At 40.1% G+C, this 117,983-nt stretch overlaps 1 protein-coding gene across 17 annotated transcripts; it reads left to right on the forward strand.

Moving 5' to 3' along the window:
* Positions 1–1,258: 1,258 nt before the first annotated feature.
* Positions 1,259–93,240, forward strand: ZMYM2 (zinc finger MYM-type containing 2). Of its 17 annotated transcripts, none has more exons than XM_056327088.1 (26): positions 1,269–1,432; positions 2,442–2,499; positions 5,010–5,124; positions 21,633–21,747; positions 23,039–23,889; positions 31,650–31,935; positions 35,474–35,639; positions 36,489–36,701; positions 49,324–49,474; positions 50,124–50,239; positions 56,077–56,193; positions 56,794–56,944; positions 67,048–67,220; positions 72,946–73,111; positions 74,029–74,063; positions 75,793–75,922; positions 76,097–76,212; positions 77,032–77,203; positions 78,662–78,769; positions 80,559–80,653; positions 81,827–81,995; positions 82,979–83,130; positions 87,159–87,273; positions 88,370–88,621; positions 89,001–89,121; positions 91,506–93,240. In XM_056327088.1, the coding sequence occupies exons 5-26, from the start codon at positions 23,049–23,051 to the stop codon at positions 91,696–91,698; spliced, it is 4,038 nt and encodes a 1,345-aa protein (XP_056183063.1). In that variant the 5' UTR covers positions 1,269–1,432; positions 2,442–2,499; positions 5,010–5,124; positions 21,633–21,747; positions 23,039–23,048; the 3' UTR covers positions 91,699–93,240. The 17 variants fall into 17 exon arrangements, 13 of the variants coding, with proteins under 13 accessions (XP_056183069.1, XP_056183070.1, XP_056183063.1 ...); XM_056327090.1 differs by having other exon boundaries at positions 21,633–21,717; XM_056327092.1 differs by lacking the exon at positions 5,010–5,124 and having other exon boundaries at positions 1,270–1,432; positions 23,039–23,540; positions 23,796–23,889.
* Positions 93,241–117,983: the final 24,743 nt, after the last annotated feature.

The following is a 117,983-nucleotide window of genomic DNA, read 5'->3' on the forward strand; positions in this document are numbered from 1 at the left end:
TCGGGGCTGCAAATGGCGCCGGCCGCTTGGACCCGGCTCCTTGCGCAGGCAAGAGGCGCTCCCCAGGGGCACTGCTCCGCGTGGTTGACACGGAGCGGTACCGGGCAGAGGAGGCAAGCGCGGGTATTTGCTCTCTCTCTCTCCCTCTTCTGGGCAGAGGAGAATGAGTAAGTGGGGCACGGCGGGACCAGCGCGTAAGACGGGCGGCTGAGCTCGCCGGGTCCTCGAAGGAGCGGGCGTGAGTGCCATGGCCAGCGCGGCGGTGAGGAGCCGCGCAAGGGAAGTGCGCATCCTCCATTTTGGCGGAGGGCGGGCGGAGAGCTTGGCTCCCGGCACCCGGCCGCCGGCCGCAGCGCTCCTCCCCACCCCGCGGCACCGCCGGGGGCAGCCGGCTCCTCTTCCCGCGGGAAGCCGGGCACAGGCGCTTCAAATGGACGCCCCGCTGCGCCTCACGTTGGTTCGAATTGGGCCCAAGCTCCCCGCAGCGGCTTCCGACAAAATGGAGGACGCCACCACTGCTACCACCACCACCAGCTCCTCCAGGAGCCATGTCGGCGGCTGACATGGCGCCCTCCCCCGCAGCGGGTGGGGGCAGGAGGGCGTCCTAGGGCGAGGGCGGCGAGGAGGCGCTGCGCGGCGGGGCAGGCTGCGGGGGCGCGGCCGAGGCGCCCTCCCTGGCATACGTGCGCTCTCCCTCTTCCCTGTGGGAGCGCTTCCATTATCCACGCTTCGTCCCTAATGTAAATGGCCCCAGGCTCGAAGCCCCGCTGAGGGATGGAGCGGGGTGGGACCTCCCGGCAGGCCACGGAGGAGCGCTGTCAGCCCCGTCGCCCCGCGGCGGGGGGCGGCGGGGGAGAGGTGAGCCCTCGCCCCGCGGCCGGGACCGTGGCGCCCACAGGGACCGAGCGCAAGGCTGGGATGGCAGCGCGAGCTCCCCGCCGGCAGCGCGAGGCCGGCCCGGCGGCGGCGCAAACTTCTGCAAGTTGCTGCTGTCAAAAAAAAAAAAAAAAAAAAAAAAAAAAAAAAAAGGCAGCACGGGGAGCGCGAGCGCAGCCCTCGGAGGCGGGTAATGAGCCGGTGGGCAACGATCCGGGTTTCTCAAACCTGATGGATCAAAGTGGGAAGAACCCCAGGCATGGCCAGGAGGAAGATTGGCAGTTTATAGGGTCAACCGGCTGCGGGCGGCTCTGACGGACTGGCGGCCCACCCACTCCGGTAGCCCAGCGCCAGAGCCCGCCCTCTGGGGGAGCCAATGGCGGGGCGGGGAGGCGGATCTCCCCCGAGCTCCCTTGGCCCGGTTCCTCCTCCCCTTCGCTAGCAGCTGCGCTTCGCCCGGGACTGGACCGAGTTAGAGTTGAGACGCCAGAGGAGTAGCGCAGAGTGCGTGCGCTCCCCGCGGGGGGGTCCGTGCCTGCGAGCGGTTGAGAGCCGGGTAAGGTGGGGGTGCGGGGTGCAGCGCCTCAGGGGCGGGCTGGCGGGCGGCTGGCGGCGCGGAACTGCCCCCAGGGCGGGGATGGGAGAGCAGCCGCCGTACCTCCGAGCTACCCGGGTGAAGTACCCCACGGTGTTGTCGCCGCCGCGCCGCCACCGCTCGCGGCGACGGGGACGCGGGCGGCAGCGGCGGCAGTCCCGCGGGTAACCATCGTGGCCCGGAGGTGGGCGATGGGGGTAAATGGGGGGCGCCCGGGGGCGGCCCTGGGGGGGGACGGGGGCATTTGGGGGAAGGGCCGGGTCTGTTTTAGCGCCTCCTATTTTAACTCCCTCCCTCCCTTCCCCGCCGGGCCCTCGGCTGTTGTTCTGCCCCGGTGTCTCCCCCACCCACCGCCCTCGCCCCCCCTTCCCGCCCCCCCCCCCGCGGGTGCCTCCCTCCCCTGCGCGGCGCTCCGCGGATCCTGCCGCCGCCGCTGCTCCCCTCCCGTATTGTTTGGCTGGGTCTCTCTAATGGCGGACAGGAGGCGGCAGTGCTGCTGGCCGACTGCAGGGGGGCAAACCCGAGACCGGGGGCAACTGCCGCGGGAGCGTGTGGGGGGCCGAGGCGCTCGCAGGGCGCAGAGGCGCCGGTGCTGAGGGCCCCGCGACCCCCCGGGGCGCCGGTTCAGGGCCCCTTAGGCAAGTTAGCAGGTAATATTCGCTCCCGCTGTGGGTGCACTCGCGCGGAGAAGCCCCCGGTGCAGCTGCGCCCGGGGCCGCTCCTTGTCGTCGTCGTGTCCCCCCCACCCCCCGCCTCCTTCAGCGGGGACAGACGGCGGTGGGAGTGCTCGAGGGGTACCCCGCCGCCCCCGGGAGGGCAGTATGTATTTATTTATTTATTGAAGGGTTGGGATTAGAGGGAAGTGGTGGGTGATGCAGACGGTACCTGCCCTGGCGAGGCGAAGGACACGCTGCTCGGGGGCGCTGCCTGATCCTCGCTGCCCCTTGTTAACCCCATGTCTTTCCCTTAGGCTCCAGCCCAGTTTGGTGCAGCCTTGGCAGAGACCAACAAGGAGAGGGAGCTCCATTGTGAGTGCTATTTATGTATCCATTTCTGCCTCTGCTAGACCTGCTTCGAGAGGGCTTGACCCACCCCCCCATATTCTTCGGGGGCAGGGGTAGAAGGAGGGGCTTCCAGGCTTGGGTGGGGAAATTCCTGGGTCCAGCAGCTGCTGCCCTGGGGCGAAGCCCCAGTAATGGCTGTGAGGCGGCTCCTCCTCGGGGTGGGCGCTGCTGCTGCAGACATCGCTCCTGCAATACCAACTCCGGCAAGCAGGCAAGCAGACGACGGGTTGCTGCCGCTGCTCACGTTACCCGGCTCGGGAGGGAGGGGGAGGGCATATTTCGGGTGCCCTCTAGAGTTTTAGAGCGTGTATTAAAATCCGTGACGAGACACCTTTAGCCATCTTTTAATTTTTTTCCCCTCCTCTTTCTCCGATCCTGTGCCCTGCATATCTTGAAGCTAAGAAGAAGAATGAGAGGTTTAAAATAACACAGCAGTTTGTGGAGCGTACGCCTGTGTCCTCTCTTTGTGAGTTGAGATTGGTTCTTTACACCCGCAGATTAGCTTGGGTGATTTTGTTGGTCGCCATTGGCAGTTTATGTGCCTTGGTGGGGTTTCTGAGCCATCTGTTTTGCCCCTTCCCCAAAAAGGTTACTGGGGAAACCCATAGCTTCTTAAAGTGGGCGTTTTTGGTGTTTCACCTGTGTGGGGTTTTCAGAGCAGGTTGTGATCTCTGTTGGGTGTTGATCTCGGCTAAAGAGGCAGATTACCGGTCCCATGCCGTAGGATTGGGGTGTAATTTGACTCTCGCTTGTGCCCCTTTTAACGACAGGGGTTTTCTTTTCCTGCACGGGGGATTCTGAAATCGCGGAGTAGTGCATCGAAGGAGAAAGTAAGGCGGTGTGCGCATGGGGAGAGGTTTAGGGGCTCTTGAGTTCGGATGCGGCCGCCGTCCGCGGGCTGTCGCCGCTAGAGGCCGCCGCGGAAAGCGCAGCCGGCCCCGGCAGGTCGGGTGGGTAACGTGCAGCCGGAGAACAAAACAAAAAGGCAGTGCCTGTCTTGCGCTTTGGGTTCTTCACTTGGCTACAGGGTTCGGGTATTGTAGTCTTCCCCACCACTTATATCTTGAAACATTTTTTCCCCCTCCCTTACCATATTTCATAGTAGATTTCCCAGATTTGCATAGCTTGCAACTTTCTTTGTCACTTTTTGGTGGCTTACATATACAAAGAAGAAGTGGTTCTCTGCAAAACCTTGGGAGGAAGGCGTCAAATTTGGATTTATTCTGAGCTGCTAAAATTACTGACCTCGTTAAAGACACTAAGAGTTTCAATGGCCTGTTATCATTATTAAAGTGGTCTGTCCTAAACCTTGACTTACTACTGTAATTTTTAAATTTTAATTGTAATTTTTTGACTTGTGCCATGTCTTGAATGTAAGGCAACCATCTGATTTTACTTCCGATTCATTATTCATTCCCGTCTAATGGCTATTCTGCTTTTTCTGATGCTTCTTCATGTTAAAAAAGTTACTCCTGAGAGCGATCAAGGCAAATAATGCTTTGGAAGGGGGAAAGCTGTTGTGCTGGAAGGGAGTGAAAAAGGATGTTGTGTACTGGAGCTGGTTTGAAAAAAAATATTGCAGCTTTGTGTGACTGCCTATGAAAAGATGAGAATACTGCCAAGAACAGCTGTATAGCTAAGATTCAGTAAACCTCAATAAGCAGTTGCCAGCTGGTTTGTGAATTACACTAACATCTTGCACAAAAGCATCCTGGTAGATGGCACATTGTCCTCCTCCAATTATAGTGGTGGTGGTACAGTCTTTTCTTTAGCACAGGGCTGGAGGTAAAAAGTGTATCTATGGCACGTGATAGGCCATGCTGTTGTGTGAGGGAGTGTATTTAGTGCTCACTGCTGCAAAGTCGGCTCCAGGAACCAAACTCCTCTGCCACGGTTTGTGAAAAGAAGACGATGATGGGATGTTATTAGGTAGTTAACTAAATAACATGTTTTAAGAAAAGACTCTTAATTGGAGTATCTAATAAATTTGCTTTGTATTTATGTTATTAATCCTCTTTGACCCCAAATATATGATCACATTCTACTGTTGCTTACCCTGGGATAATATACTAAGAGGGATTTGCATTAGCAAGTATGTACAAATGCCAGTGAAAAAGTGAAAGCAAATTTCTTTGTCTTCTACAGAGCTTGTTCAAGTATACAGAGGGATGTGGAACCAAAATCAGTACAACTTCTCAGATTTTTTCTGGCTTTTTTTTGTTGTTGTTGTTGTTTGTTCGTGTGTTTTCATCCAGCAGCATTATGAACAGTCTTGCATTGTTACAGTAGCTTTCATTTTGGTTTCAAGGACTAAATACAGAATTACTGAAGTTCTATCATTTTGTGTCAGAGTTTGCAACCAATTTATATACCCTGCAACAAAAGCAGAATAAGGAGTTCTGTGAGGAATTTATGTCAAGTATAGTTGCCAGTGGAAAATCCATGGTTCATGGATAACTGTTTCTTTTTTCCAGGAGACCGGTACATCACAAATAACAATGAACTCAGCCTAGCTGTGGAAAGGGATTGAGATTTGAAGTTCAGAAGAGTTCGAAAGACTAGTAAGCTGTTCTTCCTGAGAAGTCTGAGGTAGTGCTTGCCTTATGAGGCTCCTAAGGCCCTGTATGTTACAGGAGTTTTGTTGTCTGCTGGAATTCTTGAGTTTAACTCAACAGCTGAAAGTGCCTTTTTCGCAACTTCTTTTTACCTTTGTTTTAGTGATTTAATTCTGCTAGGTGAATGCTCCAGGAGGATAACTGGGTTTCTGAGACATTAGAGTTTGGAGGAAACTTAGCTTTTCTTCCATACTTGTAGCCTGCCCCACATGCTGCTGCCAAATATGGCTGGCAGTAGATGCTGACTTGGTATATGAATGATCTGCTTGATTTAGTTGTTAGTATTAAAATTCTTCATTTGGAGAAAGATTTATAAGTTTATCAGGTAGTGTTTTGTACTTATAAGAGAAATTTTAGGTAGTTGGGAGCAGTGTGAGACTTCTGGAATGCACTTGCGTGCTATGTCCTCTTCAGTTAACGCTTTGACTATATTGATTTTATATCATAGTTTTTCAGCTGCATGATGGCTTCCAACTCCTCCTCTTCGTTGCCCATGCTGTGTGCACTGGTATAGATGCACTTCACTTGGGCTGTTGAGCCTGCCGCCTCTTTTTGGGGAAAAGCCCTAATTCCTATGTGACTGTTACCAGGTGCTTCTGTGGTTTCTAATGCATCAGCAAGCCTTGTGTCTGTGCTGTAGTGTGGATCTCCATCTGTTAATCCCACTGAGATGGCTAAGGAACGTTCATTGCTGCTCTGGTTGGCTTGGTTGAATATGAGGTGGCAGTGTTCCCAGGTGGCCAAGAAGGCCAGTAGTGTCCTGGTTTGTATCAGAAATTGTGTGGCCAGCAGCACTAGGGAAGCGATACTCGGAACTGGTATCGCTGCAAGAAAGACATAAAGGTGCTGGAGCATGTCCTAAGAAGAGCAGTGAAGCTGGTGAAGGGTTTAGAGAGCAAGTCCTATGAGGAGCGGCTGAGGGAACCGGGGTTGCTTGGTCTGTAGAAAAGGAGGCTTAGGGGAGACCTTATCGCTGTCTACAGCTGCCTGAAAGGAGGTTGTGGCAAGGTGGATGTTGATGTCTTCTCCCATGTGATAAGTGATAAGATGAGAGGAAATGACCACCAACTGTGTCAGGAGAGCTTTCTGTTGGATGTTAGGAAAACATTCTTCACTGAAAGGGTGGTCAGGGATTACAACAGGCTGCCCAGGGAAGTGCTTGAGTCACCATCCCTCAAGGTATTTAAAAGATGTCTAGATGTGGTGCTTAGGGATGTGGTTTAGTGGTGGATTTACTTGGTAGCGTTAGGTTAATGGTTGAACTCGATGATCATAAGGATATTTTCCAACCCAAATGATTCTGTGATTTCAATGCCACTTATTTATACTTCAGTTGTTTCGGCAGTTTAAGGCTTTTGTCTTCTGTGAGCTTCCAGAAATTATAAATTTTAAGACAAAAACTGTATTTAAACACTGTGTCACTAGACTTTAATAGGATTCACGCACACATACAAAAAGTTTGATTGTATTGATTGTATGTCTGTAAGGATGAGAACATCAGTGGTTGCAATAATGAGATCAACGACTGTCCTTTATAGACAGATTAGATCGTAACTGTCCACTGAGGGATTCTCATGCTTTCATCTGAGGTAGCTCATGGATTGGACATGTCAATGATGAAAGTTGTTTTCTTAATCCAGTTTGCTATTGAAACAAATTATTTCAATCAGTGATTATAATTCATAGGACAAATTCTGGTTTTAGTAGTGCAACATAAATAAAATTAACAGAGATTATTAATTCTTGTGAGGTTAACTTAGAGTCTCCAGTGATGTGATTGCCACCAATGTGTTTTTCAAACTGCTCTGTGTTTGGAGGGTATTTACGCTTTTAAAGTTTGTCCTAATGCTTAAGCACTCAATCTTTGTATGTGGTTCCCAAGTTTTTTGGAGCTGCCTTCACCATAGCTTCCTTCTCTGCCCCCTCATCACTGAGACAAGGGTGCAGAAGCAAGTGTTTAGTGTTCCGAGCAGAGTAGCTGCAGTAATGGTTTGAAATGTACTTGGTATTACCAGTGCTTTCACTAACCACACTGTCAGTAGCACAAGGGGATTGTGGTGTGTTTTTCGTTGGCTTTGTTTGTCTGAGATGAGACTACTCAATCATGCGTTGCTGTTGCGCAGAAGGAATAGTTTTAGGTGTCTAAAATACTTAACACTTAGTATATTACTGCTTCACTTTACCTAAAATAAATGAATTAACACTCTGTACTTAACTGTATGTGAAGGTTCATAAACTTTTTCCTTAACTCTTACAAGACTGTAGGAATCATTCAGTTTGTATCTCTCTAACTTCTAAAAGCCATAATACCTAAATTTGTGCACCTAGTGCTGTACAAAAGTCTATCAAGGCATAGTCCCTACTCATCAGTTTTAATACTTTCTGACACATGCTAAGGAGGATGTCATCTTAATTCCGCCTTTCCCCCTGTTTAATAGATTGTGCAAAGTAACGATGTACACTTGGTTGCACAGTCTGTTAACTGATAGGACAACAACTGCTTAGACACTTGATCCATAGCTTGCCAATCTAACTCTTGGGCGGCCAGCAAAGTAAGTGGATAATTAGGAGGTGACAGTGGCATTATGGAAGTGTTGGTATTGGTTTCTGCGTGCAGTTTCCTCAGTTCTTTTGTGAAAGATGGCATTGGAAGAAGATGGTTGAATTGGGCATAACCCATAGAATAACTGTGCACGGTTTCCTAATTTAGGACTGTTATGGCTTGTGGTCACTCTTAACCTGTTTGTTTTCCTCCTGCAGACATTTGTTGGAAGCATATTGGCATCTTGTGTTCCTTTAGGCTCTTTCGTGCAATATAACCATACTGAACTTTAAACAAAAGCCCACTCATGAATGCAGCCATCTCTCTTTCTTTTTTTTTTTTTTTTTTTTAATTTCTTATTGGTCCTCTTGGAAATTTAACCTTGGTGAAAACCTTACTTTGTTCTGGAATTCCTTTTCGTCAGATCCCTGTAAGACCTCTCCAGTTCGGCATTTACCCCTAGTACTACATCAAATTTCTCTAAAAGTTACTTTGTTAATCTCATTCATAAACTCGGCTATCATCTCAGTGTGAGTGACCTTCAAATCTCTCTCTTCTAGACTTGCTGCCTTCTATACCAGTTAAATCTCTGTGTGCTTATGACTTCTCTTTGTGGATGCCTGGCCTTGAGCTCAGACTACTATGGCAAAGGCAATCCTTCCTCCCCAAAAGGAAACCTCTCAGTGCTGTCTGCCACTTGTGGACAGCATTGTCATGACATCTTTCGTTTGAGCCTGTAATCTAGCCTTGTTTTGAACACAGCACATGCTACTCTTCTACAGACTGCAGATTCCTTCCACATATTAAGCTGTCTTTTAGTTGTTATTAAATTGTTCGTTACTTAGTTATGTTAGTAAATCACATGACTAAATCTCATACCTTGCCTTTGATCTCTGTATTTCGTGGTAAAGTTTTCCTTATGGTTGCGGTAAAAATGATCCTGCTCTGTTTATAATGGATTCAGAATCCTGAACAAGGGTGCTTTCCTTGCCTTCTGCTTTGGCTGTCTGTTTTTTTTGCATCTTACATTTTATGGTTGTAAAAGTAACGGGTTACTTGCCTTTAATTTAAAATTGGGGTTTAGCTGTGAAGGATTTGACCTACATTTTTTTGCATTGTTGATGAGATTTTAAGTGCTGTTTATAAAGTGAGATCATGGGCAGTTAAACAGTTGTTCATTCTCCTGTGATGCTCCTCATGCTTGGAGAAGTTCCCTGTGTGCACCCTTTAAAGCAGTTGCAAGCTAGGTAATGCAGAAGAAGCTAACTTTAGGAAACAAAGCCTACCAAAACCAAGACCAAACCACCACATTTCCTGTCACTCTGGGACTCGGAACACACCATCCTTCGAAAAAGAACTAAATCTTAACTGTTGTTTATGGTAGTGCTTTTTCCTTGCATTATCCTTTTTGGCTCTCTCCCATCTGTTGTCCCTTATGTTTAGGTTGTTTGCTCTGAACAGTCTTACTCTGTGTTTGTACAGTGGCTAGCATAATGTGGTCTGCAACTTTGGCTCCTAGGAGCCTGTGATAAGAGTTGTGATATATCTGGGTGTGGTATTAGTGTTTTTTTAAATTTTTATTTTTTAACATATGTGTGTGTGGAAAGGGGAACAAGATCTAGTATCCTGTTACACCTGAAATAACATTTTGTTTGAGTAAGAATGAATGATTAATATACCAACCTGTATACATTTAAGAATTCTTCCTAAGCTCGAAGAATTTACCAGACAACTTTTGAATTAAAAGCTAGTGTTTCTGTGTGCATGGGTTTGGGTTTTTTTTTCTTTGTTTTGTTTTGCCTTGTGGTGGTTGTGTTATTTTTGGAAAATGGTCATTCAGAAGGTGAAGTTTTGTTCTGGTAGTGAGGATATATCAAGCTGTAGCCCTATATAATGTATAATGAGGCACTATATATAATATAGTGCCTCATTAAAGAAGCCAAGTAGCATGTAGAAAGGCTAGGTAAGAATTTCTCTATCATACATCTAACAAAAAAATACTTGCAATTTAGAAGTGACTGAAAATGGAAAGCGCAACAGGAGTTGGTTGGCTGTTTTTTACCAGGCATCAATGTTGGACGTATCTTGGAATTGTTGCCCTTTTTACTGTGTTTGGCCATCATTATGCATACTTCTAGCCAAAGAATTAACAAATAGAAATACTGAGATGGTCTAATACTGTGTATAGTATAGCAATTATGATCTGAACTAAGGCCAGCATTTTTTAATAATTAAAAAGAATTGGAGAGTTTGGGGAAGACCTACAAGAATGACTTAAGGAGTGGAAAACTTGCTATTAACAGACTTAAGAAATGCAGTTGATTCCTCAGTTAAAAGAGAATAGGTTAGGGTATGACTTAATCCTGGTCTAGGAGACTGTGTGCCCAATAAAGTATTAGATAACAGGGTGCTTTTCCTGCCTCCCCAATGTTAAAGGCTTAATTTCTGAGTGCTGACTATTACTTGAGCAATACAAATTCAGATGGGCAACAGTGTGTAGCCGTTAAGCAGGTAGGATAACTAAGAGTTGGGTTAACTAAAAGTTGAAATACTTTATTGAAGCATTGCTTTCTTCTTTGTAGGCAAAAGTTTAAAGATTATTTGAAAAGCTTCCCACCCACTAGCAAGGTTAAATAGATTTTTTGTTTTGGCTTAGGATTTTTGTTTTAAGGCTTGGAGTACATTTTATGTTCTGCAGGTGTTTATCCCAGTTGCAGATTTGGACCTAAAAGACAATATTGGCTTAGAACAAATGCAATATAGTGTATTTTTCATGGGGTTAAATTTGAATAAGCATATATGCTTGGTTGCATAATGTTTAAACCAGCCTCACTTAGGGTTGTCGTTGTCCTCTATTATTTGTACCAACACTGGCCTTTTCTATTTCTTGTCTTGGGAGTCAGTGTAGCTCCATGAATCATCACAATGACATTTTTATTGGGGGGGAGCTGCGTAGGTGTGGCTGTTTGCTCTGGTCTTTGTATTTTAGCTTTCTACCATGTTAGCCTCTATGATGGACTGACTGGCTGTTAGGACCCACAAACAGATAGGGAGAAAGAGTTGTGCTGGAGGAAGTGGGAGAGAGGAGTGGGAATTCAAAACCACAGTAGTCCTTTCCTAGACTGGGTGTGCTTCATTGTTGTGGAACTGCAGCAAATACAATATGCATCTTACTGTTTAAAAATAAAGCCACCTTTTACTTTTTAACGCTGATTCAATAAGCTGGAGTCTTAACTGCATAATGTAACTTGCAGCCAGCCAGCAGGTGCAGCTGTGAAAACCTATCATACTTGTCTTGCTGGCTGCATCCATTCTTGTCTTGGATCCCATATTCCATCAGCCTTACCTCAGCATATAACTTGAACTATTTTGTGGTTGTTTTTTCTTTCGTTTCACGTCCTTTTTTATTTCATTTTGTTTATGATGATAAGATTTTCTTTCCTTTGTTACACTTTAGCTTCATTGGCTGTTTACTTGGCCATAGTATACGCGAGTTTCCCTTCTATATGTAGCATAGTATTCACGTAGTCTCTTAAATTTGGTGTTCCTTGTTCTGAATTACTAGATGCATTGCACGTTAATCACTGCAGGTAAATTGTGTTGAAGAAGCTTGTGCATACTGGGCCAAAATATTGGGTTGTTAGCTTGGGTATTTTTCAGGGATGAAAAATTTGCTTGAGACTACTAACTGATGTTAGTTACTGTTAAAGGCAAGGAAAATGGTCTGTCTACAAACTTCTTACTCATTTAAAAATGATGGCATGACAGTTTTCCCTCTTTCTAAGCACATGCAAAAGTGAAAATAAAGGATTTTAAAAACAGTAGTAAAAAAGATTTGTGTGATCAGGCACTGGGAATTTGGGTGTGCCGTTAGGCATGACTGTTACTGGTTACCCATGCAGTTAATTGTTTCGTGGGCTGTTTGTATACTAATGCAAACTGCATGCTAGTTTGAAATAAAAATTAAAAAAATCCCGATGAACTAAGAGGAAGGACTAATGAAGAATAAGATGAAAAGTCCTTGTTGACAAGTAGTAAAGTGTCTTTGTTTCCAAAATGTATGGGGATAGTACAGGCTGGGCATGGATGGGATGGAAAGCAGCTTTGAGTAGTCCTGGCAAACAGCAAGTTGAAGATGAATAATGCAGCCTTGCAGCGGTGAAAGCAGACAACATACTGGGCTGCATTAAGCAATACTGTAGCCAGCAGTTTGAGGGAAGTGGTTGTTCCCCACTGTTTGATACTTGGGAGACCATTAGTGTTTAGTCCAGTTTTGGGTAGAACCTGTTATAATAAAGATACTGCTACACTGGAGTGAGCCCAGTGGAGGGCCACCAGCTTCAAGGGCTGGAGCTTATAACAAGGAAGGAAAAGCTGAGAGGAATGGGTGTCTTCAGTCTAAATAGAAGGCTGGAGGGACATGTTACTGCTGTCTTCAACTAATTAATGGGAAAGTATAGAGGAGATGAAGCCAGGCTCTTCTCAGAGATGCACACTGATAGGATGGCAGGTAATGGGTATAAGTTGCAACAAGGGAAGTTCTGAATAGCTAAGATAATCAAACACTGGAAGAGGGTGTCCAAAGGCTGGGAAACCCGTGTCCCTGTAGATAGATATTCAAAGTTCTGTTGGATATAACCCTAACAACCTGACTTAACTTCAGACAGGTCTAATTTTTAAGTTATCACTGCTTTAAGCTGTGGTGGAATTGATAAGGTGATACCCAGAGGTCCCTTACAACATCAGTTCTATTAAATTTGCAGTGTTTAAGCTAAATCTGATACCATTTAGTGACCAGGAAGATGCTCTCCATTTTTATGCAGTGCTTTACTGTAGTTAATTTGAAGAAAACTAATACAAAAAGTAAGAACTTGTGCTGTTTGGGTAAAATTATTAATAAAATGTAAATGCATGAAATATTGTTTTTAAAACTGTGTTTTTAATTTACACTTTGTATACTGACTGGGGAAAAAAAAGGGTGTGTGTGTATTTTACAGGGAAGACTAATGTCTTAAAAGAATCAGCATTACTGTAGTTAATAAATTGGTCTGTTTCTGAACATGTAGTGTTGTACAGGATGCATGAGATCTAGTAGACCTCATCCTCTCGCACTTAAGAGTTCCTGTTTCTGTTTTTTTTCAGATTTGATTGGTTTATATGTGATTAACTGTATCCCCAGTTTCTTGTAATTCTACAAATTCGAAAATTACCTGCTACTTCTGTATATTGGGTGCTTATAGATTAGTATAGTCACTATAATCGTGATACAGTTGTATCAAAAGTATAGCCAGTGCAACTATAAGTCTTACAAAAGACAGAGAAATAGAGTATTTGCTTAGTTACAGAGCCTTTTCTCATTAGTATCTGTACTAAATTTGTAGCATTTGCTGTAATACATCTGTTAACAGAGTGCTTCCTACAACCTGTAATAAATGCTGTTTTAAAAAGATTATTTTGTGTATTACTATCTCAATTTACTTTCTTGAATGCTGGCAAAAGCTAGGGACTTAATAGATTGGAATTCTCAATTAATCTTCATTGGTCCCTGTGGTGCCAGTGAGGCATGTTTTTGAAATGTGTGCTGTGACCCACTGACGCTTATCTGTGGCCTGTATTCCACTGCCCAGTCCAGAATCTAAATAATTTTACTATTCTCAGATCTGTTTCTGATCTAGCCATTCAGTATGTATTTTTTTCCTAATAAAAGTTACTTTTTTAAAAGTTAAGATACATCAAATGACAATTTGGCCTCTTTGAATGCTGTATTGAGGCCACTTTCTACTATTCCTTCTTATTTTTCAGTATTTTACTTGCCCTTTTTCTATTTTCCTATCTTTAGCGTAACCATTCTCTGCTCTTACTGTACTGCTCCCTTTCCACTTAGGTCATCTTTCAAGTCTGTTGCTGTGGTCTAGTGTTACCTCCTTTCCTGGAAATAGATATGCATTTGGATATAAGTAATAGATAAGCATTTAGATTTAACTTCTTCTGTGGCTCCTTTTGGTTCTTTGTCTTGTTTCACCTTTCTATTCCACTTACAATAAAGGATATCCTTAAGCAGCATGTTGCTGCTTGAATAGTAGAGAGATAAAATGTACTGTCGACCACATTACATATAATGGCTTTTAAGGCTAGCAGTGGAGCTATGTTCTTGCTGATCAGCACCTTTTCATGATGAAACAGCCATAAAATATATTTTAAGTGTGTGTATAAGGGGGAGATACATGTCAGTATGGCTACCCTAAAACTTACACGTCAACATTGTGATTTTGATTTGCCATGAATTGCTATGCCAAGTGCTGCTTGTTCCCCTATGAGTAATCTTGAAAATGGTAAGTGCTTGGTGTGGATATGCTTGCATTCAAGATTGACCCTGCACAGAATCAAGTTTGTGTTTGATCCTGAATTTTGATTCTTTTCATGCATACAGGGGAGCAATTCTTGGCACTAGTTGAGTAGGAAGACTCAAGGAAGAGGCTGTATTAAGTAAAGGTATTCAAATGTCCCTGGAAGCATCAGTTAGAAACCAGATGTCAGCATTCACATGTAACGCTGGTGGCTGCAGTGCAGTTAAGATGTAGAGGTTTGCATGTTTTCAGTAAGCTTTAGTTTGTGTGTAAATAGTTTATCTTCTGAATAAAACCAAAACTTCCTCAGCTGCTTCAAAGTACTTCTTTCACTATGTAGCTCTTGGCTTTTTACTGTTCTTAGATGCTGTCTTTGCTGGATTACAGGTCTTTGTGGGCGTGTGCTTTTTTTACCTTAAATTTTCTGAAATTTGTGTAACAACACATTTTGGGTGTTACATAATGAATTTTGGTAAGCTAATTTCTCCAATCCATCCATGCAACTCCTGAAAATCTGGGGAAAGAATGAAATTTGAAGCAGCTCCAAATGTTCTAGAAAATCTAGAGTTGTGTCTATGCTGAAGTAATGAGATCTCAGGCTTTTGTAATGATAGAAGGGATAGATTAGATTTGTGGACCTCAATTTAGTACCCTGTTCCTGAAAACTTTTACCTATGTTCTGATGAAACAGCAATATAAATACATTGATGGATTAGTGTTAAATGTTATTCAGACTCTTGGTTAATATTTATAATTAACGTGTGTAGTACTTCAAGAAAGACCTTTGTTTTACTTTGATGTTGTGAATACTTGTGCTTGAGTTTAGCTTGAAATATGCAAATTACGGTGAACTCCCTAGCATGATTTGTGTGTGAAGCTGGTAGAGTGATGAAATCCTTGATTCATGGAGGCCTTAGATGTAATATGTTTCATTTGTTTTAAAGTCTTTCACATTCCGGATACCCTACTGATTGTGACCAGTGGATATATACATTTTAATATTCAGTCTGTCACTGCTTGCTGCATTGTCAGTTGGCGTGTGTGTTTTGGGGTGTTTTACACAGTACTTGCTGTCAGGGTAGTGCAGTTCGGTTGTGGCTTGCAGCTTGTCACTACAATCCTGTCTGCTAAAACGATCTCCATACTGAAGTTCAGAGCTGTGGCACGAACTTCGCTACATTCAGGTTCTGTACAGCACAGCTGTTAGTGTTGTCCCACAGAAATTTTTGTTTTGGGGAACTGATCTGGCTGGAAAAGACTCTAGCAGGCAAGTCTCTTGTCAACTGGATCAACTTTTGTCTTGTTTTATGTGTGGCTGCAGAAATAGCTGTGCCACGTGATAGCGTAACAAAATAAGTCTGTGGGCCTGATAACTAAGTGGACCTTCAGAAGTGTGAAATCTTCCGTTGAAGTTGAAGATGTACGAGTTGAGAGTAAATCAGAGCCACCACATATCTGAGTCTTATCTGAGCATAAAACACTGACTGATGACTAGATAATCCCTCAGGAAGGATATAAAGAGGGACCCCCCCCCCCAAAAAAAAAAACCCAAACAAACAAAAAAACCCAACTCAAACAACAAACCCACAAAAAAACCCAAAAACCAAAACCCAAACAAAACAAAAAACCAGAACAAAACAACAAGCAACAACAAAACCCCAAACCCTCAAAAAAAAAAACCAACCAAAAACAAAAAACCCACAACAAAAAATGCTGAATGTGTGCCGGATGACCCAGAAGGGCCCTGCAACTCCTTCCCCCCCCCAACGTAGAGTTCTGATCACATAGGTAGATGTTTGTCCATATGCAGTATATATTATTTTCTACCCAAATTGAGACTGGACTGCAGTAGCAGCATTCAGATTTAGCTTCAAGCTGTTTTAAATAGCAGCCCTTTAAAAATGTTGGATTACTTCTGCTTTTCTAGCACTTTTAAGAACTTAAGGGTTGGTCTAGTTGGGCTATTAGACTGCCTCAGTTGTAGTGTTAAATTGCTATAAAAAGGTGATTTTAATTGGTTTACTTACGCTTTTGGGATGAACTGTGGGATATGTTCAGTCAGGCACTGGGGTTCAGTTGGTGGTTTATACCCCAAGAAAGCCATGGTGTATAGGTTGCATCTGATTGCGTAGGGAATGAACATTCCTGAGTTGTAGCAAGACATTACAGCATATTACTAAGCTAGAAAGCTTTTTGATAGCAGCATACAGTCTTTGCAATAAACTGACTTTTTGATCATCAGACTTGCAAAAAGTCTGGTGATAAAAAGTTACTTTCTCTAATAAAGAAGGATAAGAATTCTTTGGAGTAGCTGAATTAAGGAATTAAATGATGTTATGGTCAAAGAAATACCAGGGTCATGAACTGATCATTAGAACCATATAGCCTCACAGAACATGGAGGTTTGTTCACATTAGTCTTTTGCTTGATTATTTTGCCTAAATGTTGACACCCATCCTTCAACTGAAGTCAGCCTGACAGCTATAGGCCAAAATTCAAATGTTGGGTTTGTAAAGCCTCGTGAGGCTAGTGACTTTTCTTCTACATATAAAAATATTATTATTCCTCTACTAGGTTAGATTAATTGCTGTACTAAGTTAGTAGGTAGTCCAGTATCCTGTCTGCGACAGTGATGTCTAGGAACAGAAATCTGGCAGTTACAGCATGATTTTTCTGCGTATGTATTCTGGTTTTTGGCAGCTGGCTGGTGTTCATGGAGTTGCTTTTGGACCGCAGTGTTTAGCAGTCATCAGTGCATTTATTTTCATGTTTCCCCTAATGCTTTTTGAGCTGGGTGCATTTCTGGCCTCTGTAGCTGCCTACAGCAGCGACTGTCACAATTGAGAAAAGAAAATGTTTTCCTGTGCAATATATTATCAAAGCTACTTAATTACTTCACTGGGTGCCTTTTTGTTTTATTGTGTGGTAAGACACTAGGCATAGCTTTGTATCTTTTTTTTTTCCCCCCCTTGCAGATTTATCATCTTTCTCTTCCAATAAGAAGACTTTGCCTTTAGAATAAATTGTTCATGTAACTCATCTGTTTTTCTCTTTCTCTGAAAAGGGGGTGACCTGAACATCTCATGATAAAAAATTTACCAGCATCTCGCTTTAGTGACAAATGTGTTCTGTTTTGTTCTTGATTCTTTTTTTATATTGTTTTTCCTCTTTGGTTGTTGGTGATGGAGTAGGTTTGATTTGAAAGAGTGTAGAGTTACAACTTGGATCTTAAACTTCCACTTTGGAGGAATTTCTATGTATGTAGTTAATCTTCTCTCCTTGTTCATTACCTTGCATTTATCACTAATGATTTTTGCCTACCATACCATCTGAGCATTCAGCACCGTGGTAGCCTTCTGTAGTTCTTTACAACCAGTTTCTGTTTCCAGCTGCTGTGAATAATTTTGTATGATTAGGAAACTGTCACTTAGGTAATCACTGTCTCTTATGGTTGATTTATGTATGTTGACCTATATAATTTTAATTTGGAACCCCTCTGGTAACTTCTCTTTATTGTGATAACGGCAAACAACACGTGATATTTTTCTCTTTATATAATTAAAAATTCCCCAGAGAACCCTTTCTCAAATCTTTTTAATATAGATAATTTCCACTGCAGTCTTTAGTGAGGAACATGTTTTAATGCCTTTTGGAAGTCTTAAGTGCTGTATACTGGTTTAATGAAGGCTGATCAACAAGTACGTGAATCCTTCAAAAGATTTCTCCAGTAGTCCTCTGAGGCATTACCTTTCCTTTGCAAAATTCATGTTAATTCTTTCCCCATACACTACTCTTGCGTATTTACTCAGTTGTACTTTCTATCAGGCTGTTTAGTGATAGAGATAGGACTGCAGTCTGTAATTATTTGGGTAATTGTTATCATTTTCTGCTTAAGTAATTGGTTACAGATACTGAAATATAAAATTTCTGACTGACTTTAGAAATCTCAAGTGAATGCCATGTTGCCTTAGTGATTTGCTCTAAAATCCTCTTCTGTTGGCACTTTGATAAGACATTTTTCCTCTGACTTGACCCCTAGAAAGAAAGCTTAGATGTGGTCTTCCCTGATCTTTTCCTTACTTGAACATCAATGCAACGAGTTTATTCCATGTTTTCTGCTGTGGTTCAGGCTTCTTGGGTACTCTTTAAGAAAATTTTACAATTGTAAAATTGGCAAGAAATGACATTTTAGACAAACCTTTGCTGTGATATAGCTCAGCAGCCTGTCTTGAAGAGGCATACCTAGCAAAAGGTAAATAACAGGGCAAACGTACTGGGGGAAGTTTCGTGTATAATTCCAACATCTTCTAGCTCAGAGACTTCCTGATCTTGTCTTTATGGGGTTTGGGGGTCTTTTTAGATTGGTTGTAGACTTCATCTGGTCAGTTTTTAAATGGCCTTCATGCTCTCAAAAAGTCCTAGCTGCTCCATTTTGTTTCCGTTAACTGCGTTCCTCACACTTAACGTTTTTCTCATTTTTTAAGTCAAATGTTGAAGTAATCAATTATTATTTTTGTTTTCTTTTTAATTCCTCTGTTGAGTGCTGTCTGGATAATTACATCTTGAATTATGTTGTATGGTTCAGAGTTAGATCAGGAGGAGTTGGCTTTCCTACTTGCTGGTTGCCGTTGACTGAGTTGTCATTTTCTCTTCTCCTCCCGAATATGATATTTCTTCTAGCTTGCATATGGGCTTTAAATGCAGCACAGTACCTGTTGAGGTAAATAATTTAGTTAGGATACTGTGCTTTCCTAGCAGAAAGTGGTATTCATGCACTAGGGCAAATAAATTCCTCTCTTCTTGTTCCTGTGTTTGTACCTTAGTTAATACTGTTTACTGAATTTTGTTCATGTTTTGAAGATGGCTCATTTCTGTATTATCTCAAAAGCAGTTTTTCAGTTTTTCCTTTTTTTATTCATAGGCTTCTAACCTTTATGTGGAAGCACTTGCACATGCTGGTCCTACTTTGAATATCTGTTTCAAGTGCCTTGTGTTAGTGGAACTGTAGTTTTGGCTGGATTTTAGTGACTTATTTTGATTTTTTTTTTTGTGACTTTTCTCCAAGTGCACATAACCACTGTGCTCTTCTGTCACCTTTATCCCAGGTGTCATTAATGGCACTTACTGTAAAGGCTTTTAAATTCCAGTTCCTGCTTTACTTAAAGTGGAGCTGATTATTAATTTTTTTGGGGGTAAACACCCCCCCCATGTAAATCTTCGCAATACATGATTAATTTAAAATTCTATTTTATCATTCAGCAGTGGAGTTAAGACTTGGTCTATGGAGCGTTACCTAGCTGGCTGTCTTAAAAAGCTGTAGTATTTGCCATCCTTCTAGAGAAAGGATGCATTTTGCCTTTTATTTTTTCTAGCAATTAAGCCTGAAATGTAGCTGTGGGATTGTAATTTATTTCAGCATTGAAGACTTTTATACATGAGTGATGTAGCCTAATTTAAAAGGAGGACACACAAAACCTGATTCAGGAAGGGCAGTTGTATATTGGTAGTGCATCTGTTTCCATCCAGCTGTAATTTTGGTGCCTGTGAGCTATTACGAAGCCTTGAGCTCATTCTGCAGCAGTGTTGAAACATGTATTTTCTGCAGACTTAAGTCTCACCAGCTTGTGTTCTGTTGTTTTTTCCCCAAGTCTCAACAATACATCCAGTAATCAGTCTAATCAATCTTACAGGCTTCTAGCAATGGTATTTCTATTGTTAAACATCATTCACTGCTAACAGGTGTGAGGTTTTTCACGGTTTCCAATTCTAAACCTGTACTTTTCACTCTGTATGTAGATCATTCTTTTTTTGGTGGTTTTTCATTTAGAAATACTGACCGTGATATTGCTTATGTAGTTTTTGTGTTTCTTCTGGGTACTAGTGTTTTTAGAAAACAAGCTACCTAATTTTGTAAATTTTTTGGAAAAAAAAATATTTGAGGTAGTTTTGTTGCTGAATCTTGCAGTGGTAGGAGTTGATAGTTGTGAGGAAATACACAGATTTTATTTATGACTGTGCACTAACAGTTTAGCACAAACTTCTCTTATTTTTATGTCATACCTAACAAATACAAGTCATTAAAATCTTTAAGAGCCTTTGTGGAAAAAGTAAATACATTTAGGCAAAAAGATACATGTTTTGGGTCTTACCTGCTACATATTATGTGGATGTACTGTCATACAGCCTGAGTCTGTCTTTCTGGTAAAGATCTGTAGAAACAGGAATAGCAAAGGTTTGAATCAGGCCTGAGGTACAGTCTTGGCATAGTCTCATTTCTTTTTTGCTCCCATCTGTTCAGGTATATTTAAAACTTTTTATAAAGCTTTATGTGTTTGTGATGCTTTTGTCCTTGTAGAGAAAGAAAATATATGGAATAAACCTGGGAAACTTTTTAAGAATCAATGAGTTGAATTAATTCTTTTCAGCAAAAGCTGAGATGTAGGAAAATCTAACTTTGAGTTATTCAGCCCTAGAGGGGAAAAAGATGATAGGTAAAAGAGAATATTGGATTCAATTAATCTTTAGTGTAACTGACTGATTTCCAAGGAGGTACAAGCCAACTGCATTGATAATACTTTTTTTTTTTTTGTAAGAAAACCTCTTTCATTCCAGTTGAATGTTACCTTTATTGCAGTTCAAATGCTATTACATAATGGCATTTGGCTGTAAGGCTAACATAGGAAGGAATTAAAAGGTGGTCGCCTCTCTTCTAGGATTAATCTGGCTCACAGCTTTGCTGTTTGGTTGTTGTCCCATGTGCCCCTCCCTTCCCCCCCTGCAGTTAACAGACAAGAGGATGTGAATAATGTAAATGCATAGAAGAATTTTTAAGGGCTGTCCTCAAACAGTATATAATTACACAAGTTGATACTCTGTGTTTTAAAAAATGTCTGCCATGTGTGGGAAACTGAACAACTGTTCTGGTCTGGACTTTGAACATTTTCAGTCTCTTTATGAATGATCACATGTTAATATAAGCTATGAATGCCTAAATCTGTGCTAAGTATCACTGCAGTGTATATATACAATTTGAAAATTATTAGCAATTTAAGGTTTATATTGCGTCGAAAGCCTGATTTTTAATGCATGCTCTGTAATTTTCATATTGCTCTATCTTAATTTTACCATAGTATGTTCTGCTACAAGCATCAAGGAGGTTGACATGCTAAAAAGCAAAGAAACATATCTGCTAAGGTTTTTTTTCTCAGTAGCTCAGTTTAGTTGAACCATTTATTTCCTTAATAGTCTATTGCAGATATACTTCTTAATTCTAATGCTTGATTACTTAATTGCAGGTATGTCTGTCTGTCTCTTACCAAACACTGTATTTTTTCCATCTATCTATAAATCATCAAACAAAGAATTCTGGAAATGTGATGTGACAGAGTGGAAAATCTCAAACAGTACTGTTGCTGCTTTACACGTGGCAGCAATAGACTGACATTCTCTTTCTAGTGTTGTAGGATGATAGTGCTGAAAGTCAGGTTTGAACTTAAACTGTAAATTTAGAAGGAAGTCAGTTTAGTTGGTAGAAGAGGTTTGAGATGAAGAAACTGTTCTGAATACCTAATGTTTGTTTTACCCCTGTTTCAGAGCACAGTGCTTTTGTGGAGGGCAGCAAGTCGATACAAGACGGGTTCCTCAAAGGAAAGAAAAGTTCTTGGAGCAGCTTATTAAGGTAAACAGATTGCAGTGGATCTCTGGATGGGTAAGTATTGATGAGCAGGATATTTCTACTTCCTTTATTTACCTTCCCTTATAAAGAATTTATAAAAAAGCACAGAAAGCTACTTCTAGCCTTTCAACAAAAGCTCAGTGATGTCACACATTGCTGTATACTCTAAGGCATACCCAAATTATCATGTAACTGTATTTTTCTTGTGTATATCAAGATCAATTTAACTTACCAGTTTTTAATACAGATGCTTTTTAGATAAGTCTTAAGTCCTTTACCACCAATTATACACCAGTTTGAAATTACAGGTACAGAAATAGTATATTCGGGTTGCCTTTTATAATTTTGTAAATTAATGGTAAAATTGACAATAAACAACAGATTCCCTGAACGGAACAGTTAGTAAAAGCAAACAAAGCCCCCAGGCAAAGTAGCTGTTGTGATGGAGCCTGAGGAAGCACTGTTTGCTCTTAAAAAGAAAAGACAGAAAGTTGTTGAAAGCTGCAGTGGAACATGAGGTAGTAAGTCAGGATGTCAAATGAGCTGCCTCTGGTAGTGGCTATAAATGAGAGGTTGTTGTGTACCTTCTGATGCTCAATAATTATCTATTATTGTTATGTGTAGTAGTTCTGTATCTCTTGCTTACTTCTGTATTTGATTTATATTGGGGCCACCTAAGGAGCTTTGGTAGTGTAGGGTTGGGGGAAAATCAGTCAAATTTCAGAGTTGTTAATACGCAAAATGATGTTGCTTGGGAGAGTTTCTTTGGTTGTTGTTGGGTGTTGGTTAGTTGGTTTTCTTTGCTAGGTTGCTATGTGCATCAGTCTTTTATTGTATAAATTTATTTGTATTGAAACTAACTTTTAATAGGAATGAAATTTAATAGGAATTCAAATTTTCTTTCTGCATGTCTAACACTTGATCTTGCTTTGCAGTCTAGCAAAAGCAGAGTTACAGGATCACTGTGTGTAGATGTGAGTGGGAAGGGGACTGAGAAATCAGGATCATGTAATACATACTATGAAAAATTCTATTTCCTATGTGTGTATTGCTAAACATAATGATGTGTAGCTATTGTGTGGGAAATGTTGATGATGGCAGTACTTTTTTGCCCAGTATAGGATTAGAAAGTAAATGAATGTTAAGACATCCAAAGAAGAGCACAGAGAAACTTGGGTTTTTCTTTACATGATCTCAGGAAGAAGAAAGAGTAAAATCTGGAACTATTAATTCTGTAGTTATTTTTAAGAACAGTTACTGAAAAGTTGTATCTTACTCTGAAGTTGGGTGTGTTTTTTCTTGCTTTATATTTTTCTTTAAACAGCAGATCTGGAATGGACACGAGTCCTCTGGGAGGATTAGAACTGTCTGAACATACTCCTGGTCTACTAGGGAATACCACCATGGCAACAGGTCTTGCAAATGTAGGAAATACGTTTGGAGGCCCACCAGGTTCTTTAGTATCTAGACCTAATAAATTCCAAAACTCGCCTATAGAAGATGACGATGATGTAGTTTTTATTGAACCTATACAACCTCCGCAAAATTCTACATCACTGATAGCAGATCAAAGGAATGTTGTGTTTACATCATCAAAAAGTGAAGAACTGCAAGGGAATGATTGCAAAATGCTTCCTCCTCCAAAAGACTTAAATTCTCAGAAGGGGAGTATAAGTGAAACTATTATTATTGATGATGAAGAAGATGTTGAAACAAATCAAGGACAAGAGAAGAATGCTTCCAGTTTTAACGAACGAAGACTTCCAGAGTGTAAAAATAGAACCAACGATACGGAATTCTCAGCTTCCAGTTTTTCAAGAAGTAAGGTAAATTCAGGAATAGGTAATAGTGGTATAACCACAGAACCAGACTCTGAAATTCAGATTGCTAATGTTACTACATTAGAAACAGGTGCTGTGAGCTCTGGTCATTTAGAAAATGCTCAAGGGCGTGACATGAACTTAATGATTACACATGTAACGTCACTGCAGAATGCCAACTTGGGAGATGTGTCTAACGGACTGCAGTCAAGTAATTTTGGTGTTAATATGCAAACATACACCCCATCTTTGACTTCACAGACCAAGACTGGTGTAGGACCTTTCAATCCTGGTAGAATGAATGTGGCTGGAGATGTATTTCAAAATGGAGAATCTGTGACTCATCATAATCCTGGTAAGTTGCAATTCTGAACGTTTCCTTAAAAGCTGAAAATAAATAATAGAACCATTGATTAAAATATTTTTGGCAGTGGCACTGTTTGGTTTTTTAGCTTAATTCATGTAGAAGATCGTGGCTCCCTTCGTCCCCATTACAACCTTATCTATGACTCTGGAATGAAATATACTCCATGATATAATGTATCAGGTAGTGTAAATTATCCTGGTTTAACAGTTAGCAATACCTTCAGATGTTTTGAGACACAAGTATTTGTATCTAAAGCAAAGATTTCTTGGTGACTTAAGTGTACTGGTTTAATTGACGCAAATAAATGTTAGTGTATATATGTAACTTTTGTACCTTTTTTGAACTTTTTAATGGAGTTCTATGACTAGTATAATGCATCAAAGTTATATAAAGTATTACTTTACTGATCTGTTGTCTTGCCATCTGTATATAATTTGTCATGCAAAAAACCTGAATTTGAAAGTCTGATCATAAGTTGTAAGTAGCTAGCTGTCATAATTCATTGCATACTGAGCAATTCTTGGTATTTACAATGCTTAACAAAATGAGGTCCAAGTTATTTGTAGACTTGCTTGTTCTTGCAGTAAGCTTTACACGCTTTATAATTGATAAGTAGTCACCTGTGATAATATGTATTTGTATTATGGAATATTAATTAGTTTGAATTGGCTGGGTTTGTTCGATATCTGCATATAGCAGCATATTGTTTCCTGACTTAGCAAGTAAACAGGTAAAAGTTTGCTAAAAGCCAAATGGAGCAGTGATGTGTGGTCTTCTGGAATTGTTATTCTACAGAATTTAAGCTTTCACATAAGCAATTTCAAACCTTCCAAGTTCTAACATGGTACTCTGCTGCCCTGGTAGGCTAGAAGTGGGGGGAAAAGCCAAATGACCACTTTTGCTACAGGTTTAACTTCAGACTAGATTATAATTTTACTTCAAAATTTAAAGTAAAGTAAATTTATAAAGTAAAATAGACCCTTGCTAATGCACAATTTCTTAACTTATACACTGATTAAAACACGTGGATTTTTTTAAAGCTGTTTTTCAACTAATATTTAAATAGCACAGTTCAATTTGGTCATATGTTAGGAAATGTATTCTTTGCACAATTACCAATGCTTTTCATATTGTGTTATGGAAATGGCAGTGTGAAACTAAACTTGTAAGTTGGATGTTTAGGTTGTGGGTTTTTTGTGTTAATCTTGAAACTGATTTCAGAATTTGACTTCTGAAGTTGAAAGCTGGGAAGTTTTTATAGTCTGGATGTCTCACTGAATAACTGAGAAATTCAGTTTGTAATCTTTTAAAACCAGCATTCCTGTTACTGCTACTTGATCCCTTAGACATGGGGTATGATTATTGTGTTATCACAGATAGTCGAGTAGTTGTGGCTGAGAACTTGAAATTATTACATTACCTTAAAATAGTGCTTTTGTTTTTGTTGGGGAAAGTACATCTTAAGAAAATTAGTGTGTGCTTTCCTTTAAACAACTGAACTTTTTATTTTTTGGTGCGAATAACAGAGACACACCAGACTCTTGCCCAGTATGAAGTCTGATAGGCTGGGACCATAGCAGTATTGAAATAGATTGAGTTCAGAGAGACAGGAGTAGTGTCTGGGAGCCCTTGTAGGGACCTGATGAAAAAGACTCCCTCAGAAGGGAGGGAAAAATAAGTTTAGAAGTGGATATGACAGAAGTATTTCAAGATGTACATATATAGGATTTTTTTTTTATGACTGTGGTCTTTGTATGTGAAAAATAAGGAGCAGTAGGTTCAAAAGGAAGCAGGAAAGGTTGTCACAGGTAAAAGGGAAGAAGAAAAATGCCAAACGAGGAACTGGAAAAATGACAAAGAACATAAGAAGAAACAAGAGGGAAGAGGGAAGACAGCTATAGTGGAAATGGCTTTTACACAAGAGAAAGCCTGAAACACGGTAGGTGCAGATCGTTTACAGGTTTTTGTACTTAAAAAGATGGACAACTTCTCAAGATAAGAATTTCAGTTTTGCTCTTTTTGCCTGGAAGTTGCCTCCTTTTTCTTCTAGAAAATCTTGTCAGTAGAAGTTAACTCTGCCTGTTTGAAACTTTGGCAATATGACAGGAAGCATTTGATCTTGGATATGTTTAGTACGTTCTACACAGTTCCAGTCTGACTGCTAAGGATAGATTAATCTTTCTGGATCAGTGGTGGTGTTCCATCTGTTCTGACTTTCAGATTTTTAAAATCTTGTCAATGGACGTGGAGACTCCTGCTTAGTTAATTTAAGCCTACTGATGATAAAATGCTTTGACTTGTATGATTGGAAGATCATGGATTGAAAAATACTGCTTATAATTCAGAAATAGAATGTAAGAAGTTGGATGGGAAACTTTTTTTTCGCACAGGTATCTCAGCTTTCTTTAGGGATTTACTAGTTAGCATTTGCAGAATGTCAAAACTTTGTGTAAGGAATTAATACATCAATTTACAGAGCAGTTTTGCAAGTCTCTGAACTAGTCCATTATCTGAAGACATTCTAGATTGCATCTTGAGCATTCATGTTTGCTTCCTATATAGAATATTTGAGTTTTTAAGTATTGAAGATGCAAACACCTATTGTTTCCAATACTTCTTTTTTCCCCTCTGTTGTGAAATTGCTTGGAGGGGGGGAATTGTAGGTATAATATTATAATTACTCCAACCCCCTAGTGCCAAAGAATGTAGGACATAACGACATATGCATGTTGTTAGAAAACAGTAGATCAAAATTGTTGATAGTGAGGCTTTGGCAAATACATTACATGTATTCATATTAGAAATAGCATGGCCAGCACGGCTAGGGAAGTGATTGCCCCCCTGTACTGGGCACTGGTGAGGCCGCACCTCGAATCCTGGGTTCAGTGTTGGGCCCCTCGCTGCAGGAGGGACGTCGAGGGGCTGGAGCGTGTCCAGGCAATGGGGCTGGGGAAAGGGCTGGGGCACAAGTCCTGTGAGCAGCGGCTGAGGGAACTGGGGGTGTTCAGTCTGTAGAAAAGGAGGCTGAGGGGAGACCTTATCGCTCTCTACAGCTGCCTGAAAGGAGGTTGTGGCAAGGTGGATGTTGGTGTCGTCTCCCATGTGATAAGTGATAGGATGAGAGGAAATGGCCACCAACTGTGTCAGGAGAGCTTTCTGTTGGATGTTAGGAAAACATTCTTCACTGAAAGGGTGGTCAGGGATTGCAACAGGCTGCCCAGGGAAGTGCTTGAGTCACCATCCCTCAAGGTATTTAAAAGATGTCTAGATGTGGTGCTTAGGGACGTGGTTTAGTGGTGGATTTACTTGGTAGAGTTAGGTTAATGGTTGAACTCGATGATCATAAGGGTATTTTCCAACCTAAATGATTCTGTGATTCTGTATGACGTTTGGAAGACTTCTTCTGGATCAGTGTTAGTACATTCCCCTCTGCTAAGTGCTTCTACTGTATGGGAAGCAGTAGGTGTATTAGAGAAACTTCTCTCCAACATATTAATTCAGAACTGAATGTCCCCTGTAAGCACTGGAGGACGTTTGATAGATTGGGTTGGGTTGGAACAGATCTTTCACCTAGTCCAACCACCCCGGCATGGGCAGGGACATCTTTCATTGGATGAGGTTGCTCAAAGCCCCCCCTGTCCAGCCTGACCTTGAACAGTTCCAGTGATGGGGCATCCACAGCTTGCCTGGGCAAGCTGTTCCAGTGTCTTGCCACTTCCATCATAAAATATTTATTTCTCATGTCCAATCTAAATCTACCCTCTTCCAATTTAAAAACGTTGACCTTTCCCTGTCACTACAGGTCTTTGTAAAATGTCTGTCCCCATGTCTCTTACAAGCCCTCTTTATATATTGAAAGGCCACAATAAGGTGTCCCCAGAGCTTTCTCTTCTCCAGACTGAGCAACCCTGACTCTCTTTGCCTTTCTTCACAGGAGAGGTGTTCCAGCCTTCTGTCATTTTTTGTGGCCCTCCTCCGGACCTGCTCTAACAGGCACGTGTCTGTCTTATACTGTGGACCCCAGAGCTGGATGCAGCACTCCAGGTGGGGGTTTCACCAGAGCAGCGTAGAGGGGCAGAATCACATCCTCTGACCTGCTGGCACATTCTTTTGATGCAGCCCAGGATATGGTTGGCTTTCTGGACTGCAAGAACACATTGCTGGCTCATGTCCAATTTCTCATCTACTAGTAGCCCCAAGTTCTTCTACACAGGGCTGCTTTCAATCCCTTAATCCCCCAGTTTGTATTGATATTGAGGATTGCTCTGACCCAGGTGAAAGACCTTGCGCTTGGCCTTGTTGAGCTTCACATGGGCCCATTCCTCAAGCCTATCAAGGTCTCTGGATGGCATCCCTTCCTTCTAGTTTATCAACTGCACCACTCAGCTTGGTGGTATCTGTAAACTTGCTGAGGGTGCGCTTAATCCCACTGCCTGTGTCGTTGATGAAGATACTAAATAGTGTCTTCATCGCACATAGGAATAAAACAACTCCTTACTGGTTTCCACCTGGACATGGAACCATTAACTGTTAATTCTTTGAACGCAACCATCCATCCAATTCCTTATTCATCAAATCCATGTCTCTAGTTTAGCAGCAAGAATGTGGAGGACCATATCAAAGACCTTAGAGAAGTCTGTGTACATGAGTTTCAGGTGCTTTTGGACTGAAACGTAGGTTTTATTTCTCTGAGTGGAATCTGGTTTTTTTGCATCAAAACTGCTCCAAAACCAGAACCAACACCTAGTAAATTGAGGATGCAGTTCCACATTGCCCTGATATGAACCAGGTCATTAATGCAGATGTAGCTGACTATGTTTCAGCAGCTGCATACCTCTGTAAAACTTTAGTACTGTCTTTCTTCCCATCTCTGTCCCTAGTTGTGCTGATAGTTTTTTCAGCTTTTTTTAAAAGGCATAATTTTGAGACTTTTTTTTCAAGATGGCTCCACAAATGAATGTTTTGGTGCAAAAGAGAATAAGGAGTAATTTATAGCAGTTTAGAGCAGGAATGAGTGAGAAAGAATTGGAACACCCTGAACAGCCGTTATAGTAAGAAGAAATGGAATGTGAGACTGTACAGTCTCATAAACCTGGCCGTTAAGGAATTGAAGATGGGAACCTGAAGGATGAAGACATAAGGGCAGTGAGGTGTGGTAACTCATCAGGAATCAAACACCGCCTCAGTTCAAGGACAGGAAAAACAGATTTTACACATTTGTAGGGAATGCCAAGTGGGGGAGGTAACATGGTTAAAAATCAAGATGTGAAGAAAAGTCACAATATAAAAATTAATATCTATGAACATGTGGTGTAGAAGAAGTGAAAGCAAAAAAAAGGGGGCAAGAAACTATTGTGGTATGTTTGTGGAAGGAGAAATGCAACAAAATGTTAATGAAGGGAGACCACCTGTAGCCTTAAGATACCAAGGAAATACTGAAATAGTGTTGATGAGGTACTGGGAAGTCATTATAAGTTTCAAACCTGAGTTTGCTAGGCTCATTTGGGTTTTCATGAGTGGCAGTTGAGTGCTACTGGATATATAAGCATGTGTAACTTTACTGCATGTGCTGTATGTTCCTGGTAAGGGATGCAGTGTTCTCCCAGCTGAAACCTATGAGAAAAGAAGAGAATCTCAAAATACTTTGAGGTGTTAAGGTACTACTAGGATATGAATATATCTGAAGTAGTAGACATAGCAGTATAGGAAAGTTTGAAGAGGACTTTCAATTGGATTTTAACTTTAAGCTGTGGTGTAACATACCTTAGTTTGGCAGTATGGATACTCATACCTTCAAAAGTAATAATGATTTCAAGAGGAATGTGTTTTGTTCTGCTTCCCTTCCCTCTTCCTCTCATCCCTTTGTTCCAACTCTTATATTTACCCATAAGCATTACAATGGGTAAATTTCCAGTTTGTTTTACATGTCAGAGAAATAGGACAGCCTTGGCAGCTACAAAGTCACACTGGAAAATGATCTTGTACTTGCTAGAGGAATGTGTGTTGTTTGTTGCTATAACAAGGATTCTTGGAACTTTGTCTCTAAAATTAATTGTAAAACTATGCAGCAGAATAGGTCGCTAATAAAACTCTCATGGGGAAAGACAGGACTTCAGAAAATAGGATGAGGGAAGGGTGCTTTCTACTTAATGAGTGATTATGGACCAAGATAACGTCCCTTACGAACAAGGTATGGGCAGTTGCTGAAGTCTATAGGTTAAGGTTTTTGTTATCTGAAATTAGAATTTAAAATATTTTTTCTTATATTTGGCTGTTAATACTAGTTGTGATAACACTCCAGGAATACACTTGAGTATTAAGACATTCAAGACTTGAGTATTTTTAGTTACGGTAAATGCTGTGTTTACTCTTTACTTAGAAGTAGTAGCAAAAGTACTACCTAATACAGTAATATTTATGCAGGTCTTAACTATTCAGTAACAGTGAAGTACTGTTCTCAATGCTGGGAGTAAAAAGCTTGAAAGACAAGTCCCAAGTGCTGTGACAGTATTTGGGATAGCTGACACATATGACTGAAAATGCGTGTCAGTGTTTTTTATGATGGAAGGATGTTCCTGTTCAGGTTTTAATTCACGTTTAAGTAATGTATGATTTCTGGCATTCTTCAGAAGCTCAACTTTCTACATTCTGATGATAATTATTTAAAATGAAAGCTTATGTTCTGAAGAAAAGCCTAGAAGTTGCATTTTATTGGTTTGTTGTGTGGGTTTTTTTTTCCCCCAGAACTGTATATTCTGCTCCAAACCAAGATACCAGGCATGTCTTTTAACAGAAGCATGTGATCTTTCTAGATGTATTTCTGGAGATGTATTTTTGGTGGAGGAAAAAGTTTTACTGAAGTTCATGTTATGCAAGTTACTTTGTAGTGTGTTATGCTACAAAAGATTGGGCAGAGGTGACTTCGTTCTCTAGTAGTCTTGTCCAAGAATACAGATGGAAGACTGGTGGAATCTGGAATAGAGCAATACGGGTTTGTGTACTGCCAGAACTTAATAAAATACTATTTTCTAGGTTCACTGATTTCTACTGAGGAAGACTTGGAACTCTCATGACACTGCCAGTTCGCACATTAAGTGGTATTCATTGTACTGAAAAGGTTATTGACAAAACCAGGAACACTTACAGGAATCAGTGACATAAATGCAGATCACAGCTGTGGAGTCACTGTGGTTTGTTCTGGCTGCAGGCTGGACTAGAAAACTAGTATGGAGAACGGCAATTCTAGGGTTTATCACTGAGGCCGGACACATGATGCTTGTTAAAACTTTAGAACAAAATAAGTAATGAAAATCTCAGATTTCATGTTCTTAGAAATTTGCGCAGTTTGTATCTCAAACCTTAGTTTAGAAATTCCATGTTCTCTGTTGGTATCACTTTTTTTTTTTTTTTTTAACCCCCCCGTTGGTAACCGTGGTTTTGTTTGTCTGAAGATAAGATGGCCAGTTTGCAAACCCAGTGCAGTTGAATGGAGGTCTGAAGAGCATGTCACTGGATGTAGGATGGGACCATTGATGGGAACAATTTGTTCATGTTCTGAAGCTTTGTAGCAATGGAGATTGGTACCATCAAACAGTATTTTACTTTAAACCTGCATTTCTGAAATCTTTCTTCTGTTAATTGTCAGTTAAAACAGAAAAAATATTTTATTATGATACATCTGTGTATATTACTATATATATGTACATGTCTGTTCACTTTTATGTTTGGTTGGTTTTTTTGTCTTGAAGATTCTTGGATATCCCAGTCAGCTTCCTTCCCTAGGAATCAGAAGCAACCAGGTGTGGATTCCTTGTCACCTGTAGCATCACTTCCTAAACAGATTTTCCAGCCTTCTGCTCAGCAGCAGCCTTCTAAACAGGTTAAAGTCACGTGTGCAAACTGCAAGAAACCTTTACAAAAGGGACAGACTGCATATCAGCGAAAAGGATCAGCTCACCTTTTTTGTTCTACTGCCTGCCTCTCATCATTCTCACACAAACCCACTCCAAAGAAACTTTGTGTTATGTGCAGAAAGTAAGGTTTTTTTAATTTTGTTTCGTATTAGCAGCTAAATCCAGTAATACTTGAAATTCTCATGCATGTATAAAAATTGCTCCATTAATGATACAGAATCTGACTACACAAGCGCTTTGTAGAGTGTCGCTTTAATGTAGTTTGGAAACGCTGAATTCACTGTGTCTGCTGTAACAAACTGAAAAGTCTCTCAGCTTTTGAATTTGGAGTATGGCAGATTGTTTCTATGAGAGCCAATACACTAAAAATTACTGTGGTTTTTTTTTTTTTAAGACAAGGTGTCCAAGTTGTAGTCATCTTGTGACAACATAAATTCTTTATATCTGAAGTCTTTTATGAAAAAAAAAAGTGGACCTTGTGTTGTATAGAAAGCATTCATTTTGATAAATGAAGATACAAAATCTTCAGATTTTTAGGAGGAGGAACTGATACTTGCAAGACGCTGAAAGAAACACTGTTGGCAGTGCGGGGGAGAGGGGAAGCCATAGACTTTCCCCATGGTTGGGGCAATTATGGGAATTTTTGAAGCTGAAGATAACCCTAAATGAGCAGTACAGAGAGTGACAAGCATACCTGGAAGTGGCCTATGCTAAATTATTGGTTTGACTTGTAATTTTTCATTATTTCCCAAACTTAAAATTGCCAAAGGGAAGTCTTCTGTAATTATACTATTCTAGCGTTAGGTGTACAAAATAGCTGTACTATCTTTTTCTTTCAGTGTACTGATTACTGAGATACCACTTTTTCGTATTTTTCAGTAAAGTCTCAATCCACTACACCCTGTAGTAACACTGGTTTAATGATGAAATGTGGCTGAACTAAAGAAGGCTTGCAGTAAAGACAGCCTTCATTAATGTATATTTTGGAGAGAGCGATCTTTGTTCGATCGCAGATTTAAACTTGGTGAAAAAATTTTACTTTGGTATGCAGTGCGGTGGATTAATGGCTGGTTTGTATTGAGATGTAAACTATTGTTATGAGTGTGTCTTTTTTTTTCTTTTTTCTTGAGACTTGGTAAAAATAAACTATAAAAAGTATTGATATATTGATATCCTGCGTATACCTTGGTACACTGGAAACCTAGCAGATTTAACTTACTTTAGCTTTTTCTGAATACATGTAGAAGCTCAATTTCTCAACCTTCACCCCTACAGAGCTAGTTAAAAACACTCTGCACTCTTTGTTGGCCTGTACATGTTTATACACTGGTGGGTGTTTTTTGTTTTTTGTTTGTTTTTTTTTTCCCCCAGAAGTAATCTGGTGATTACCATATTCAACTAGCTGTATTATATATAACGATGAAGATTAGTCTAATCTTTTTGACTGAAACCTTGAAAACTTAAGGCTGAATCTGTGCTCTTCTTGCTACGTGGGAGGTACTTATTTGTGTGTTGTAAGAGGCTACGTAAAAAAACCTGCCCTAAATGAAAAGGCTTTATTTTTGAATGATGAGGAAAATACTTTATTTGTAGCTTTTGGAGGTAGTTAAAATATGTTTAGTGTATTTGATTTCTAGGGAGCCTCTGTGAAGTCACCTTTGATGATTTTTGAGGCGATGTTGGTCTTCACTCGTCCACTAGAATGCAGTTGCTTACTCTATCACAGTTAATTGGAAAGCAGTGTATGCATGAAACTGTTCCTCTGTAGTGAAGCCCAATCTCACCCAGCCTTTATCACTTTATTGCCAAAGCTTTGCTACCTGATGGTGGCAAACCAGGTGCTCTCTGCTCTGTACTTACATCTGTGTGCTTTCCTATTAAAGCAGACATAATATTGTCAGATTGTGGTTCACTGAAAGGATAAGGGTACTCTAGGAAAATCCAGGAGATCTTGAATGTAGGTTGGATAGATGATAATAGTTGACAGGTCATAGGTCAGAAATTCGGAGGTAGTGCTCAGTTTTATCTTTAAATACGTACATACTTTAAGTGGAAAAGTGAAGCCTATAGTAACTTATTACATAACCCTATCTGAAAAGTCAGAATTCTTATGTATTTTATCATAAACCACTCTTGTAGCACTCTTCTGAACCTTTGTAACTATGTAAGCAATGCAGAATTATAAGAAGGAAAGTGTAGGGAGTATCTGGCATTCTCCTTAGTGTTTATTTTTATTGACTTGTGTTACTTTTTTTGACTTTGCACTTGTCTCCCTTGATAAAGTTAATATGTACTTTGGTACATATTTATAAGTGTTTATAAGTCCTAGTGGAATCCAGCAGAAACTGTAAGCTCCTCAGGGCAGAAGCTCTGGCTTTGTTTTGCAGAGCAGAAGTGATAACACTCCCCAGTGCAAATCCATACTAGCTTGCCAAAGGGTAAGCCAAAATCTGCTGGCTTTCCTTTGATGAGAGAAGGCGGGCTTGTAAGTGTTAATATCCAGCAGTGGTACAAGTTTATTTTCAAGCGAGTATGTCTAGGAAAGCATACAGCATTTTTCCAATGTTTTCCACTCGTCCTAGTTTTGGGGCTCCTAGGTATGAATGTTGGGGCATGTCTTTTCCAACCAGTGATCCATGTGATGTCAATAGAGATCCAGATGTGCCCAGTCAATTTTTTTATTTATTCTGCCCAATAGCATTTTCTGTATGCCAAGAATAGGTTTGGTTTTTTTGCTTAGAAGGCGAAGGGGGAGGCTTTTGTTTCTTTTCTTTACGGCTTCAAATTTATGGTATAACCTTAGAAGTTTGGTTAGACATTACAAAGGTGCACTGACAAGCATGGTGTTTAGTGACTTTGCTAAGTTTGCAGTGTGTGCAGCATACAATTGAAGATAAAGGAAATCTAGAATTAACTTGAGTGAAAAGCAGCGTAAGTCAGTTTGTTTAGAAGAAGGTTTATTCTGTTTAAAATGAATTTTATTGATGGTTTATTGGTTTAATGCATTAAACTGGTGCAGTTTCATAGGCAACTGCATGAACTGTTCAAGTGCTTTGGAACTTTAAAGTAATGATGGAATTTACTTTTAAAAATTTTAAATGCTAAAACTTACAGACAAGTTTGTGGTAAGTTTTAAGTTTTTTTGTTGTATTTATAAGTACAAGAAGACAACCTTCTCTGATCCTGTCCTGCCATTAATACTGGAAATGGTGGGGTTACAAACATATAAAGACCATTTCTTGCCTTTTACTACAAATCTGATTTTTTCATGTGAAACTTAACTTTTGTGAGAGTTGTGAAAGGGCTAGTTCAAATTTGCTGTGTTATTTTTTTGTGTAAGATTTGAGTTTGCTACAGCTGGTACCTAATGGTACATGAGTGTCACTTAGTTCTAGAATACTGTAATGCGGAAAAAAAAAAAACAATTCAAAGAAAAAAGTTTTTACACAGGAAAGACATTGTACGTGCAGTACTTACAGTACTTGTAGAAATAGGAAACTTGGTGTTTGACATGTGACTAACAACTGTACACCCACAAAACCAGTTTGAAATGTAAGCGTTAAATGGAAGTATGGATCTTGTAAGATGTAAAGTGTTCTTGTTTAAAAACATAAACATATTTATACACAAGCACACTAGAGGGTTTTTTTTTCTTTCAGAGATATAACAACAATGAAAGGTACCATTGTTGCTCAAGTTGATTCAAGTGAGTCTTTCCAGGAGTTTTGCAGTACATCATGTTTATCCTTCTATGAAGACAAACAGAATCCCTCGAAAGGAGTTCTGAATAAATCAAGATGCACTATCTGTGGTAAACTAACTGAGGTCTGGTTAACTTTTTTTGTCTTGTCTTTCTCAATAATGACTAATAATAACTTACATTCTGAAATAAGCAAGCTGAAAATACGGATATTTAAAATATGATTCAGTGTTCTCGTATACAGTGAGCTATTATAATATGCTGCCTTAATATTTATAAAGAGTAACTGAAGGAAGGAAGAATTCAGAGAGGTTAATATTTAATTTTTGTTTCAAAAACTTAAAGTGCCTTTTGCTGCTACCTTGTTGCTACTGTCAACAATTTTATTAGATGTAGATTCTTGTAGTTACAACTGGGATCTCCTACATAGAATTGCTGTTGAAAAAAGCCAAGATCTATTGTATATTTTTTTTACTGTATGTTTTGAAAGATTATGCAAATGTTTTTAGAGATACATAGAATATACATAACTTTAAATTTTCATGGATGTATTAATTCACTCTTGATGCCATTACTGGGCCCACTGTAGTTCAGGCTACTACTTTACACGGTATATGTGTCTGGCCATGTGTGTTGATATGCCATGGTGTTAGCCTGCAAATTGGGTATCTTATAAAAATCACATAAATCGACCTTCTGCTCTAATATACAACTATTACATCCTTCCTTGTGATATTTGCTTCTAGGCTACAAGGGCAAATAGGTCCAAGATTTCTGTTCTAGAACTTTAGAGACAACAGAAACCAATTTTTCTTCCTGTATTTCATGGTCATTTCAAGCATCTCTTTTTTTAAATCGTGAGCTAGTATAATCTGGTTTTAGTTATTGTACTTAAATGTGAGACTTGTCTGGTAGTTTCAGGCAACTTTGTGCTTGTGTGGTGATAGAATACTTTTATTATTTTTATCTTTTAGATTCGTCATGAAGTTAGCTTTAAAAATATGACTCATAAGCTGTGCAGTGACCATTGCTTCAATAGATACAGGATGGCAAATGGTTTAATAATGAATTGCTGTGAGCATTGTGGGGAGTATTTGCCCAGCAAAGGAGCTGGAAACAATATTCTTACGATTGATGGTCAGCAGAAAAGATTCTGCTGTCAGAACTGCGTTGGTGAATACAAGCAGGTAATTACTTCTTTACCTATGACTTAAATAAACATTATACTCCTTAAATCTATCCTGTTATTCATAACACAGTTTTACTTCTTACTAGAAGTCTTAAATCACAAAGACTTGTAAAAATTAAATTATTGACAGTGAGGGCAAACTAGCTGGAATGGACCTTGTAGTGCTGGACCTTTTAGTACTGGCTTTTTTTGATGTTGCTGTAAGAGTAATATTTGTTACTAATGAAAATACCATAAATTAAACTTTCTGTTAATTCTTTCTAATGGGTGTATCATAAGTATATTAATAGTAAGTCTGACACACAGACTTGCTGATCCTTAAGGGATGTTTTTTCTTAGCTATAAAGTTCACTTGTATGCAATCAAAACACTCAAGAATGTGCAGAGCATACAGGTTGGACATTACTGTGAGCGTGCTCTGACTGATTACACGTTGGCTGTGTACCTGTACTGTGTCTAATTTCCTTCACTGTACAGCATAGGATTTTAGAATTATTGCTACTTTCATCCTTTCATGTGTTAAATTTTGTGCTTTCATTTTTTTACCTTTTTTGTATATTTATTCTTAAGGTTGTTAAGATAGTAATAATTGTTGTGGTTAAAAATAATTCCAAATCAATAAATCTGATGCTGATGTCTTTAACATATTACAAAGGAGCTTAGCTCTGAACATTCCTAGTGCTGGCTGGAAGGTTTAAATGTTAATCACAGTATTTATGGTATAATAGGATAGCTCTGAAATACTAAATATTTTATATTTTGAGGGAGGATATGACATTTAGGGAATTCCGCCCCCCCCCCCCCCGCCCCCCCCAATACATTCTGCTCTGAGTTTGTAGGGGATAGTGTTTTGAAATGTCAAAGTACTGTTTTACTAGCAAGAAATTTCTTTTATCTGATCTTGAAGCTCACACTTGAATATGAGTGGTCCTAGTGCTGCACATGGCTTTGGGTTCTTTCTTCATCTCTTTCCATTTTTAAGAAACCAATGATCCAAGAGAAAAGGGAGTGCAGTGCTGAATGTTTTTAAGTTCTTTAATGTTGCATCATATATGTTTGTATTTTCTCTTTGGACATTCAGTTTTGATGCTTTTGGGGATGGCTGTTCTTGTCAATATGCAATGTGCAAACAGCAAATCTGGAAAAGTGCTTATGTAAACAGCGTAACTGAAAACATAACACAAGCGTTATTCTTTTGTCACAGCTGTACGAAAAAGGGACAGGATAGGTTTCCAAGATACTAAAAACATAGGCATGCCCAGAAGCCATGGAAAGACTTGAAGAAACGTTGAATACTGTCTCGAAGAAACAAAAAGGCATGAGATTAACTTTGAACTTGAAACATTCCCACACAACCAGTATAACATGCACTGCCCATGGAATTATGACATGAACATGGAATTTTGAGAGGTCAAATGATAAATCTGTACTTAACTCTCATTACAGACTGTACTCTGTTTGTTCAGATATTGTTGTATTTTGTGTTTAGATATGTATTTGAGAATGAGAAGGATATTGGTAGCAGGTTGTATGTTCTGGTTTGATCTGGGGAGGAGGAACAGTTTGCAGTACCAGGCATCTTCACAAGCAGTGTTGGGTATTGTGCATTATTGCGAGGATCCTTAAGACAGCCTTTAAAATTGAGACACATTGGTTTTGGTGCATTCAGTTCTGACAGAAGACTTTATTCAAGCAAGTTCTTAATTCTTTTGTGGAAATATTTGGTACTGGGCAACTGTAATAGTCTGTGAGAAGCGTAATTGGAGTGCTCATGGGCATCTAGTTTGGAGTGGTAGTTAAGTGTAATTCTTAATTGGTAGGTTTCAAATGTTCCTGGAGTGTGGGGGTTTTGGGGTATTTTTGCTACTAAGAGAAACTCAAACTATGAAACAAGGAATTGGGTTTTTTTTAGTGTGTATTGTAGGTGTTGAAGTTGCTTAGGATGCAATTATTTGAGAATGTTTAGTTGTCTGTCTAGCAGGATTTATTTAGGTTTGAACTTTCATTTGCATTAAGGTTTTTTTTTGAACTGAATGTTTTCAAGGATTTCTGTTTTTAAAAAAGGAATTTAGACTTTGGAAAATGACAACTTACTGGGCCACAGTTGGTAAATTGTAGGTTGCTTTGTTCAGTCGTAACCATGTTCCCTTGGAAATTTTTTAATTAGATCTTGCTTTTGAAGGAGAACTGTTGAAGGAGAGGACATGGAAGAGTTGCTATTACATACTGAAATAAACTTAATGGAATGAATAATATAGGAAAAGATGATGTATCATTTGATTACAGCATTGTGTTGTACAAGTCATTACTGTGTATCACATAACAGTTTTAGCAAATGTTTTCTTACAAACAGTTGTAAAATACATAGGTCGTCTTGGTATGAGCTTTGTATTAAGCAGTTTATATTGTAAATGTCATACACCTATCAATATGCTATACATTTGTAGTAGTAATAAATGGAAACTGATTATTACTTGTACCTATCTATATACTTAATCCCTATTTTTTTAATAAATATTACACTGATTTGAACAGTTAATTTTCAGTAACTTATCATGGACATCTTTTCTTCCTGGAATTAAAAAATTAAAATTGTGGGTAACAAAGATTACTGTGCTCTTGGAATGGGCACTGAATACAAAAAAAATCCATCAGCTACAAAGAGTCTCTTTCCTCTGCTTTAGACCATTGGTGGGAGTAAGATCTAGTGTGAGTCCTGGGATGAGGAGCAGGTGTGTTTTTTTTCTGAAATGTCAGTCACCTTTCCAGGTGGTGGATGCACTTAACTTTCCATGTACCAGTTTCAGAACCTGCTTTAAAACTGAGACGCAAATAATCTTGAATACCACATCCTGTGTTCTGCTTTTCTGAGACGTGATGGCTGTTCTTTGTTACCTAAAACTGAAGTGATTACAGAGCTTATCTTTCTTTCATATTAAAAAAAAAAACTGTGAAAAATAATAAAATGTGTAAGAACTAAAAAAAAAAAAAAAGACTTACTGATGCTCACTGTGGTTATATGTGAAAGCATGTTAATTTTCTGATGGCGCAATAGCCATTCATGAAGATGTAAGTGCAAGTCAAGCTTTTTTAAAAAAAGAGAAAACAATGATAAAATTCTTCCTCCAAAAATGAAAACACTGTGATAATTTAGATACAATGTCAAAACCCTGATTGAAAGGTTGCTTTTTTTTTAAACCTGAAGAAGACAATGGCTACTACGACTAGATCATAAATTCTTTACTTGTTGCACTGAGTTTCATTCAAACTCTTCATACATAGAGGGGCAAGAGGGGACTTAATGACATTAAACAAAACAAAAAACAGTGTTAGAAGAGAATGAGAATCATATCTGACAAGGAGATGGCTAAATTGTATTTGTGCAAATGCCAAAATACTTGCTTGAGAAGGCATTTCATATAAAGTGAGGATGTAACAATTAAAAAAGATTCTGTAGTGATTTATTTAAAAAATAGTATCTATTGATTGTAGCAACAAATTGAAACAGACCCAAATATGCCTGCCATGAAGACATAGTAACAAAAAGCACATATATGTGTTGTTTCAGTGCTTCTGGTACTATTGTGTCTCTTCTAGCTCTACAAAATTAAGTCTACTTCCTTTTCAAGGCAGTTGCAATGTTTGTGTCCTGGTTTGCCGAATTTGGGTACAGGCTTGACAACCTTGTTCTTGGGAACTAGTGTATTCTGTGACTTGCCTTGTGCAACCAACCATACCTTTTAATTTTCAGCTTTTCTACTAAGACAAAGCTGAGTCTGTCTGCTTTTAAAAATACAGTCTTTAACTTCTTTGCTTTACTGGCCTGATCAGTCCACAGGGAAGGCTTGATTTTGTGTTCTTGATTCTGTGCTCTTGATTCTGCTATAAAAGTATTTAATGCTTTACTAGCTTAAAGTGTTCCTTTACTTGTTTTGCTTTGTTTCTGTAACAAATTCTTCTTGTTAGCGTATGACCTGGGGTTTGTTTGCTTTAGGCGCTTCTTTAAAGCGGTTGTCTTCATGCGCTGTCAAAAAAAAGCGGGGAAGGAGCTCTACTGTTCCTTTGTAGGCTGCTTAATAGGTCTGGAATGAAGTGAGTACGGGGTGAATGCAAGCCAGATGAGTATTTTCTGAGTTGGGAAGGATGCTTGCAGTGTTTTTTCATACAGTGAAAATTTTCTTTCAGTACTGAATGAAAGTGCATTTGATTGACTTCCTTGATAAGTGCTTCAGGACTAACCAGGCTGTGCCATCCCTGTAAGCTGTTCACTTGCAACCAATAGAGAAAAAACCCAACCATGGTAGTTGTGCTTCCTTATTTTGAATTCTGCTTATTAACAAACAGCTGCTTTTGTGAAGTTTTCTTAAAACTCCTTTCATCTGCTTTATCTGTGCAGAAGTTTAGGAGCTTTCACCATATAGAATGAAATCTGTATCAGTTCTGCAGCATACGATCCATTGCTTATTTAGAATTTAAATACAAACTTTTTTTGTGAGACTAAGCACAGTTTCACAAAATGCTCTGTTATCTACTGGTTTAAATCTCACTGTATGCTGTGATAGAATGTGTTGTCATGTTAGTACTTCGGTGGAATCATGTAGGATTTTCAACTTTGTCTTGCCCCCATGCAGTGTTAGTTCTTTTTCTGTGCTGCTTTGCCATTGAGACAGATCCATCCTTTTTATTTTGATAGTACCATTAACTACGAAATCTGCTGCTTTGTGCTGTTGTTACTGCTTTGTAAACCAATTTCCAAATTCTGGTTTCAAGAGTAAATATTGTGACAAAACCAGTAACTGTGAGTTGAACAGGCTCTTTACATTCAAATACTAGAAATACTGACTTTTTGAAACATTTATTTTTAAAAAAATATCTGGTCATTTCAAAGTTCTGTGGTTTCAGCCAGTTCAAACTGTGGTTTAATAGTGGAATCTCTTCCTCATACGGTAAACCACTTCTGTTTCACTTCAGGTAATACTTAGTTTAGTATTAAGTACACTCTGATAATGCTGACGTCTGATACTATGTACACTTCCACAAATGGAGATAACTAGATGCTTTTACCCAAGCTATTGTTGTTAAATGACAGGAATCTTTATCAACCAAGAAATAATAAATTACCCTTTCTCGCTGCTTAGTGGTGTGGGTTGTTTTTTTGAGGCCTCTTGGTATTTATGCCCACAGCTTCTTGAATCTGTGATGCAAATCAAGTCCTTCTAGAAACTGTTCTATCTTCTACCTTTTACTTCTGTTTTCTGGAACCATTTATTTTGCTATTTCTGCTTCAGCTGTCTGCCTTCAACTGTAGAATTTGCTGCTTTTCAATAAAAACTATATAATCAACTTCCTTAGGCACTTGGATATCATTCATAGTAAGTGTTCAGGATGTAATTTTGTCTGTATTTTTGAAGATAAAGTGAGGTAGGTACATCAGAGATGTTAAAACAGCTTTGTAGTTCTGAAGACAAGTGCTTATGGTGGTCAAAACTGTGAAGTGTCATCTGTGTTGGGAGCACAGGAAATACTTAGGAAGAGGAAGCAAGGAGGTGATGTGACATCGGAGTTAGGATGGATATAACCACATCCGTGCACTGCTGTACCTAGAATAATTGGACAGGGTTGAGGATAAAGGGAGAAAAGGCAAAACAGAAATGGCAGGAACATTCAGTAAATGTAAAAGTAACTTGCTTTTTGAGGCAGGAGTTTTCAGCTCTGCTTTTCTTGAAGGCGTGAAGGCAAGTGTCTTAAGAGCTGGAACAAAAGTGGCAAAAACAGGGAACACTGGTAATTTGGAGATGCTAAAGAAAAGTTACTGGACAAGTTACTGATTTGGCTTTTTGCAGAGTTCAGCTGATAGAATATTAACACAAATCTCTTGGCAATCTCTTGAAGCAATTACTTCAGCTTTTGCTCTTAAGACTTGGGCAAATGCTCTTGAGGTGTTACAAATCTTAATCTCTTGTTGGTGCAGATCGGAGTTTATGGTTTTACGGTTATTCTTGGAGGAGAGATGCTTTGGGTGCGGTATTTCAAAAAGCTGAATAAATAATAAGGTTTCTTCTTTCTTTGCTGTTACAGATTCTGCTGACATCTGGTTCTTTTCTTAGACTTGTGTGTTGCTGCTGGATCCATCCGGACCGTCCTTATTTCAAATAAATCTGAAGTAGTCTTGCTGCTGTTTTCTTGATTGCCTTACTTGGATCTCTGTCATTGTAGAATTCCATGTAGTGAATATCTTTGCTTTTCTACTTACAGAAAATTTCCATCATCTTTCTCCTTTACCTTTCTGTTTGAACACAGGTTGACTGTGTTTCAGTCCCTGAACATTCTTTTCTAGAATCTTTTCCAGTATTTATCTTACTTCTAATCAGAAATTGTTATTCTGTAAAGCTACCAGAGAGCAGTTTGCCTGGATCGAGAAGTATGTACTGATCTGTTTTACAATGGACCACATGAGTTTAACTGCAAAGCATTTCCTTCAGCTTGAAACAGATCTTTGGGCTGCTACATAGTGTTGCAGCAATCATCTGGTATTCTGGTGTCCTCTGTCGACTGGCCCTTGCATGGGAGAAATTGTAGCCAGAATGCTCTCTTATACTGCAGGCACGGTCTTCATCCTGCTCGCTATTCTTTGTAAGGAATGTGAAGCAGATCATACTGCTTTTTTCAATCAAAATAAGTCTGTAGCACAGATGCCTACATTCAAGGCACTAATAGCTTTATTGAAATACTCCTGCAGCCAGAAGGTTCAGGAACAGAGACTTTCATTAGTGTCAGTTGCAAACAGAAGTGAGGCTTACTGCTAAAATACTATGGAGTTACAGTATTGTCTAATACTTATTTTGAGGCTTGATCTTCTTGGTCGGGTATGTGCAAGAAGAGCTCTAGACTTCAGCTTTCATGATCCTTTCGGTAAGATGTAAAGGAAGATCAGGATTCCTTCTAAAATGATTGTTGCTGATAATGCCAAGAATAAAATCTTGTCAGAAACTCTCCAAGTGAATTTTCTATTTCCAGGAATTTGGATTTCTGTTGCAACAGTGCTTGTATTTCTGGAATACATCCCATTCATCTGTTTTGTCTTGCATCTTGATAGCCACTTCTGTAGTTGCCAGTTTGAGTTCAACACTGTCCTGTGAAGATTTGAAATGTATATAGAACTACTAACTTGTAAGAATTTTCAAATTTCCTGAAGCATTGTATAATGTATCTCTTCTCAGTTATATATCATGAGATTTCTGCAATGCAGTAGACCCGATTTCTAGAACTGTAGGGTATACAAACAAATTGTGAAAGAGTGAGTGAGTTTAGAATCTAATGTAAGACTGGAGGAATATTCAGGCTAATGCATTTACCTTAGACTTTATGTTTTGGAAGAGGTCAAAAATGCAATATGATCTAGCTAAAATTAGGTCATCTCAGTGCAGAATCTAGGTGCAAATTTTGCCTCTGCATTAACTTTTTTCTTTTTTTTTTACTTAGAAATTGATATAGTTTTCTTTACTAATTTGATAGCAGTGTTCTTACTTAAATTTTCCCTTAAAATTGCAGTCCTTAAAAACGCATGTATTTTCATAGGACACTGTAAACTTGAATTTCCCGCAAATGGTGCATAGAAGGAAAATGCCTGGTACTTTCTCTTGTGGCTTCATTCTGAGTTAATTCTGTTTTTGAAGGAACCTTGGAACTGAGATTAGTTTGAATGTGTAGGTTGTTTATAATCACTTTTCCCTGCCATTTGAAGTATCATGGGGAGCACAAGATGAAGCCAGTACTTAATCTGAAATGGAAGATAATGGCAAGAAAGCAGTTTTGGAGAAAGACTCAGGTGTCCTGGTGGGTGATGAGTTGAACAGGAGTTAGCAGTGTTCCCTTGCAACAAAGATGGCCAACTGCATCCTAAGTTGTATTGCAGAATGCTTGAGGTTGGGAGGGGCCTCTGGTGGTCATCTTGTCTGCCCTCCTGCTCAAGCAGGGTCACCTGGAATGGATTGTCTAGGACTGTGTTGATCAAAGTTTTGAATATCTCTAAGGATGGGGACTCCACAGCCTCTCTGGGCAACCTATTGATATATTAGTGAGTATAGCCAGCAGGTCAAGGGAAGTGATTTCCATGCCCTGTCCCCCGCCATCCTTCTGCACTTAGGAAACTGCATCTGGAACACTGAGTCCTCTTTTGGATTCTGTGGGATGACATACTGATTCTGTGTTGACATACTGATGGAATTCATTGGAGAGCTACCAAGACGTTTAGAGAGCAGGAGCACATGACATAGGAGGACAGGCTTGGGAGACCTTTGTTCAACCTTGAAAAGGCTAAAGGGGGATTAGTTATCTGATGGGAGGAGGGTATAGAGAGGGCAAAGTTGGACTCTTCTTAGAAGAGATGCACAGTGGAAGGAGGAGAGGCAACAGACACGACTTGAAAACAAGGAGAAACTTGATTTAATTAGAAGGATTTTTTTTTTTTTCTGCGAGGGCAGTGAAATCCTCCAGAGAGGTTTTGGAATGCTCATCCTTGGAGATGCCTAGATTTGACCGGAGAAGATCCTGAGCAGCCAGGTCTGGACCTGCTTTGAGCAGGAGGTTGCACTTGACTTCTGGAAGGTCCCCTCCAGTCTACATGATTCTGTGATTCTGTACCTCCAAAATGAAGAATGAAGCAGTGATTTTTAAAAGAGTCAGGAAGTTTTGTTTGTTGGGGTTTTTTTTAAAAAAGGGATTGTTGTTCCCTTTTTACTTAACCAGAAAGGAGATTTTGGTACTCTCTGTTTTGCTTATCTCTACCAGTGAAGTTCTTTTCTTTTGTCTCCTGCCATGAAATACCAACAATGTCGATAGATCTTTATGTTTTCCTTAATTTCTTTTCTGAACACCTGCTTTTCCTTGAGGGTTTCTGTAGTAAGAACATGCCTCAGCTGATCTGGTTCCAAGCAGAGTTTGAGACTCCTGCAGTGTAAGTCAGTGGGCATGCAGGGCAGAGTAACAACAGGGCAGGTACTTAAGATATTTCCCCCTGAGCATTCTTTTAGCTTAAGAATCTGTAGAGATTATGAGATGTCTTGAACTTTACACAGTGTTCCTGTATGCTACGTTCAGCAAATCTCTTTAAAAGTGCTTGCCCAATCTCCTTGTGAACACATAGAAGCGTTTTTTCCATCCATGATGCTCTTTGGTAAGAAGTTCTGCTGACCTGCTCTGTTATGTGAAGAGCTGCCTCCTGTTACTTCTTTTGAAATGTCTTCTGTTGATAATCATGTGATTTCCCATAGCTGTTAATACTAGAAAAGGCAATGAACAATCGTTCCATAGTGCCCTGTGTTATGCCATTTTTGGTTCTGTCCTTACCCTCTTAAACCATCTTGTTTCCAGGCCAACCCCCCTCTGCCTCATAAGAATGCTCTTTGACCCCATGTATTACTGTACTTCTCCTTAGTTTTAGTGACTCTTCAGTTTTGTTTATTGCAGCTAGAAGGGTACTTCTAGGGAAAGGATTCTCAAATGTTAGTTTTTCTACGGAATGAAATTAATACTGCAGATTCTTAGAGATGAAAGGTAACATGTTGTGATGAATGTGAGAGTAGAAATGTAAGTTACCCGAGAATCTTGAGAAGAGAGAGATTCATCTGGAAATTTGACACTTTAGAACAAGAGAAAATTCTTGGTTTGCATTGTGGCTATCTAAAAACATACGGAATGGTACAGTACAAAGTTCTCTGATGTTGTCAATGGAGGAAGCCTTTGAGTTAGACTATTAAAAAAATAAATATTTGAGACACCTGTATGATGCTGATTGATGAAAACTTTCAGGTATGGACTAATCTTTTTTTAAAAATAGTCTTGTACTCATTTTTTGAATGGTTTTAATATTCAAACTTGTAAGATTGCGGAGGGCTGGCAAGAGTAATAAAAATGCAGGAAGACAGTTCAGCTTGAAGATAATGATTATGAGGTTTTGGGAGCAGTAATAAGTTTGAAGAGGTTTTGGGCCTTCTAATTTGTTGGCTTTTCATTCACTGGCATCCTAGCTCCTTCATTTGTGCAACTTCTAATAATGCAGAAATGCTCAAACTTGTCAGTTGCTGTAACAAGAGTAAAGTGAGAACTTTGCTGTTGCTTTTGTTTCTACCCACTGAATCTTCTGTATCCTTGATGATGATGTTTTTTTTTTTGAAATTCATGTGCTTTGTAGTCTTGGTAACTTAGGTCTAAGTTTGCTAGATTATTACTAGATATTAATAAAGGTTCTTCGTGTTGCTTGTGAGTCTGAAAGATCTAGGGTGAAATCGGTGAACAAGTCCAGTATTGTAAGGATATTTGAAATTCAGAAGTGATGAGCGTGCTTCTGTGCTGTACTTTGTGTGCATGGTCCTTTCTGGCCATCAGTTAAATAATGAGATACTTGAGATGCTGGTTAGCAAAAGCTGTTCCTGCTTTCAAGGGATTTTTTTCAAAACATGTAGTCTGTTGACACAGTGAATCTTTTCCAATTATGTTCTGATCAGTGTATTATTAATTAATCTCTTCTAGCCTGTATTTTCATCTTGCAGTCTCTAAGTCATCATGGCCTCGGTTTGCTTTTTCTTCTAGACATAGAGCTTGTGAAAGCTTCACTTACCTGTGCATTGTTTTTGATTTTATCCCTGAATGCTCTTTGTTAAGCTGTTTGTCAGCATATTTGCATCAGGGCTTCTAGATTTACATTTAGTTTATTCTAGAGGTACTAGGACTATTTGTGCACAGAGATTTTTTTTGGTGTTTGTTGTCCATTGAGCTTGTTCCAAGAAGTCAAGTCCTTTGTAAATTGTGAGCTTCTGTATTCTCACTGGTAATATAATTTGAAGTAATCTTGGTTCCTGCTTTTGTCTATTAGCCTGACAGAGGAGATGAATGTTTAGTGGTAGAATAGCTCCAGGTCACAGAACAGTGTAATTGCTGCGTTTTGGTCCTGGAACTTAGCGTGAATTTTGTCAATATTGTGGCTGATTAGGAGGATTATTAGGTGCTGGGGGTAACATTTTTAAAGGCAAACATAAAAAATGAAGTAAGATGGGAAGGAAGGATCTTGGAGTTGTATACAATGCCTTCCTCTAGGTAGGAGCTTGTTAAGTTGCCAGATACTCCTTTTTGGAGGAACTCCACAGAAAAGGTTTCCTCAAAGCACCATGTGAAAATTGTGAAGTTGTGTGGTATTTTCAAATTTTGCTGGTCTCTGTAAGGTGCTACACCCAATTTGTGGCAGGGACATGTGTATTTCTATGTTTTTATATACATGTTTTTAATATAGGGAAGATGATCCATGTTATAGAACCCTAAGTTTCTTCTCTGGCTGGCTGTAAGACTGTGGGTGTAGCTGGTTCTGAAATGTAAGTGGCTAAAAATAGGAAGAGCAAAGATAACCACTGAAGCTTCTGTTACTCTGAACAAAGTAAAGCACCTATGAAACATGCTTTAACTTTCTTTCTTCTTTCAGCCCTTGAGAAAAGGGAAAGAAGGAGAGGTAGTGCCAAAATCATTCCTCAACAGAAGGGAAGAAATCTTAAGTGCCTAAGTCTCAACAGGTTATTTTTTAATACTCCATAGGAGGAGAGTCTGTCTGACAGGACACTCATCACTGTTCAAATGAGGAATTCTGTGTGATCACTGTCAAAACCATGATACTATTTCTATGGGAAGGGAAAGCACATAGGCATTTTTATTTTTATCCACCCTCCCCTTGCTTTGTGGTGCATGATATACTTCCTTAACACTGAAGTATGTAATACAAATAGGAAATCTGAGCTATTGATTTTGTGTGTCGACTGTGGTATTGGTATTTGTTTGATGCAGCTTTTCTGTGCTTTTTATAGAACACTTGTTCCCTCCTGTGGAGAACTGTTGGTTGACTGACAGCTGTATTGAGAGATGTCAAAATTGAGTGTGTTACTGGGTTCATGGAATCACAGTTCCTCATTGGATCTGATGAGGAGCATAGGAACTCTTCAGCATTCCTCCTGCCTGGAGGACTGGAACTAGGAGAGTTGAGAAGTTAGAGGTTCTCCCAACAGTGCTGTTAGCAAGAAACTGCTATGTCTGACTCATACTTGATAATATTAAAGATGGTATCATTTAGAGAGTACCCTTTTTTAAAAAAGTTTAGCACTGCTATTTATTCTTCAACTTTGCTGTGCCAGATTCCCTGTTCCGTTTCTTACAACCATTGTCCCATCAACAAGGAGAGAGGCAGACTTGTTTCAAACTCTGCAGCTCAGCACAACTCGCTGTGTACTCGTACCACAGTTCAGAGTTTGCAGATGGTGGTTTGGTATGGGTTTTCTGGTTGGTTGGTTGGCTGGGTATTTTTTTGGGGGTGTGTGTATTTGTTTTTTGTCTTTACGTGGAAGTTCAGGTTTAGCCAGCTTCCCCTCAGGAGTAAGAGACCCCACCATAGTGCTGAATACTCTTCAGAAGATGATCATGAAGGTTAGTTGGGGAGGGAGGGAGGTGTAGGAAGTTTCTGTTGGGGGAGCAAATTGCAGAAGTAAATAAGCACATCTTCCTCTGTGTTTGTTATGCCATAATTTAAAACCAAAAGCCAAATATAGTTTTAACTGATTGTTTTGCTTTGTTTTATGTTTTAGAAATATGGCAAATTAACATCTTGTACTGGCTGCAGAGCTCAGTGCAGGTTTTTTGACATGACTCAGTGCATAGGACCTAATGGATATATGGAGCCATACTGCTCAACTGTATGCATGAACACACACAAATCAAAATATGCAAAACCACAAAGTAAGTGAAAAGGATGATGGCTTTTCATCATCAACAAGAGTAGACTTTTTTGAAGTTTGAACACTGGGGGAGGGGTGGTTTTGTTTTAGAATTCATCTATGCAGGTGTCACTTCATAGGGTTTTTAAACTTACTTAAAAAAAAAAAATCATCTTTTATTCAGCACTAGTAAATGGACCCTTAGGGGGTCACTTTAACCACTGGCTTTTTTGCTTGATGTCAGAAGCAGTTTTCGACTGTCTTAAGGCACCCTAGGAAAAAATATTGAGACATAATGTGCTGTGATGTGTCACAGAATGGTAGTGCAATTTTCATGCATATGGATTAATATTCTCTTGTCTGTGCTCCAAACCTGCCCCATTTTGTCTCCTCAAGCAAAAATTGTGCGAGGATAGAGGTAGTTACAACGTATATGATATTCTCTAGGTAAAATTTTTAATCTGGGTGAAAGGATCTGGTATATAACTCAAAACGTGTGTTCTTCAATATGCAAAGCAGGCATAGATCAGTTCAACTAACTTAAAGTTGAACATGCTCTAGTGAATTTTATAGATGAAGGTGCAATTTCATATTCTCCCCCCCCCCCCCCCTTTTTTTTTTTTACTACTATTTTGTGTTTATTTTGTTTGTAAACTACATTTTTCTTTTAGGTATGGGAATTATTTGCCACTTTTGTAATCGAAACTCTTTACCTCAATATCAAGCCACAGTGCCTGATGGAAAACTGTACAACTTTTGCAGTTCCAGTTGTGTAGCTAAATTTCAGGTTAGCTGTTGTGTTAAATCTTTTCCTCCCTAAATATTTGTGTACCTGTGTTTGTGTTAAGTATTTGAATATTAAACTAACTTGTTTGTATATACATGTCTATGAGCTACAATTAACATAAATGCTTCTGGCTCATAACAGTTTCTTTGATCAAAGTCCTGTTTCATAATAATAACATTAGCTGCTGTCTTAAACTTACAAAATTGGATAATAACAGTCCATTTCTCCTTGATATCATAAGTAAACATAAAGCAATATCACTGCTCATCTTATTTTTACCTCCCCTGCCTCTCTATGGAGATGAGCCTTGCTGGTTTGCATTGAAAATGAACAAATTCAATCTCTTCTACACTGAACACAATAACATTCTCATGTTGAACATTACACTAACAAAGGTGTGTCGTGCGGAATAGTGACTGTATCCAAAATAAGAAGTTACAGCCTAAGCTATTAGAACATTTGTGGGTGAAGCTAGCCCTTTAAAGTACATCCAGAAACCAGAGCATTGTAAGCCTGATGATAGGCACAATGGAGGAGGCTACTATGCTTCTTGAAGATGTCATATTTTTAATATGACTTAAGGTCAAAACACATGTAACATGTGTTACAGTGATTAGGTGCTCAAAGAACATTTTTAAAGAAAATGTTTCAGTTTTTGTATGTAAAAACAGTTTTCCCAGATGTGCACTATGTAATTGGTGATTACCTCACGTGTTGTTGAGGAACAGTTACACCCACACAGGGTTTTCCCATTTGTCATTAAACTTCACTGTTTTCTCTTAACTGGAAAGCAAAGCAATCTCTTAATCACTTCTTTTTAATATACTCTGGATAGGATGTCCAGCATGTAGCCCTGTTCCCTGTTTCCATCCTAAGTAATTGACTAGATGTCTGTCAGTGCATCTGATTATAAAAATGGATGGAGATTGTTGGTATGTAATGAAAAATCTGTAATACTTCTTGCAAACTCATTCAGCATTTATTTTATTCCACGTGGTTTTACTATTGATTGCAGCCCTGAGAACTCTCAGAACAAAACCTTTCTGTTACTTGAGTGAGAAAAATAAAGCTAATGAGTGACAAATACAGCCTGGCTCTTCTTGGATTTGCAGATAAACAACACTTTTGAATATAACTGCTAGATCAGTTGGTGCTGATCATGGATTTCTGATCTTACTGAGACCTTTCTGATGCTTCTGTTGCGGTTTCAGTGCTACATGTAGATCTGTCTCTTCCGTGTTGTAGTGGAGTTTAATTAGAGCAGCCATACAGTCTGTGAGTTCTCAGTAAAGACCAAGAATGGATGGGTGGTCGCTTGCTTGCTTAGTTTGCTCAAACGATTCTACCAGATTCTAACTTTTGATAGTTTTCATATATTCACTGTCTAGAAGAATAAAATGTATTAACCATTAGATAAGAATTGATTGTATGACAACAGCTTCTTTGTTCCGTTCATTTAGTATTTAGGTGGAAAGGACAGTATACCACAATGTGAGCATTGGACTGTAAGTGTTTCCTTGAGGCTTTTTTTATATCTTAAGTGACATGTTAAGAGATTGAACCTAAATTGAGAAAATGGTTTAATCCATTTGGTCAATTGCAATGCTTTCTGTAATGGTCTTTTGAGGAATGGCTGATTTGCTGTGGTGCTCCGTATTTTTCACTGTTTACTAATGCAGGTAACTTTTGTTTTAATTTTATGGCATTATATTAATCCTTTTTTCTTTCTGGGCCTGTTCTTCCTATATGTTATGAATGACAATTCTTTTTGTTAGGGATTGCCTTCTCAGAACAGAGTAACTGCTATTTTAGGTCTGTCTCTTCCCTTCTGCAAAAATTTTAGTCCTTTTGGTTTACAAATGAGTTGGAATGTTTAAATTCCCAATTTGTTCGCAATACTTTAGGGTTGATTGTCATTTTATCTTAGGAAAAACCTTTTCTGTTTCTAGCTAACCGTTGTTTTAACGTACTAAAATGTTTGAAAGATTCAGTTGAACTGCTTGTTGTGCAACTTGCATCCATACCTATATTCTCCTTTGTGTGGACAGCTTGCAAGAGCATTCATCCTTGTAAGAAAGAAGGGTAAAATAGGGAGAATAGCCTGCTTGATGTGGTTTTTCTTTGGTAGTTGGTGGTAGAATAGTGTGACTATCTTCTTGTCTTTCATGCTTTGTATTGGGGGATGATATAGCAGAGTTAAGGACAGAACTGTTCCAAAGTTGTATTGTTTTAAGCCAGCATCAGTACCTTTACTGGGTTAGTTGAAGATCTTGCTCTGAACTTGTCTCTTAAGAAAAAATAAACTACTCACTTTTTTATTGTAAACATGGAGGCTGTACTACGAGTGTCTTCCCAAAGTTGGCAACTGTGTAAATGTCTTAAAAGTCAAGCTATCTTGCAAAACACAAGTCTATGCAAAATTTTTCAGATAACGTGTGCTAAAGATTTGATTCCCACCCCCATCCCCCTTCAATTTATGAGTGTATCTAGAGTGTTGTAGGACCAATATGTGTAAGAATTTTAAGTACAGCGGGTTTTAACAAGTTACTCACTCTAGTTATTCACTAATATTGTGTTATCTTTCACCATCATTATGGTATCTGTAAGTGTTCTTTGTTACATACCTTCTATCTTTCTTGCACACACACATACATGTATTTTAAAAAAGGAGTATCTTGCAGCAGGGAGCATGGAGGAAGCTTGTCGTTCTTGTCACAGAAATACTTTTCCAAATTTGATCATAATAAAAATAATGGAGGCTCCCACACTGAGGCTGGAAGGTGGTCTCTGTGTGTGAACGCATTAGGGGAAGTGTTTGGTTCCTTCCCTGCTTAATTTAGTGCCCTTGATTTTGCCTGTGGAACAGTCATAGCGGATCACCACGTGTAAAAGATACCTTGTATGTAGTTGCTTCTCTTTTTACACTAAGAATTACTTTATTCTTTCAAAGTTATTTTTTCTCAACTAGAAATAACCAAACCAGACTGGTTACCTACTACCCACGTATACATTTATGTACAGAAATGTTTCCACAATTTGATTTTGTGTTGCTGTGAGCAAGGATAGCCCCTCAGTCGCTTGTGCTGTGGGGACAGGGGCAGGCCAGAAGCCGTGCTGCTACACTGGCTTTCTCAGCCGAGTCCTAGGCTGTGCCTGCCTACTGTTCATTGGTAATTTGGCAGCCGAGAGCAGTTTGAGGTGGTTGTATTAAAGGCTGAAAAGGGCTTTACAATTTTTCCCTTTGCTTGGCACTTCCCATGCTCTTGTTCAGGGCAGACTCAAAAAGTCAGATTAAACAACTGGTTTTTGATTGAATTTAAGATACACAAAAGACACATGTACACACACATACATATATTTCACAGATATTTTTGATAAAGCACAACATTGATAAAACCTTGCTGTGTGGGGTGACCTGTGAAATATTTTTATGAATTTATGATGTTCTTGCTGTGTTACTGTGTGTAGTAATGCTCCCAAATAATTCCTAGAGATACTCTTTAAGCACCTTGTAAGTTAGAGGCAAAGATGATGAAAATAGTGTGCATGTCATTTTGACTCATTAAAATACTATACAGAAGCAGTTCTGAATTGTAAGCAGTATAATGGAACTTTAAGGAGGTATACAGAATCATCTTGTGATTAACTAGGTTTTACAGCCGTCTTTTACTTGGTTTAGAGATTTCAGTAATATGAATTCAGTTCTTTACTAATTTCTGTGGGAAAATATTTAGTTGAGCTTAGGAGTTTATGATAAAATGGTTTTGTTTTAGAAATAGTAATGCTTAATTGTTGAGATTTTCTGGGTCTACTTTAGATGTAAATATTCTTCAAAACAAGTTTTAAACAGTCTCAAGTCCTGTTGTTCTCTCATCACTAGCTTTAGTTATTGTTCAGTTACTAACCCCCAAACTACATAAGGGCTGAAATGCTACCACAGCAAACAGTTGGGAAAAGAAATAAAAGCAGCCAACAGTGTCATATATCAGAAAACAACAAAAAAAACCACATGTAGCTTTTAACTTCTAGCCCTCACAATAGGCTGTTTTTGTCCCATATTTAAAGGTGGTTACAGACGTCAAAAAATATGGTTGCTCCTCAGCTGATGAGCATTTGATGCATTTAGTCTTTGTTCCTCCCTCTGTCTTCAGTGTTTTGTACAAGTTGTCACATCTGCTAGTTCTTTAATCATTCCTGAACTGGGGGTGGTGGGTATACTTGCTTCTTGATTTCTTCTTGTTTTCAGCCAGAACTCCTAGGACTCACATTGTGCTTTCATAACCCACATGGCAGCACGTGTTGAGCATGGTGCTTGCTCTGGGAAGAACCTTGCAAAAATCAGGTTGGACCTTGAACTTAAAATGCCTTTGTGGCTCCCCTGTTAGTACAAGTTTTCAGCTGCCTGTTTAGAGCAGCCAGAGTCTAGCAAACCTCTCTCAAACACAGGGACATTTGCTGGTTATCGTGGGGAAAATATGGCAATACTGTATGTGGGCATCAGACTGTGTTAAAGTTATTATGGGACAATGGGCTGTTGGGATAAAGGTGGCATCTTTTCTGCTGTATATGGCATTTTGTTCTCGGGTCCTGTCTGTGATTGGGAAATGTGCATGCCTGCTTAATTAATATCTGCAACCCCCTGGTACAGAATTAGTGCATCTGCATAAAATGGTACTCCGCACTGCTAGCTAGCACTTAGCTGTACCGGCCCACTTACGTGAGGGTTTGTGTGAGTAATCAGTGCTATCACAATACTGTTTTTTTCTTTAGTGTAGGTGAACCCTTAGTAACATGAGAGTCTGAAGAAAAGTATCCTGTAACAGGAGTGTTGTACATTTTCACTGTTACGAGTTGGAGAGGTGGTAACAAATCTTGTCTGAAGAGAACCTGTCTTTAAATATATTTGTCTTGTTGCAAATGATGTGGGAAAGTTTGTTGAGATGGCGAATGTAAGAAATTTGTCCTCTAGATGCTTGAAGTGACTGTGATAACTAGTGATTCAGATTTTGTCTTGAACATTGTATGTGTGATACACCAATAGTTGTTGCTTGATTTAAGGAATGTCCAAAAGACAATGTTCTATAGGCACGTAAGACCTACAGGAAGGCTACAGATACTGTAAAACTGAGTTCTCTATCTACCGATTGCCTCAAAAATACATAAGTGAATTAGGTCCAGAATTAAATTCTTATGCCTACTACAAATGCAATCTATAGTATTTTTCTCAGTCTGAAAACCCTTAATCTTGTAGGGGCTGGCTCTTTAATGATTGCATCTTCCTGCCTTAGTGATTGAGATCAGCTAGGACTGTGAGCTAGTTTTCTCTTAATCTGAGTAAATGCAGGGTTTCTCACTGAAGGCATGTTACTTTGGCATTTGTATTTTTAAGTGATATGCTTAAGTAAGGTGTAGCTGATCTACCTTGGTGAAGTTTGGATTAGAAAATACTTGTTTGTTGGTCTTTGAACTTCTGTGACCAAAATAAGGCAAGTGAAATGCATTTATCTGCAAATACATGTTTTGTGATTAACAAGTGTTCAGTTTTGGGAGACTTTTTTTGGCATTTGTTGTTTGTCATTACCCTTAAATCACAGCCATTAGAAAAGTGAGGTAGAAGAAGGAAGACCTAAAGTAATTATGGTGGAAGCAAGGGTAAAGATTCGAGCTTGGAAAACCTAAGATGACAAGGGAGAAGACTAACCTGCTGGGCTTTTGCCAGAAATGCTTCCAAATTTATTTATAACCTGTCAAATTCTCAAACGCTATAGGCTTCATTGAAAAAACACATTTTAAAAGTAACTTTTTTAGTGATGTGTATATATATTTATGTCTTTCAGACTCTCAGTGTGCAGTCTTCAACAAATGGTCAGTTTGTTTCTCCCACTGATATTCAGTTGAAATGTAATTATTGCAAAAGTTCTTTTTGTTCAAAGCCAGAAGTACTGGAATGGGAGGTAAGGGGGCTTTTGGTGTTTTTAGAATGATGAAGTGTTTAAAAGTTTAAACCTTTAACTCAAATACAGTTTCTCTAGATAGCTATTTTATAAGTTATTGAAGCTTAAAAAGTTAACTTAATAAAATCTACCTGGTTCTGTAGAATACCACTTAACTTCAGTATGGATAAAAGCAGAAGTCTTTGTTCATAAATAAAAAATAAAAATGCATCTGTGGAATTTAAAGAAGAATGTAATTTCTCAGATCAGCTATAAGTTTGGAATCTGCTTTCATCTTCAGTTATTGTATGACTGTAGATATAATAGACCATTGTTACACTTCTCCATGAACTGAGAGAAGTATCTGAAGAGGATATGCTAAGATTGGCATATTTTCTGTTGAGAATTTTCATATGGAATGGTAAGTATTTGAAGCACTCGCTGCCAGCTTGAGTGAGAGCTGTTAATTTTTAGCATTAGAAATCATACCCTAATTGTGTGGTTGCACTTCTGGTTACTTTGCTTGTTCAAGTCATGTCTTAATGATTTAGAGTTGCACTATCCAGACCTTAAGATTTTATCATTAACCCTATTTGTGATGCTTTGCAACTTTGCATTTAGAACAAAGTATATCAGTTCTGCAGCAGAGCATGTTGTGATGATTATAAGAAACTGCACTGCATAGTTACATACTGTGAATACTGTCAAGAAGAGAAAACGCTGCATGAGACGGTGAATTTCTCTGGCATTAAAAGGCCCTTTTGTAGTGAAGGTATGTATGTATTATTTTTTTTTCTAAGGTATTGGTCATTGTAGCTTTATTGCAGTTGACTTACTATGTTAATATTTAACGTTAAAATTCAAGGTAAAAAACTGTTGTACTTGAGGTTGAAGCAGAAATTTCTTCATTATTACTAGTGGTGTGCATGTTCCCATTAATTTATCTGATCTGCTTCTGTGGTCTTTTGTTGAGTTTTTCACCACTTACTCCAGGTTAAGGAAGAGTGGGCAAGACTTTTAAGTGTGTGTGTGTACATGCATATATAAATATGCACAAAAAAATTATACAGAAATTCTTTTTTTGAAATTTATGCAGGAGCTATACCAACACTAACTGCATTGAGGAATGCCAAGCTTTTTCTTTGATTAGTATTTTCAAAATCTGATACAGCAGTGGAAATTCTGTGTGGCTTAGAATGGTTATTTTAGCAATAACTCCAGTGATGCCTGTTGGTGTATGTTGGTTACTGTTGTTATAATTTTCCTGACTAATGATTTGGATTTTTAAAGAGAAACCAAACTAAAAAGGAGGTATATGGGCATAAGATTCTATTAAGTTGCATTAAAATGTTGTGTTAATAGAAACAGCAAAATACAGTCTTGACAAGAACCTATCTTTTCCACTTCTGATGAGCTGTCTTTAAATAATGGTATTTAATCCTGATCTTAGAAGTTTACCTGCAAGTTTGGATGACCTATCTCTGGAGGATAATAGTGAATATTTTTTTTCTTTAGTTATAATAACAGTGCTTTCACTATCATTTGATAAACCTTGCTGAAGATCTCTGCTTTCAAGCAGATTAAATGCTGCATGTGCCAATTTACTTGTAGCAGGATCCTGTTAAACTGGAGAGGTGGGATGCAGGGCTGGAGGTAGCCTTCCCTCTGTGCCTTCTCCATATAGCGATGGATTCTGCAGTCTTGTATTTCTGTTCAATGGAGCGTGGTGGCTTAGTTTTCTTGCCATCATTACTTTCTTCTTGCGTTATGGACTGCAAAGTGAGATCTGGAGAGGAAGAAAGGACAAAGCCAGGTCTTCTGGTTTTACAGTCTATCATTGCAGTGCTCAGTAGCATCTAGCTAGAAATTGTTTCTATGAATAAAACAATTCCACAGAATATATTATATGACAAGAGCAAACCTTTTTGGTCTGGAGATTACAAGTATATGCCAGTATGAGTGTGAATACTTGTAACTCCTTTGTTTTAAAGCCTGGAGGCTGTGAAATCAGTAAGATTCATAATGTGAGCTATGCCATATTGCTACTTCCATAGATATATTTTTGTATGAGGAGACTAGAAATAAGTGAGGACTTGTATTTCCTATTCAAAGATTTGAGGAAGGAAAGAAATAAAAACACTCTCTCCTGCGTAAATACATTTACTAAATGGAGGAATCTGTTGCTGGATGTCTTAGTGCAAGTCCTGAGTTTGCATCTGTTGGATTGCCACCTTGAGAGCAGAGATGGTCTCTGTGAGGATGAATACACCAAATGTTACCATTAAAACAAAGTTTTATCAGCTTACTGTGATGATCTGAACCACTGAATAGTAGAGAGAAGGTAGTCAAAAGCACCATGAAATAGAATGTAACTTGAATAAATACGGCACACATCTGCTAGCTGTAGCTTAGGTCTACTTTTTTATGATGCATATGAAAAAAAAGTTTGCTGTGTTATCCAAGGAAGGTAAACTGCTGACCTGGACAGAAACTCTGTACAAACAGCCTAGGCCCTGTATTTTAAGGGAAAACCAAGAGCTGTCATTGATTGCTGCAGAAATAGTGGGATCCAAGAGGTAACAGTGTTTAGATCTGATGTGGGGAGGAGAGGGCCAGGTCTTTAGGTGGACTGAGTGGATGTCAACAAATAGAAGTTCCATCATCAGAGGTGATAAATTTCTCTTCCCCTTTTTCCAGGCACCCAAATACTACTGTTCTTCCTTGATGTCATAACCTTTTTCCAAAAATATATACAACTGTGTAAAGTAGAAAAACTAGTAGACGTAACAAATAAACTTGTTGGATATGGAAGCCATGCTGGTTTTGATAATTGTGAAGTGTTTAAGAAACTTTACCAACATAGATTATTTTGTTGAGCATGGAATTATTCTTCACCCCAGAAGACAAAAATATTACAATTGGAGAAGAAATAATCTTGTGTTTAGTCACAAAAGTTGTTGGCATTTTTTGGAAGAAATTGGACTCTAAAGGGAAAATACTGGAAAATTTCAGGTATGTGTTTTTAGAAGAAGGCTCCTAGATGAAATCCACAGAAGTTAAACAGGTGTTGGAAGTTTCTGTAAGAGTGCTTATTTGTTGGTCTCCAAGCAGATTGATGGGGAAGCGTATTAAGATCAGCCACAAAGACCCCTTGACTGCTTATGATTCCCTAGCTGGACTAGCTGGGGTACTGAAGATGTCATTATTCCTCTGCTCGCATTCTTCATACCTGGGTTTTTTTTACACATGCAAATATGTATATATTTACACAAAACCCCTGGCACCCACATTAAAGTCTCTGGGGTCAGTGTTTCTGTGCAGTTTCATTTCAACTCCGTTTCTTTATATGTTTCTCTTCAGATATTTAAAAACATGTGCAGTGACCAGCTGAAACTTCCATTGCAGTGAGGTGTAATTAGAACTGACCTGTCATTTGTACTGAAGAGGATTATTAATTCTTCAGTGGGGTAAACTATGCTTTTTCTGTCCAAAACTCAGATGCTACATGGAGGTAGAATAACCTGAATGGAATAGGTGAAAGAGTTCAATCTGTTCCCCTGGTGCTGAGGCTTTGGAAGTTAAACTGCCCTGGTGTTTTGCCACTAGAATGCCTCATTCCAAAATACCAGTATCTAAATAAATAAGGTGTATGTTGTATATGCTAAAGCAAGAAGATAAAGTTGCTTGTGGGTTTTTATGTATGTACGTATAGGTGCATGAGTGACAGTTGAGGACTGGCTCTGCAACTTTTTAATCCTGGGGAATTCTTAAAGTTACTGAGTGTTGGTTTTTTTTAATATATATCCCTTCTGAGGGTCTAGGCTCTAGAATAGGTCAGTCTTTGGCAGTCCAGCAATGCAACTATTTCATGGTGAGTATCACCATAACTTTTTTGTAGACTGATTTTGCATTTCGTCAGTCTTTTGAATAGAACTAAGTATTATGATTTAAATAACACAGGCTTTGTAATAATTTTATAATGTGAATTTTAATAACACTATATCCAGTAGTCTGCTGCTTGAAGGCAGTGAGCTATGGAGTAACTCGGTTATCTGATCCTTGGGAGTTCCTTTCAAATGGATAATACAGATAAGGCAGCTATGAAACTAGCACTGTACTGTCATCTTGGTAGTATAGAATTAGGGATTCTGCAAGTGAAACTCAGTGTAGACTATTCCGATGTTTCATCTAATTAGAGATAATCCCTTTTGAAACACTGTAGAGCTGACAAGCAGAAAAAGAAATCTAGGAAATTAAGTGACTTCAGAAATGAGTATGTCTAGGAAAGGTGTATATATAGTTAAAGCACTGTAGATTTCAGTGGCGTTTTTCCAACCATGGCTACACAGTGGGTTGTTTGGTAAAGTATGCTATTAAATTTTTAGGTTTTAATTGTTGGATGTATATGAAAACACTACAGATACTGGAAAGAGCCTAAACACGAGCACATTAAATTTTATACAGATGCTTATGGGTCATGTTTCATAACCAGTTAAGAAATAACCTGAAATTTATAGCAGTTCCTGCTGTCTCTAGAAACATAAACAAACTGGTTTCAAAACTGATGTGTGATATGAAGTGTTGTTAAAACTTGGTTGCTGGGCTTCTCCAGTAGGTGGAGAAACAACAGCACTGAGGAAAAGTTGATATGCTGGGCTGTGCTGAGCTCCTGCGTTCCCCTGCGTGAAGGGGTTGCCATCAAGCCTGCTTGAACCTCTTAATTCCTGTTTCTTGGTTTAGTTATTGTTAAATGTGAGAGCAACAGAAATTGTTTAAACACAGCTTTTTTTGTAGTTTACATTATCAACTTACCTCTTTTTAGAGACACTGACAAACCTTATAAAAGTAAAATGTGCAGAATTTGGGTTAGCATACTTTCTGAAGTTAGAACTTTCTGAAGACTGTAGTAAAGCATCCATTTTTATGAAAAATCTTATGGCGTAATTACTACTCCCTAACTGCATGCTACTTTGTAATAGGACCTCATAAAGCGATTGAGGTTTGATAAATAGTATAGAATGTAGTTAGAGGGAAAAGAAATTCTATTTAGTATATGTAAAATTTCATATCACAGTTAAGTGTTTTACATAATGAAAATCTTCTGTTACAAGCTCTTGGGTTTGTGCTTCACAGACCTGTTATTACCTACCTCTCTGCAGCTCTGATGTTGGCCTACCATGTTAAAAAACTCCTGTGCTTGCTGTGGTGCCTTTTCAACTGTAGCCTCCTGTGTTGGGCAGTTTTATTCTGCTGCTGACCGCGTTCTTTGGCGGTGTCCCTCTTGAGATAAATTCTAACCTGAAGTATCAGCTTCCTTGTGGCTTTCTTTTGAAGGTTTATTTGTTGCTGAGTTGGAATATCCTGGCAAAAGGAGACAAGTGAAAAGCAAAACATGTTAAATACTGTAAAATGTATGATCCATAAAAATGCTCTTCACAACTGCAGGAGTCTTGTTGTTACTGAGGGAGGGTATTCCTTTCCCACAAATCAGGTTAGTAGACAAGTGGGAGCCAACTTTGGAAGGATTTTGAGGTTCTTGAGTTATTCCGAGAGACTATGATCTCCTTTGTCTGCTATGGACAACAGTTACAACAGGAAATCTCTGACTTCTGTTTGAGCTGCGGCAGTTTTTGTTGGAGAGCTCTCGCACAGTGCATTGTTCAGGCCATGTAGTCTTAGTAGTCTGGTATTAATTTGTTGAGCTGCAGGTGACTATTCTGAACAAATTGTGTTACTGTAAAAGCTCAAAGTTACTTTTCTGCTGATGAAAATGAGTTACTGAAGAAAAAAAAAAAAAACAACAAAAAAAGACAGCATATTCAAATGGGAAGAGTCCTTTATGAAACATTTAACAGGCTCCCTTGCTGCAGAAGCACCAAGTGAAGGCCCTTGGCTGTGCTGAAGGGGAGCACAGGTCTACACCTTCCAGACAAGCACACGTGAAAGAGCTGGTTCTTGTGGTGTTTCACTTACAGAAGAGTCTGATTGTGTGGATGTAGTTTCCAATGAGTGCTTGTTGGATGCATATCTTCTGGAATTACTTGAAAATTTTAACTTGTTAACCTGGATTTTGATACTTTTGACAGCATTCTTGTGGTTTAAAAAGTCAAAAGGCAGAACTATGCTGAGGAAGAGATTGTTTATCTTGCCTCTGTCTGTAGAGGGAGAATGTTGATACTGTTAATGTCATGTCACCTAAATTTTGAGTACAAGCTGTGCTGAATCTTGAGATGGAGAGCTAATTTCTAACATGGTAAAGAATATAAAGTGAAATCCTGTGCATTGTTTGACTGCAGGAATTCTTGTTATATTGGTGTTCTTCAGTGTCAACTCCACTAAGTCTTTGAAGAGGTTTGAGACGGTTACTTAAGAGAATATGCAATATTGCAGATAAGGACTGATGGCATTTTAAGGTGCTGAGATTATAAGCACACGAAGAAGAAAGCTTATAAAGATATTTCTTATTAACCTGAAAGGATAATCAACTTGAAAAGACTTAGGAACAAGCAAAAACTCATTAACTGGAGGGGAGTAGGAGGGAGGAGAAAGGAAGGAGCTAGTATCTAACATCAGAAAATAGTAGGATAAACTGAGGATGTATAAAAGTTGAGTTGAACAATAAAGTAATATTCTTAAGCAGAAGACGAGGAAGGAAGTGGGATACACGGCCTTTCTGTTATTCAGAGAAGATGGAGTCTCTTTTAACGGTAAACCAAGCAGGACCTGAAATTGGTGGCACTGCATCTGTTTTCCTAAGGATAGTGATGTTTATCATGAAGCCACAGACAGCAGGTGATAGGAATGTGGGTATGGAAGAGGGGGCTATTGCATTCAAATCAATGCAGATGGAGGCAGCATAAAGATGTGGATGGAACATAGCTCCGGAAATCTTCCAGACCTAGCCTGTGATGCTACAGGCTGCTTGATACTACAGGTGGTTTGGCATACAACAGGCCTGTTGTTATTCTTCTCTAGATGAAGTTGCTAAAGGGTAACAGTTGAAGTTATTCCAAGATGAGAGAGCAGCAAGTCTTGTATGTCGCTTGAAGGAGAAGAAGGGAGTCTAGTAGTACAGCCTTTCCAAGGTAAAAAATTAATTGCTTTTAGGATGGAACAGTTGCTTTCTATAGTACAGAGAAGAACATCTCCTAAAAAGAAACTGGTGTTGAGGACTCGGGAGATGTTTTTAGTTCAGCATTCCTTTTTCACAGCTGTTTGATGTGTGAATGTACAGAACTTCCCTCATCCAGGTAGTTGCTGCTGGTAGAGTAGGGTCAGGTTGTTAGTAGCTTGTTTGCTCTGAGTCTGCAGACAGTCAAGTGAAGCAGGTTTCCTACTGTGGGTAGCTCTGCAGGACTGGACCTGACAGTTCTTGGGTCTGCCAAGAGAAGGGATGCTCTCTTGACCTGGAACACACTTGAAGAAAAGGTTTGGAGGAACTTCTCGTGTGTTGTCCTGTCAGTAAGCTTCTGTTGCATGTGCTCCAGTCCTTACCCTCTCTCTAGAGCTGATGTGGGGAGCCAAAGTTCAGGGCTATTGGAAGGGGTAGGTTTTGAGGTGAGTTTTGCTTGGAAGGCAGAATTCTAATAGCACAATTAAGGATGTGTTATGTTGATTTAGCAGGTACTCAGCTGCTTGGTTTTTTGTTCAGATTTGAGTTGGAAATACTTTATCTGAAAATGCTCCTTATTGTTCTGTCTGAGACAATTGACCTGCAGGGTGGTGGTCTGTTAGAATGTTGCTAAAGAACATAATTGATTACCTGTGTAGCTTGAATGAAATGACCTGCAGTTACATTTTTGTTCCAGATAAGAGCTGTTTTCTCCTAGTGTCACTGTAAAGCACTAGAGATTTCCATGTGGTCACACTGTAACTTGTGTCTGGTGTTATAGCAGAAATCCTGAGGAACTTAGGCTTTTACTTCTTTTTGTTCAAAATGTTGGGGCTGTGACCTGTTTGTCTTAGGCAGTGTTTATACTCACAAAACTCAAGTCACCAGGGGGGTTAGGCTCACCAAACCCTCAGGATTTTGGTGTTGATATTGGCAAGGTCAGAAAACTGGTGCTTTTGATATTGCTCGTCCTCAACTTACTATCAGCCAAAGCCCACTTCTTGGTCACATCTGCAAAGGCAGCATGGATGTTGCTGCTCTGTTAATTCAGGATTTACATTGTGTACCATGAAGACCAAGTTGTTTAAGCTTAGAATCTGTTTTGCCAAAGATGGATACCTTTTTCCATACTTCAAAGAACGTCTTACTATTCTAATCAAAACCATAGCATTATAGTAAAAAGTTACATCCTAGGTATGCACAGAGCACCAAGGACCTAATTAAAGTACATGCTATAAAAATAAAGGCATTTTGTTTTCCCTTTGTCTGAAGTGGCAAGATTTTGAAGCAACCAAATGTTCTGTGATCAGGTGGATTAAGTTACCTATTACAAAGAAATAAAATAATATCAGACAAATATGAAGAATTTTGCTCATGATGTCGCAGAAGGAAAGGCCTGTACCCAATTTGGAGGTCTTCAGGGTTGTAACAATCTTCTGTCAACATGAAGTTTTTTGAAGATGGATTTTCTGTCTTCTGTAGAGGCTTCCTTCAGCAAGAAGCCCTGCAGTCACCAGTCTATAAAGAGCCCCATGGCTTTCAGGCATTTAGTCTTAAGGGCTGGAATTCTGGACATTTTGTTTCCCCTTATTTAATATTCACTGCTCATTATTTTCCATGAGTCATGGAGATGTGGAAGATATTTGACTCTCAGATGGAAAATTTCTTACCTGTTGCTTTTTCTTTTTTTCTTTTAATCTAACAGTGGTATCATCTTCAGTTTTATTCCCTGTGGTCTAGCGGCCAAGAAAAAGGTCAATTCCTTTTTGTAGACTATTTAGCCGGGTGCACATAGCTCACCTCATTGATGGTAGAGTACTACGAATCTATAGTCTTGAAAGGTTGGTGCAGCACTGAATGGCTCTTCTAAGACAAAGCTGAAGAGGAGGGTACATTGCCGTGCTGAGCTATCTCGAACTGTAGAGAACTGAAAAGAATCTGGTGCCCCGTACAATAATGAGGGATACAGCTATCAGAAAAAAATACTGGCAAGAAATTTTCAGTGCTTTAAGGGGTGCTTTTCATAGTTTGCATACACTACTATCTTCAGGATTATTATTTCCTTCAGAATGGCGCATTTAACATCCAAATTTGTTGCACTGTGAGGATGATTGCTTGATTTGGCACTTGAAATCTGCACTGCCTGTTTTGTGTGTTTATATTGTTGTTAAAGAATCAGATACATAACTAAAAAAACCCCACCAGTTTATAACATACTTATTACCTATAGTGTCTTATTTGTACGATATTCTATAGTTGTTCTGACATTGCTAGCAAATCTAATTTGTTAGTAAAGTTTTTAGCATTGCAAGTTAAAATTCCTTAGTAACCTGTTTTTGGAAGATAACTGCCTGCTGCAGCTTCCATTTGTTTTCTTGTGCTTTTAGTGATTTTAAAAATTGTATCTCAGTTGCACACATAGGCAATTCTATCCTAATAGGCAACGGTACAAGTAATTTCTTTGAAATTACTGAATACATTGTAAAAATAGTATTTTTATATTCTGTATGCCAGAGGAGGTGCAGCATGTATGTTACATATTGAGTTTCATAACAGAAGTAGAGAAGTCTGCATGTGTTAGATGATATGCCATAGCAGAATGGGCACTTGGAAGACTTGAGTTCTGGTCTTTGGTGGTACTGTGGTATTTGAGAGATCATAAAAAAAGGTGCAGTACTTAGGTTGGAGGTCTGTGTAGATGTTTTCTCATCCCTCCAGTGTTTAATATAAACAGCTATTTCATCTTCTCATACTGTTTTCTTCTGTAAAATTAGCACAATTAAAGAGATACAGAGTGGATGATACAGGCGTCAGCTGAATAGACGCTAGATTTGAGGTAGTTTAAATACATTATATTCTCAAAATTGCCTATGCAATAGCTACAGTATTCATCTTTCAGTGCATTTAATATCTTAGAATATCTTTTCTAATTTGTTTGAGGGAGGATCACATTATTGAAGAATATGGCTCTCATTATGGCAACCATAAAATTATGATTGCATAGCAAATGCAAAATCTAAACCAGAACAAAACAAAAAACCAACCCCCCAAAAAAACCAACCCAAACCAAAAAGCCAAAACCAAACACCTGATGTGAAAAGAAAATATAAGACATTAATTGCATAGAAATCCTAAACAAATTTAATATGTAAAATCCCGTGATTGCATAATTATTCTCAGTACTGATCATTGCTTACTTTATAGTTCTAATTTTTAATAAATGCCTCGGTTCTTAGGTCATCTTGTACCTATTAGCGTTCTTAAAAATGAAGTGGTCTTAAGTGGTTTGTTGTATTGATATGAATGAAAGTAGTAATAGAAATAAGTTGGTCCTTGAAGATAGGGTATTGTTTTAGTGGATGGTGGTGTTTGGCTTAAAATTTCTGCTTGTCATTTTCTGGATATCTAGCATTCTGAGAATGTGTAACTGAGCAATGTAATTCCAAGTCAATGCTTTTGCATGGATCTACATGAAAAGAAAAGTATGTATTTTTTCTGACTGTTTATTTGGGGTTTGATAAGCACAGATTCAAGCGTAGTGTTTTGAAAAAGATATGGACGCCACATGAAACCATAGATTTGTGCAGGAAAGGTATTCAGGTAAAAATGTCTTGAAATACAGTCTGTTATGCAACCTGAATTTGTCTGAAGCCCCAATTGTTAGCTGTTGTTGTATTCATTTACTTTTCAATATTTTTAATTCTTAACTGTGATATCTCTGTGTAAAAATTCCTTTGTTCCTAATATTTAAAATCTGTTTCCAGGCTGCAAGCTGCTATATAAACAAGACTTTGCAAGACGGTTAGGACTGAGATGTGTTTCTTGTAATTACTGCTCACAGCTGTGCAAAAAGGGAGCAACTAAGGAACTTGATGGTGTAGTGAGAGATTTCTGCAGTGAAGAGTGCTGTAAAAAATTTCAGGACTGGTACTACAAGGCAAGTAACTCAGAATTTTTGATGAGAGCTCTGCAGTTAAAAAAAAAAAAGCACATATGAGGATATCTCAAGAACTGTGCAGCAAATGGATTACTTCAGCAAAGCATTTGCTATACAATAAGCAAATGTATTAATTTCATGGCTTGAGTTTTCTTAAATCTTAGAGCAGCGTTTCTATCATCTGATTTTATTAATTCGTTTGGCAAGGAAGTCTTGAGTTACAGAAAACCAAGAAACTACTATGTATATTTGTTTCTTTACAATTCCAATTTTTTCTTCTCAAATGATACCATAGTTTTCTTGTCAGACCTTCTTAAATGTGTATTCAGAATGTTGAAAACACTGTTAATAGGAGCTGGATGATACCTTGAGTTGACTGACGATAAACTAGGTTAGTTTTTCTTGTTCCTGTTTTTGCCTCCTTTTTTGCCTTTTCCCTTCTCTCAGTTTGAAGTGCAGAGGCTTTGATTGTTCAGTATTTCCCAGTGGAAAGGATGCCAAAGGGAAAAGCAAGACCAAATGGATTTCTAATAAAAGTTTAAATCAAACAGATGGCAGGTATTTCTAAACCTCTGGAAACTTAACTACCTTGTGAAGCTCAACCAGCAAAGAGTTCATGTTAAGAGGTTTTTTGGGTTTATTTTTTGAAAGAAATAAGGGTGAAATTGAACTGGGTTTAACCTGCGATTAGTGTCATGGATAAAATATTTGATGTCTGGTGTGAACATCCCTGAAAGCTACACTAATATTAAAACAAGAACTACACTTGTGGATGCAATTGCAAAAAATGCAGTACAAAATTAATCATCTTACTAAAACTCTGTAGACAGCTTGGAAGGTTGCAGTGTTAGAGGGCTGGATAGAAGTCCGGTAATTCAAGATGATTTGCCTACCATAAAAGAAGAGAATCTGAAGACATACTGTTATTTTAGAATGGCTGGTTCTGGAAATGCTACAGCCAAACATTATAAAGTCTTCATTTTGAATAACATGTAGGGTCCTGTTAGACATTCCTGAAAGAAAACTACTGAAGACCAGAATGTGTTTCTCCTGTGTCATGTGAAAATAGGGTGATAAAGCTTGGCTGCAAAGTTCTTAAACCTACTAAAATGTTAACTTCATATAATAATATTTAATCTATATGTCTTAAAATTTGGGGTGTGGTTAAAAAGTGCCTTCTGATAGGGAACTGAATAACGCTTTGGTGTGCTTTAGAAATCTAATACAGTCTGGAAGTGTGCCTACCAAACTAGTTTCATGTACATAAACTTCTGTGGAAGCTTTGATTTCTGATTCAGATTTGAGAACCACTTGAAAACTCTTGACTTCAGGTTATCCCTCTGATCTGTGGGATAAAGCAATAACATAATTGGCCCATTAAGTCTGCTTAAGGTACTGCTGTTGGTACTGTGGTAGAGGAAAGTTAGACATGATGCTCTGAGATGGCAGTTTAATCTGAAGAGATGTGCTGATGAGTAACGACTTTTGATACTTTTGATGATACTGAAGTGTTAGGTATTTTTACTTCTTTAATCTTGTACTTGCTAGAGGGACTAGTGTTACGTGATGATGAATTCTTGATAGTATTTTTTTTTCAAATACTTCTTAAGGCCTTTGCCTAATTCAGTTCTGGTTATAAAAGTTTGGGATTTATTACATGGGGAAGGCATGTAATAGGTTTTGGGAAGTTGCATGTTTTGCTAAAATTGTCTTTTTTTCCCCTCCACATCCTTGCTGGTAACTTCTCCCTCTTCTATAAGACACTCCATATACCTTAGGTTTGGTAGTGCATTGTTAACTGGTGTTCTTATCTAGCTATAAATAGATAATGATCAAAGTATAGGAAGACAGAACAGATACGAACCACTCCCTGAACTTGTACTTCATTTGCTGTTTTGTCTGTGAGCTTTTTAAAAGAATAAAATTACATATGTGTGAGCTTTGTCTAATCTATACTATGTCCAGTGTTACTCTGGAGTTCCAATGAATGTATACATGAAGAGAAATAAGTAGCAATACTGTAGTAATGTTTTAACACCATCATTGTGTTCATTAAGCAAGTGTTTTCTTCATCTTCCTTGTCTACTCTCTTTTTTTATGGGCACATCTTTCTCATGTAATAGTATCTGGAAAACATCTTAACTTTTAAAAATAATTAAGTATTATGGGAGAACATCCCTGAATGCCAAAATTCTATTCTCAAAAAGCCAGAAGAAGGTAGCAGTGGTAGAAGACGGTTATTTATAAGTATATCAAACTTACCTAGAAGTGTTCTCCAAACCTAATTTGAGGGATTGAAATGTAAAAGAATAGCTTAGTCCTAATCGTCTGTTGGGTGGCAGCTACAGTTATCAGTTGGTGCCAAGTTCTAAGGAAGTTTCTGCTGTATGGTGTCCATGCATCTTTTAAAACAAGAGGTAACATTTTTGGTGTCTTGAGGTTAGTTCCCCAAGTTATTGGAGCTCCTCCTGTAAACTTCAATTGCATGCCATGGTTTGGATGTTAATCTGAAAAATGTCTAGGAAATGTCTATATAAATATTTTAGTAGCCTCATGTTTGATGAGAATTTCAATCATTTGATGTTACTTATACTAGAGCATTGAAAGTAACTTGAAAAAGTATACAGTTCCGAGATCAGCGCAGAAACATGTTTCTTTAAATATACATTGTGAAACATTGCTGAAAATAGCACAGCTGAAGTGCGCTTACAGGTCATTCCAGGCTACAGTGGAGTATTGATTGGACTGAGCATGTGCAGCAATGACTGTGTATCCAGCAGAGGTCAGGTGTCTTCAGCAAAGACCAAGTAGGAGGTGGGGAATTAGTCTGAGGCATAGAAAAATCATCGTGGCTGGTGAGCTCAGATGGCAGTGATTGTCAGCAGGGGTACAATTTGAAACTGTGGAGCCAGCATTGATCTAAATGGTAAAGGTAGCAAGACAACCTTGTGGAATTTACCTTGTCCAAGTTTAGGCATTGTATATCTAGGCATCTCAATTTCAAGTAGGCACTGTTTCGGTACAGCTGATCTCCCTTCTTTCTTCTATAGTCAGTCACTCTCTGGAAACATCTCCTGCTGCTTATTTACTGTAGACAGCTGAGATTAGGTCAAATTAGTAGCCATCCAAACCATTGGAGAACATTTAGGAACAGGTCAGGGGGGGATTAAAAATGTCAATAAAAGCCCCACATGTGAAAAACTTGTTTTTAAACCAAGTTTGGGGAAAACATTAGTGATTTATACTAAACACCATGCCCATTTGAATGTGTTGAAGTTGGACTGGGGAAAAGTCTTGGGCTAAAAAGCAGTCATGAGTGGCAAAGAAATTATGTGTAATTGAATCACAGAGAGTATGGGTGGACTTCTGGCAACACAGAAATAGAGCAAAATACCTGAAGGCAGGTATTTTGGAGATTCAATTAACATGTAGTGCTAGTTACCCAGAGGGAAAGGGGAAGGAAGGAAGGAAAAAGCAGAAAGATCATGAATTCACACTTCTGCTTTCAGTTAACTTTCATGGTCAGGGAAGTTGGGGAGAGCAGGCAGATAGTAGGAAGGTTCATTGCATGGAAGGATGTATGGTATTGACTGCTAGCATGATTATGGAAGTGGTAGAACTCCAGTGTAGCAGGTGCAGGGATGCGAAGTGAAGCATCCTTATAAAAGAATCTTGGTCTTGCTAAGGAAGAGTAATTTCTGTGTGGAAGCAAACAAAAATATTTTTCACATAAATACCTTAGTAGCAGCCTAGGAGAGACAGTAATACTTATTCAAATATCTAAACAAAAAAGCAGAACAGGAGAGGGAGAAAAGAATTGCAGGAGGGCTGTAGCTGCTGCATTTGACAAAATTTGTCACCTTTTTTTTTTCTTTGAATGAGAAAGTTGAGCAGATAGTGGTGCTTTGATAGTCAAGCAGCGCGTAGCAGGTTAGAATATGTGGGCTTTTCTCTACACAGGTCAGCTGTCATTCTTAATCAGGGTTAGGTGGGCTTGAGATTTAAAGTTAGAGTGAATTATACATTATCTTTTTTTTCTACTGGTATTTCAGCCTTTTGGTGGCTTTGAAAGATGCATTTGCATTAAAGGTGTGAATTCACAGTTTCCCTGAACTGATAATCTAGGCTATTTTGGCAACACTTTACACTTCATCTTCTTCCCCGCTCCCTTCCAAGAATACAACCTACTTGCTCTTTTATCCCACTGAGAATATCTCTGCTGCAAAATGAACTGTGGGTCAGCATCAGCAGAAAGTCACAGTGACAAATGTAATAAAAATTGAGGGAGGATGAGGGAAATGCCGTGCTGGAAGGTCCCTGCCCTTGTGTAACCTACAGGTGCATAAGCACTACTGCTGACACCTGCACGGAGGAGCGGGGAAGAAATACCTGCCCTTCCAGGGGCACCTGGCACTTAATGTGAGTTGATCCTGAAGTTACAGCTTCAGTTGCTCCCAATTTAGAACTGGTTGTACTGTTAGAATCAAGTCTCTCGGTGTATCGTCTTAAGTATTGGAAGATTACAACTGAGAGCTGAATTTTCTGTGTTGCCAGAGCATGGTGCCAGACTGATCAGGTTGAGAAGGAACTCAACACTTAATTACCTTTTAAATTGGAACTAATTGGCCTGTTCGTACTTTTTTGGAGTAATGAGAACTACAGTTGGAACTTCGTGGCTTTTTTTAGCCATCAGAGCCTTGTGCATAACTGCAATGTTGTGTATGCTTTTACGTATGAATGTTTTATGTTGCATATTATCATAACTTCCCTCTTTCTCTCCTGGCTATATTATTAGGTTGACTTATTTTAGATTCCTGAGATTCCGTAAAGCTTTTTGGATTTTTTTTAAGGACTGCTTTAGGATGGAGGTTGCAGGCAATATCAGGGGGAGCAGTAGTTCAAACAATTCTTTGCTTACTTGAAGGTCTGAAACTGGGGCTACTGCTGTTCAGATAATTACTTACAGCATGGCTGATAAAATTCAGTGGAATCTATTTTGGAGAAAAGCAATGTCTGAGTGATGCGTCATGAAATTATCGTGTAGGCTGGTGAAAGATATTTTATTTAAATGTTTAGCTAGGGATACATATGAACAAAGTTTTGAGTTTCAAGTTATGTGCTAACGATTTTTGTGGAAACCTCTTCAGTGTGAAAGCTATTGTTTATAAATCATAGAGAAACTGTGATGAACTAAATAATTGGAATCTACATGTTGCCAAACTATTAAAAGAATGAAAATATAAAAGTTACTTACATGAAAGTGCTTCAATTTGATACCCAGAGAAGTGATTCTGTTTGCCACTTAAAACAAAGAAACCACCAGACTTCGGGGGGATAAAACCCAGTTCTACTTGTCCGTTCAAGAGAGCCATTAAGGAGTCTCAGTCACTTTCTGCTCTTGTTTTGGAGAATGCTTAAGTAGAATTAATTAAAATTGATGCATAAAATTCACTTTTGGCTGACTGTCTAGAGGTGAGCAATTTTTAAAGATTTAATGATTCATTCTGGGTGTTAACCCCCAGCAAACAATTGAAAATAAAGTGGCAGATGTGCCTGTGTACACCGGTTAGAAGGTAGTGTAACTATCATAGAGCTTGCTTGAGCGGAACTTGACTGTGTGGCAGTAATGATTCTTCAGTATTCTTAAAAACAAAACCTTTTAAAATGTAGAAATAATTTTTTTGGAGGCTTGTTTAAAAATGTCAAAATCTTCCTTTGCATTAAGGCTGCACGATGTGACTGTTGTAAGTCTCAAGGAACTCTCAAAGAGAAAGTGCAGTGGCGTGGTGAAATGAAACACTTTTGTGACCAGCACTGCTTGCTCCGTTTCTACTGTCAACAAAACGAACCAAATCTGGCAACCCAAAAAGGACCCGAGAACTTACACTATGGTATGTGCTGCTTTATGGATGCTAAATGGCAAACAAGATGCTTCCTTTAAATGAAAAATTTAAAGCTGTATGAATTATTTATTTGTTGTAATAAACTGTGTTAGAGATTACCCTTTTTTATTTTAGCATCAGAGGCATCATTGAGCTGCTTGCTATTTTTTATCTTAGCTCTTTATTTTATTGCTTTTTCAAGAACTGAAACGTTGTCAGGTAATCAAACAGTTTTGTAATCGCTTTTTAAGAAGCATCTTTTTAGGTTAAGTGTAATTTTACTGTTGTATTATCATGGGGACAGAAAATGTTTTCCTCTCGTCGTGCTCTGGTTTGTCATTACTTGCTCTGTGGAAGCACTTATTTTCAAAATGTGTTTTGATCACAGAGAGCATACAAATGCACCAGGAATGAAAAAAGAAATAAATTGAATTAAGAGGAAATAAATGAAATGGAACTAAATGGGAATGGAATTAAATTATCTATATAAGAGGAATACATTGCTTTATTTTTGTTGGCAATAGGTACCATGTAAATTTGCTGATGGGGCTGAATGCATGTTTACGTGGTTTAAATGGCAAGTGAGGCAAAGTTCAAATAAATCAGCTTTTTAATTAATGCAATTGTAGCAATGCAACTTCTTTCTACAGCCATTTTCATATTTGAACATTTCGGTGTTTACTTTTTTGAATGAGGCTGTATTCACATCTGGATGGAGCACTGATGAGCATTTGTCTTTGTGTAGTGGTGAGGTGCCTGTGAATGAGAAGTCTCCCATGCAGCTCTTGCCTGTGATACAGTACTAATCACTGCTGTTAATTTGATGTTATCCTGATGATAGAAGTTGTCTGAGTTGCTTAACTGAAATTTACTTTGATTCTGAAAAAGGGGAAAAATTTTCTAAAAATGTTTTCTTATATTTTTAGATCAGGGCTGTCAAACCCCCCGAACAAAAATAACAGTAAGTACATATATTTAACATATATATAATACAATCAGATGTATTTAAAATGTGAGATCCTGATGGCTTAAACGATGCTATTAAAAAAAAGTTATTATATTTGAATGATACTAAGCTAAATTTATGGAGGCTTTTAGTCTTTTTCACATCACTAGTTGAAATTACATTTTTAAATATTCATATTTTGTCTTGTCAGTGTCTTCTGGACACTTTGGAAAACCAAAATATCAGCCATGTATTTTACATCTGTAGTGCATGGAAGTGTTGCTTAAAACTTGATTCACGACTATGCGTATCTTAAACACACCTGATCAGTCTAAATATGTGAATATGGAGTGTGGAAAGGGAATAGAGTTTCACTGGTCAGTTAGAATATTAAGGTTGTATCTCAGCTATGAAAGGCTGAAAATAAAGCTTCAGATCTTAAATTACAATTCCCAAGAGCAGAATAATTGGTGCTCAAGGTCTGATTGACTTTGCTGCAGGTGATAGAGTAGGGAAGCATAACCTTTTGCAGGATCATTGTCTGGGAGGGTGGGAATCATCAGTGGAGCAGCGGCCTTCGTTTTTGCGTTTCAGTTTTTATCAGCTTGTCGGAAGTATTACTAATAATAATTTTTTTCAGTTAGTTTAGTGTATTTTGTTTGAAACTCAGTTCATCAGATGGAAGATCTTGGAACTGCCTGTATTTCCATGAAAAAATGGACTAGTTTCTTTAATGCAGATAGGCTGCTATAAGCTGAATTTTAGATTTAAGTGGAAGTATTTTGATGGCATTATAAAACAGATTAATGAAAGACAAAACAAGATTGCTTAGGTAACTAGAGACATGAGACAAGCTAAACTGTCTTGTTACAAACATATAGTATTTAATGATGTTAATTCATTCCCTAAATTTTTAAAGATCATATAAAAGCTATGTGTGATACAGTAATTTTTTTTTTTATTTTAGAAAATGTACGCCTGTTAAATAAAGCCTGCTGCTGTTCTTGTGACTTGACTTCCCTTCTGTGTTTAAAAGGATATGTGGGGCTAGTCTTACTGCATATGACCAAATAAGTGACAGTCGTGCTGCGTAAATCAGGTTCTAAAACAGGTGCTAGGTGACAAAAAACATGTCTGGACCGAGATGTGGGTTTTTTTACTAGTTGACTGTAAGGATGCAGTTTGAGCATTATGGGATATTCCCAAGTATTTGTTGTCACTATTGTAGAGCCAGCAGGGGGAGCTCGAAGCTCATACTTCAGGATTAAAAAATCGGACATATTTTCAGAAACGCTTTTTTTTTTAAAAAAAAAAAAATGCAATCTTTGGATTATAGCATAGTTCAAGGAGGTTAGACTTTGAGCCAGGAATTTGTTATGCTACTTATAGTGAATTCTTTTTACAGCTAAAATGAAATTTGAAGTTATAAAACAGCTTAAATTGCAATTCCATTTAAACAAGAATATAAAAAAATAATATCTTAAACTTTAAAAAAAAAAAAAAAAAAAAGAAAATGAGCCAGAAGTTGTCAAAGTGCTAGGCCTGACAGCAAGATACAGCTCGTTACTAGAAATGTAGAGTAGCTTGCAATTAAATAATAATAGTTGGTGCTGGTGTTTCATGCTGTTGTGAGCTTCCTCTTCAGTATCTCATATGAAAAGTATCAACTGATACATTAAATCAAGAACGTTGTGTTGGAATCAGTGTAGTGCAGCAGCACATTGTCTTATTTGCTTGTCTGTAGGGCTCAGCACCACCACCTTCTCCAACACCTAACAGAGAAATGAAGAACAAGGCAGTTCTCTGCAAGCCTTTGACAATGACGAAAGCCACATACTGTAAACCTCATATGCAGACGAAGTCTTGTCAGACAGGTAACTCTTGAACTGTACTGGAACTACTAATTTCTTCATTGCAGATTTTTATTTTTTAACTGTCACTGTCTTGGAACACACGGCAAATATTCTAATTTTTTTTCCCTAAACTGCAGGTGTAAAATATATTTAAGTACCTGGCAGTGTTTGCCTTTTTCTTTTTTCTTTTAATAGAAGATGATTGGAAAAAAGAGTATGTCCCAGTGCCTATTCCTGTACCTGTCTATGTTCCGGTGCCTATGAATATGTATAGTCAAAATGTTCCTGTTCCTACGACGCTTCCTGTTCCTGTAAGTGAGACTTCAGCTTCATGTTTAGATCGGCATCCATCCACATGCTTGTGTGGGACCACTTTGTATTCTTGACTGTTCTCATTCTGTTCCATCTAAAGGATTGCAGGGTGCTGCAGCACTGTTCAGTGGGAAGGCATTAGAAGTGTGACAGTGGCACTTAAGTACTAAAATTGAGGAAATAATCTGCCTGCTTTCAGTGTGAAAATCTTGTGCTGCTGAGATTTTTAGGAACAATTCTGAGTGATGCTTTTGAGTTTGCTCAATAAGCATTAAATAGCAAGATTTGTTCTGGTAAAGGGGAAACTGAAAGATTGTCTTGGGAAGGGATGGTAGAGGGGGATAAACAGAAGGAAGAAAAGTAAAAAAAAGAAACTTGTGCCAGCAAAAGAAAGTAAATTAAATTTGTTAGCACTTAAGTGCCAAATCTCATCCACATGGTGGAAAAAACCTTGAATTCCTAAAATTCTGTGTTCTACCAGCAAGCCACTAAAATAGGATGTTGACTTGTCCAAACTGTTAGTCTGAAGTTATAGTCAGGCAGGTTTGAATTTCCAAAGTCCCTTCTGTTCTTATTTTGACCCACTGTATTTTGTCATGCTTAACTTTATCCTTTCCTGCTTTCACTTGTGTTATCAATAATTCATATTGAATTTTTTAACCTGTGAACATTCTTTTGTTAGCCCACACTGAAGAAATATGGTTCTCTGTATTAACAGTGTCTTTTAGAAGAGGGATGTAGAGTTTGTTGACTGCTGTTGATGCTTTGCTGCCGCATTTTTTTCTTTTTGAATTATCTCTTCTTCCCTGTCTGCATAGGTGCCAGTTCCAGTTTTTTTACCCACTACTCTGGATAGCAGTGAGCAAATCCTTGCAGCAATAGAAGAGCTGAGGGGAAAAGTGCCCCCAGATCCTCTGGAAACTGAGCTACTGAACTTGTCAGAGATGGCACCTGAACATGATGGAAAAACTGAAGCTTCTGATGTGACCAGTGAGTTTCCTGCTGAGTTCTTGATTTTTTGGAGCATTGAGGTGTATGTGTGGGTGTGAATCAAGAGAGGAGCTGGGTTTTTTTTTATTTTACTGAAAGATTCTGATTGTTACTGTGCCCTAATTGAGTTGTTATATTAAGTGGAAATCTTAATTATTTAAATATTGTAAAAGATAATTTTAGCGCATTTGAAATACAGAAAACTCTCCGAAGTACGTTGTGTGGCTTTGGTGTGCTGTACCAGACCTTTGTCTTTAAAAACACAGGCATTCCCTTTGCTTGGGCCAGCTCCATGGCTGATGACAGGCACTTATCCAGGATCACAAACACATTTTTCTTCCCAGCATAACTCAAAACAAACCAAAACCCCACTGTGTTTATCCTCCCAGGAAAACTCAACTCAGAAGTTTAGGGGAAGTGATCTCTGTAGCTGTGGCTTACAGGTGTGAACCCAACTTCTCTGTACAGAGGTCTCGCCCCTTTGTAGTAATACATTACTAGGCACGTTTTTTGTTAGGTATGGGGAAGCATGGACTGTTAAAACTAAGAGAAACATAAATTGCACAAGTGGAACTGTGATCAACAAAACCAGGTGACCTGGTGAAGCTTTTGCTCTTGATTGATCCTGACCTGCAAGGATCATCTCTTTCTCGATAGCAATGCTTCAGCTGATACATATTTGAGTTGTGATGCTGAAATGGCTTGTCATCCAACCAGGTCACCTAAAAGGACAGAACTGTCTGAGACAACTTTACAGCTGAATATCAAAAAATCCTGCACATTTGTAATGCTGTTTTTGCAGTGCACGTACCTCTGCCCCTCTTCCCCGTCTCTGCCTGCCAAAATCCTCAAGTCTCTTCTGTATCTTCCCAGGAGAATTTGCCTTCTCTTCCAAAAACTAGATTTTAAGATTTTTGCTTGACTCAGGGGAAATTTTGATGTATGGTGGGTTGTTCTTTTTTTTTTGTTTTTTTTAAGCTCTTTCTAAATGTGTCTCAAAGGATGCTGATAAATGACATGAACTTACACTTTGAGCCTGGTGTATAGGAGGCTAGTGGTGCTGCAGTTCCAGGAGCCACATCCTCTTCCACACTGTTGCCATTCCCCCACTAAAGCTGGGCTTTTCTGGTAGTGTTACAAGGTTGCCATTAGCAGTTCCTTGTTCTCTTTTGGTTAAGTACAAGCTAGCTAAATGAGTAGATTTATGGGATCAGAGCTTGCTCATTTGCAGGGAACTGAATTTGGAGAAATCTGTCTTTGCCAGATGTTGGAAAGAGGTCAAGCTTTTGATTCCCTCTGCCTGCTTTGTTTACTTTTGTAGGATCTCTTTCACAGACTTGAAAGTCTGTCCTGTTGCAGGCAGAATCATGTAGAAAAATAACCAACACATGGATTGCATGTGTTGGTTAAAATAACAAGAGTTTTGTGGTGGGTTTTTTTTTGTTTTGTTTTAAACAGGTGTAATAGTAGAGTCGGATCTTCTGAACTCAGAAGCAGAGGCACGGACAAGCTTGCCTGATGTTCCATATGAGCCAGACCTTGATATTGAAATAGACTTTCCAAGAGGTATTTTTTCTGTCATTTTAATAAATATTGTGAAGTAGACATTGTGGGTAACTATTGTACCTTGTTTCATCATCCTTTCAGAGGAGCTTTATTTGATTGCAAGATCCACCTGACTGTTAAGTAAAGCTTTGCAATGTCTTTGCAAGACTGGAGACTCCTGAATTAGTTCCTCCATCATTTAAAATACAGTATTTGAAACAGAATTCAAAGAAAAAGGGGAGTTAACCTTTCACAGATGAACTTGACTGCACCACTTGGTTTTGGACGTGGATTTAACAAAGCTATTTTGAAGGCTCAAAGACTCGGATGGCATGTAACAGTAACGAATGCATTCTTCGGTCACTAGGTATTTCCATGGAAAGTGGTGTTTTAGAGCAGAAATGGCGAAAGGGCAAATTTCCCACTCAAGTTTGGTAGAAAATTGTGAGCTGGTGTGCTGCACATCATTGGTGTCGCCTTTTAGTATCTTGTTAACGTTTGTACCTGTATTTGAAAAAGGTAGCCTTATTTGAATTAGCAGGAACATCAATACTTTGAGATCTTTCTTGAAAGAAGGTCTTGGGTTTATGTATTACAATTTCTACCACTCTATCGAATGCAGGCAACAGTGACTGTTTCCTTATACCATGTTCTAATCAATCCAAGATCTAAGAAAGCTCCTGGCTGTAGCTCGTGTCTCCGTCAACATAGCTTCTCTTGGACATGTATCTCTCATACCTCCCCTGGATAGCTTCTCTAGCTGATGTTGAAAGGCTCCTTTTGCCTTGTGCTGTGGATATCTGCACTAGATGCCCAGACTGGGTTTCCCAGTTTGCTGTATGTCTAATTTAAAGGCCAAGTCTAGGACTTAGTCTGACCTTAGTCTTAGGGAGTTTATTAGCCAGATGTATACTAGACTTTTAACTTTCTATATAAGTGAGGCTCAATACATGAGGAAAAAAAAAGCCATGGAAGAAAAAAAAAAAGTTGAATACTAAATAATAGCAGTTTGTAATAGATATTAATTGCACTAAAGTGCTTCCAAGATACGATTCTTTGTGGTAGCAGGAGAAGGACTGGTGTTTAGTCTGGGGCGGATTTCTCAAAACTTTGCACGCGAGTGCTGTTTATTTCCTCTGGGCCGGTTTGAATGGTGTCTTTAGTAAGGTGGTGAAGTCAGCCAGTTAGAAGAGCATTCAGTTTTGAATGAAGACATTGTTTGATGGCTAAATGAGGGATGAACCATCTTGAGTAAAGTAAATAAAGGTGAAACTTGCAACATTAAATCCATTCATGTGTTGTCTCGTTCCACTGTGTTGCCTGAAAGTTTTTAACCAAGTATAAAGTGCTATGTAAGATACAAAACATGAGTAGAAATTATGGAAAGAAATGAACAAAAGTGCCTGTAGTAAGTTAATGTGTATTTTTTCCACTTATTTCTCTCTATAATAGTTCATTCTCACTACAACTTCAACTTCTTAATACTGAAGACTGCCTAGGCAGGAAAAATTGTTTAAAGTCCGTAGTAAGAAATGCTGCCATCAAGACTTGAGATAGTGCTTGGAAATGTTGAGCATTGTGTCCTTTACAGTTTGTTTAGAAGTAAACATTTTGATAGCTTTGCCTTACTTTCAAAAGAAGAATAGGTTTGTTTCCTCTTACTGAAATCCGATCTTTGGTGATGTTTATAGATGTGCTTTTGTGGACCCCTTATGTTAATGAACACTGATATAGTTCATTGGGGTTTTTTTTCCAAACCAATATTATTCAAAAGATGTTTAGAAATAAGTTTCTGTTAATGTATTTTCAGCAACTGAGGAGCTTGATACAGAAAATGAGTTTTTGTTACCTCCCGTTTTTGGGGAAGAATATGAGGAACAGCCAAGGCCTCGGTCTAAAAAGAAGGTAATTTTGTCATGCTAATAAAAAAATTTAAAAACCCCACAAAATTTAAGAGGGCAATAATATGCTGGGGTTTCGGTTTTTAGTTCTCATACTGATCTAAAATGTGTTACTGCCTATTCATACCTGATACCCTATCTTTATGATATAAGTTGATACGTTTCAGATAATAAAGTTATTTCAGTCCTGTCTGTTGCAGTTAACTGTTTGATTAAATAGGAGTGTCATTTCTAAATTGTGATCCCATTTTTGCTTCACATTGTAGAACTGTTGACGTGATGTGCTAGTGTGTATATAATTTCTGTATTCTTAGTAATGCATTTCTCTCTTCTGGTTTGAACAAAACAGTCTTGGTTTAATTTGATAGTAAAATGGAAGAATGTTTGCATTACCATGGCTTATAATGGGAACTGTAGCATCTCCTGTATAAATTAGTTTAAACCCCCCACTTTTTTAGTTGCTTGTGATTTTCCCAGATACTATTTTCAGTCAAAAAACTTATTTTAGATACTGCAAATAAATAAGCCGTACTCTTTTATTTAGAAGGAAACTAACAAGAAATAAAGTTTCTGGTGCCTGGCACAAAGTAGAAACAGTTTTGTTGCAGTAACTACAGCGGGTATCACAGCTTTAAAAAAAGACCCATCCAACTTCTAAGAAAAAAATATATCTTTCTGGTTTTAAACTTGGAGTCTAAACTGTTGGTATTATCCACTGGACATTATCCACATGTCCACTCCTGGACATACTTTTAACTTGGGACCAGTGCTGGGTTTTACATTGATGGCTTCAGTTGAACCTAAATGTTGACTTTCTGACACAGATTTGTAGCACTTTTATCTTCCTGCACATTAACACAATGAAATCCTATAAATACACTGAATTATTTGGTGCATCATGTGGTTGTTGCTTAATATGATCTAACCAATGCAGCAGCTCCATTATCAAAAATTATTCTGTCTGCATTAGGAACCAGTGTTAAAGGTGAATTAGAAACATTTGTCAGCTTAAGTAAACACTGTCCTTGGAAGTATGTTCAACACAGAAACTACCTACAGAATGAAGCATGTGTTTCTTTGCACTGAACATTTTGTAATTTTGCATGCAGCTTGCTTATTCTGCCCGGCTTCTGTGTTATTGCTGCCAGTGGTGTTAACCGCTGTGTTTCCATGGCAGGGGGTGAAGAGGAAAGCAGTGTCAGAATACCAGTCTCACGATGACAGCTCTGAAAACTCGGAGTGTAGTTTTCCATTCAAATATGCCTATGGTGTAAATGCATGGAAGCACTGGGTAAAGTCTCGGTATTTAGATGAAGAGCTTCCAGAATTAGAGGAACTGAAATCAAGTAAGTATTCCCAAAAATCTGGCATCCCAATTCTTACTTGGTAGGGAGAATTGTTGTACTCGTCTGATTTTCAGCTGGAATTTCTAATGTAAGTTTTCACATGTGCCTAATGTTCCCACAGTGACTGGGATTATTTTATCACAGAGTTGCCAAACTCTTTGTTTTGTTTCGTTTCGGTTTGTCTGGGGTTTTTATGTTGTTTAACTACTATTCCCTACTTGGTTCAGTGTGCTGGGTCTCATGCTTCTCATGCAAGCCAGGACAGCACCTTTCTGCCTCTTCTGACTTTCTAGGACCGTTTTGATTATTTTGTTTGTTTGTATCCTGTTTTTCCTCATATTTTAACTTGCCTTGGAGTTCACAGCTTTTCTGGACTTCTGAATTGCAAGGGAGGGGCATCCTATTCTTCTGTTCTTTGTGCTGGAAAGAGAGCATCTGAGGCTGGCATTATCTGGCTGTGGAGCTCTGGCACGAGGTGGCCTTTGCTCCTGTGGAGCTTCGCTGCTCTTTCTGCAGTGCTCCTCTGTGTGTACATTGGCACCGTGAGGGAAAAGGGCATTGCTGGATTGCTGCTACTCCTGCTGTTCTTCAGCTCCCACATGCGTCTTAGAACCTTTGCATTACACTGTTGGATCTTTGGAAACTGCCATTTCCCCTGAAGGTCTCCCTCTACAGCACTGTCTTCGCTTCGGAGTCTTGGGCCACTTCTGCACTCAGCTTTTTCAGAGCAGTGCATGTCAGCATGACAGTGCGTTCGTCAGTGGGTGATAACTGCATTTGGTTAACTAGACTTTACTCTGGTAGCCTTGTTTATTTTAATACAGACCTAGTGCTTCAAGTACTTGGTGCTCTTAGACTTGTCCATTGGTTAGTGGAGAGGACAACAAGCCAGTTTCCCACTTTCCAGTCCAAAAATACCCCATCCTACCCTCACCATGTAATCATTCTGTTGTGTAATGTAGCATTTTTTCTCTATTTTACAGTAAAGTCTGTGAAATTAAAGGAAGATCTATTATCACATACTTCAGCTGAGTTAAACTATGGTTTGACACATTTTGTCAATGAAATTCGAAGGCCAAATGGAGAGAACTATGCACCTGACAGCATCTATTATCTGTGTCTTGGGATTCAGGAGGTTAGTAGAGGCTGGGAAGCAGACCTACTGATTTGACTAACCCATTTCAGTGGAAGAATGGAGATAATGTGGATTTATTGGCTAGGAGCTATTCTTAATATAATGGCTATGATCTGGAACACAGAGAGGCTGCTGTGTAAATCACATTGTAGAAAGCTGTCTGTATAGAGAATGGGATTGCAGACCCATCCTGAAAACTCAAATGCAAACTGGTATGCTGTAATAATTTTAAGCTTCTTGCTGGGTTAAAGCAAGGAATTTGCAGTTTAAAATGACAGGTTTTCTGAATACTGTGCTTCATTTTGGTTGCTAAAGATGGCTTAACGTAAAAACAGAATGAAACAAGGCATGATCTGTAAATGTTTTACTAATTCAGATACTTAGCACATAGTGGAAATGAGCTATTTGAAGTGTCTTTTTGGCAGAGTAATGTACTGAATATTGCAGATTGTGGGCAGTCAGGCTTTACTTTGTAGAGTGCAGGAGACTCTGCTACATTGACTGTCTTAGACATACACCCTGCCCGCAAATTGTAATTACATTGTATTTCAAAGATAAAGGGAGTCAATTTAGAGTTATCATTTGTGAAGGCAATAACATATCACTAGATAATTAGAAAAGCTATTCTGCAACTTATCTTTTAAGCAGAGTGTGTCTTTAATTTTTGGTACATAAGGCAAATCATAGATAAAATAAGCAGTGTTCAGGACTGAGAACACAACATTTCATTCATGTTAAAAGGCATTAAAAATTGCATATGATGTGGTAAGCAAGCTGCTCACAGGCTTTGCAGTCCTGCTTAAAGTGCTTCATACTTAAGGCAGAGAACTTGAATCAAATAACAATTTTTTTTAATCAAAATATTTTTAAAATAAATAGTACCTATACTAATTTTTCCATATCCCGAGTATCCAAAATTAGGGAATTACTTGATACCTTTACCTCATGATTGAAATTTGAGCAGCGACCAATTGTTTGGCATTTTAGTCAATATTGCTACAAGGCATGTTTCAAATTCAACTAGCTTTCTGCTTCTGCACTTGCATGACAAACTGTGTCTCTGTATCTTTCTGTCGAATTGGAAATACTCTTATTAAGCTGATAAACAATACACAGTGTGAGGTACATGTTTATAAAATGGAATTAAATTAGTATTTTCTCTTTTTTCACCTTTCTCTTTGTGCCTTTGACATAGTCTGTTTTGTCTACTGTGAAAGCTAGTTATTTTTACAACTTTTGTTTTTTTCTAGCGCATCAGAACCAAAGTTCATGTAGCACAACACAATATTCACGTGCCGTAATACGCATACACAACACTGGAACATTAGAGGAATAACTTGCAGTTGTTTCACTGTAATTTATGCTTATTCTTAGTGTCCAGTATTTAATTCAAGCGATGTTAACAGCCCCATTTATTCAGCCCAGTTGTGCCACTGCTATTCAGACTGGTAGGAAGATGTGCCCTGTTCTGAGGAGTTTGCATTTCACAAGGGCAGGCAGTGAGGGAGGGACAGAAACGTGCAAGCATGTGAGCTGTCAAGGGTTGCAGCCAACATCTGTGTGCGAATGGCAAATTGTATGATGTATATGCCTATGCGTTACCCTTCTCAAAGAAACAGGTTTAAACCAGTTAATGGTACACTAAATGCAACACAGTTGTTGCAGTGTGCAACAAAAGTCCATTGCCTTCTGGTATTTTCTTAGTACTTCTTTCCATCTTGACAACCCTGACGTGGGTACTCTCCTGAAAGAGAATAAATTGTCTGCTACTGCATAAAAGGTACTGGCTCTGTTTAACTCAAAGGGGCTCAGAGGAGTTTAAGTGATGCCATTTAAGGTTAAAGTTGTGCCAAAGTTCATCAATATTTTGCTGACTTAGAGTAAGTTTCTCTTTGAAGGAAGAGAATGCGGAAGCCCTAGGTTAGAAAAAGAGCACTTTCCCTCTCCGCCAGAATTACTGCACTTGCTGTGGCCCAGTACAGGCTCAGGCTGGAGCTTTTCCTCATGGCAGTAATACGGTTTGAGCGCAGGGGAGGTGCTCAGGAGTCTTAAATCTCCAGTTGGCTTTTTGACTTCGTAAAATAACTTTTTCTTAAGGGAAGCACTTGGAAAATCTATTCCAGCAAACTGGTCCCTGACTCAAATGATACATTTTCTCAGTTCAGGTTCGTTTGCAGCTGAAATTGTTCTGCTTCCGGCCAGAAATGGTTCAGTAATGGTTTTGGTAACTTTGAAGTACTGATCCTGAAAAAACAGCACACTTAAAATGAAAAAGGTTGTTGCATGGTCAGGTGGGCATCTAGTGGAGAGGATTCCTCTGGCAGAAGGCGTTAGCCTGCCTTGCTCCCCTGCTGCATCGTGGCCTTCGTTCTTTATCCCAGTACAGATTGGGAGGCTTTGGTGGTTTTTGGTTTTTTGTTCGTTCCCTGTTCCCACCCACCCCCACCCGCCCATAATAATGGGGTTGTCTGGGCAAAATTCAGGCTGATGGAGCTTGGCAGATGTTTGCCTGAAGGTGTCTGCGGTTTCCACAGAACTCATCTCAGGTGGCAACAACTAAGGCTGATCCTGGGTCCGCTAGTGTCTGTAGAGAGCAGAGCACAACGTTATGGTGTGGTAAAGAAGGTTTGTGGATGCATGTCAGGTGTTGTGTACCAGGGAAGACTGCAACATGTCATCGTTCTTTTGTAGATTCTGCAGTGCTAATGGTCCAGGATGCTTCACAGGTTTCTGCTGGGGATGTTGAGGTTTAGCCAAACACTTATTCTGAACCAGGAAACGGAAATATTTTTAGTTGAGTTCTCACAAGCTTGTGTGGGAATTACTTTTGAACCAAATTTCAGTCTTAATTTCAGTTTCACTGCCAGCATTCAGTGTCTTTAATGCAAACCAGAGAAAAAGAAAATTCATAGAGGAAAAATGTGCCAGGTAACAGAGAGGCAAACCTAGTGAAGCTTTTAGTGAGTTGTATTGTCTGGTTTAGAATTGCTTTATGAAAATCAAAACTGAGGTATGTAGAGGCAAGCACATCTTGGGGAATATTGCGCTTTGAAGAGTTAGTTAAACTTATTATATATATTTATCTAAATGAAGATGTGTTAGAGACTTGTAGGAAAGTGTATTTACTCGTTTTTCCTTATTATAAAACTAAATGCAAAGATAAGAAAGTCAAGGTATGCTGAGCAGCCTAGTATAAACAAGTGCTGTGTTTAATGTTTCTTCAAGTACATGTACAGAAATAGATGCCATTTCCAGAAGTGAGTACATTTTTTGTCTGTCATTTTTATTGTATTCACTAACAGGCTTGTTCATGCACAGATAACACGGAAGTGGAAAATTTAAGGAGCCAATCCTCAGTTTCTTACAAATGTCTCCAGAGAGGATAGCATCAAATACTAGTGTATCCCTCAGCCATTAATTCTTGGTAAAGGTTCAAAAGAGTTTCTGTAAGATCAAGCGGGTTAGGATAATTTGATTGTAGAATAGGCGGGTGCCTTGCACCATCCTATCATTTTTCTTGCACTGCTGTATATCATTACCACAAATACACGGGTGGTTTTTTGCTTTCACTTGTGTGTTGAAGGTGCTTTTGTCAGTGTCCAGAGTTCCCGTTTAAAGTGGCAGATTGTTGCTAAATGGTTGGGTTTTTTTCATTGAAGATCTAGGTGGAGGAAAAGATAAAATAGTTATGGATTTGGGGTTTGTGGGTTTTGGTTGGTTCTTTTGTTGTTTGTTTTTTTTTTTAATAACTCCCTATTCACTGACTCAGTGTTGCACTTAGGAAATTTTAGAGAACAATGGTCAAGTTGTAATTAATTTTTTATTTGTATTCAGTCAGAAATTTACAACATATATTGGAGGTAACTTTTAACTGCTAAATATTGGAAAAATGTCATTGCTTTATTTTTATAGCTAACTGTGTGTGGTTTTTTTACAAAAGTGCAAGCATTGCACTGAAGAAGAACCTTATAGCACAGGAACTGTTTTAATCTGGAAGTGTAAATATTGTGTCTCTCTCTTTTCTGTAGTATTTATATGGAAGTAATCGAAAAGACAACATATTTATTGATCCAATCTACCAGACGTTTGAACAGGAATTAAATAAAATCCTTAGAAGTTGGCAACCAAGCATACTTCCAGATGGTAATTTTCTTTTTGGTCATGTATGTTTTTCATCTCTTAATAGTTCTGTATTCTTAAGCATGTAGATACATACAAACATTTTATGCATTGCAATAGTATTTGATTAAAAATCATAAAGATACCATCTAAGAGTTCATTTAAGACTGCACATGTTCTTACTGTCCTGTTTCTTGGTAATCCATACTGCAAGAGTTGAGTCTGCCACCACCTGTTAAGCTTAAATTGGCTATCTATTTTTAGGAAAGAAAGTTAGGATAAACAGCTGCTCTTTGACCTGTACTTCAAACCTGAGCAGAATTTACTTTTTTTCCAATTCCTTTCCCAAATGGGAAGCAGGTAGGCAGGCAGGTGCTGGGCTGTGTGTGGGTAGGGCTAACGAGTTGTGTATTTTAGCCTTTCTTAGCTGGTTGGGAGGACTCTCTTCTATGGAGCTTCTGCTCAGAAGGATCATTAGTTCATGGAGAAAACAGGAATTTTCCCCAGCAGATCAGTGTTGGTGCTGAACTGCAGGATCCACTGTTCTTCCATCTTTCTCACAATTCTCTTTTCAGGGCATGTCCTTAACAGCCCCTTTCCTCTCTCTCCTTGGCACTGTCTTTTCTCTGTATAGCTCTAGAGCGCCTTTGTATAGGGTCCTCCCTATACCCTGATATGGTCCAGAAGCGCTTTCCAAGTGAAATATCCATTAGTAGTAAGAAAGAAGGTATAGCTATTCAAACACCTTGCCTGAGCAGAATAAAATGAACTAAAAAATATGCTGTTTATGAAGGGCTTAAGATTAGCCCCTTGAACATTTGGTTTTATGTAGTAACATGATGGAGCTGCATGTAAGCGATGCTGTTGTAATTAAACAGAAATACGTTCCGTGTGAAATGGCCTATACTCGTATTTCCCATTACCTGTCTCTTACTGAAACAGTGAGTGTCTGTCTTTAAGAGGTGGTTTTGGGGCTGTGAACATACAATTAAATATGCTTATTAGAGGCTTTTCATGATCCTTCTGTTAAATATTATGGTAAACAGAAACTTGATTCTCTTGCACCTGGACAGTTGGTGTGCTAATCCATTGTATTCTCTCTAATATTCTTTTTTTAAAGGATCGATATTCTCTCGAGTTGAAGAAGATTACCTTTGGAGGATTAAACAGCTAGGATCACATTCACCAGTTGCTCTTCTGAATACTCTGTTCTACTTTAACACTAAATACTTTGGCCTGAAGACAGTGGAGCAGCACTTAAGACTTTCTTTTGGCACTGTTTTTAGACAGTGGAAAAAAAATCCTCTAACAATGGAAAGCAAAGCTTGTCTTCGATACCAAGTGTCTTCCCTGTGCAGAGCTGATAGTGAAGGTACTATGGCAGTTGAAAATTAGTATTGCAGGAGCATCCACGTTGTGCTCCTGTGAGGGACACCTGAGCACCTTGCCAGGAGCCAGAGGTCTGCCTTTGCGTAAAGTTGAGCAGCTCAGCTCCCCGATCTTTATAATCAGAGTGCGTGGTCCATGGAGACAGCAGGGTCTCTGTGTTAAATGATCCCCCTGAGCCCACTGGTCTCCATGCTAAATACTGTGACTTTGTTGTGGCGGTGGGTTGCATTTCCAGTGTGCAGATATGCATAGTTGTGGCAACCGCATTGCGATATACTTGGTGGGCTGCCCACTCTGGGAAGTTTACTGAAAATGTAAAGTAACTTCAAGTTATAGCTTAGATCTTGATTTTCTTCTTAAAGATAAAATTACTACTGGAAAAAGGAAACACGAAGATGATGAACCAGTATTTGAACAAATTGAAAACACGTCTGATCCAGCTAGATGCCCTGTGAAAATGTTTGAGTGCTATCTGTCTAAAAGGTAAGCATGCTACAGGGTGATGTGCAAGTGGTCTGGGGGAGACCTGGGTACAAAAGGCAAATATTTTTATGCAACATGAAAGATGCCCAAGTAAAGGGAATGGATTGAAATCTTCTGAAAAATACCTAAATGAAAGCATTGAAATCTCCTGTTCTGTATCTGGACAAGGCATGCAGAAGGTGTGGAAGCAGCAGAGTACTTCAGTGTAAGTTGTCAAGGACTTCATCTGGCAGTGATAGTATCATTCAGTTTTCTTACCCGGAAACACCAAGTGTCTCTGCAGAGCATTACCAGCAAGGGATCTGGTAGGTTTTACTGCTGAGGGTTACATTTGTGAGGTCCTTGTCTCTTCAGTAAAAATTGGATTGAGACAATGCATTTGCTTCATTTTAAGTCATCAGGAATCTGAAATTTAGATGCTTTTGAGATACCGAGCTTGAAAGCATGCTAAAAATATTTTGTAGTAGAAAAAATACTACTGACAGTAGCCCAGCATTTAGAATGGCTTGTTACTTTCCAATCTGCACAGAAATTAATACATTAAAAAGAAAAGCTTTGGCAACTCTTAAAACCAATAATTCAGTAGTGTTTGAAAACAGGATTTCAGGGGAAATACTTTTCTTTAATTAGAACAGCCATTCAAGCGACTGATTTTAATGTAGATTTTATGTAACTCTAAGTTACATAAATACAGGCAAGTGATACCAAAGGAATAAAATCACATTGTGTATACAACACAGGAAATCAAATGAAGTGTGACCCAATGTGTGTTAGGAAACAGCATCTTACTCTTAAAGGTGAAGAAGTTGCACACAGTGTAGGTAGAAGTGCAAGCATGTGATGTTATAGAAAGAAGCAATTAAAGAGAAGCTTGTGGTCCGTTAATGCAAGGACCTGCTTTTCATAAACTCAGTTCTGACTGTTGCAGGGAGGGGTTTTTTGCCTTCACACAAAAGGTCATGGTTCAGAGAGGGTATATCGTTAAAAAGTTGAAGCTGGATTTTTGAACTGACTTACACAGCCAGTAGTGGGGAGAGAACAAATATTTTTTTTTTATTTTTAGAAACATCTCAACATTGGGGAGAAGAAGGCACTTAAGCTCACTTGCAGTATCGTTTATGGAGCGGTTTCAAGTCCTGCTGTCTTACAGATATTGGTCACCATTGCTAACTAGAGCAGCAGACTGCTTTTCCTGGTTCCACTACTAATAACATACACCTCCCACCTTTCATGAAATAATTTTAATATTTTACAATTTAAAAGCTATTGCAAAATTTAAACTGATGTTGTAATTTAAGGTAATACTGTAAAGCTATTGTAAAATTTAAGGTAATGCTAGCTGTTTGACATATACTTGGCAACTAGTGGACAGCTGCAGCTGAGATTTCCAGATCCTCTCATTCACAGCTATCGAGACTGTATCATTGCTTGTTCCTACAAAAATACTGGCTTGTCAAAAATGTAGGAAGGAGGTTAAAATATTTGAATTATTAGAATATTTTGAACAGTCATATTTTGCTTCTTACCTGATTCTTAATCTGATTTACGTGGGAACAGAACAAGCCAACACTTTCCCTAGCAGGTGAAGAAGAGCACCCGATACCTTACCAGCCAGTTTGGGAAGATGAGCTGGTAAAAATTTTACCAAAGACACATGAAATGGAGTTGACTCCTGACGTTTGCAGTATTTATGAAGGAGGGAGCATGAATGAACACTTCCACAGGCAGGGTTCCAAATTATTTTCTGAAACTTGCCTAAATGGACAAAATACTAGAATTTCCTTAAAGGAGTCTTGTGTAGTGGGTTAGATTATGTGTCTGAGCTGGATCAAACTGGAAGTATAGTGCATCAGGAATTAAGGGATTTTAAGACTTAAAATGACCAGCCTTTCAAGGAAAATAAAAGGATGGATTTTACCACCTTCTTGTGTTTTTGTGCAGAACTGCTGCCCTTGATTTTCGAGGGAACCCCAGGCTCCACATGCAGAGATAGCCATATCAGGCAGTGGTGCAAGTAATTACTGATATCAAAATATGTCGATCAGTGGTTCTTGCATAGATAGCAAGTACTGTCTGGTTTAGCGAGTCCTGGATCTGCAAATTTTTGAAAGCTGGAAGAGTCTGTGGTCTCCTGTGTGCTTGTTAAGTCCCAGGCACCTGCTTTTGGCTGCTCTGAGGAGGTGGGACTGGCTGGGCTTGGGCCAGACCCAGCAGGGCTCCTTCTATGGACGAGACCACATTTCTCCATGTTAATTTTTTTTTTTTTTTTTGGTAACTTGCTGAGGTACAGTTAAGAGTTTTGGTTTTGCAGGATATTGAAACTGCTAATACTGTTTTATCTTGTGAGGGTGTTTTTCTAACCCCCTGTATTTTCCCCCTTGTAGCCCACAGAATCTGAATCAGAGGACAGACATGTTCTATCTGCAGCCAGAGTGCTCTGTCTCTGCAGAGAGTCCCATCTGGTACACTGCGACTTCACTGGACCGCAACACTTTGGAAAATATGCTCGTACGGGTTCTTTTAGTAAAAGATATTTATGATAAAGACAATTATGAACTGGATGAAGACATAGATTAAAACAAACTTCCAAAAACCATCAAGAAAACAAACAGCATTAGATATAGTCATGCTGCTAGACCTTTACTATGGAAAATATTTCAAGTTTACCCTTTGTTTTATGAGTTTTGTAGCAGTGTGTACCCTCAGCTGGGTATTACCATGTAAATAGTCCGTGAGTGAAAGTTTCCATTATTCTGCATAGTGGTTTTAGGATACATAACAAACACATTTCAGATTCTTTTTTTTATTATTTATTTGATTAGATATGTTTGTAACTTTTTACATTGCAAAATATGAATGAGAATGTTCCATGTCTTTTTTTTTTTTTTTTTCCCTTGTAGTAAGAGACATTCATATTGCACAGATCTGCTGTTGGAAGCTCCCTTGAAAGGAGGCTCTTTTAATGGGTTCTTAAACCGGATGGTTGTGTATGGGTAGCACTACTAAAGTTTAGAACTTGCTGTGTCTTTCAGAATTTTTAAATGAATTGTAAACTAATAGGTTTTTTACTTTTTAGTTACTGAAGCCTTATAAGGTTATGTAGAGAGATTCCATCTTATGTACCAAAAATAGACAAAAGAGAATGCTGTCGATATTGGTGTACTGTAATGTGAATCTATTCTGGTGAAAACATTTTTTTTTTTTTTGTTGCCCTTATTAAAACCTTAGTGTCCTTTCCTTATTTGTGACTCTCTCTCAATTGCCCCTACAAATAATAAATAAACATATATATATAAAAAAATAAATGAATATAAGCTTAAAGCATGTGGTCATCAAGACATGTATTTTGTAAAAAAGAAAAACAAAACCAAAAACCCTTCAAAAAAACCAAAAGAAAAAAAAAAAAAAAAAGAAATGTCTGATGACAATGCTACATAATTCTTTTCCATCTTTACTTTTCTGACCATAAATACCAGTACCTCATATTACTGTAAATCTGTCCTTTGTAGCCTTAGAAGGGATTTTATGCTGTATTATGTAAAGTAATACAGTATGCTAAATTTTAAACTTTTGTTGTTTGTCCTTGCATTGTTATATGTAAATACAGTCAGTACTTGACTATGGGTGGGAAAATTCTTTTACCCAATGCCTCCGTTCAAAAGCCATATGAGATGTGAAGTTGCAGAAAATGGAAAGATGATTTTTTTTGAAGAAAAGTCCTTTCATTTGTTCTATATCCTTTCATTGTGCTTACTTTGCATAAGGAGTCTGATTTCCGGATACACGTTTAGCTGCTTAAGTTTTGTTACTTGGTCTGGTTTAACTGATGCGAGCAGTATGGTGGTTCATGCAATGGTTTGCTGTTGTACTGAAAAAAATGTAGTAGAATATTCCACTCTAAAGTAGTCATAAGTTTGGCTCTCCTAAATGGCATTAAGCATCTGTTGAGAGGAATCATCTACTAAAGGGGAAACTTTCTATGTATATATATTACCACCTGAGGATTTATTTCTTGCAAGGGCTGCATGGCTTTTTCATTTTCCTTAGCTTAAAAGAACACACATAGGGATGCATCTTTCTATATAGAGAAATAAAGCTTCAGTTGCTTTGTTTGGTTAAGCAATTTTATTTAAATTTCTGCTAATCTTATGTGTCCGTGAGTGTGTATTAACTTTAGATATACCACTATTCCAAAAGTAGATTGAGATGTATATGTTTAATTTTTCATTTTTTTTCTGGTGGCTCTACCCTTCCTGTGAAAACAAGAAATACTGCACAGCAGCAGTGAGCAGATCACTAATGGTTTCAATGCCCTTTTCCCTTTGGGAGTGAAAACACAAAACTAACTTCATTAACACTTGCTTTTTTTCAAGCAACAGCCACAGAATGTGCCCATAATACATAAAAGTATGAAATCAGGAATTGTAATCATAGTTTTGTTCTGGTCTGTCCACTTGAACACCTGACTTGACCATAAGTTAAATTTTACATATGAGAATCATTGTTACTGATTACCTGCCTGAAACACATAGTGTCCTTAACTTGAAATATTTTATTTAAACACATGTTTAAGTGTTTTGATAAATAGCAATAAGGATCACTTGCACCCCCTTCCCTGTAGCTTGGAGTTCGAGTACTTCAGCAGGGTGTCAGTCATTCCCTGATCATGACCATGTTTAACCACAAACACACTTTTGTAAAACTACAAACTTTTAATGTGAAGTTTAAAGCACGCTAAATCAAAACTAAAGTGTGTTGAGTGTTTTGTCTTAAACATTGAGTTTGAATTCTTGTTCTCATAATCAGATTACAGCTATTCTTAAGTAATGTCAGTTTTTAATATGGCAGGTTGAACGATGAACATGTGTTTTGAATGTCGTTAGAAAATAATGCTTCCCAAAGTTTATCAGAAATCACATTATTATCCTAAATTCCTCCCATTTTCTACCCAAGATTCCACCTTCCATCAGTAACAATATTTGTTAGGTTTTGAAAGGGAAAGTTTTGCATATATATCTGTGTTGGAAATACGAAGGTGGTTGTCAAGAAAATAACTTCTATCCCAGAAGATGGAGCTATTCCATCATCAGCAATAATGTTTTTCAAGCAGTTGGTGCATTTAGATTGGATGTTGTAAACTGTGGAGGTATTACAGTCAAGAATGCATCATGGTTCACTGTATGCATCTTGTTCCTAAATTTGAATGGTGATGCAAAAAGCAGTAAAAGGCCTTAGTTCTGAAAAAGCAAAGACATGCAATTTTATAGTAGGAGTTCAGGGCAAATACATTTTCTTTGTAAAACTGTCAGCAGCTGGTCTAGATTCAGGTTGGTATCAAGGAGTTACCTGCAGGTTACTGTGCAGGGAAACGTGATGCCCCGTGTTTCTACACAGAGCTTCCAAGGTAGTATATACGTGTCGGGAACCTGGCCTTGCTTTCAGCCTTCGGAGGGTGTGAAGTGGCATCCTGGCAGTTTGGGCCATTCCTGTCAGCTCTGGCAGGGCTCACCTGAAAAACGTGGCACGGGGACCGTGCTGCTGTGTCCGCACAGAGCCCTGCAGGTGGTGCTGGCGGTGCAGTCCAGTCCAGGCAGGAGTTCCCAAACTTCTCAAATCATGCCAGCATGTGCTCTGTGTCCCTTCAGTTTGTGATACAATACTGAGCGGTTCACAGGTGAAATGGTAGCCTTAAGACGCGAAGGAAATCAGGTGGCAGCAGCAGGCAAATTACATAGAAAATATAGTTCAGTGTGAGAAATCGTGGAAAATCCGTGCCGTTGTCAGGAAATAAATTTGCTTTGTTAGTCATCTTTTTTTTTTTCTATAAATAATTATGTACAGTCACTGAGGAAAGTGCTGCTTTTTGTAATTATTAAACTAAGCATAAATTATGGCAGTTAAATTTTATTCAACAAAAGGTGGTGGTTGTGGAGTAGTTCAGAGTGCTGCAGTATCAATTATCTTTAAAATGCTCACAGTGTGACTATAATGAAGCAAAAAAAATCCTAGTATGTGTGACTCTGCTGTGAGAGGCTGTGTGAATAGGTGGGGAAAACGGGTGGCCCATAAACCTTGTGGTCCCAAAAGGAGGTGGTGTGTGGAGTGGAAGAGAAAAAGCATGAGTGGTGGTGGGCACTCAGCCCATTTCCATTTTTGCTGACCTTGTTTATTGTATAGAAGCTTGGGGTTTTTCTTTTACGCTTTCCCATTTTTGTCTGTTACTGTTAGGAATTGCAGTTAAATATTTTCCTTTCCAGTTCTGAAAACATTCACTTCTCAGTTCGTTACACTCCTGCTGTGCATCATGTGGTATGTGTTACGTGTAGGACTGAGCATGATGCAGAGTGGGAGCTTCTTGGTTTCTCTTGCACCGAGGACTGGGGGGGCTTCCAATGAAACTGAAATTGAAAGCTTCTAAGTCCAAGAAGTCATCAAGATTTAAGAGGCTGTTCTGTCATCGTATGTGAAACAAGAGTCTCTGGGCTGTAACAGCAAACGCTAACGACGTTTTGGAACCATTAACGTTTGCGTTACGGCGTAGGGTTTGTCTGTGTCTCCTGAGGGCTGTGAGTGTGGCCGCAGGGCAGGACACGCTGTCCCCAGGGGCTTGGTGAAGTGTGGCCGTTTCCAGTTTCTTGGGTGACAAAAAAATATTTCCTCTGGCAGCTTTTAAATTTGAAATGTTGAAACCTGAAAAGCCGTGGCATGGATGCTTGAAACCAGCGTGTAATGGGGAATGTGCTTCAAAGCTTAAGCTGGCGTTAGCGCCTGCAACGCTAATTAGCCATCTCTTTGGACACCCGTGAGCACAGAGCAGGCATCTTGCAGATGCGCAGAGATGACGCGGGGATTAGTGCCTGCTCGTTGTGCTGCCCCGGTGGGAGCCAGCAGCCCCTGGCAAGCGGCTGAGCCCTGGCAGGGCCCCGGGCACCGGTGGGCAGCGCTGCCCCTCTGCTGCCCGCGGGCAGGGCAGGACCCACGCCGCGCCTGCTGCTGTCTCTCCTGCTCTGCCCTGTGCTGCCAGGGAGCTCCTGGGCGCTTCGGAGTTTCTAGATGTTGGTCTGTGATGGAAAATGTGTGTCTGCAACGTGAGCAGAGTTTGTGAGTGGGTGCGAAAGGAGTCTTGGACTTGGAAGGAGCTGAAGTGACAATTTCACCTCTTCCTTATCCCTTAGTAAGGCATAATTGCACCTTAATGTTACCTTTACAAAAACCTCCCTTCTCCCAGGCAAAAAAAAAAAAAAAATATAAAAACAACAAAAAAAACAACAGAAAAGATTTGAGTGAGATGCTAGTATGGTGAAGAGCTTGGGGTGGGGAGGAAGGGGAGAGACCTGTGGTGGTGAGGAATGTTGGTGGGCAGGGGGAGTAAGCACATATGCGGGAAGGAACAGAAAAGATTGATTGTATCCATTTTGAACAATAATGAGGTTTAGAAGTGCAGGTTTAATTCACACACTGATGGTGCCTTTTGAGCTTCTGTCACCTGTTCCAACTTTTGCCGTGTAGCCTGGCTTGAAGAATTTCACTCGGTGGCTGCTGTATGCTGTCAGTGGACATGGAGATGCGGTATATATTTAAAAGGGCTTAGCCTGGCTAGTTGTATTTTCAGGATATCTATATGTTGGTGTTTCTAAACACATATATCTGGGAAATATTTTTATTTCCTTACCCAAGAACTAGTTGTCTTTATGGAGCAAAGCCACCGATGCAGCAGTCATGGCACATTTGCAAGTGTATAATTCAGGTAGGGAAGGGTACAGTTAAATCACTGTATTGCGTCCCAGGTACCAATACTGCTGGGCATCACAGCACTTCAACAAGTTGTTCAATCAAATGTTTTTCTATCTCCAGTGTCCTTTTTTTTTTCTTTTCTTCTTTTTTTTTTTTGTGAAATGAAAGAAAATTTCTGAAGGTAGCAGAGTCCTTGGAAAAATCCTTCAAGGACGCCATCGGTTGTTTCCTCTGTTGCTCGCAGGAGGATGTGAGAGCTGGCTACGGGCAAGGAGCCACAGGGTAGCCCTCCTGTTTGTCATGGCTGGGAAGAGCTGCATGGACTCTCTTGCTCCCTCATGACGTGTGGGTTTACCCAGGCAAACCAGTGCTGGTGGCAGTCCTGGAAACACTGTTACGCAGAACAATTTCTGCAGATGTTCACAAAAAGCAAATAAAGAAAATTGGAAGATCAAGCTCAATTTCGATTCCTTGTTCAAATAATTTTTCAACCTCCAAGCATGTGAATATGAATGGGACTTGAACGTGACCTGAGTTTTTCTTTCTCTGCGATGTGGTGTTTCTTGGAGGAGTGGCATGTGGCACTTGGTGAGGGCCATTTCTGGCTACCACTGTGCCTTGGGGCAGGGGGTGATCTCAAGGCAGCAGCAAAGCTGCAGTCTGCCTTCCTGACACAAGTGCTGAAAGCGTCCCAGAATTGCTTCCCAAGTTTAAATCTTTATTGTACTGTTTTTACCTGCTTTGACCCAAAATGGTGAGAATTTGACAAAAGGGGAGATACTTGCAAACGTGTGTCCCTCTGTTTCCCAGTGCTTACAGCTGTGCGGGGGTGAAAGCTTTGGACATTCAGGCCTGCTGGTGCTGAGCAGGGGACCCAGCACCTTGGGCTTGAGAGGTCTGGAAAGAACAAAACCTAGCATTAAACTAGCTCCTTCCTTGAGCTGCGGTTGTTTGCGGAGTTTGAGTTTGTACACTTAAAAAAAAAAATCATAAAAAAAATGCTTTGATGGCTAGTTCTTCCCAAACACAAGCAGGCTGTTTAGATTCCTCTCAGAAGAACTCAAGGATAGGTCTTCTCTCCAGTACGAGGAGAGTTACATGTATTAGCATCTTCTTCCTCTATTTCTGTATGTATGTATTTATTTAAATAATCATTCCTGGTTCACAGTCAGTGGGGTGGGCGTGGGGGGTGGGAAGTGGTCAGAGCATTAGTGGGTTGTGTCACATACAATCCACCTACATACTTGTAAGTTCTATATTTTGGTTTTACACTAAAGCTCTGGTTCGTAAAACATGCAACCTCTGTGTCCTTTTTGGGAAATGAACAGGAACATCCTTGTCATCTGTGTAATTTAAATTGCTGACATTTCATTTGTGCCAAACCACTAAAAGTGCTTTACTGGTTTAAAATATGAAATGTTATTTATTTCTTAGTATGTTTTCTGATTAAGTGGTATGCTTCCTCCAGTCACAAAGAATGATTTCTGCTTTCAGCAGGTATTATGCAAGGCAATATAAGTGTAGTATTTGCATTTCTAATCTTTAATTCATACTGTTTTGAATACCCTACCTGGAAGTGAAGAGAAAGCTTTTCAGCTTAGGATAAAGCGGTTTGACTAAGGCAGAAGAAGGGGCCCACCATTATTGCAAAATCATCAGCCTTTGTATCTCTGGGGAAAAAAAAAAAAAAAAAGATCCCAGAAGTCTTCCCTCCTCATTACATCTAAAAACATGTTCTTTTTGTCTTTTTCTTTAGCCCCAGACATGACATCCACATTAATATGTAACAACTCTATGGTGGTAATCAAAAGAATAAGTATCAAAAGATTTACAGTCTGATTATTCATTAACTTAAGAAATAAAACTTCCTGATGAGTACTGGCTGTATCAGTGATCTTATCGGGATTGAAGTTGGAGGTTTTAAAAAATAATAAATGAAAAAAGACAAGTTTTGAAAGAGAACAGGAAGAAGGGCAGTCTTTGATGGGCTTCACGTCGGCTGCAGGAACTGAAAAGGAAATAATCTGAATTTCCACCAGCGTGTCCATTGAGTTCAGGTTGGCTGGAGGACGGGAGCCCAGGTATCTTTTGCAATGTACAGGCTTGTTCATACGCATGTTCTTGTATCTGGGACAGCTCCTGTAGACAATGTACTTGAAGTGATATACTTAAATACCTATAGATTGCACTAGGTATTCATATATGTATGACTGTTCATTCAGAAAGATGACCCTATTACGCTGAAGCAGTAATCTCTGCTGACCATCAGGCAAAAAGTACTTCTTAGGTGAAGCCCAACGTTTATTTTTACATGCTTAAAAAAAAAAAGGTTTGCTCATCCCCAGGCGTGGACATTCATGTCTGTGTCATTGGTGTCTCATCATGAAATAATGTGATTTCTCCTTCAGCTTCAACTGGAGAGTCCCACAAAGGAAGAGAGGAGGAGGTTCCAATCAGCACGTAACTCCTCACATCAACTAAATCCCAAGAACCACAGGCAATAGTTAGGTGAGTTAAGTTTCAGTACGTTGCCAGAGTAAGAGAGAATCCTATAAAATTCCTTGGTAGCTCTGCAGTCAGCTTAACAAGAGATTGGCCTTTGTGCTGCAATTATTGAACTTTCTAAGGATCAGAGCCTAGCAAAGATGTGAAAAGGATTTTCTGGAAGAAAGACTGAGCAATTTAGACTGTTTAAGCTCAGTAGGGAGGAAATGAGTTACAAGGGTGTTACTACAACTGTTGAAGTGAAAGAATTCAAAATTAACAAGAAAAAAGCAATCCCCCCCTTCACAGCATGTTTTGCTACTCCACAGAAATCCATTGGGATGTGATCCCTGGAGGGGAGCAGTGCTAAGTCTTGTAGGTAAGGGTGGATAGTTTTTTTGCATCAGGAGAAAAATCACAGAAACAATGTAGTTTTTTATCACTATGTATTTTTTAAATGCACGCCTATGGTTGTTTTCTTTTTTTAAGCAAGTAACTCGGCTCCTTCTACTCCTCCAGCAGCACCCTGGGACAGATTTCTGTAGTGCAGAGAGAAACAGGTGTGCAAAAGGGTCTCAGAGGAGCCAGACCATCTATTGAGTTGTTTCATGCTCTGCCTTCCCAAGGGCTCAGCCATTCCCAGCACAGGGAAGGAGGTTCCTGCATCAAAGGGGAGCTGTCTCGCGCTGCTGTAGTCTTCCAAGATGAGAGTTACTAGGAGGAAAAAGATTCCTTGGTGCCATCGGCATCCTCACTGCCACCATGGACTAGAGGTGCACTGACAGGGGCTGCATTTGGGCTGGTGGAAGAGGCTGGGAGCTGCAGCACCATGCTGCTGGCCGGCAGGATTGCAGGTGCCCATCCTGGAAAGTGCCTCTCCAGCCCACTGTTGTGTTCTCTTGTGTTTGGCTGCTCCTGTCCATTAGTTCCTTCTCACTAATGGAGTAATTCCCATGTCCTGCTGGAAGAGATTCCCACTCGCAAGGGGCAAAGCAGTGACAGCTCCACGCTGGTGCCACAGGGTGACCAGTGTACCCTGCCTACAGGCTTCCAGTGGTGGAAGCAGCCATCAGGAGACTTGGGACATCACAGATCTTGCAGAGCTTGTGGTAGGAATCACATGAGCCTGCAAGGCCAGGAGGGTGAATGGTGTGAGACCTCCTTCCAAAATCTCCAGGGTAGATTTGGGCATTAGTCCAGATTCATCTCAAGATGCCCCAGATGTTAATGGATTTCAGGGTGGGAGCTGAAGACAGCGAGCTGTAGTGTCGATGTGTTGCTCTCCTATATATCATTTGCAGGAGGTGATCTGCCTTAACATTGCAGTCCTGGGGCATACTGGTCCTGGCAGGGTTTTGATGTTTTGTGCCAGCAGAGCCTGAAGGTTATATCCATCCAGAACCTGCTGTGATTTCTCACTTGCATCATGGTGCCTGTTAGAGTTGTGTCGTAATGTTAAAAAGAGCAAAATACTAAAAGCAAAATGTGTTTATGGGTGTCTCTGGCAGTGGGTAGCCACATGCACCAGCCGTGCCTGAGAACCTCTCTTCTAGTCTTTTTTTACATCTCCCAGAGAAGCCTGCCCTAACGGCAGTGCCCCTGGCAGACCTCAGGAGTGCCTGTGAGGGATAAGGAATTTGGCATGAGCTGGGTCATTCGAATGCAGCTCTGAAAGCTCTGCCACAGCCTGGGATTGTGTGATTCTCAACTTCTGGGGGAAATTGGCATTCAGCTTCCCAAACTGTATCTTACAGAAAACACAGGTACCAAGGAGAGTGCTAGGAATCCTTTAAGGGCATTTTGAAGATGAGCATTTGTAGTCCGTTGTTTCTAGTTCATGACAGTCATTTTGCTCAATTATTGCTAGAGGAATCAATAGATCCAAGCTTCTTGTTTCAGAAAGGGAACTAACACAGTAGTGAAGGCCTTCAAAACGGCTTTAGTGCTTTGCAAATTGAGATCATGACTATACCAAGTCATGGCTTGGACTCTATAAATGGTCCGTTTGTCTGTGGTTAAGAAAGGCAATATTGCCAGAGTCAAAAGGGAGGGTTTATCCCGGAATGCCCAGCAAGGTACCAGACTAATTTGGTCCGATTCAAGAAACCCCAATGTTGTCATCACAATGTTTTAACTTCTGAGAAAAATCTCTCTTTGGTACAGGAGGGGAGATCAAGCACAGGAACCTCATCTTTTCATGAATCATTTTCCATGCACGAGCAACTGGGTTTGGTCATACAGAATTCCCAAGTAAAAGCTGATTTCCTATGGACGTACCAGGTGATAAATATCATTGTGAGGGCAAGTGTCACCCAATGGCAGACACATGTAGCATGCATGTTTGCTATCAGTTTCACTAAGATATATTTTCTCAGAAGGAAACTTCTGTGGTCAGGGCAAGGAATATGTGACAGGAGGCAATGTCAGAAACAGTTATGGCTCTTGGTATTTTTCTGGCCAGCACACAGCAGATCTTTGAGATGGAGAACTTGGGCTGTTTTGTTTGCCTCGAGTGTCAAACTTGTTGAACGAAGTCATGATTGCTATTTTGCCCCCTGCACACTTCTGGAGATGTTCTGCTGCCCACCAGGCAACCCAGACTCCCCACCTCCTCATTTTCAATAGAAATACCAGAAGTGCTGCTGTCTTGCAGCAATTCATCCTAAACTGTACCTCTAACAGGGGTAAGAGGCAGCAGATTTCTTCAGCTGGTATGTGGCATTGGTTAAAAAATAATCATATTTATGATGTTTTTAGAAGGCAGCCCTTTATGCTTACCCCAAACTGAGGTATGTCTTATGTGAATGGGAAAAAAAGCCTGGCTAAGGAATGCTGATCTTGAAAGAGGAACTCTATTTTTTTTTTTCTTTACCCTTTTTCATTTCCTGCCCACCCACTCCCCTACCCTGCACCCCCCACCCCGCAGGTAATTTGCAGTATCATAGAAAAAGAGGAAATGCTACCTGGGCTGCTTGATGTTTGATGCTCAGAGGGAAGTACAAGTGCATCCTTCATCAAGTGAGGAATCTCATCTCGGAGTTGTTCCCATGGTAGTTTACATCACTCCTTGGAACTGAGCTGGTCAGCAATAGCCTCTGTGAGAAGGCATCTACATGACTTATCAGTGGTGTGGACCCAATAGCCAACAAACAAAAGAAATACCTAAATTTTTCTAAATTATTACACAACTGATTTAAGGCTTATGGAATTTGTATGTGAAACTGTTACTGAATACAACACGTAAGTGGTGGCCATGATAGGGAAGAAAGCACAGGTTTCCTTTCCTTTATTTTCATGCTATGACCCCCAGCTGTGCTCATTTTACACTTTATCTGTCCTAGAGACTTTGCCTGCGCTATGCCAAAACATGACTGCTCTGACAGACTGGGTGGAGCCCCATCAATCGGAGAAGGTCCATCCTTGCTGTAGACCCATGTGGCCTGAAAGAAAATTGACTGGCTGGTGACTACCAACCAAGCCGAGGTGCACCTGGACGTGCCCTTTAGGACTAGACTAGTTGCTGACTGGTGCATCAGCATTTTTTGCCACCAGCTTTACTGTATGGTATAAGCCTGGGTGGCCAAAGTGGAAGGGAGGGAGGACAGAAACTTGTCAGCACCTTTTTACAGAGGCGTTTTCTGGCTGCCACAGAGCAGGGACCTCAGCATATTTTCTCTACTCCCAAGAGCTCACCCTGAGCTCATGGAGAAAAGGAGTCTGTGAAGTGACTGCTAGCAAAACTATTTTCCCAAATAGTCTCCCTTTTCACAACTGCCTGACCGTTTGCAGGGCTGCTCTGGTTTCTTTTCATGTGTTCTTCCAGGCATATGAAATTCCTCTAAACTTGCCTAGAGCAACCCGCCAAACCCACTCATCAAACCACAAACCTTTCTGCACCAAGTCAGGGATTTTGGGAGTTGCCATGTTACTCTCACCGTGTTGCTACAAGCACAGGCCACCACCAAACAGCTGCTCCTGGGGCCAAACCCTGTGTCACCCACCCACCTCCCACCTTCATCACTGTGGGTTTCTAAGAGCTAATACTCCCCTCTGCTAGTGGGAATATAGTGAGACAACCCTCCTTTGGCCCTGATAGTGAGACCCATGAACACTGGGAATACAAAACAGGTCCATTCCTTCTGCTAGTTACCAGATGCATGATACAAGCACTGGAAACCTGATAAAAGAAGGCGTTTCACAAGGGAGAGGCAGGGAGCTTTTACTTGAACTGCAGTGCAAATTCCTCAAATTGCCTTTGCTTCTTTGTGTTGTGGTTTAACCCCAGCTGGCAACGAAGCCCTACGGAGCTACTTTCTCACCTCCCCCGGTGGGATGGGGGAGAGAATCAGAAGGGTGGAAGTGAGAGCTCTCGGGTTGAGATAAAGACAGTTTAATAGGTAAAGCAAAAGCCATATGCCCAAGCAAAGCAGAACAAAGAATTCATTCACCACTTCCCATCAGCAGGCCGGTGCTCAGCCATCCCCAGGAAAGCAGGGCTCCATTACTTGGGTAATGCCTAATGGTTACTTGAGAAGACAAATGCCATCATTCCAAACATTCCCCCTTCCTTCTTCCCTCAGCTTCATATGCTGAGCACGATGTCACGTGGTATGGAACACCCCTTTGGTCAGTTGGGGTCAGCTGTCCCAGCTGGGTCCCCTCCCTATGCCTTGTGCCCCCCCAGCCCACTCGCTGGTGGGGTAGTGTGAGAGGCAGAAGAAGCCTTGGCTCAGTGTAAGTGCTGCTCAGCAGTAACAAAAACATTTCTGCGTTATCAACACTGTTCCCAGCACAAATCCAAAACGTAGACCCATACTAGCTACTATGAAGACAACTGGCTCTATCCCAGCCAAAACCAGCACTCTTTGGCAAGCTAGGAAGTATTTCCAAGCCAGGGGGAACAGAGGTCTGTACCTGCCACAGCATCGCCTGTTTGCTGGTTGCGAGAGAGCCTGGTGGTGATTGACCATGTGAAACCAGAGAACGGCACAGTGGGAAACTGCCACACGAGGAAGGCAAGAGACCAGCATGGCTGGGTCAAGACCAACTGGTCAAACTAAAGGGCGAGAAGGAAACACGCAGGCAGTGGAAGCAGGGATGGGTATCCTGGGAAGAGTATAGGGACATTGCCTAGTTGTGTAGGGATGGAGTCCGGAAGGGCAAGGTACAGCTGGAGCTGAATTTGGCAAGGGATGCAAAGAATAGTAAGGGCTTCTACAGGTGTGTCAGCCAGAAAAGGTCAGGGAAAGCGTATGCCTCTAATCAGCAAGACTGGCAAACTGGTAACAATGGAGGAGGAGAAGGCTGAGGTAGTCAACAACTTTTTTTGCTTTAGTCTTCACTGGCAATCTCTCTTCCCACACCTCTTAAGTGGATTGACCACAAGATGGGGATCAGGGGAGCAAAGTCTTTCCCACTGTAAGAGAAGATCAGGTTCATGACCACCTGAGGAACCTGAGCATACTTAAGTCTATAGGACCTGATGAGATGCATCCCAGAGTCCTGAGGGAACTGGCTGATGTAGTTGCCAAGCCGCTCTCCGTAATACTTGAAAATTCACAGCAGTCAGGTGAAGCCCCTGGCAATGGGAAAAGGGAAAACATTGCAGTCATCTTTATAAAGGGTAGAGTAGGACCCTGGGAACTACTGACCTGTCAGCCTCGCCTCTGTGCGTGGGAAGATCATGGATCAGATCCCCCTAGAAGCTATGCTGAGGCGCATGGAGGACAGGGAGGTGATTCAAGACAGCCAGCATGGTTTCACCAAGGACAAACCCTGCCTGACCAACTTCATGACCTTCTACGATGGAGTGACTGCAGCAGTAGACAATGGAAGAGCTATGGATGTCATCTGTTTGGGCTTCTGTGAGGCCTTGGACACTGTTCCCCACAACATCCTTCTCTCCAATTTGGAGCGATACAGATTTGATGGATGGACTGTTCGGTGGATGAGGAATTGGTTGGACAGTCCCATCCAGAGGGTAGTGGTCTACAGCTTGACATCTGGATGGACATCGGTGAGAAGTGGTGTCCCTCAGGGGTCCATATTGGGACCAGTACTGTTTAATATCTTCATCAATGACATAGACAGTGGGATCGAGTGCACCCACAGCAAGCCTGCAGACAACACCAAGCTGAGTGGTGCAGTTGAGACACCTGAGGAATGGGGTGTCATCTAGAGGGACCTGCACAAGCTCAAGAAGTGGGCCCATGTGAACCTCATGAAGTTCAACCAGGCCAAGTGCAGGGTCCTGGGCTGGGTCAACCCCTGGTATCAACACAGGCTGGGGATGAAGGGCTTGAGAGCAGCTCTGCAGAGAAGGACCTGGGGGTACCGGTGGATGAAAAGCTGGACGTGACCAGGCAATGTGTGCTTGGAGCCCAGAAAGCCAACCGTGTCCTGGGCTGTATTAAAAGAAGTGTGGCCAGCAGGTCAAGAGATGTGATTCTGCTCCTCTACTACACTCTTGTGAGACTCCACCTGGAGTATTGCATTCAGCCCTGGATCCCTGAGCATAAGAAGGACATTAACCTGTTGGAGTAAGCCCAGAGGAGGGCCACAGAAATGATCACTGGAACAGGTTGCCCAGAGAGGTGGTAGGTGCCCCATCCCTGGAAATTGTCAAGGTCAGGTTGGACAGGATGTAGTTGAAGATGTCCCTGCTCATTGCAGGGGGGTTTGGACTAGATGATCTTTAAAGGTCTCCAACTATTCAATGATTCTGTGATTCTCCCACCAGGATCATGTTCATTAGCAATCTCTCAGCAACTATAACACACCTGAGACAAATAGACTTTTTCTTTTAACAGAAAATGTTCTTTTAGTACTGAGCATTTGGCAAAATAATTATATTTCTCTCCAGTATCAAACTGTACTTCTTTAATACAAAAATACTACACGTCTTTTAACCTTTGTAAGAAGCTCATCTCATAGCAGCTGCATCGCCTGCTGCCAGGAGGTCCTGATCCAGTGGTGATTGTAGGAAAGGAAAGCAGTAACATTGGTTTCCGTGAGCTTTGGACATAGCTCAGTGGTCATATTATGGTCATTATGTTTCTTGGTTACAGTGAGACTTAAATCAGTTAGATTTTTTCTGTATTATGGGAACATTAACTCTGTTTACTATATGTTGCTGCAGTCTCTGCCAGATTTGACTTAGGTCAGAAGAAGTTCAACAGTCATCTTCACAGAAGAAACAGTGTGTGTCAGCAGGCAAGTACCTTACATATAATGCTACTCGTAATTTCTCCTCATTGTTAACATAATTTTCAGCTGTTCAATCTTCCAAGTGTTTTAAAAGAGATTTTTGCTAAACAGGAATCTCACTGGCAGTGCCAGGCAAAATAGGTTGTGATGTACAAGGGAAGGCAGACCACAGTGTGGCCATCATGCGTTTCTCAGCGAGGCAGACAAGCATGATCAAGAACAGATTGGGAAAATTTCAGAATTACACAAGTCCGTGGCAGTTGGTGATGATTTTATTTTCATATATGAATTTAGGTAATGAAAATCAGTTTCTTAAATAATATGTGATGCTGTCAGCACCTAAAATGATACTGTGTCAATTGCATTAAAAGATAAATGATGCATCAGAGCTATCTACTAAAGTATATGCTCTTGCAACAGGAGGCAATTGTTTGAAATCTTTTTCTTTCTTTTTTTTCAACAAATTTGGTGTTGCTGACAAGACGAGAGCCTTTTTATGCCATTGTGTGAAGTGTCTGAGATGGTCACGTGGGTGCACGCACAGCCAGTGCCTAACAAAGCCCGCGGTGCATAGTCGACACCACACACAATGAAAGCTTGATGTAACCACATTTTTGTTAACTCCGTGAAAACTCAGGAACATGAACAATGCAGTTCTCAGAGGGTTTCATATTAAAGTGAAATGAGATACACTAATTACATAGTACTGTTAACAACCAAAAGATCTCAAAAAATCAATTTGATTTAAGAATGAGCGAGAAAACAGTAATCTAATTTCAGCTCCCTTCTTTTCCTGAACTTCTGTTGCAGTGCTGCTGTTTTCCAGGCATACAGTTGTGCTACAGTAAAGCGGGACAAGACACAGCCCGTGTTGACCAGACGAATTCAAACAAAAATGTACAATTAAAAAGCAGTTGGGGCAAGGGTGGTGGGAATTTTACACTGCACATTTTTCTTTCATATTTGACAGACTAGGAAGAAGTGAAGCAAAGCAAAGGAGTCCTGCAGGAGACCTGCAGCACCCCCCCCAGCCATGGGCCATGGGGGCACCTGGCCTGGAGGAGAATGACCTGGGCAATGATGATTTGACATCTGACTCCCTCGGCATGGAAGTAGAGGTGCTGGGAGACAGCACCAAGTCCTGGTGGCCTGGGAGAGGTGGCTGGGTCTGAGATAGGAAAGGTTCCAGCCTGATGGGAATGCTCTGCCATCTCGTGTGAAAGTTAGCGCAGTTTTCCCAACCCTTCCTTTGTGAGCAGCCACACAGGGGCCGAGCTCCCTCCACGTGCAGAGGCCCAGCAGCACCAGGCTGAGGACCATGTGCCACGGATACAGGAGCGCTGCACCAGGGGCCATGACCACACTGCAGAGGCACCATGATAAGGACAATGGACAGCTTACACAAGAGCACCACACTAAGGACCATGCGCCATGTACACCCGAGCACCATGCTGAGGACCATGCACCCTGTACACAGGAGCACCACGCTGAGGACCACGCACCACACGTTGGAGCAACATGCACACAGGAGCATATATGGGAGCACAACGCTGTGAACAGGTTTGGATGGTGATTGCAGTTTTTGTCTGTGGCGGTTTAGGGAAATGTTCAGAGGTGAATTGGGATGACTCGCACTCAGCATCACCACCTCCTCCCTTGCATGCAAGGCGATTGTACTCTTGCAAAGAGAAATTGCTGGCCTAGACTGGCCATGCTCATGGCCCTGGAGCCCAGAGCAGGTAGAGTCTGCAGGCCAGAGGAAGCCTTAGCCACGTTTCCTTCTGTGTTTTATGGAGAGCATGTCTTGGCTGGGAATGCTTTTCATCAGGGAAGAGGAACTTTATCACAATAAAAAGAAGGTGCACACTTCTGGGATCACTGTTGGAGCAGCGTTGTGTTTGTGGCCTTCAGTTGTCTCTGCTCAAGCCCCACAGACACCCATCACAACTGAGGAACAGGGTCTTTCAGGCAAAGGTGCAGGAAGAAGTTATAATGGAATGTATAACTCCTAACTGAAGATGAGAGACCCAGGTGACTCAGGACAGCAGCAGTAAGGAATAGTGTGGTCTGGAGCCACCCAAACCACTGACCGGGGAAAAGGATGTGGGGGAGGCTGGGGAGGGAATGGGGTCTCAGGCTGGGGGTGCCTATCCAGCGCTCGTGACACTGGTGACTGAAGCAGAAAGCTGAAGAACCAAATCTAAAGAAAATCATTCTAAAGGAATGAAAGGAAAAAATCACTCTGAAAGCCAGTGCTCTGCTGCCTGCTGGCAGGCACCTCATGGGTTCAGCCTGACCTGCTCTAGGCTCTCTGCAGGCTCAGATGGGGGATACTTGGATAACAGATACCTTTCGTGACTTGAAGATACACAGAAAAAACATTGTGGCTTTTCAGACCAGAACGCAGCACGGTGATGGCTCTTGGAATGAGAGAGGTTGAACATCACTCAGTGTTTTATATCACCACCATGCTCCATTAACAGAGCAGTGATTAAGGGCTGTGAGGAGAGAAGTCCCCTCCTGCGATGCTGGGGTCTCCATCACAGCTCACCCCCTTGGCTCCCTCCAAATTCAGTAAGAGGACAGGCAGTTTTGGGGCACAGCGCTCTCTTTTGCAAATCCCAGTGCAGACAGCTGAAGCAAATCAGATGAATCACACTGCAGAAGTGCCTGTTTCTCCTCGCAGACAAGCTGAATCCCATCACAAATGTGTTTAAATGACCCAAATAATTCTCAGGGTCTCTATTTCTTTTATCTTCTCTACTTCTTTTTCTAAAGGTAATAGATGTAAATATGTAATATTCTGACCTGTCAAAATCAAGAAGCTGTTGTCGAGGGGTGTTAGAGGAATATTTCCGTGTTAATAGCCATATCACATCTGGTGTTTTCATAGACCATGTGAACGTGGGTGTCCTGAGCTGGCTGCACTATGGCTTTTCTGTATGGCTATGAGCAAACAAACAAAGAAACCCCCCTGGAAAACCAAAGGACTGAAGTTTCCCTTCCTTGCCTGGGTGCTACAGAGTAGGAGGAGGTTGGATGCTGCCATGACTACCATCACATAAGTACTTAGATACTGCTTGAAATGATCGTTTAACTATCACTTCTACTGAATAAATGCTGATGCAATGGTAAAATTACACCAGCAGGGTATGGATTCTGGAAGAAATGGAAGATCTTTGTGATAGCCAGCACAAGGATCTGGGTTTGGTGGGCAGGAGATGAGAAAGGGCTCCCTTTCTGTGGGGAGGAAGCCTCCGACAGCTGCAGGAATGGTCACACTGATTCCCACACCAGTCTCTTCACATGTTAAAGCTCTGTGGATTAAGTGCAAACCAAAAGGGATGGTGGCTGACTGATGCCCATGGGGCTGGAGCCAGGTAGGAAGAGAGCCATGATGCAACAGAACTGTGAAAGCTATGGAAAGGTAAGGATATCATCAGCCACACTGGACAAATAAAAGAGATCCACTGTAAGGCAGCCCTGGAACCTCGACTTTTGAAGATATAACAAAAAATACGTTAATGTGAAAAAAGTCCCAGCCAGAATAACTACCTTCTTCAAAATTAGCAGGGAAGATTTTGTTTAATTTTGAAAACCTAAGCAAAGTCCCCCAGGGGAGGTGTAAAATATGTTGGAATGTCTCGTGGTTCTTCTGTGCACAGAGTTTGTACACATCAGTTTTTGAAGACTATGAGAGGCTTGGTTAAAGCCTGAGTCTAGCTTGATTTTACAAAGTAAAAAGAGGCCACTGGAACAGATTGTCTCCTCATCCCAGACGAAAACATGAGCAACTGAGAGAGGAGCGATAAGCCCTGTAGAGTAGGGTTTTAAAATGAAGAAACTGAGGTCTTGTGATTCAGATGGATCAGGATTTTTTTCCTCAGGAAGGGGAACTGCTCTTAGGTAGACACAGGCCGTTATTGAGCACCTGGATTTCAGCAAAGCTGGAGAAGATTTGGTTCACAAGATGAATTAGATCATTGCCTCAGCCAAAGGTGTCACATGGCAGCTTGCAGGTGGCCACGCTTGGGGCCCAGAAGCAGGGTTACAAGGACAGAGGGACATTTACTGCCTCACCGCAACCACACCATGCACCTGCCCAACAGCTTTAATTCAGACCTGCTACTCTCTATGGCGATTCTAAAACTGGTAAATAAAATAAAGCCCAGACCAAATCCCCAGCCTTGAGGCACCAGGCAGACAGCACCCGCCGTGCTCCGAGCCAGCCCTGGCTCAAGCAGGTCTGCAGTGGACAGGTGGGTGGCAGAGCCTGGAAGGAAGCAGCATGGACATCAGATGCTGGCCCTCACAGTCACAGTCTGCCACTTCAGTTCTGTCAGGAGGTGACACCCATCAGACAGGCCACAAGGGGAAAAGCAAGCATAAACGATGGCAATGTGAGAAGGGTAATGCAGGCTCCTAGATAGGCTTTTTTTAGTGAGTAAAAGAGGGCAACAGTGAAGAAAACTGATAGGTGCAAATGTTAAGACTGATTAGGAGTTAAATGAGTAATGATGAGTACTGATAACTAAGTGTGAGTAGCAGAGAAACAGAAATATCTGTGATAAACCTCAGGCTGAGGTTTCTTTGGAGTTGGGCTTCCTTACCATATCTCCACCTGAAAGCTTTTGGGGCAAAACACAAGACGAACAGGCTGTGGCACCAGCACACGGTGCCAGATCCCCACAGGCTGGCGGCGAAGCCCCCTTCCCTCACCTGCAGCAGGGCTGCCTGCCCCCCTCCCGCCCCCCAGCACCCCAAGCTAGGCAGCAGCCTCCCTGCCCCCCCGCCGGCCCTGGGAGCCCATGGCACAAACCTGCCAGCAGTTCAGCTCTAGCAAAGCTTGTTTTGCTCAGCTTCAGGCAGCACCTCGCTACCTTATGTTTTCACGTTGTTTTGATATGCAGATCTCTTAAAAGAAACAGAGGAAAAAAGAAAGAACTAAACCAGGAAAGATCTGGTTTGGTTGGTTGTGTCACTCAATAGAGACATGAAAACTATGTTCCAGATGTTATCAACGAAGCTGAACCATGAAGGTGCACTTTTGCTTCATTACAGCTTCGTTTCTTTCCTAAGCAATATGTCAGCACTGCATTACCTATTACAAACCTAGACAGAAAGATCTAATTGGTAGCCTTCAACCTTTTGATATTTATCCTCATCATATATTACCAGCATGCCAAGAAAGAACATAAACACCACTAAACAGTGACAGTGTGTAAAGTATGAAGCTGATACTGTGTTAGATCAGGTTGTCTTGAAGGGTGTCCTGTATTTCTGGGAAAGAAGGTTCTTGCTCGCTGGTTTAGTTGTTCAGTGTATTTTAAACACATCAGGACATTTTTTTTGGAAGATGGAGATTTCTGTCGAGTGGTGTTGGCCAGACTCCAGATTTCTTCTATTCATCTAGAGCTATAATAGTACTGAACACATAGCTGTGAGTGTGAAAGCAATGTTCACCCCTGCATTTTTGTTTCTGTTCAGTCCTCTTGTCCTTTTAGACAGCATAATAGAAGTGCTGCAGTAAGCAGGGTCAAGTAGGATATGCCAGTGAGAAATGTTAAAATGAGACTATAGGCTGCGATTATGGGCTCTAATGTGTGATGAATCCTTTTTAATCACATGATATGAACTAATGTCACCATTTATTATAAAACAACAAAGTGTTCAGCTACAGGAGGAATAGAATGGCTGACAAGTGCATTTTAAAATGTTTTGTTTAAGCAAGTACAGTGTGATCTTTTTAGATAACCAGGAAAAACTGAAGTTAAAATAAGTGCAAGTATTTCCAGCTGGTTTCATTTAGAACAAGTGTCTTTTCAGGGCATGAGGCTTCATCCCCTGAAAACGGGACGTGCAGTCAGTATCCACCTCCATCTCTAAACTCATGTGAAAACTAAACCTGGTTATTTTGCTAAAAAAAAATAGCAAAAATTTAAATAGTGAATTCAAAATGTGTTATTAAAATTGTAAATACAAAAAGTTCAACTCTAATTCTTTTCTAAAATTATTTCTAGTGGTTATTTAATTTTAACTTTCTTAAGCTATAGACTTTGTTTTATGCCAATATATAGGAGGAAAAGTCTGAAAATACTACTGTCAATTTTGACACGTCTTCAACTCTCCATCCAATCTTCTAGTTACGTATATCCCAAAATGTTTCTACTGTTTAAGACAGTCAAAAAGTATTGTATCTGAAGGGAAGGTGTGTGGAGAGACATTCCAGTGCCATAACATCACTCAGAAATTGTGGTTACAACACTGACACCAACATGGGGGCCAGTCGGCCCAACCGCCCCCGTTGCTCCAGATCCTAGAGCTGACTTGACTATATTCTGCCTTATATGACTAATCTAGTTCGTTTCTTACTTAGTTTAATTCACAGGACTAGGAAATGGCAGTAACTCCTGGCAGGGCGTAGTGAGAATGTCAGTGGGAAGCACTCACTTCAGTTGCCAGCAGCCAGGTAAACTTGTTTGATAATAAAATTGGGCGCACAATCTCTCTGGGCGGCCTTTCAAATGGCTTGGAAGTCCTGGTTGGAAGTACAAAGGAGTTACGTTGACTTCCACTGTCTTCTGCCATCCTAAACCAGACTTTTGTTGTGCCTCCCGTCCGCAATGCACCACAGCTTTCTGGAGCAGGTAGCGGCACTACTCAGCTCATCACCCTGCTCCCTAAGCATCAAATTAGAACTGAAAAATACTATAAAGCTGTATGTCACGGATGTCCCAGAGACCAGCTGTAAACCACTCCCCATGGCCCTGTGTATCACTGGAGCCTCAGCAACAGGGCATTATTAATTTCACAGGTTTGAAATGCGTTGATTTAGACATAAAGCGGCAAAAAATCTTCATGACTTGGGTAGTAAAATAGTTTTCTAAGAAAATTTTAGAAAGTATATGAACTGGAAAATGTAAATTTTTAAGAGGTATATCCCAGCAGAATGTCTTATGGGGAGCAAGTTGCCCATGAGCCAGCAGTGTGCCCATGCAGCCAAGAAGGCCAATGCGATCCTGGGGTGCATCAGGAGGAGCGTGGCCATCAGGTGGAGGGAGATGGTCCTCCCCTCTGCCCTGGTGAGGCCCCATCTGGAGTGCTGTGCCCAGTTCTGGGCTCCCCAGTTCAAGGGAGACAGGGAACTACTGGAGAGGGCCCAGTGGAGGTCTACAAAGCTGGTGAAGGGGCTGGAGCATCTCCCTTATGGGGAAAGGCTGAGAGAGCTGGGCCTGGTTAGCCTGGGGAAGACTGTGAGGGATCTTATCAATGCATAAAACATCTGAAGGGTGGGTGTCAGGAGGACGGGACCAGGCTCTTTTTGGTGGTGCCCAGCAACAGGACAAGGGGTAATGGGTCCAAACTGCAACACAGGAAGTTCCATCTGAATATGAGGAAATGCTGCTTTACCTTGAGGGTGACGGAGCGCTGGAAGAGGCTAGCCAGAGAGGCTGTGGAGTCTCCTGCTCTGGAGACATTCAAAACCCACTTGGACACAATCCTGTGCAACCTGTATAGGTGACCCTGCTTTAGCGGGGGGGTGGACTAGATGGCCTACAGAGGTCCCTTCCAACCCTGACCATTCTGTGGTTCTGTGGACAACTCTGCAGTGACAAAGTGTAAGAGTTTCTTCCATTTCCAGAACTGCAGGGTCCTGAATAAGTGCATGTCACCATTCCTGCACAGGCCCCTTCTTAGCATGTGATCACATTATCAGTTTTTGAAGGAAAGCTCTGTCAACAATTGACTTTGCACTTTTCCTTGTTGAACTTCATAAGGTTCTTGTGAGCCCATCTCACCAACCTGTTCAGGTCCCTCTGGATGGCAGCACAATCATCTGGTATATCAGCCACTCCTCCCAGTTTGGTGCCGTCAGCAAACTTGCTGAGGGTACACTCTGCCCCATCATCCAGATTATTAAAATGTTAAGCAGGATAGGCCCCACTACTGACCTCTGGGTTACACCACCAGTTACTGGCCTCCAACTACATTTTTGTCCCACTGATCACCACCCTCTGGGTCCAGCCATTCAGCTAGTTTTCAGTCCACCTCACTGTTCATCCAGCCCATACTTACAGGAGACAGTGTCAAAAACCTTACTGAAGTCTCAGTAAGCAAAATCCACTGCTCGACGTCCCCTTCTATCAAGCCACTCATTTCATCACAGAAGTCTGTCAAGTTGGTCAAGCGTGACTCCCCCTCAAAGCTAAGATTTTTTTCTTGCAGCAGACAAAGTGGTCTGACATCCTCAGAAAAAATTTTCTTATTTCTTGCTTACATGCTGCTGCTGACTCCCGCTATTCCAGGCCTGTTGAACAGCTATAAATAAATCATATTAAACCAGTGTCTAACTGGGTGTTCTGCAGCACTGACTTCCTTGTCAAGTGAAGCATAGAAGTGACGAAGTAATTATGAGTAATACAGCTGTACTTCAGTGTCCACTCATGTTCTAGCTTTACAAATGCAAAATAAGAGAATTATAAAGTAGAAGGTTTTCTAATCTGAGAAATCAGGGCTGAACAGGAAAGTCAGAAAGAAAGAAAAAAAGCATTAATTCTGCACATTTCCGAACAACAAACAGTGAAAGAGAATGAATGACTCAGCTCAGGTCGGACCAGAGGTCTGCAGCAAAGCTGGAGCCTAAACCTCTCTCTGTCTTTCTCTAGTTCCTCAACCATAAAATCATTCTTATGCTCTTTATATGTGGAAAATCTCCCCTAAGCTCTTGATGCAGGATGTCTCCAGGATGCCTCTTATTCTGACTACAGTCAAATTCTTTTAAGTATATATTTACAAAGCCTATATCTCATTAATGTTCATGTGTGCCAAAATTCAGAGGAAACCATTATATCAGGTTAGCATGTGAAATCTCGCAAATCCAAGGCAAATGCTGTCTTCTTTGGAGACAGGGAAGTGCCGATATCCATGGTGAAACAGGAGTTACTGTAGAAGATGGACACAGACCTGGCTGCACAGCAGAAAATCGTCATCTGTAGCCCTGAGAGTCAGGTAACTGCAGCCAGGAAATACAAATCATAGAATCGTAGAACTATTTAGGTTGGAAAAGATCTTTAAGATCACGAAGTCCAACCCTTAACCCAGAATTGCCAAGTCCCATCACTAAACCATGTCACTAAGCATCACATCTATGCATTTTTTAAAAACCTCCAGGGTTGGTGATTGGGCAGCCTGTTCCAATGCCTGACTACTCTTTTGGTGAAGAGATTTTTCCTAATATCCAATGTAAACCTCCCCTGGCAACCTGAGGCCATTTCATCTTGTCCTGTTGCTAGTTATCTGTGAGAAGAGACAAACCCCTACCTTACCACAGCCTCCCTTCAGGCAGCTGTAGAGAGCGATAGGATTCCCCCCGAGTCTCCTCCTCTCCAGGCTGAACACCCCCAGCTCCCCCAGCTGCTCCTCACAGGACTTGTGCCCCAGCCCCTTCCCCAGCCCCGCTGCCCTTCCCTGGACACGCTCCAGCCCCTCGACGTCCCTCCTGCAGCGAGGGGCCCGACACTGAACCCAGGGTTCGAGGTGCGGCCTCACCAGTGCCCAGTACAGGGGGCGGTCACTGCCCTGGCCCTGCTGGCCACACTGTTTCTGACACCAGCCAGGACGCTGCTGGCCCCTTGGCCACCTGGGCACACTGGGGGCTCATGCCCAGCCGGCTGTCAGCCAGCACCCCCAGGCCCTTTCCCACCGGGCAGTTCCCAGCCCCCTGCCCCAGCCTGTAGCGCTGCCTGGGGCTGGTGTGACCCACGGGCAGGGCCCGGCACTGAGCCTGGTTGAACCTCACACCACTGGCCTCGGCCCATCGGCCCAGCCTGCCCAGACCCCTCTGCAGAGCCTCCTGCCCTCCAGCAGACCAACACTCCCACCCAACCTGGTGTCATCTGCAAACTCACTGAGGGTGCACTTGATCCCCTTGTCCAGATTGTTGACAAAGATATTAAACAGGACTGGGAGATATTAACAGGACTGGTTCACATGTCAGCTAGGTATCACTTGCCTTTTTCATACAGGCTTTTTCTCTATATGAACCCCTTCCTAGCATTATTTCAGTCTCTGAATACCTGGCAGGGGCATGCCACGATGTTCTGCACTTGAGGGACAGGACTAGAAGAGGTGTAGGTGAAATGAATGCAGCTGCTGATTGCTGTGCCCGCAACACTTTCTCTGCTTGACTTCTCTCTCCCTTACAGTGATGACAGCCACAGGAGTTCAAAATGTGGCCTTTGGATCAGAAACATTTTCACACAGCTCTGCTAGAAGGAAAGGGAAATCAAGGTCAACAAGAAAGGAATACTACTGTGTGTTATCAGAAATCGTGTCCATGGTTTCCCATATCCTGGAGCTGCATGATTTACTGCTGAACTGAAGACAATACTGCTAGAACATTGCAATATAGTGCCCCACCTAAACGATCAACATGGAAATTTTTTATGTTTGAAAGTGTGAAGTTGCAAAGGACTAAAGGAGCTAAAGGGAAGATCAGCTGAGGAAAAGCATTCTGGAAAGACCCTAGGCTGGGAATACAACAAGCATTAGAAGGACTAGCTGTCAGCAACAGAAAAAAACCCTAAGCAACTCAAAGTTCATTCAGGGCACAACAGTTTGTTCTTCATTGGGTAATCAGCATATGATATTGACTTCCTTCAAAGGTCCCAGGAGAATTAATGTTCAAGGCAAGATGTTGCCCTCTGAAGCTGGAGGAAGAGAAATGTCAGAGAACACCTGGGTATTTTTCTTTGTTACCTCTTCAAGAGCAAGAATTAAGTTTTTCATGTGAGTAGTTTACAAACCCAGATACTCCCTGGGAAGCCAGAAAGGCCTGGCTTGATCATTCATCATGGACATCTTGCATCAGCACATTCTTCTCAGAGAAAAACCTTGCGTTGCTCTGTAGGTAACTTCACAAATATGTCCATACACTGACCATGGCCTCCACACCCAGCTGGTTTGCTCTTGACTGCTCTATTCTGCTGATGCTGGGTGTGGACATTATGTGATATCGGTGTCTTTTCAACATCTGACCTTCATCATGCTATTAATGGAAGCAGTATGAACAGCTTAAATGGCAGGAAGGATGCCTGTAAAGCCTCCTAACTAAAGCACAGCACTAGAACTGTGGTTCCTGCATGACACTAAGCAAACAAGCACATCAGAAAAGTAAGTAGTTTTTTAGACAAATATGCCCTTAGAAAAGGATTGCTCAGAAAAGTGTGTTATTTCTCCTAATGAGCACTGAGGTCCCATACCCTTCCACTGGGAGCAGGTGGGTTTCCTGCCCATGGCTCACCAGCCCTGGGGCATCCCTGACACCTCGGCCCTGGGTTTGGAAAGCACTTGCCAGAGGAAAACATGGGAGGAATAAGGTTTGTTGTGCACTGGGCGGTCAGAGGGCTGAGGGGTAAATCGCTGTCTGGAAATACCAC

Source organism: Falco biarmicus, chromosome 2, assembly GCF_023638135.1.
Source record: "Falco biarmicus isolate bFalBia1 chromosome 2, bFalBia1.pri, whole genome shotgun sequence".
In the NCBI taxonomy this organism is placed as follows: Eukaryota; Metazoa; Chordata; class Aves; order Falconiformes; family Falconidae; genus Falco; species Falco biarmicus.

Excerpts from the sequence above, each read along its gene's own strand:
- ZMYM2 (XM_056327088.1), top strand. The coding sequence starts at position 23,049 with ATGGACACGAGTCCTCTGGGAGGATTAGAACTGTCTGAACATACTCCT. Across the intron at positions 75,923-76,096 it reads GACGAAGTCTTGTCAGACAG|AAGATGATTGGAAAAAAGAG; the intron begins GTAACTCTTGAA and ends TTCTTTTAATAG. Across the intron at positions 89,122-91,505 it reads GAGTGCTATCTGTCTAAAAG|CCCACAGAATCTGAATCAGA; the intron begins GTAAGCATGCTA and ends TCCCCCTTGTAG.